The sequence below is a fragment of the Trichosurus vulpecula genome, chromosome 2, assembly GCF_011100635.1.
Source record: "Trichosurus vulpecula isolate mTriVul1 chromosome 2, mTriVul1.pri, whole genome shotgun sequence".
NCBI classification, from domain to species: domain Eukaryota; kingdom Metazoa; phylum Chordata; class Mammalia; order Diprotodontia; family Phalangeridae; genus Trichosurus; species Trichosurus vulpecula.
The window spans coordinates 165,206,507-165,350,685 of record NC_050574.1 but is presented as its reverse complement, the minus strand read 5'-3'; the positions used below and the strand labels follow the sequence as shown (position 1 = coordinate 165,350,685).

General features: G+C 39.3%; 2 protein-coding genes across 3 annotated transcripts; one reads left to right on the top strand and one right to left on the bottom strand.

Moving 5' to 3' along the window:
- Window positions 1-36,191: 36,191 nt before the first annotated feature.
- CDON (cell adhesion associated, oncogene regulated) lies at window positions 36,192-88,813 on the top strand. 2 transcript variants are annotated; one of them, XM_036745833.1, is made up of 19 exons: window positions 36,192-36,318; window positions 37,102-37,374; window positions 38,770-38,916; window positions 39,220-39,363; window positions 40,124-40,411; window positions 42,291-42,560; window positions 45,065-45,418; window positions 49,441-49,736; window positions 51,507-51,681; window positions 52,590-52,721; window positions 54,507-54,710; window positions 55,073-55,254; window positions 55,743-55,848; window positions 61,057-61,179; window positions 63,395-63,616; window positions 67,462-67,739; window positions 70,629-70,708; window positions 84,936-85,189; window positions 87,390-88,813. In XM_036745833.1, the coding sequence occupies exons 1-19, from the start codon at window positions 36,243-36,245 to the stop codon at window positions 87,551-87,553; spliced, it is 3,768 nt and encodes a 1,255-aa protein (XP_036601728.1). In that variant the 5' UTR covers window positions 36,192-36,242; the 3' UTR covers window positions 87,554-88,813. The 2 variants fall into 2 exon arrangements, with proteins under 2 accessions (XP_036601728.1, XP_036601729.1); XM_036745834.1 differs by lacking the exon at window positions 45,065-45,418.
- Window positions 88,814-94,603: 5,790 nt separating this feature from the next.
- Window positions 94,604-108,545, bottom strand: VSIG10L2 (V-set and immunoglobulin domain containing 10 like 2). Its single transcript, XM_036743990.1, has 12 exons — window positions 108,473-108,545; window positions 105,814-106,161; window positions 105,214-105,489; window positions 102,007-102,282; window positions 100,945-101,193; window positions 100,296-100,556; window positions 99,170-99,460; window positions 98,232-98,528; window positions 95,373-95,495; window positions 94,973-94,994; window positions 94,809-94,864; window positions 94,604-94,698 (listed from the first exon to the last, which is right to left on the bottom strand). The coding sequence occupies exons 1-12, from the start codon at window positions 108,543-108,545 to the stop codon at window positions 94,604-94,606; spliced, it is 2,367 nt and encodes a 788-aa protein (XP_036599885.1).
- Between the last annotated feature and the right edge of the window lie 35,634 nt (window positions 108,546-144,179).

Below are 144,179 nucleotides of genomic sequence, written 5' to 3'. Positions count from 1 at the left end.
AAATCAAGCAAAATTTATTTCCTGTATTACCCATAATACAAAAATAAAATAATTTAGAAAAAGAAAGTGAGAAAATGATACTTCAGTTTGTTGAATTCAGAGTTCATCATTTCTTTTGCTAGAGACGGATTGCATTTTTTCATCATGAGTCCTTTGGTATTGTCTTGGATCATTGTATCACTCAGAATAGCCAAGTCTTTCAGAAGAGTTGATTATCATTATGATGTTGCTGATAGTGCACACAGTGATCTCCTTTAATTTAAGTTAATGTACTCCAGTGATCACTTGATATTAGTTCTTGTAATCTTGCCATGTACTTTTCTGAAACCATCTTTCTTGTAATTTCTTATAGCATAATAGTGCTCCGTTGCAATCATATGCCACAGCTTATTCAGCCACTCCCCAATTGATGATGTCCCCTCAGTTTCCAATTCTTTGCCACAACAAAAAGAGCTACTGTAAATATTTTGTACATGTAGCTCCTTTTCCTTCTTCTTTGATCTTTTTGGGCTGTGGGCCTATAGTGGTATTGCCGAGTCAAAGGGTTTTATAGCCCTTTCTGTTTAGTTCCAGGTTGCGCTCTAGAATGGTTGTTCCAGTTCAAAGCTCCATCATCAGTGCTTTAGTGTGTTTGTTTTCCCTCATCCCTTCTAGCACTTGTCATTTCTGATGTTATGGGATGGTATCTCACATTTTGCATTTTTCTAATCAAGATAGAGTGCTGGGCCTGGAGTAAGGGAGACTCATCTTTGTGAGTTCAGATCCACCTCAGACACTACTAGCTGTTTGACCCTGGGCAAATTACCTCACCCTGTTTGTCTTAGTTTCTTCACCTGTAAGATGAGCTGAAGAAGGAAATGACAAAGCCCTGCACCGTCTTTGTCAAGAAGTTGGACACGATTGAAAAATAACTGAACAACAACAATGATCAATAGCGACCTAGGGCATTTTTCTCATGACTCAGTATCTTTGATTTCTTCTTCTGAAAGCTGCCTGTTTGCAGCCTTTGGCCATTTATCAATTGGGGAATGGTTCTTGTTTTTGTAAATTAGACTCAGTTTTCTACATATTTGAGAAGTGAAGATTTTATCAGAGAAATTTGCTGTAAAATATTACTTCATTGTGGTACCTTTTAACAAAATGTAGTTTTGCTGATTATCTTTTTAATTAGGTCTATTTTAGCTGTGACTTTCATGATTGCTACCCCTGCCTTTTTTTTTTTACTTCAGCTGAAACATTCTGTTCCAGCCCTTTATTTTAACTCTGTGTGTCTTTCAGTTTCAAGCGTGTCTCATGTAAACAACAAATTGTTGGATTCTTGTTGCTAATCCATTCTGCTACCCATTTCTGTTTTATGGGGGAGCTCATCCATCCACAGTTATGATTACTGTGTATTTCCTTCCATTCTGTTTTCTTCTCTTTATCCTTCTCTCTTTCTTTTTGTCTTGTTCCTCCTCAAAAGTCTGTTTTGCTTCTGACCACTGCCTCCCTTAGTCTACCCTCCTTTTTATCATTCCGCCCTCCCATATCTCTTACCCCTTCCTCTCCTCTTTCTATATTGGGCACGATAGATTTCTATTCCCTTCCTTCTTTGAACCAATTCCAGTGAAAGTGAGGTTCAAGCATGGCCTGCCACACACTGTCCCCCCACCTTATTTTCCCCACCACTACAAAGCTCTTCCTTGTATGTCTATTTTATGTGAGAAATTTTTCATCCCAACGTAACTGACTCACACTTATGCCTGGTGTCTATGTGGACTCCTTCTAATTGCCCTAATGATGATAAAGGTCTTAAGAGTTATGTGGGTAATCTTCCAATGTAAACAGTTTAACTTTGTTGAGTCCCTTATGGTTACTCTTTCATGTTTACCTTTTAGTGCTTCTCTAATTTTTGTGTTTGAGTGTCAGATTTTCTCTTCAGTTCTAGTCTTTTCATTAGAAATGCTTGAAAGTCCTCTTTCTTTAAATATCCATTTTTACCTCCTGAAGGTTTATACTGAGTTTTGTTGCATAGGTTTTCTTGGTTGTACTCCTAGCTCCTTTGCTTTCTGGAATATCTATCTCCAAGCCTCTTCTCCTTTAATGTGGAAGCTGCTAAGTCTTGTGATGCTGATTGTGCCTCCGCAATATTTGAATGATTTCTTTCTGGTTGCTTGACATATTTTTTCCTTCACGTGGAAGCTCTGGAATTTGGAAAAACTCTGAGAGTTTTCATTTTGGGATCTCTTTCAGGAAGTGATAGGTGGATTTTTTCAATTTCTGTTTTACTCTCTGGATCTAACATATTGGACAGCTTTCCTTGATAATTTGCTGAAATATAATGTGTAGGCTCTTTTTTTAAAATTATGACTTAAAGTAGCCTATTAATTCTTAAATTATCTCGGTCTATTTTTTGGTTATTTTTCTGATGAAATATTTCATGTTTTCTTTTATTTTTCTCATCCTTTTGAATGAAATTATTTTTCATTCTTTTGTTTTATCGTTTCTTGATGTCTTGTGGAGTCATCAGCTTCTACTTGCCCAATTCTGATTTTTTTTTTCGCTGAACTTTGGTAGCTCCTTTTCTATTTGCCCTATTTTGGTTTTATTTTCTTCAGTGAACTTATGTGCCTCTTTTACCATCAGGCCAAGTGCTTTTTAAGGTTCTGTTATCTTCAGTATTTTTTATGCCACTTTTACCAAGCTGTTAATTTTCTTCTCCTAATTTTCTTGTATCACTTGCATTTCTTTTCCCAATTTTTCCTCTTATCTCTTTCTTTAACTCTTTCAGGAATTCTGGTTGGGCATATACCTAATTAGCACTTTCCTTTGAGGCTTTGCTGTTAACTGTTTTCACATCGTTATCTTCTGAGTTTATATCTTAATCTTCCCTGCCACTCTAGTAGTTTATTATGGTCAAGTTCTTTTTGTTGTTGTTGTTTGCTTATTTTTCCATCCTATTTCTTAACTTTGAACATTATGCTAAAGTTGGACTTTGCTCACCTAGGGGTGGGAGAGGCACTGTCCCAAGCTTCAGACTTTTTCGTGCTGCTGTTTTCAGAGTTAGTAGTCTGCAAGTTTTCAGTGCTTCCAAGGTGGTATAATCTGAGGAGAGGTCTTTACCCAGGAAGGGCCCCTGTTCCTCTGCAGCCACAAGTACTAGTGCTTCTTTCTGCTTTGGAACTGCAACCAGGGCCACTGCTCCCTTGTGAGCAACCACAAGGGTTCCTCTCTGCCTTGAAACTGAGACCTGGGACTGCTTATAGGCAGTAGAGTTTCCAAAAAGTGCCAGTTGCACCCAGTGCCAGCAAAAAGGTCCCCTATAATCTCTTTCTAATCCATTGACTGGCTCTTTTATCTCTGGGCTGAGACCTGCTAAAGCTGCTGCTGCTGCCACCTGCAAGGCCTGCTTATGGTGCTGCTCCTGTGCTCTGGGCCAACCCCTATCCTGGTGGCTCAGACCTCTCCTAAGTTGTCTGAGGCTGGAAGAATGTCTCAGACCTTTTGTTGGCTCTGCTGCTCCGAAATTTAGTTTGAGGAGTTATTTTAAAGTTATTGGTAGAGGAATGTTGGAGAAGTTCATCTGGGCTGCTGCCTGTGCTCCACCATCTAGTCTTTGCCCCCTGACCACTCCACACCTATATTTTTCTTTCTTCTCCCTCTCCCCTGTATTCTCTTAGAAATGGGAATGGAGAAGAAGCAAAAAGGAAGCAGAGTTAAGTTGAATAGTTGATACTTCTTGCAAATATTCAGGGGAGGTGTTACAGAAGGTGACATAGGGAAGCACAAGACTGGTTCAGTGAGACTATCTACTTCCCCCTTTCAAGGGGGTGAGGATACAGGCAGTTAAGGAACAGGGATATGTAATGATGTCAGAAGATGAGGACCTCAGTGGGGACTGACCTTCAAAGGTGCCCCTTTTTCTAGGGAATAAAGTGACTAAAGAGAATAAAGAATAGCCTGACATTCAAGACCCCTCACAACATAGCCCTATCTTCCTTATTTTCTTTTAGCTTCGTTACATGTGAGCCAGCCAATGGCTATTCACCATTCCCATGAGCTTCCTGGAGTTTTCCTGACCTTGAACCTTTACTCATTTTGTTCTTTCTGCTAGAAATACTCTCCCTTGTGTCTTTGCCTTTAAAAAATCTTTTGGAACTCAAATTTTGCCTTCCCAAAGGTATGTGATTTCTCCCTGTTCTATAAGATTACAGCACTTTGTACTTCTCTTGTGGTACTTATATTCTACCTGTAGTTATAGTACTATCTTTATTTGTATAGTTGTATTTTTGTCCCTATTAGACTGTGGTCCTCTGTAGAGCAGTGACTATGTGTTATCTATTTTTTTTTTAAATTTAAATTTATTTATTTAATATATTTGGTTTTCAGCATTGATTTTCACAACAGTTTGAATTACAAATTTTCTCCCCATTTCTACCCTCCCCCCCACTCCAAGATGGCTTATATTCTGGTTGCCCTGTTCCCCAGTCAGCCCTCCCCTCTATCACCCCCCTCCCCTCTCATCCCCTTTTCCCTTCCTTTCTTGTAGGGCAAGATAAATTTCTACGCCCCGTTGCCTGTGTATCTTATTTTTTAGTTGCATGCAAAAACTTTTTTTGTTTTTGAACATCTGATTTTAAAACTTTGAGTTCCAAATTCTCTCCCCTCTTCCCTTCCCACCTACCCTCCCTAAGAAGTCGAGCGATTCAACCTAGGCCCCACATGTATCATTATGTATAACCCTTCCACAATACTCATGTTGTGAAAGGCTAACTACATTTTACTCCTTCCCAACCCATCCCGCTTTATTGAATTTTCTCCCTTGACCCTGTCCCCTTTCCAAGTGTTTGTTTTGATTACCTCCACCCCCATCTGCCCTCCCCTCCATCATCCCCCCCCCCATCATCCCCCCACCCCCTTTTATTTTTTTTTTATCTTCCTCCTTCTTCTTTCCTGTGGGGTAAGATACCCAACTGAGTATGTATGGTATTCCCCCTCAGGCCAAATCTGATGAGAGCAAGGTTCACTCATTCCCCCCTCACCTGCCCTCTCCCCTCCTCCCACAGAACTGCTTCCTCTTGCCACCTTTATGCGAGATAATCCACCCCATTCTATCTCTCCCTATCTCCCTCTCTCAGTATGTTGCTCTCTCATCCGTTAATTTCATTTTATTTCTTTTAGATATCTTCAACTCACCCTGTGTCTGCTCTCTCTCTTTTACATATATATATGTATATATATAAAAACACACACATATATATACACATACATACACATACATACATATACACATAGATATATACATACATACACATTCACTTATATATATACATAAACATATATATATGCATATTCCCTTCACCTACCCTAATACTGAGGTCTCATGAATCATACACATCATCTTTCCATGTAGGAATGTATACAAAACAGCTCAACTTTAGTAAGTCCCTTGCAATTTCCGTTTCTTGATTACCTTTCCATGCTTCTCTTGATTCTTGTGTTTGAAAGTCAAATTTTCTATACGGTTCTGGTCTTTTCACTGAGAAAGCTTGAAAGTCCTCTATTTTATTGAAAATCCATATTTTGCCTTGGAACATGATACTCAGTTTTGCTGGGTAGGTGATTCTAGGTTTTAATCCTAGCTCCATTGACCTCCGGAATATCGCATTCCATGCCCTTCGATCTCTTAATGTAGAAGCTGCCAGATCTTGGGTTATTCTGATTGGGTTTCCACAATACTCAAATTGTTTCTTTCTGGCTGCTTGCAGTATTTTCTCCTTGATCTGGGAGCTCTGGAATTTGGCAACAATATTCCTAGGAGATTTCTTTTTGGGATCTATTTGAGGAGGCGATCGATGGATTCTTTCAATTTCTATTTTGCCCTGTGGCTCTAGAATATCAGGGCAGTTCTCCTTGATAATTTCTTGAAAAATGGTATCTAGGCTCTTTTTTTGATCATGGCTTTCAGGTAGTCCAATAATTTTTAAATTATCTCTCCTGGATCTATTTTCCAGGTCAGTGGTTTTTCCAAGGAGATATTTCACATTGTCTTCCATTTTTTCATTCCTTTGGTTCTGTTTTATAATATCCTGATTTCTCATAAAGTCACTAGCTTCCACTTGCTCCAATCTAATTTTTAAAGTAGTATTTTCTTCAGTGGTCTTTTGGACCTCCTTTTCCATTTGGCTAATTCTGCCTTTCAAGGCATTCTTCTCCTCATTGGCTTTTTGGAGCTCTTTTGCCATTTGAGTTAGTCTGTTTTTTAAGGTGTTGTTTTCTTCAGTGTATTTTTCAGTATTTTTTGGGTCTCCTTTAGCAAGTCATTGACTTGTTTTTCATGGTTTTCTCGCATCCTTCTCATTTCTCTTCCCAATTTTTCCTCTACTTCTCTAACTTGCTTTTCCAAATCCTTTTTGAGTTCTTCTATGGCCTGGGGCCAGTTCATGTTTTTCTTGGAGGCTTTTGTTGTAGGCTCTATGACTTTGTTGTCTTCTTTAGGCTGTATGTTTTGGTCTTCTTTGTCACCAAAGAAAGAATCCAAAGTCTGAGACTGAATCTGGGCGCGTTTTCGCTGCCTGGCCATATTCCCAACCCACTAACTTGACCCTTGAGTTTTTCAGTGGGGTATGACTGCTTGTAGACTAACGAGTTCTATGTTCCACGTTTGGGGGGGAGGTGCCAGCTCTGTCAGACCCGCACTACTCCTTCCCCAAGAACCCCCAGTCCAGACTGGGCTTAGATCTTCAACAGGCTGTTGCACTCCTGCTCTGATCCGCCACTTAATTCCTCCCACCAGGTGGGCCTGGAGCCGGAAGTAACAACAGCTGTAGCTGCCCCACCTCCGCTGCCCCCGGGGCTGGAAGCCGAACCGCGAACTCCTTCCACTCCCGCAGCTTTTCCCACTAACCTTCTCTGCAGTCTCTGGTGTTTGTGGGTCGAGGGGTCTGGTAACTGCCGCAGCTCACATATTCAGGGCGCTAGGGCCCCCTCCGCCCGGCTTCTGGTCTGGATGGTCCACGCTGCTCAGGCTGGGCTCTGCTCCACTCCGTTCCCAGCTCCCAGCTCCATGTGGAATAGACCTCACCCAGAGACCATCCAGGCTGTCCTGGGCTGGAGCCCTGCTTCCCTCTGCTGTTCTGTGGGTTCTGCCATTCTAGAATTGGTTCAGAGCCATTTTTTATAGGTTTTTGGAGGGGCTCGGGTACGGAGCTCACTCTAGTCCCTGCTTACCAGCCGCCATCTTGGCTCCGCCCCCCATCTCTCTATTTTTAATCCTGCACAGTACCTTGAACAGTAAGTGCACAATCTGTATCTATTCAATTGGATCCTATAGGTGATTTCATTTCTCTGAGACTGAATTGACCATTAATATTACATGAACCCTAAATACCTTTCAGGGTAAACTGAGATTATTTAGTCTTCCTGACCTATTCTTTTCCTCTGCCAAAAAAAGCTTTGTTTAGATTATCTCTATCTGCTTAGCTAGTTAAAGAGGACTTATCCGTTATCTGATATGCTTCCCTCTAGAATATTATGGAATAAAAATGCATGCTAACATTTATTAGTACTGTTGTAAGCCCTAAATTATATGGTATGTGATAGACTGCATAAAAATTAAAAAGTCATGACCTGACATTTCATCTAGGATTCTTTCTTTGTAGGAATAGTGAGCTGAAGTACAGTAACCACACTATTTAAAGTTAAAAGTTTCTTCCCGTGCAAATAAAGGAGGAAAATTGCTTTATGGATTTCTTTTTAAAAGAGATAAAAGTTCTACTCTGATGTTTTTATTATGGTATAGAAGTGCCTTTGGGTTGTCAAAGGCAGTGCCAATGGATCTCAGGTGGTGGTAAGTTCTCCTATGCTAGAGAGGATTGAAGTATGGCCATGGGAGCAGACCCACCCCTTTCTGATGATGAGTCTGGTTAATCATGGAGAGACAAACCATCAGTAGGCTGGCCACTTGGTGACCAGCCTTTTTTTGTCTATGGTCACCTATGAAATAAAAATAAAAAGCAGCCCTCAGTCATGTGCAGTGTCTTCTGCCTCTGCGGTCACCCTGGATAAGTGACAGGAAGGGAGCTGAGAGCATGAAGAATCACACTTTTTAGACTATCAGCAAACTTTAATTCTACTGTTGATACTCTAAATGTGAAATCCTTGTCCAATGACTGATAATTATACATTTCTGGGTGAGATGAATGGTATAAATCCTGACATTTCTTGCTATAATTGGACCTAGAAAAAAGAAGGAAGTTGCAGCTTAAATGGAAGAATGTTTTATAGATACTCCTTTAAAAGACAAAGAAAGGAACTGATGCAGAAGGTTTCATTGTACACCCTAGAGCTACAAAAAATATTATTTTATGGGACATATCCTTTTCATGTATTGAAGTACTAATGATAATCATCTCCCAAAGAACTACCATGAAAATAAGTGCAACTTTTGTGCCAACATCAATTGCTGAGGACAAAGTGGTAGAGAAAGTTTGTGAAGAACTTGATAAGACCTTCCAAATCAAATCAACATACACTCTGACTGCGACTTCAATGAAAAGGTGGGAAAAGGTGAGAATAGGGAGAAATATAAGGGAAAGTTTGGTTCAAGATAAAAAAATGAGAGGCCAAATCCTCGTATATTATGCAGAAGCCTCAGGCCATTATCTTGTGAACAGTTCCTTCAGAAAAAGGAAATGGTCATTGATGGACATGGCAGGCACCAAATGACAGCCCAAGAATGAAAAACACTTCACATGTTAGTGGGAGTCATCCCTGAGGCAGCTTTCTTTGCATAGTCAGACCATCCGGATACTCATCAGAGCTCAGATCAGAATTTATAGTAAATAAGAAGTAATGAGAAAAATTTGTTGTCATTCAGTAGTATCCGACACTCCATGACCTCATGGACCATAGCATACCAGGTCCTTCTGTCCTTCACTATCTCTCAAAGCCTGTTCAAGCTCATGTTCATTGCTTCCATGGCACTATCTATCTCATCCTTTGCTGTCCCTTTATCATTTTGTCTTCAATCTTTCCCAACATCAGGGCCTTTTGCAATGAGTCCTGTCCTCTCATTATGTGTCAGAGTATTTAAGCTTAAGCTTCAATATTTGACCTTCAGTGAATAGTCTGAATTAATTTCTTTTAAGTATTTAGTGATTGGATTTCTTTACTGTCCAAGAGACTCTCAAAAGTCTTCATCAGCACCACAATTTGAGAGGGTTGATTCTGTGGTGGTGCTCAGCTTTCCTTATAGTCCAACCTTCACAACTGTTCATGCTACTAGAAAAACCATAGCTTTGATTATGTGGACCTTTGTTAGCAAACTGATATCTCTGGTTTTTAGTACACTGTCCAGATTTGCCATAGTTTTCCTTGGAGCAAGCATTTTTTAATTTCATGGCTGCAGTCACCATTTGCAGTGATCTTTGAGCCCAAGAATGTAAAATCTGATACTGCCTCCATTTCTTCTCCCTCTGTTGGATAGGAAGTGATGGGACCAGGTGCCAAGATCTTAGTTTTTTTTCATGTTAAGCTTCAAGCCAGCTTTTATACCCTCCTCTTTCATCCTCATTCAGAGGCTTCTTGATTCTTCTTCACTTTCTTCCACCAGAGGGTATTGTCTGCATATCTGAGATTGTTGATATTTCTCCTGGCAACCTTAATTCTAGCTTTTGATTCATCCAGCCTGTCATTTCACATGATGTGCTCTACATATAAGTTAAATAAATGAGGTGATAATTTACAGCCTGATTGTACTCTTTTTCCAACTTTAAGCCAATCAGTTGTTCCATGTTCATTTCTAACTGTTGCTTCTTGACCCACATACAGGTTTCTCAAGAGACAACTAAGATGATTTGGTACTCCCATCTCTTTGAGGACTTGCCACATTTTGTCATGATCCACACAGTCAAAGGCTTTAGTGTAGTCAGTGAAGCAGATAGACATTTTTCTGGAACTCCCTTGCTTTCTCCATAATCCAGTGAATGCTGGCAATTTGGTCTCTAGTTCTTCTGCTTCTTTGAAAACCAACCTGCTCTTCTGGTAATTCTCAGTTCACATATTACTGAAGCCTAGGTTGTAGAATCTTAAGTATAATCTTGTTGGCGTATGAAATGAGTGCAGTTGTTCAGTATTTTGAACATTCTTTGGCATTGCCCTTCTTTAAGATTGGAGTGTAAACTGATGTTTTCCAATCTGGTGGCTACTGTTGAGTTTTCCTAATTTGTTGGCATATTAAATGCACCTTTTTAGCAGCAGCATCTTTTAGGATTTTAAATAGCTAAGATATAATTCCATAATTTCTACTAGCATTATTATTATCAGTGTTTCCCAAAGTCCACTTGATTTCATTCTCCAGGGTGTCTGGCTCTAGATCAGTAAGCACACCATCTTGGTTATCAGTGATGTTAATTAAGATCTTCCTCGCATACTTCTTCTGTACATTCTTGTCAGTCTTCTTAATCTTTTCTGCTTCTGTTAAGTACCTACCATTTTTGTTTTTTATCATGCCCATTTTTGCATGAAATTTTTCCTTGATGGCTCTAATTTTCTTGAAGAAATCTCTTGTCTTTTCCATTCTATTGATTGGTTTTGGTTTTTTTTTTTTTTTTTGCATTGCTCATTTAAGAAAACTTTCTTAACTCTCCTTGCTATTCTTTGGAATTCTACATTCTGTTAAGTATATCTTTCCCTTTCTTCTTCCCTTTTTGCTTTCCTTTCCTCTTTTCCTCAGCTGTTTGTAAAGCTTCTTGAGACAGGTATTTTGGCTTTCTTGCTCTTCTTTTTTCTTTGAAATGTTTTTTGTTTTTGCCTTCTGTATAATATTGGGATTCTCTGTCCATAGTTCTCAGGCATTCTGTCTACCAGATGTAATCCCTTAAACCTCTTCATTACTTCCATTTCATATTCATAAGGAATATCAAAATTATGGCATGCAATTAAGAAGCTGTAACCTTGAATTATCTAAACAAGCTGTTGAAAATAAAAGATGGGAAATGAACAACAGAGATGACATTGATGACTACTACAATAATTTCATCTAGAAGTGAAACCAATGTAAATTATTGGCTATGACAAGGAAACCAGAAAAGCCCAAGAAAGCTCCTTAGTAAGAAAACATTTGACTTACTTGCCTATTGGAGAGAAATGGCTGCCATAAGCTACACTGAGTTAGACTTTAAATTTGTCTATAAAATCTTGTGAAGAATTATAATGTATAGTTATGAGCAGTATCATTTTATAAAACAGAACCAATAGATGGTAAAGTCATTCTAAATAAAGCTTGGCAAGATAGCCAAAAAGGAAAAGATTTACAGAAATTATTAAATTTTATTAAAAATAAACTTTTTTTCCAGCAAGGATAATGGAACCACCACTCATAGATGGTGCCTGGCACATCGTAAGCACTAAATAAATACTTATTGATTGACTTGGACTATTGGATATCAGAGTACCTGGAGCATTTACAGAGGAAACAAGAATGGAATTAAAGAGAACAAATAAAGGAATAGCCACTAAATTGTGTCAGTTCTATATAAAGGAGATATATTCTGGAGGCAATACAATTGTCAGGGCATTGAGAAATTGATTATAAGGTATCTGAAGGAAGGGAAGAATATCAACTATGTGAAAAAAATTCTCAGATCTTATCGATACCAAAAATGGTGACCAAGAAAACATTAGCTACAAACCTTAATGTCTATCAAGCATTTATACAAAATCTTTGCATAAAGGTCAGCTATATACAAATTGAGGCCATCCTTGATGAGAGTATTGAGTATGAATGAGTAGGAAACAATTAGGCTTTTACACATGATATTCAACAATTGACTAAATTTTTACTATCTCACAGTTGACTGAAAGATGTAAAAATAAGGACTACATTGTGCTTATTGTTTGTTGATGGTGAGAAAGCATTTGACTCAGTAGAACAATATTCTATAGGCTCTTTTACAAAAACATGTTTCCCGTTCATATAATAAGATTGTCCAAAATTCCTTGGAATATGTTGCAACAGAAATAATCCTGTTCCATGATGCTCTGATAAGAGACATCAGATGAGTCATAAAACAGAGAGGTGCATGAAATCTAGCACAGAGTCCAGGTTGAGGAAAGAATCTGGATGGTGAGTTTTTCAGATGCGTCTGTTTGCTGATGACATTATCTTGATTGCATAAAGCTCCAAGTCATTGTAGAGTCTCTTAAAAGTGATCTGTAATCACTCAAAGGAGTTTGAACTATTCATCTATACAGGAAAGAATAAAAAGATGAAGAATGTTTATTACCCTGAGTTCAACTTTCAACACCCTGTAGAACTTATCCAATAGTATTTATATCTGGTGCAGACAGCACAGAAAGATGGTGAACTAGGTCCAGAGTTGAAAAGGAGGAAAGGCTGTATTGCTTTCGAGAAATTGCAGAATACTTTTACTGATCCCCAGCTTTCCATAACAGCAAAGGCCCATCTTTCAATAAAAACATATTAGTCAGGTATACTCTATGGTAATGAGACCTACAACATCACTACCTCTGAAAAACTAAAAATGAACTTTACAGACAGCAGTGGAAAGACATATGGTGGGTATAAACAGACCACAACATATAACCAAAAAGGAACTCCAAAGAAGAACAGGAATAAATGATATCATCAAAGAATTGTTTGATAGAACAGATGGGATGATTTGTGGCTTTGGGAGAGAGATGGACGACAGGTGGATGGTCCTCTTGCTTTGTTGGCACCTATACAATGTCTGGAGAAAGTGAAGAAAGCCTCTAACACATTGGTTGAGCCTTTGGACACCTTTTGGGAGAACATAGATAGGAGTCACATATGATGAGCAGAAATGACTGGGTTGTAATTTGCCTTATTGGAGATAACTACTAAACTGATGAGCTCATGGATCAATTTGATTGTTTGATTAAAATAAAAATAGGGTAAGGGAGGAATCAAGTTTAAAAAAAAGGTTTATATGTGCTTAGGACTAGTGGAATAATGATAATAATATAGAACTTGAAAGTTTGAGAAGTGTTTTATATATGTTACCTCATTTGATCCCCACAAAAGTAGCTGTAAAATAGCTTTATTACTATTCCCATTTTACGTATGAAGAAACTGAGGCTGAGAGAGGTTAAGGGTCGAGGTAAAAAAGCTGTTAGGTCTCTAAGATAGTATTTGAACTCAGGTCTTCCTGAGTTCCAAGTCCAGCACTCTCCTATCCCGCCTAGCTACTTCTTTGTGTGACGTTCACTTAGATTAAGACAGTATTTGCAGTTAAGTTGGTCGCATTAATCTTTCATAATTTTTCTTCACTGTTGGTACTCTCTTATGAGGATGGTCTTTGCTTTACAGTAAGACTTACAGAATAGGAAGCAGATTTCTGGGACTATGAATGTAGTTTTATGCCAAATTTGAGTGATACTTTGACTGGCAAAGGACAAAAAACCCCTAAAAACCTGGCTTACATTAAGGTTAAACATATAATTAGTATAATTTGTTTTGGAGTATACAGTGGGGCTTTCTTTACTGCAATACTCTGAGGGTGGGCAGTGTATGTATTATTTCCCCCATTTTACATAGGAGGAAACTGAGGCTCTGAGAGGGGAATTGAACTTTTCATGGTCACACAGATTGTGAGTTTTAGAGCCTGGCCTTAGCAGTTCTTCTGACCCCAGTCTTATCCTTTTTCCATTGTGCTTCACTGCTTTTCAGTGTGCTCTACTGAGAACATTGGATTAGGGATCAGGAGATCTAGGTTCCAATACTTGGTTACATAGCTTCTAGGTTATTACTTTGAGCCCAAGTTTTCTAATCTGTATCATGGAAATATTTGTACTTTGAGCCCAAGTTTTCTCATTTATATCATGAGGATGTTTGGTGGTAAGTATTATTCCATTTTGTTAAGGGATCATTGAAAGTGGGAATCAAGGAATAGTAAGTTTGTGAAGATGACTCAATAAGTCAGTGGTAGAATTGAGAAGAGTACAAGAGCCATTATATCTAGTTTTTTCTTTTTCTATTTTGTTAACTTGGGCAGTATAATAAAGTTGGAGAGTATAGTGTAGTTCTTTTTTTCTTAAATTTGAAACTAATGATCCTTGTGCTTATGCTCACTTTCTATGTTTCTAAAACAAGAATGTTTTATTTCTTAAAAACAAAAACATTACTGAAGAAGATAATGAAGAATCTGTTCTTAGTTTTAAAAATTCTTTCTATATGGTCATTTGACTTTTTTTTTATACTAGTGTTCTTTTATGGCATCAAGCATTTAAAATGTCAAATGATAATGAAGTTGGGACTTTGATGTTTTGTTAGCTTTATTCCTCCTAGAATTATACCTTACAGTGTGTGGTTAAAGTAAATTCAGCATTATGGTAGAAGACTTTGGTAAATTCCTTTGCTTTTCCTTAAACATTTATTTTATTTTTATAAAACTGTGTTTCAAAGCATTAGCAAAAGCTGTTGCAATCAGAGATGGTATAGATTGACTCAAATGATTCTGAGGAAATGTCTGTCAGTTGTAGTTTGGCCCATGATGCTCCTTAATAAATTTAAAATTTCTTCCTTTGGTACACTAATGCACTGTTGGTGGAGTTGTGAACTGTTCAAACCCTTTTGGAGCACAATTTGTAATTATGCCCAAAGGGCTGTAAAACCATGCCTTTGTCTTAGCAATACCACTACTAGGTCTGTATCCCAAAGAGATCAAAGAAAAAGGAAAAGGATATATATATATACCAAAATATTTATAGCAGCTCAGATCTTCTGACTCTCCTATGCTACATGGCTGACAAGTATTAGAGGGGGAATGTGAACTCAGATCTTTTGATTTCAAGTTAGAAGACTTTGGTGTAGTACATTGATTATGATGGAATGACTCCTTTATGTCATTGATGTGAAGGAGACAGAATCGACATCCTTGTTATAGGCTGTGTTATATCAAGATTAATGTTACATGTTGCCATTCCAAGGCTGTGATTTGACTTGGTGCTTTTGCAAAGCCTAATTAAATGTGCACTTTCTTTTCTTGAAATTAAGATTATGGTCACCATACCTGTGGTAAAATACTGTTCATCAACATCCATTCAGTTGGAATAAGGGTCCATTGTAATTGTAGGCATATTTTAATTTAGGGTACACCAGGCAACTTTCCATACATACATACATACATACATAAAAGCATATATACTCTTGTCTTTCATTTTAAGAGATGGTCCTTGTATTGTTTCATGCTCCATCATGCTCCATCATGCTCATTTATTCCTTCCACTGACTCCACAGAAATTTTACTGTAATACGTCATTGTAGCAGGGAGGTGACCCTGGGTCCTTGAAGCCTCTATCTACCAAGGGAGTATAAGTTCTGTGAGGGCCTACTAGGTGGGAAAAGCTTTGAATGTAGGTTCTCTGATTGTCTGCTGTACAAGGATCAGCCTGGCTAAGTTCAGAGGGCTTTAATGCCACTTTGGCTATAGGTTGATGAGTTATTTTTATAACATCTTTTGAGAAACATCTGGGAAAAAGTGATGATCAAGAATCTCTTCGTCCTGGTTTTGCCATGCTAAAGTTATTTCCTTTTTGACAGGGGTTATTAGACAAGTTGAATCAAGGACATATTGTAGATAAAGTTTACCTATCGAATAAGATATGGGCTAGATAAAAGTGAAGTTAGATGGATTCACAATTGGTCGAATGGCCAGACCGCACAAGTTTTGTGTTTGATGTTAACTTCTGTGAATCACAGAATCTGAGAGTTGTCAAGGACTTTGGTGGCCATTTAATTCAAGACATACCCCAAAGTAATACCCACTATAACCTACTTGACAGATGGTCCCATCCAGCCTCTGCTTTAAGGCCTCCAAAGAAGGGAACTCACCACCTCTCAAGGCAACTGGAAGAAAGTCTGTAGTGTGATATCCCAGTGACCAGTGCTTGGCCTTAGACTGTTTAAATTTTTTTTTTTTAGTGATTTAGGTAAAGGCATAATTGGCATTAATATCTGACTTGGAGATGATATAAAACTAAGATGGATAGTTAACACACTGGATGGCTGATTTAGGATTCAAAAAGATCTTTTCAGGCTAGAATGTTGGGATGAATCTCATAAGATATTTAATAGGATGTAAATGTGAGGTCTTAGAGTTATGTTCATACAATTTCACAAGCCCAAGATGGGCAGCTAGATGGTGCAATGGATTAAGCGCCAGGCCTGGAGTCAGGAAGACTTCCTGAGTTCACTCAGCCGTGTGACCCTAGGCAAGTCGTTTAACCCTGTTTGCCTCAGTTTCTCATCTGTAAAATGAACTGAAGAAGAAAATGGCAAAACCACACTAGTATCTTTGCTTAGAAAACCCCAAATGAGATCACAAAGAGTGGGATGCAACTCAACAACAACAAAAGGCTATAAAACACTATAATGGACTGCAAGCTCATTCTGTGTCAGCGGTGTGATGTGGCAGTCAAGAAGACTAGTGTGATACTAGGCTGTACTAAGAGAAGTAGTTTCTAAGGAGGCGACAGCTTCACTGAACTTGGCCCTCAAAGTCACACCACAGCTGGACACAGTATTGTGGAATGGACATTGATGAACTGGAATGTCCAAAGGGCGGTAAACAGAATGATGAAGGACCTCAAGTTCATGACATACGAGGCTTGGCCAAAGGAATTGTGTATGTTTAGCCAGGAGAAAAGAAAGACTTGATATTTAAAGGGGAGTCACATGGAAAAGGGATTGGACTTGTTCTTGAGAACAGAAGGCAGAATTAGGAGCAATGGGCAGAAGTTACAAAAAGAAAATTTAGACTCCATGTAAGACAATTAAAACTGTACAGAAATGCAGTGTGCTGCCACAGGAAGTAGTGGGTTCTCCATCAGTCAGTGAAGGTCTTCAAGCAAGGCTGGTTGACAGTTGGTCAGCTTGGTTGTTAGTCTTCTTTTTTTAGGGTTAGATGACTTCTAAAACTCCTTCCAACTCTGAAAGTCTGTGAGTCTTTGCTCCTACTAATCTATCGAAAGGTTGAGTTCTGAATCAGAGGAGGGAGTGTCCCACACTAATGAAATTATTGATGAAGTATGAAGGAAGGATAATACACAGTTAATACACAGATTGCTATCTCTGATCACAGGCAGGGGTTTCAGAGACAGCTGGTGGTACAGTGCATAGAATGCTAGGCCTGGAGTAAAAAAGACCTGAGTTTAAATAAGGCATTAGACACTTGTTAGCTGTGTGACCCTGGAGAAGTGCTTAATCTCTGTTTGCCTCAGTTTCCTCAACTGTAAAATGGAAATAATGATCACTTACCTCTCAGGGTTGTTGTGAGGATCAAATGAGAAAATATTTGTAGAAACTGCTTAGCGCTGTGCCTGGCACATAGAAGCGCTATATAACTGCTTATTCATTTTCTTCCCTTTTATACACCTTATGTTATAGTAGTGCTTTACCCACAGTTTTCAGATTGATATTAACTATTTCCACATATTTTGATGTAAGAGAGCAATAGGAGAAAATATGCATAAATAAAATACGTTTTTGTTATTTTATTCATGGGGCTCTTATTACTTTAATTAGTATTTTGTTTTACTTGAAGCTTGATGCTATTCAAACAAAGGATGTAATTTTTAAAAATCCTAAGAACGTACTATCTAGTGTAGTGGGATACTCACACCTTTCCATCTGCCTGTAAATTGTGGAGTTGATGAAGAAATAGGAAAGAGGTAAAGGTAAATTTTTTTTGCCTCATAAGTTTCTCAGAAGTTTTTAATGTTTGGCTAGTTATCAGATTAGGAAATACTGTTTTGTCTATAACTCTCTTCTTTTTGAAAACAAAAACTTGAGATTGTCATGAGGTTATCTTCTTATGAAAGCTTGTCTTGCTCAGTGCTCATATCTGTTTCTAAAAATGTTTCCAAAGTTTTATTGCTGTGATAACTGTTGTTTCACCAAGGTGGTTGGAGCCTTCCCAGATTATTCCGATAGAGGTGTTATCTGTTCCCTCAACTCTTATCTATAAGGTGTCCTCCTTGTACTGTTGTACAATAAAAATTTTGTCTAAATGCTGTTCTGTCCTGTTTTGATGAATTTATAGAGTGGAAATGTTGTTGATTTTGGCACTTATGGTAATCTTTCCCCACCCCCCGTTAGTTTATCTTCATGGAATAGCCTGTCAATATGATGTAAAACTATAGAATCATAAGCATGGACAAGCTTTTTAGTCTCTGTTTCTGTCTCTCTGCTTTTAGTATGTTTTTAATATTTAACATAGACTTCTAAGGCTGGAAAGGACTTTGAGATTTCTTCTTCTAGCCATGACCTTAACTGCTCCATAATAATAATTAACTTATATTACTAGAAATTTTCCAGGAAAAAGATGAAGATAATTCATTGTGCTTCAAGTTACTTAAAATGTAAAGCAGTTCAGTCCTTGTCACATTGGAGATTTCCTAGAACAAAAACAACAAAATTATGCCATTTACATGTAATTCAAGTCAGATGATCACAGATTTAAAACTGGAAGGGATTTACTTGGCAATCTTGTCTAACCTCCTCATTTTACAGATGAGGAAGCTGAGACCCCACTACAGTAGGATTTTAAGTGAGTGGTCCAAGGTCACACAGGTTGTGACCTTGCATTGGAGGTGGTATTTGAACATATCAGATAATATCTGATTATCAAGCCACTGTGCTTTCCCCTTGATCATGAAGCCATCCAGAAGGATATTATGTAGATTTAATGTAAGAAACTGAGACTCTTCTTTTTGTCCATATACATGTTAGATGTCTACCTCTCTTACCATTTGACCTTTAAAAATAGATTCAGCTAAGGAATAATCAAACAAATATCTTATAAATCTAAAATTAACATCAAAGTTTTATGACTTCTTGTCGGTAGAACTAATCTATATATATATATATATATATATATATGTATATATATATATATTTTCTGAATTAAAGATTCAATATAATATGCAATTAAAAATAAATGAAACAGAAATTGCACATCCAGATGAGTTGCTCATTGCTCCCTTACCTCATCTCTGAGTTTAGTACCTTACAATATAGCTTTTGTAGTCTGTTTGTTTTGCCATTCAATGTTATGGTGATGGTAGTTTAATTTGTAGGTGATGCTTATTTTAATAATGCATCTTTGTTGGATCTAGGACTCACAACCATATAAAAAGTTTGATATGACCTCATCTGTGTAGGTCTTCAAATTGGATTGTTACTTGGATGCCATATTTTCATTTCCCTAAAGGACATTTATTTTTCTTATTGATTTGATATTCTTTTTTCTGGTTATTTTGTGCTTACTATAGCATTAGAGTAGCAGATTTTGTTGGCAATGTTTTTTTAATTCTGTTTAATTCTGATACAAGTCTTTGGGGCTAGTATTTCTTTGGTGTAGATTGGTATTTATCCTCAGGTGTCTTTGGGTTTGCCAATCTGTAGTAGTTGTACACTGTTACTGTGGCAAGATAATATGTGGCTGGTTTACATGTCAGGTATGTTTTCAGAGTCCTGTCTATGAAGTACAGCAGCTACGCTATGGTAGTGTAGCACAACTGATTATGCAACATCTGACCCAATTTCCATCACAAGTGAAACAAAGCAGAGTTGCACAAGGAATATAGTTTTATTGAATCATTTTTTATGTAGCTGTACCCAGGGATTCCTTGTTGGAACCTTGAAGCTTATGTTAGAATATTATATGTTTCCAGGCCTCAGGGGAACACTCAAGAGGCAAGTAAATATGATAAAAAGGTTTTCTGACAGTTTTCTAATATTCATGTTGGTCAAAGTTCACTTGTAGCTAAGATTTTTTTTTAAATATAGGTTTAACTTTCATATAAATCATTGAGCAAAGTTCTAGTGCATCACTGTAAGAAGAGGGATTTGTATGGAATGTACTTGATGTGTAATGTTTCAGAAATCCTAGTACCTTTTCTAGAGTACTAAATTTTCCTTATTTTGCCTGTTGTTTCTCTACTTCTGTCATTGTCTACCAGACTGTGCTTCACCTTTTTAGGTTTTTATCTCTCTCCATTTCGTAACTGGTTAATTACAACCCCAAATCCAGCCATAATAGCATACTTGCCAAGAAAAATACTATTCTTCTGGAGTACTCGATAGTGGTAAAATATTACTCATTAAGCTATGGTAACTGAAACAGTGGGCTCATTCCGGTTGCCCATCCTCTTAGTGCAAGTTAGATATGTGGTCTGTATCTGTTCTTCCCATTCGTTTTGCGTTCGTTTTACGTATTTTAAAGAATTTCTTGCAAGAATTTGAAGATAATGCTTTCAGTGTTTGAGTTTTGTGGTTATTATCTTTCCTTATGAAGCCGATCGCTAAAGACAAGCTTGCAAATCTACCTTTGTAAAGTGCTGGATTTGTAGGAAGTGTTGAAGTTGCATACTACTTGAAAAGTAATCCCCTTGACGCTTGCCACATTTTGTCTTTTAAAAATAATCTCCTTAAATCCTTTTTCATAATTTCTCTATCCATAACTCTGCCTCTTAATACACTTAAGCAAAGCTTTGTATATAACATACTGTGGATGCCAGAATTGTCTTATCTTCTCAGAGTTCTTGGTTTCCTGTATTCTAGAGACAGGAAGAAATAGTCAGTTTAGTGCCTATTTGGAAGAGAGTACAACAGGAACACTTGACTTTTTTTTTTTTTTAATGTGCTAATGCTGTGAATAAACCCTAACTCGGATCTCATACCCCTTTCTCTGTGTGTAATTAGGAACACATTGATTCTGATTGCAGCCGGCAGCCAGTCACTGTCGCCTTTTTCTGCTTGTGACCCTTGATCCCAGTGACCTTTCCTGGGGTTAGTCTTAGGCCCTTTTCATTGGGATGGGGTTGAAGTGGCTCATGTGGAGTTGATTATTTCCTTGCTCGTCTGGCCTTTTTGGTGCCATAATTCCAAGTCACTTCCATTTTCTTCCCCTGCTTTTGGCTCTCCACAGTGAAAGGAAATGCTTTTGCTGGCCACAGGATCAGTTTCTGTGCTTGGCTGACTCGATTTAGACTGGGAGAAGTTGGGGGAAGGGGATTGAAGCCTTTAGGTATGACATTTTCTTTAAAGGCTGATGTGAATGATTGAGAGATCATTAAGTGTTTTTAAAAAATAGGTACTTGAGAAGGGATTTCAAAAGCTGCCCTTTAAATTGAGAGGGGTTTGAATTCTGAGAAGGTGGGGTATTGAGTTATTGACAGTAGGCTGTGGTGGGGGGGTGGCGGCGGCAATATTTTATATCCAACAGCTCTGCTTTTATAAGATAGATAGGTGTTTCCTCACTAACTGACCTGTGTGGCATGTCAAGGAATACATCAGTGTCAATTGCATGACTACTTTAAAGAATTTCTTTGCTTCTAAAATAACTAAGAATAATCCTTGCAGGTTAGCACTTTACTATTAGGCAGTATATCTGTTGCTACTGGACCTCCTCCCTCCTGTAACCCGTCCCCAATAAAATCAGGGAAGGATGTATACCAGCTGTTACTCTCATTTTGCCAGACCCCATGAGGGCAGCATGAAGACAGTCACTGATCAAAGGCTCTGGTGATCATGGAGGAGTCAACAGCTAAAGGAATGTGTCTGATTACTTTCTCTTACAACCCTAGTCTCCAGAACCTTTTAAAGGTGTCTGGGTGTGAAATTTAATGATATTGCTCAGTTTACTTAAATAAAACCTGAGTGTTTGGTTTCATCCCTGGGCCATTATTTGTTGTCATGAAGGTCTTAAACTGTTTTTCATGTGAGCAACTGTACTTTGAATATGAAAGGCAAATAAAAAACAAATTGCTATGTACTTAAAATTTTTTCTCATTGCTGGGTTCTTCTTTAGATAGCTTTCTTCCTTCATTTTTAATTGATAAATTTTGTTTTGTCACATTGTACAAAACCCCAGTATACTCATCATTTAAACTCCCAAAATGTATAATCTCCTTAAATGGTTAAGCATAGTGGAATGATTCCAACTGATAATACATACAGCCTTACCTAGGATACTTTACAAGTTAGTATCAATGTTGTCAGTCTGTTTTATTGTCATTTAAAGTGCTTTTTGTTTATATATTTATAGCAGTTGTATATATTGTTCTCTTGGTTGTTTTGTTCATTCTGCATCACAGGTCTGTCCATATTTCTTTGAATTTTTCATAGTTGTTTGTTATAGCTAGGTTGTGTCTTAAATTGCCTTGCTACCATGTCTGCTATAAAACAAAAGACCTGTTCATACCAAACAAGGGAACAATGAAAAAACTTTATTACATGTGAAGAAAGCTAGTTTGATTTAAATTTTTATGTAGTTAATCATCTATTTACTAGGTTTGGAGAAGACATTATTAAATTCTCTGCTTTCTGGGAGTTTACTGTATAATTATTAGAGGCACATAACACATAGAATGACTGCAAAGTAATTACAAAACGCTATATCAATAAATGGAAAATTAATGTAGAATAAGGAATAATACTACTTGATTAATCAAAAAGAAAAGACTTCTTGGAGGTGAGTTTTGATCCAGAATTTAACTAAAAATGTAATTGGCAGCCTTTGTTTGCTCTTCCATAATTCCTTTAGTAAAAAACAAACCAAGTTTGGTCATAGCTTTTCTTTGTATTGCTTTGAATTAGAGTTCATACTTATTGGCATAGTCATTTAAGAATCATACTCTGTTTCATTCTATCTAGAATGTAGTCATTTGCAATTTTTAATTATTTTGTTCCCAAAGGGATAGTGTATATGTGGCATAGATATTCTTTTGTTGAAAACTGTATTTCATGTCATTATTCTGTTCTATTGATTGAACATTTCTATTTTGAAGTTTTTAAGGGGAGTTTGTAGTGAAGAAGCAATGAATGTTGTCGTTAGTATGGTAAAAGGTAAGGTTAATGAAAGTTCATTGCATTCCTATCCATGTCTTCCATCATGGTCAAGCAGTTACTCCCTAAGTTCTACTAGCTTTTGTTGTAGAAGCTAGTGGATTTTGTTGACTATCTGAGCCACTAATTTGTTAACAGGGCAAGAGCCTTCACAGTGTAAATGGCGGTTTGAATGATACGTCGTTCATAGTCTTTCTTCTCTATGCTTTTATCCTTATCTATCTAAACACTCCTCCTCTACCCTTTTCCTGCTCTCCTGTAGCTAAAAGTGATTTTTTTTCTTCTGAATTTCTGTAGCAGACTGTACTACTCATATAGCATTTCCATATTTCCTTGTGCTTTAGCCTTTTATGTATAAAATATACACTTTATCTCCTTTACGTGGTTGTAAGCAGTTTTGAGGGGAGGATTCATAATGAAATTCTGCATAGCACCTGCAGTGCTTTACACCAGAGGTGCCAAACAAGTGTATCACAACATTCCCAAGTGCAGAACTAGATTAAAATAAAATTGAGAAACATTTAACAAAATAAATAAAAATATAATAGAATATATATAATATTAATGTGGGTTTTCTAAGTCAATATGTGGGCTGTGGGGATGCCCTTCTCCCCTCCCTCCCATTTGAGTTTGATACCGCGGCTTTAAACTGTAGTGCAAGGAATGAATACTTTTTGGAGAATGTAGAAGAACTTCACTTGAGAATTTTCTGTAGGTAGGTAATGATTTTTTTCATTAGCTAAGTAAAATATACTTTAAAGGAGAAATAAAGCTAGAAAATGTCAGATCAAGATATTTTGATAGGCTGTAACAAGTTATCAACTAAAAAGGTGTATTTTATTCTTTGGCATTCTTAACTGGAATTCTGTAGTACAGGAAACATTGTTTTAGGATTTTTTTCCCCGCAGGTTCCATTCAGTACCACATGAATAGGATCAAAGGAGGTGGATGATAGGAGTAACCCAGGTCTGGGGTTTGGCTTGGTGATGGGAAAAGGGTACAGAGATTTTCAATGTAGTGGATAGGTGAACTTACTAAGAGGTTGAGATAAAGGAAGGAAGAAAATATAGCCAGTGTACAGGTGATTTCCTTTGAAAAAACTGAGGGGTGGAGGAATTGGAGGTAATGTTGAAAATCTTAGTGGTTGTAAGGAATGGAAAGTAATGGAAAGTATAGTAATGGAAAGTAAGTAATGGAAAGATAGAATGATACCAGGAGTAGTCAATAATAGTAAACATTAAGTACCAGGCACAGTGCTAAGTGCTGGGAATACAAATAATAATAAGAAAAACAGTCTTTGCCTTAAAGGAATTTATAATCTGATGGGGAAAAACAATACACAAAAAAAAGCTGGGGTGGGGTGAGGTAGAGTGTTACTAGAGGGTACCAGGTGGGGACATCATGTTCAAGGAGTTGAAACCAAGCAGAGAACCTGATGGGAAATAGAAAGATGGCTGGAAAATTCTGAGCCCTGTAAAAATGAAGGCTTTGGGAGGAGGTTTTTTTGTTGTTGTTGTTGGTTTTTTGTTTTTTTTTTTGCCTTATCCTCCAACCCTCTAATCAAAGGGTAGAGGCAACTGAGGGTACTGAGGAGGTATTGAGTATCAAAGCCAAAGCAGTCTCTAAGAAGATGGAATTTCTGGTGATGAGCTTATCCTGAGGAAAGCATGATGTTCATAGAGTCAAAACCAAACATGGAGAGATGGCTGAAAAAATTCCGAGCCCTATATAAAGGGAGGCTTTGGGAGGTTTTTGCTCTGCCTTCCAGCCCCTCCAATCAGAAGAGAGAGAATACTTGTGGGTAATGGCAAAATCAAGGTTATGGCCACCTTTTAGCTGAGGTGGAGTAGAGAGGACCTGAGAACTGAATAGGTTGATCAACTTGGAAATTCGGGTTTTTGAGGGAGGTTATTTACTGTTGAAGGAGCCTCAGTATGTATGTTGGAAGTCCCAGACTGTGTATGAGCCAGGCATTGAACTCATTGAAGAAGGAAAGAGAATGTTCTGGGGGTTCAGTAGGTAATGGTCATCAGGCCTTGAATTAGGTGATAAATTTAAATAACAAGAACCTTAGCAAAAAGAGAGATTGCCAAGTGATAATGGTAGAAGGAAAATATGGAAATGGCAATGGGGGGGGAGCAAGGAGTATTCAAAAAGTATTTGAGAATCATAAAATTTGGGAAAAATACTAAGACTTTATGCTTCTAGAGATTTTCACAAAATTGTTCAGTACTGATTAATTTCGATGCTGTTTCACAAAGAATGTAAAATTGGGGTTTGGGTCCATGTATCTGAGCCATAACTAGAAATTTTGTCATGGAGAAAAACAGTTGAGGAAAATGTATAGTGCAGAAGACAGACTATTTTTGGGTATAGTTGGGTTAAGAGATAAAATGTTCCACTCTCCAGAGGGAGAAAACTGGGCTTCTTTGAAATTGGGGAGAGTGAGTAGGAGCATTTTGGAAGGGGAATGACATAGAATTGGGTCCTAGGGAATACTTGGCCTAGGCCAAGTAAGGGATTGAAATCATTCTGTTCTGTTCAGGCTAGTAGAGGACTGCAAGGTATAGAGATGGCAAGTCAGCTGGTTATGGTGCCTAAATATTACCCATTTTAATAAAGAATATCCTAGGGATAGGGTCTGGACCTGTGATTTCCTTGGTATAAGAACCCTGGATGAAGAAACTTCCTCTACCAACTCAAGTCAGAGCCTTCTTGGCAGCTTAGAGTTTTAGAGAGTTACCTATGGCATTGAGATAGTGATTTGGTCATAGAATTTTATTTTTAGTTATTGAAGAACTTTCCCTACTTCTTACTCATTGACACAGTATATTTCAAAATAAATTCTATTCCTTTGTTCAGACTCCATTGTGCTTTTTTAGTAGGGAAATGATTCTTCTGTGTTAAGCATATCTTCTGTTGTTCGTTAAAAGAAAATTAATTCTATTAAAAAATTCATGCTTTTGAAAAATTATTGCACCAGAGGTGGTTTGTGTTCATAAATTAATCCTGCTTATTTCTTAAGCCTAAAAGAAATGAAAGGAAGGGTTAATATGAGGGCAGTGATTCAGAAAGAGAACAGCGATCATCTTTTGTGAAAGCAAAGGCATTGCTTCAAAACCGAAGAAATTAAATCTTAGAGATTCAGGAAAAGCTTTTCCCAAAGGATTTCTCTTGACAACATAGTGGAAAGAGGTTATAAAAGCACTAGGTTCACAACCTGAACAGCAAGTTAAGTAAACTTTAGGGTAGTATTTCCCTTCTAATTCCAAGGCTCGGGTTTTCTCTTCTTTCAACAGAAGACTCTCTAAGTCTAAAGATCTTTATGAAAACTACGTAAATTTTAAAAAAAATTGAACCTTTTATTTCATTGGTATGCAAAATTCCTTTTGTGGAAACTTCCTCTACTGATGCAGAGAAGCAAGTGATGAGTAGATTTTTAAGCTTTTAGAAAATTGCTAGAGGAAGTGTGGAAAGATACCCTTGGTCACACAGCCATTGTGTGTCAGAGGGAGGCTTGGAACCCAGTTTTTCCTAACCTCATGGCCCGCCCGTTAACCATAACTCTGCTCTGAATCCAATAGAAAATGGCAGATTGCTTTCTATCTAGGTAGTGAATGGCTTGAAGAAGACTGTAACTTTAACATACCATCTGAAGTAATGGCTTTGTCTTAAAAATTTTAACCTACTGGGGGAAATCTTCTATACTTGGGGGCAATATATAATTATTCCATTTTCTTGTTTCTTATAGGTGCATAAAGGGTAGTGCTCACTCCTAGATTCCTGTGAGCATAGTGACAGCTCTAAAAACCTTCTCTAGCTTTTTCCTTTGTCCTGCTCAGAACTACACAGAAAAGTTTTGTGACTATATAATGGCTGCTAGTTTGGAGTGAGAGGCTAGAAGGGGGCTTCTGTTCTCTTAGAAGTGGATAATCAAATATATTTTTCTTGGTTCCAATTAACTAGTTTACTATAGATTATCATAATTTGTCCTATAATTTGGATATCACACCATCTGTAAGTCACACATTATGTGAGGCTGAGGATTTTGTTGCTTAGTCTCACCCCTGCTCTCCATTCTCCTGAGTTAGTTTGTTTCTGTTGCTGGTCTGGGCTGCTAGGTGGTACACTAGTGCCAGGCCTAGAGTCAGGAAGACCTGAGTTCAAATGTGGCCTCAGACACTAGTGTGTGACTCTGGGCAAGTCACTTAACCCTGTTTGCCTCAGTTTTCTCATATGTACAATGAGCTGGAGAAACGTCTTTGCCATGAAAACCCCAAATGGGGTCACGAAGAGTCGGTGATGACTGAAATGACTGAACAACAACAATAATATTTCTGGTCTAGGGAGGCAAGTAGGTGGTACAGCAGATGGAGCTGGGAGTTGGAATCAGGAAGACTTAAGTTCAGAGCCAGCTTCCGTCAATACCTGTGGGACCCTGGACAAGTCACTTAACTTCTCTGTCTCAGTTTTCTCATTTGTAAAGTGGAGATAATAATAGCACCTTCCTCTCAGAGTTGTGAGGACAAAATGAGTTAACATAGGTAAAGTGCTTTGCAAACGTCCAAGTGCCATATAAAAACTCTTGATTATAATGATGATGATGATGATAGAGATTGAGGAAAAATATAGGTATTGGGGTTGTGTATGTTATGCCAGTAGCAAAAGCAGTAAATAAAAGGAAGTACTAAAATAATGGTATTCCATTAGAATTTGATTTTAGTGTGGTGATGTATTGATTAAAAAGAGAAATTTATAAACATGTAGTTTTCTAAGTTGTTTTGAATCACTTGCCTTCAAACTTTTTCATGAAATGTCAGCAGCCTTTTGAATGTTTAAATATATACATGTATGTATAATGTACACAATACATACGTATATGTGTGTGTGTGTGTATATGTATATATATATATATATATATAGACATACATATATATAAACTATGCTCAGTCATGAAATCTGTGAATATGAATGAAATAAATTGAAACCATTCTGTGTAACTTATTGGCAGGGACTTTTTACCCCATGTCATCAGAGACTATGGGTAAAGAGCATAGGTCTTGTGTCAAGGGTGGTTACTCTGTAATTGGAGGTTCAGAGTTTCTCAAGACTTGAGGGACTGCAACTTGAAATGCCTTCTCCTGCCACCCTGATTTATCTTTTTTTATAACATCATCCCTATTAACCCAATCTAGTGCTTGGATTTGAAAGGAATTCAGTTGGCCTTCCCAATCAGGATTTCAGGGTAAAAGTTACTTTATTCTATATTAAGCATGTAAATTTATTTCTTTAAAGTTTTTTGAACTTTATTTATGCATTGCTTCGTCTTTTCCTCCCTTCTCACCATTGGGGAAACAAAACAAAATAAAATCCTTGTAACAAATAAGCATAGTCAAGCAAAACAAATTTCCACATTGACCATGTCCAAAAATTGTGTCTCATTATCTGTTTGATGTCATCAGTCCTCTGGAATCTTGGTTGGTCATTATATTGATCAAAGTTCCTAAGTCTTTCAAAGTTGTTTGTCTTTACAATGTTGTTATGATGGAAATTGTTCTCCTTTTTCTGCTCTTTTCACTTTGCATCAGTCCATAAGGGCTTTCTTGATTTTTCTGAAACTGTCCCTTTCATCACTTATAATGCAATAATATTCCATTACATGCATATACTATAATTTGTTCAACCATTCTCCAATAAATGTTTATTTACTCCTTTCATTTCCAGTTCTTTGCTATAACAAAAAGAACTACTATAAATGTTTTTATGTGTAAGGGTCCCTTCCTTCTTTCTTGAATCTCTTTGGGATATAAGCCTAATGATGTTATTGTTGGGTCAAAGGAAATGCACAACTTAATAATTTGGAGGACATAGTTTCATATTTCTCTTCACAATGGCTGGACCAATTCACAGCTCTACCAATAGTGTTGTTTTCCTACCCCATAGGTATGACTTAGAACTTCAGAGTTGTTTTAATTTGCATTTCTGTAATTATTAGTGATTTATAGAATTTTAAAAGTACGGCCATTAATAGCTTGGATTTCTTCCTTTGAAAATTTCTTATTCATATCATTTGACCATTTTTTAGCTGGGGAATAGTTCTTGTTATAAATTTGAGTTAGTTTCTGTCAGTCAGTATACATTTATTAAGCACCTACTATGTGCCAGATTTAGATTAAAATGTAGTTCTTAGCTGATTTTAGTGTGGTGATATATTGATAAAAGAAAGAAATTTATATTATGGTTTTCTAAGTCAATATGCAGCCCATGGGGATCCTTGTGGACAATTTAGTGGTCCCTGTTTCTATTTCCTTTTGAAAGGTCCTTTCTCAGAGGTCCTTTCTAGGCATAAATCTGTGTGTGCTATTTTTGTAACTCTTGAACTGCTTTCGTATTGACACCCTTTTCCCTCTATTTACAAATCTATTCTTTCTGAAATTTTCTAAAAGATTTTAACGTATTTAGCTTTGAAAAGGTAACATCATCTTTAGCTAGAGAGGGTTTCTGATTGTGTTTCAGCATATATATGTGCATATATATGTATGTATGTGTATATATACATATATGTGCATAAAATATATGTGTATATGTATGTGTGTGTATATACATATATATGTGTGTGTGTATGTATGTATGTGTGTATATATATATATATATGTTTTCACACTTTCATTTATTTCCTAGACTCTTGATGTTGAGTTTGAGATGAACCTCAACAGGAACCCCAAGACTGGAGTTCCCAAACAGGGATGTTGAGTGGGGGTACCCCTCAAGGACCAGAGTACTGGAGGGGGTGAGGGCCATCAGAATGAATTCATGATCTAAAGCATTCTTTAAGTCAAGGTGGTAAAGATTTATTACACTTTTCAGCAGGCAAGAGTTCTTAGGGAACCTTCAATCTTACAGGGGTGCAGGTAAAGTTTGTATAGGTTAAACCTTAGTAAAATATGTGCCAAATATATTAATTAGGTTGTTCAGGGTGGGATTAGGGTGTGGTTAAGGGGTGGTCAGTTCTTTTTTTTTTTTTAGATTTTTTTTTTTTATTTTTAGTTTACAGCACTCAGTTCCACATGTTTTTGAGTTCCAAATTTTCTTCCCCTCCCTCCCCTCCCCCCTTCCCCCAAGACAGTATGGAATCTGATATATGTTCTATATATACCTTTGTATTAAACTTATTTACACAATAGTCAAGTTATAAAGAAGAATTATGACCAATAGAATGAATCATGAGAAAGAAGAAACAAAATCAAAAAAGAAGAGGAAAAAAAAAGAGAGAGAGAGTAGTTTGCCTAAATCTTCATTCTGACTCCACAGTTCTTTCTCTGGATGTTGATAGCTCTTTCCATCATGAATCTTTTGGAGCTATCTTTGAACCTTGTATTGCTGAGAAGAGCCAAGTCTATCAAAGTTAGTCATCACAGAAGCAATATGTCTGTGGTTGTGTACAATGTTCTTCTCGTTCTGCCCCCCTCACTCAGCATCATATCATGTAGATCTTTCCAGATTATTATGAAGTCCATATCTTCCCCATTTCTTATAGCACAGTAGTATTCCATTACATTCATATGCCACAACTTGTTTAGCCATTCCCTGATTGATGGGCATCCCCCTGATTTCCAATTCTTTGCTACCACAAAAAGAGCTGCTATAAACATTTTTGTACATACAGATCCCTTTCCCACTTGTGTGATCTCTTTGGGATACAGCCCTAGAAGTGGTATTTCTGGGTCAAAGGGTATGCACATTTTTATAACCCTTTGGACATAATTCCAAATTGCTCTCCAGAATGCCTGGATCAGTTCACAAATCCACCAACAATGTAACAATGTTCCAATTTTCCCACATCCTCTCCAGCATTTATCATATTCCTGTTTTGTCATGTTAGCCAGTCTGACAGGAGAGATGTGGTACTTAAGAGTTGTTTTGATGTGCATTCCTCTAATCAGTAGTGATTTTGAGCATTTTTTCATATGCCTATAGATATCTTTAATTTCTTCCTCTGAAAACTGCCTGTTCATATCCTTTGACCATTTCTCAATTGGGGAATGACTTGTATTCCTATAAATTTAGCTCAGTTCCCTGTGTATTTTAGCTTTGAGGCCTTTATCAGAGGCACTGGTTATAAAGATTTTCTCCCAATTTTTTGCTTCCCTCCTAATCTTGGTTGCATTGGCTTTGTTTATACAAAAACTTTTCAATTTAACATAATCAAAATTATCCATTTTGCATTTTATAATGCTCTCTATCTCTTGTTGTGTCATAAGTTCTTCCCTTTCCCATAAATCTGATAAGTAAACTATTTCTTGCTCTCCCAAATTGACTATAGTATCAGCCTTTATTCCTAAATCATAAACCCCTTTTGACTTTATTTTGGTAAATGGTGTAAGACATTGGTCTCTGCCCAGTTTCTGCCATACCATTTTCCAATTTTAGGGGTGGTCAGTTCTTAAAGGAACATTCACTTTTTGTATCTACTGTGCAGGTATCTTACCTAGAGTTCACTGGGAAATAGCCCAAGGGCCACTGTATGGAGGTGTGGTTTTAGGCCTGAAACATCACTAAGTTAACTAAGGGTCAGGGCTGACTGGGAAATACCCAGGCTGCTCCCATCAGTGTCTTGTTAGACAAGATAAATGTAAGGGAGTATACATATGTTTAGGTCTAGCATGCATGATAGGTCGGTGAGTAGTAAATACCGTTATGACCCAGTACACAGCCAGTTCAGCATGTACACAGCTGGTTCAAACTAATAAATTCTATAGGTACAGCTGGCCACTGTATCAGGAAGAGAGATAAGTGTTTTGCTAGGGCATGCTTGTCTTGTTTTGCTACAGAGAAACTGCTAGGGACAGTGTTTTGAGGCTAGGGAAGAGATGTGATTTTGGAACTGGGGTCCAAGCACAGGCACCCAAGCGCCCCATCACTAATAAGACAATCTCTTTTTTCTACCTTATCACTGAGTCATTTGGGGAGTAGTAGTATTGTTTTGGCAGGAACATGGACTTATTTAGATCGATAAAATATCATGCCTGGATGGGTTTTGCTGTAATCTTAGAAGGGCCTGGGATTCTTTCCTGTGGCTATAAATGATCTGAAAGATCCTTTCTGGGTATGAATCTGTGTGATATTTTTTATAATTTCCAACTTTTGTCATTGGAAGCAGTAGCTCTCCTCTGGTCCCTGTTTCTTATCCCTGGCCTAATCTGACTTTTACTTTGTGATGAACTTTCTTTGCTCTGGGATCTTTGTGTATCTTGATATCCAACTTCCACTGAATTCAATTAATTCAACAAACATGGGAGCAAAAGTAAAACAGTCCCTGCCCTCAAAGAGCTTATTCTACTGTGTTAAACCTTCATATTTCTCTAATTATACTCTTTCCCATCCAAAGATCTGGGTTTCCCTTTTGAGTCTTGTTTCCAGGGTTCAAAGGTGAAGAGCTCAACGCTTAAAATAGCTAAAGCTATTTTAATAATAGTAATCTCCAGCATTGGTCCCAGCAGAGGGGAAAGTATACACTTAGCTACATGCAAAATTGGGGTGGGGGCTTTTTTGCTACATAGTATTATCAGATGTCAAACTCTAAACGGGAAGTGAATTGGCTAAAGCTCCAATATAGTTCAATAATAATAATAGTAGCTCACGTTTAATATAATACCTACTATATATGCCTGGCACTGTTCTAAGCCCTTTACAAATATCTCATTTTATCCTCACAAAAATCCTGTGAGGTAGGTACTGTTATTTTCCCTATTTTACAGTTGAGGAAACTGAGGCAAACAGAAGTTAAATGACTTGCCCTAGGTCACACAGGTTGTAAGTGTCTGAGGTGGGATTTGAACTCAGTTCTTCTTGACTCCAGGTTTGATAAAATGCTTAGAGTTGATCAAATTAAAATACTAAAGTTTATTTTGCTTTGTGACTGAAATGTTTTGCATGCTACTTTTATTAGGATGGGATTTGTAAGCTTTTAAAAATGGTGTGCCAAGGTCTGAAATAATTTCCTTAACTTTTGTTTGTGTGAGCAGAGCAATTGCCTGTACCATGACATAGCTTTTTGTTTGGAGGGTTATAGTAAGAGGATGTGTGCACTGACAATATCACAAGGAAAAGTCAGTCAATAAACAAGCATTTATTAACACTAACCACGTTCTGGGCACTGTGTTAAATGATGGAGATGTAAATACAAGTAAAAAGAAAGACAATCCCTGCCCTTGGGGAGCTTATATTCTAATTGAGGAATACAAAACATAAAAGGGGAGCTGAAAAGAGGGTGGTGGTGTTACTGAAGGAGGAAGAGTGGGACTGGAGAGGTACTTGTGAGGAAGGCAAGGTATCACAGTTGAGAACATGAAGGATAGTTAGTCAGGACTCTTATCCAAAATGGAGGTTCTGGGAAGAACTTAGCAGTGGGAGAAGGGACCTGCTGGGGAGCTGGTTGGAGGAAGCAACTGAGGCCTGTGGGAGAAGAAATCAGCACTGTCTGCTTATTACTGAAGACTACTCTGTGGGAGATGTAGCTTGTCCACTCTTCTTGTGTTTGAGGATGGCTGATTAATCACAGCTTCTTCAATCATAGTATTATAAAAAAAGTAACACTTGATCAGTGTTTTTTAGAACTATTTTTTCCTTTAGATCTGGATTACACCTGTTGGATGTCTTGTAGAGGGTATGGGTTGGTCTTAGGTCTCTTTCAGTTCTCAGATTTTTATGAAATCTAAATGGTTAAATAACAAGGCTCATGTCAGAAGACTGTAAGCTTTGTGAGGGCAGGGCCTGCTCTCATTTTTATGTTTCTGCTGCTCTCTCTCTTTCTTTTCCTCCCCCTCTCTCAGTGCCTAGTACAATTCCTGTTGTCTAGTAGGTATTTAATAAATGTTTTTTTTTTTAAATTGAATGTTCAAGTTGTTCTGAAAGGAAGGTGGAATTGATTTTACTCTAATGAGATAATAGTTGTTAGGTAAGATTTGCCTTTTCCCTTTTCTCCAGCATTTGTTTGACTTATAATAGTTTCTGCTTTTTGTGAACCCCTCCCATTCTTACTGACTCCACTAATTTTTTGATAATTATAGTGATTAAAAAAATGCGTGCTTGACTACAAGAGTAGTGACCCACCATAGAATGATTTATCCAGTTGTTTTTCTGGTGGTGTGACCTTTACCCCTGCACTGGTTCAGTTCACCTTTGTGAGCAATGGTAAGTATTTGTGCTTAGGATCATGGATTTAGAGCTGAAATAGACCTTAGCTTATTTAGTCCAATTTTCTAATTGTACAAATGAAGAAACTGAGACACTCCCCCAATCCCCCCCCCCCCAGGGAGGTTAAGTAACCTCTCTGGGGTTATAAAGATCAGAGGCAGGATTTGAACCTGAGCTCCCTGACTCCAAATTCAGCATGCTTTTTGATTATACTATACTGCTTCCATAAGGGGTGTCATCTGAGCAAGTTCAGTTGACTTATGTAGCAATGACCATGACTTTGGTTTCGTTGGCTGGTGTCAGGCTGAGCTAGCCATCCACGGACAAGTTTTAGGAAGATGGCAAGTATTTAATAAGTGCTTACTTCATTCAGATTGCCCAATGAATTATGAGTAAAAGAATCTCAGCGTATGAGTGAGAAACAATGGGTTGTGATCTCTACTACTGTGGGGAGTAATGACATGAATGCAATCACAAATACATTGAAATATCAAACTTACTATATGTTGACATTAGTTTTATTCTAATCTCCAAAATCACACAGGAATATCTATATAAAGTCATTTATATCGACATCTGAAGCAGAGAACCTCTAAAGAACAGGTTAAAAATGAGTTGGTATAGGTATTCCTATGGGATGTTATGTAGATAGTAATAATGACCTGGTAATAATGAACTCTGGCTTGGTTTTAAAGTGCAGCTGCAATGGAACTCAGTAGCTCTTGTGCTAGGGTTAAAGTTGATGCTGAATATATGTTTCGTTGCTTTTTATAAATAAATAGTGAGCAAAGATTTGGCAAGAGGAAGAAAAGGATCCCTACTGCCTAACTCTTTGAGGGAAGTATCTCCTGTTAACAAGTTATTTGAATGTTTACTTTTGTCCTGAATCCTTACTAGTGATGTGGCAGTACTTGCCCTTGAACTGAGTGAGAATTCAAATAAACTGAAGAAATTTTTGCACAGCTGGCCCCTTCTGCCAACTGTTACCAAAAATATCCTGTCTTGCTCACTAGAAAGGTCAGTTGGAGAATTTCTAAAAAGGCTTGTGAGAGACCTAATATTCTGAGCTAAATATGAGCCTATAATACAACTTTTCTAGCCTTATATGGAGCTTTTTTATGTAAAATGAAAATGTATTGTTCAAGGATCATGGTAATATTTGTGACTTCTAGAAAGTAATTCTTAAATGAATCCTTTCTTCCATCTTCATACTATTAAATTGCCCAAGTAATAATACCATTTGGGGATTATGTCAAATATAACAAAGCATGTACAACAACAATTAAGCATCTTATATCAAGTATATAACCTATTGCTCTAATTTTTTCTTTTGGAGGGGGGAAGGCAGTTAGGGTTAAGTGACTTGCCCAAGGTCACACAGCTAGTAAGTGTCAATTGTCTGAGGCCGGATTTGAACTCAGGTCCTCCTGACTCCAGGGCCTGTGTTCTATTCACTGCACCACCTAGATGCCCCTATATAACCTATTGTATCAAGTATAAGTATTTTTCTTAGAATATGGGGCAGATATTCATGCTCATTAGTAAATCTTGAGCAGCTCTTAAATACCATTAAAGAAACTGTATAATTTAAAGTATTCCACAGTGAACACATTCCTCTTCCACCCCAGCTATCTGGAATGCATACTGTTAGTCACAAAGGAAACCCTTACTAAGGGTGGGCCAGTGATAATGTTATGATACAAAAGAATAACACAGTATTCATTATATTTGCCATCATTAAGGTATCAAAACCTTAATATAATGATCTTATATTTTGAATCTGTTTAATTCAGTTTCAAGTCCAATTCTTCATCATCTAACTGTGCAGCTATGACTGATTTGAGTGATTGTGAAGGTTGAATTGCTTCTTTAAGACCACTGATAAGCAAGATAAATTACTCGGGCACGAAATGGAATATTAATGATGTGAAGAGTTGGTGGAGCTTCTGAAATACCTAATTTAGTCTCCCTAAATTGTTTTATATTGTAGGAGAATCTGCCTCAATAAGACCCCTGTGTATGATTCTCTGTAGAGTTACCAAAAAGATTAGGAGACTATCACTTCTGTTACTTATAGCAAAAATGATTAATTTTTTTTCTTCTTCATTTGTTTCAGTGTGCCAAGAACTTGTTTTACGCTGAAAGTCTATTCTATCAGCCCCTATATTCTGGCGCTATGAATCCAGATCTTGGATCATTACAGACACTGTTGTATGTTCATTTTATGATCCTGTATTCTTCTGTAAGTTCAGGTAAGCCTGTAGGAATGGTACTAGAGTCCATAGCTAAGGGCTGCTTTGACCAGTTGCCTGGATTGATAGTGCATGAGCGTCCTGTAGCATAGTGATACTGAACTTTTTCAAATTTGAAGACCTCCTTTTAATTTCTAAAAATTTTGAGAGTTGTTTTATGATAATAATTGTGAGAAAGTAATGACAAAAAGTCACCATGAATTCAATAATGCTTTTAAATGGATTGTTTTAGAAATTATAAAGCATTTGCATATATTCGAGAAATAGTAATACACACATATGTATGTATGACCATTCTTGTTTTACATATAGATTCTGGGAATGATTGGATCAATTTACAGTTCCATCAAGACTGCATTAAATAGTGACTGGTCAAATAAAACTTAGTTGATTATTACTGCAGAAAGAATTCTGCATAAAAAAAAAGAGTGAGGACTTTTTGGTGAAGAACACCCCATGAAATCTCTTAGAACTTTTTTACCTCTCATACTTTTATCATGTTCTGTTTTGTATGATGGTTGTTTGGTTATGTCTTATCTCCCCTATTAGATAGAGTGTTCCTTTAGGGATACACTCCCTCCCTTACATTTATGTCTCCTTATTAGTAACCACTTTGGAAACTTTGAAGTGCTACATAAATGGTAGATTTCTAGTTATCTTCAATACCTAACAGAATCCCTTGCATATTAGGCACTAAATAAATGTTTAAAATGTTTAGTGAATGGATCAGAGTGTAATGCCCTTAATAATACCCTTTCCATTTTTGGGGGGGTTTCCTTATAGACTTGGTACCTCGTTTTATTTCCGAGCCACACTCTATTGTCCAGAAACTTGGTGAACCTGTAACACTACAATGTTCTGCTCAACCTGTGACCGTTCACATATCATGGTTGCTTAATGGAAAAAAATTTGACAGAGATGTGGAGCAGATTGAGGTTCAGCAGGGGACTTTAACTATCCTTTCTCTCAGCCCTTCTGTTTCTGGTCGGTACCAATGCATCGCTAACAACAGCATTGGTGCAATTGTGAGTAAACCTGCAACAGTATCCATTGGAGGTAAGTTTGATATTTTAACTTTGGATGTATAGTATATCCCCAAAATGGTGAGAGGCTTATTAAATTGGTGCCACCCATTGTAGCTTGAAGTGCTGCCAAACGTAAAACAGTAGGCAGTAGGTTTGTTTTTTGTTTGTGTTTTGGAAAGCCATCTGAATGTGATCAAATTTCTATGTGAATTCTGGGATTAATATTTTAAAACTTTAAAATTCAACTTTAGGAGTTCATTGTTTGCTTTGACATTGAATTCCTTTGTTTCATAATACCCATTATCATTTTTTAACATCTGATTGCTTTGTCCACATAGACCTCCTATGTCTTAGTAACTGAGTTGATTTGAATTCGACAATAAAAAAATCAGGCTAGAGAAACAAGAAAATGGGATTAAATTGTCCATGAGGAAAGGAATGCTGACTATGGAGGTGGTAGAAAGTCTGGAGCAAGTGGTTTTCTTAGTTTGAAATGTCTGCCTTTCAAACAGTGGTAGCTGCTAGTGCTCCAGTAAGCACACAGAGGGTTGACTACCCTAGACCAATGGTGTCAGACTCAAATAGAGTCAAACAGAAATGGGACCCAGTAAGTTTTATGATAGGGACACATATTGACTTAGTTGTAAAATGTTACTTATGTGTTATTGTATTTTTATTTATTTTGTTAAATGTTTCCCAGTTACATTTTAATTCCAGCCATGCATTGACACCTCTGCCCTAGAGTAACTATAAGCTGCTGGAAACTTTTAGATTAAGAAAAAATAAAAAAGAAAACCTTGTACAAAGGTCAGGGAACAAGTCCAGCCATTCTGAGATTTGTTTTCTTAAGGGGGAGCTGAGAGGCATTGTGACATATAGCTGTGATATTCATATGAATCAGCAATGCACTAAGAATTAGTTCTACACTTGATATTGCAGTAAGAAATGCTGTGGATTGGATAAAGATACATAGGATGAGTGAATTTTAGTTAAATATTGTACTGAAGGGGTGGAGGTGATAGAGGAGAACATTCCAGGCCTAGGGGATAGCTCATTTAAAGGCACTGAGTTAGGAGATGGAATGTTGTGTCTAAGGAACAGCAAGTAGACTGGATTCTACTACTGGATCATAGAATATGTTGAGGGAACTCAAGTGTAAGAAGACTCAAGGTAGCAAAGGGGTCCGGTTGTGAAGGGCTTTAAATACTATACAGAGGAGCAAGGAAGCAGCCATTTGTTATTTCTTGTTTGCCCCTCTCCCTAATTTTTGCTCTTAACTTTTTGGGAAGAAAATCATGCTACTCTCTAGATTAGGATTAGCAGAAAACCAAGACTAGATGGCAAATGTAATTTTTAGTCCTTGTATTTAACAAAAAAATAGAAGCAAAACTTTCTTCATCTTTCTAAATTGATTTTTACTTTCAAGGTCTTAGTGATTTTGGTACATCAGCAAAACATGTTATTATAGCAGAGGAACAAAGTGCTGGGTTTATTGGTTGCAAGATACCAGAAAGTAATCCTTCAGCACAAGTGCGCTATAAGGTCCGGGGGAAATGGCTGGAACATTCCACAGGTAAGTTCTGTTGTAACAGAGTCAATGAATAGAACTGAACATATTCATGGTATCTGTGTAGCTGAACATGTTTTTTTTTTTTTCTTAATGTATAATGGTTCAGTGAAAGTCCATTGTTACTGATGGGCTTGTTTTCCTTTCCTTAGCCACCATTGCTAGTTATGAGGGCATTTTCTTGATTTTTGTTCACTACTTATATGCTGTCAATCTTTATCTAAACCTATAACAATCGTCCAGTAGGTATGTAATTATGTTGTAGTACAAAATGAGAAACCTAATCATATTCCTTCCCCTTCCTTCCAGATAACTACCTAATCCTTCCATCAGGAAATCTTCAGATTTTGAATGTATCTTCAGAGGACAGAGGGTCATATAAATGTGCAGTTTACAATCCTGTCACACATGAATTAAAAGTTGAACCCACAGGCCACAAGCTCCTTGTGAGCCGTAAGTATTTGGTTGCCTTTGGTGGTATTTAGAGAGAAAATCCTTTAGTAATTACTTTCACAAAAAGTTAGTAAATGAGTATTAATATGGATACTTGGATAATGTGCTTTCCTACACATGGGTAAAATTTACATGGGTAAAATTTTGTTATGCTTATTTAATATGGAGCATATCCTTAAAAATAAATGCCAAGTACTTCAAAGAGCTAAGGATGCTGCTAAGGCATCATCAAAACATCTTTTTTTCCCCAAAAAATTTGTATTGGAGTAACCAAGGTGTGGTATTTATACAGTGACATCCATTCTTCCTCATGAAGCACATGGTCGAAAGGGAAATATGGTGAAAATTCATGATGTTTGTATATCTTTTTCCTCCAGTTTATAAATTCATTAATGTCATAGGTCCCACACCTTAATGGGCCTTAACCAGAAAGTCTGGCCACTAAACTAGACACAGAGGACTAAGAGATGATAAGTGGATTGAGGAAAAATTAATATTGAAACTAAAAATTGAGTGCTACATCTGTACTTTCTGAAAATTCTTTAGTTCCATCCATCAGGAGTGGCCATGATAATCATAGAAGCAATTCATTTTATTCATCTATTTCGTATAGACATTAGCTACAACAAAGCCTTGTAGACAGGAAAGCAAAGGAGAATAAATAAGATGTTAGGAATGTTTAGAACTTTCCCAAAGATGTCAAAAAGGAAAATACAGTGAATTTTTCAAATGATTTTTCCATTTTGCTTACCTCTTCTAGGCCCTTCATCAAAATATGTTCGAATCATCCACCCTACCTTTTCCCAGTCATTGGCAGCTCTTTCTCACAATCCTGTAACTCTGGAATGTGTGGTGAGTGGGGTACCTGATTCTCAAGTGCAGTGGATAAAGGATGGCCATGGTTCTCTACTGGGAAGTAACTGGAGACAGTTATATTCTCACCTTGTCACAGATAGCATAGACCCAACTGATGCTGGAAACTATTCCTGTGTGGTGGGAAACAAATCTGGAGAGCTCACACGTGTGACCTACACAGTCAATGTGCTTGGTAAGACATTATGTTTTTTTTTAAAGTCACACTTAAATTAGATTATTTTTCTGATTTTGCTCTTGTCCACTAATTTCTGTAGATACAAGGTTACTCTGTCCATTGAAAAAATATAGCAGGAACATAGACAACCCATATCTAATTGCTTGTCTTCTCAGTGGCACTCAAAAAGTTAAAAAACGAATGTTAAAAATGTTTTATATATAATTCAGAAAAAAACAGAATACTAAATTAAAAAAAATGTAGCAGGAGAATGTAAGAAGTTACTTAAGAGTAAGCATGATGTAGTAGACAGACAGGATGGAGGAATGGGAAGGTGTCAGGATTTAGAGTCAGGGCCCTTGGCTTGCATCACATTTCTTCTGTAAGACCTCAGACAAGTCCATTCAACAGCTGTAAAATAAGGGAATTGAACTTTATCAGTGTGTCATACTCAAATGGAAAGGGATCCTGTGAGCTGGTATTGACTTAGACAAATTAACATTGTCTGTGTTTCATCGTATTTTTATTTTTTTAAACATTGACCAATTACATTTTAATCTGGTTTGGGTATATTCAAGAGTTTTGTGGGCTGCTTACACTTGTCCAACCCTAAATCCTATGATCCTGTGAATTTAGTGGTAGCGATGAAGGCAAAAGACTAGCGAAAAAATAGAAAATTGTAAAATGTCACCATTTTACACAGTACCTGGTTTAATTTCATCTTTTATAATGCATTTGTTTATATCTCTAATTTGTACAGTAGATTTGATCCTAGCCACATTTTTATATATAGCCCTTCTTTTCTCCCTGGCCATCCTGAACTTTTGCCATTGAGGTCACTGTATAAAATGGCTATTTAAAGAAAATATTTTTCCCTTCCCTTCTTTGAAAATCCAGAAAAAATAAAATAGGAAAGTCAAAATAAATTCAATTTTTTTAGTTTCTCTGTAGGTATTTACTGTTAGAACATGCCTTGTAGAACATCATTTCATTGTCTGTCTCAATAAGAAATCATTTATAAAAGCTTTACAATAAGTGGGATTGATTTTTTTTTCTTGGTATCCCACAAGTAGTGATGAAATACATATACATATACCTATTTTTTTTAGGTAACAAGGCCAAAAAATTACTTCTTAGACCATAAAAGGAAAAAAATCCAATTTTTTTTCCCCCACATTCAGAGAAAGAACTGTGGAGTCTGAATGCTGATCGAAGCATACTATTTTCTTTGTCTTTTTTTGTTTTCTGTTTTTTATTTCTTGTGGTTTTCCCCTTTTGTTCTGATTCTCCTTTCACAACATGACTAATGTGGAAATATGTTTAATATGATTGTACATGATGTATAGACTGTATCAGATTGCATGCCATCTTGGGAAGGGCAGAGGGAAAGGAGAGAGAAATATTTGGAATTCAAGATCTTACAAAAGTACATGTTGAAAACTAAAAATAAATTTAATTCTTAAAAAATCCAACTTATTTTGAGCATATATATTCCTTTTGTTTTAGCCCTTGCTTAGTGTTAGATCCAGTGAAACTACCATTCTGGTGAGAGAATGACACAGTGAGCCAACAGCCTAAAACATAAATGCTTACAGGAATACAGGGTTGGAAGCTATTTTTATGTTTTTTTTTGGTTTGAGAGATCTATTAAAAGAAGACTATAGCTTATTAGTAGCATATGACTTTGACCTCAACTTAATGAAGGGCTCCGTTAGAGACAAGTTATAATGCATTTAAAATTTTTTTGATGGCCACAGCAAATGAGAAAATGTGAATAAACAATACAGCGTAGTCTTAGCAAGTTAGTGGTATATAGAACATTTCATATGACTCACATGTGATAATTTAAAAAGTGCATTTTGAGGGCTGGTATCTAATTTGTGTATGTTATTTTCAGAACAAGCCTCAATTTCCAAAGGATTGAGGGACCAGACAGTCTCCTTGGGTGCCACAGTACATTTCACATGTACCGTTCATGGAAACCCAACTCCCAATCTTACTTGGTTTCATAATGCAGAGCCTATACATTCTTCCTTGCGGCACCTGATAGTAGAAAACACGTTGAGAATCAGTGGCATTGCCATGGAAGACTCAGGGTTATACCAGTGTGTGGTGGATAATGGCATTGGATTTATGCAGTCTACTGGGAGACTTGAAATTGAAACAGGTAGGCTCCTAAGTGTTGCCATGATGAAGAAATTTTGCTTTACAGATTCATTGTGTTGTGAGAAAAGCAACCTTATCTAAGCAAACCTGATTTCTTTTAGGTTGGTTTATTATGCCAAACAGTACAGATTGTTTTGGGGGAACACTAGGCTACTATCATGGTTTATGTGACCACAAACTTGAATATCTTCTCTATACCTCAAATTATATGCCTTCATGTATTCATGGTAGTATGCAGAGAGCCAGTCTCTCTTTGTAAATATATTACAGATTTGCAGAACCAACTTAGCATTTGATTGAATGTTTTTCTTAGATTTTGTTAAAATTATCTCAGTTAAGTTTTTGATAACCTTTCTCCCTTCTTTGCAGAATTGGTAGAGGGAGGGGTTATATGCATCTGGAACATTACATGTCTTGTCAAACTTGATTGTTCTGTTCTGCTTCTCTCCCTGCCCCCCGCCCCTGCCCCTTTTAAAAATCTTTGTTAAATGGCTTGCTGGATAAGGTAGGGGAGAGGAATTTAGTCAGAATGGAAGGTAATATAGAAACAAATGGTATCAATAAAAATTTTAAAGATTATTGATAAATAGTAGCTTATAGGGTTGTTGTGAGATACCTTTATCTAAAAATTAGATGAAAAATCTTTAATTTTTTTTTTTTTTACTTTAAAGATGTCTTATGTAGCAATGCTCCCTCTACTTAGGCTGAGAACATTTAAGTTCTGCTTGTCCATTAAATCTGACTTAATCTGTTTTTATCAGTTTATATTCCTTTTGTCCTTTCAATAGTAAGCCTATCTTTCTTAATGTATCAAAAAGATGTGAATACATTTCACTTCATCTCTGACCATTCACTTTTAAAAAATACTTTGGCTTTTATAAAATGCCAACCTTGTTTTGTGATTAGAAGATTCTTTTTATGACTTGTAGGGAGATCTTCATCATCTAGTACTGATGAAGCTTGAAATGTAGGCTAAAGCAGATAATGATAACATTTTAATAAGATTTTTCCCTTCTAGCCCCAAATGAGTGTCTTCTACATTCCTCAGATTACATGCTGCCATATATTCATGGCAGTATCCAATTGGACAGTCTCTCTTTATAAATGTGTTTCCCATTTGCAAAACCCAGTTTAGCTTTTAGATTAGTGCCTCAAAGAATTAGGCTTTTGATTACCTACTTCCCCCAATAAAGGTCATAAATATGAGACATCTGTTTAATAGGATGAACAAATGTAATAAGAAATTCCATTTAAAGATATATAGATTTTTTTAAGGGAGGAAGGCAAGGCAGTTGGGGTTAAGTGACTTGCCCAAAGTCACACAGCTAGTAAGTGTCAAGTGTCTGAGGCCAGATTTGAACACAGGTCCTCTTGACTCCAGGGCCAGTGCTCTATTCACTGTGCCACTGAGCTGCCCTGATATATAGATGTTATTGTAAAATTTCTTTTCTATCTCTCTTCTACTAAAAGAAGACAATAAAACAACAGGAGAAGATCCTTCCTTTTCTGCTTCTTCAGAGATAACTTCTGATCAAGCTGTGGGGTTAAGAAAAAGTGTCCCCTTGGGAAGCCCATCAGGGACTGTCACAGTTGAAGAAGTTGTGATTCTTTTCTATTTTATGATAAACTCATTCTAAGTATTTCAAATACATTTCAATAGCTGAAATCACAGAGGGCTTTTCATTGTGCAAGTTATTCTGGGGGCTATAGAAAAAAGAGGAAAGGCATGAGAACCACATAAAGCATTGGATTGATCACAGAGTTTAAACTTGAAAGGGATAAGGTACAAGGAGAAAGATATAGTGGGGAAAAGAACATCAATATTAATCAGTGTTTGATTGTGGATTCACTTTGAAAAAGTTCTTAGTGTCAATTCAGAGGTTGAGGTAGAATTGGAGGCCTAGGAGCAAAAGAGAAATACCATAAAAGGATTTAGGAGGCAGAATTACTTTGGAATTAAGATAAAGAACATTTTCATATGTTTTGTAGATTTTCATTCCTGTGTAATACAAAACGATCACGTTTTTTGTCATAATACATTTTATTTTGGCCAGTTAAACTCTTATCTGTGATTTGATTGATGAATTTTTTTTTTGTTTTTTTTTTGTTTTTTTTTTTTTTTTGATTGATGAATTTTAGATTAAAAATGTGATCATTTTCCTGTAGGAATCACATTTGATTCTATATTTCTAACAGAATATATCACATTTAATGTGTGAGATTTTGTTGTCAGAAGTGTATATTCTCATATTCTATGTTTGCAGTAGTCAAATATGTGTCTAGTATGCCTACCTGTTGGAAAGCTATCAGTACATTGCTTTATCCATATTTCCTTCTTTCTGATGGTCAGGAAATCTGCATAGGAAATGTCTAGAAGCTTGACTATGAAAAAGGCTATCTTTTATTGACATTTTACTTTGTATTGGGGGATATAACTATTAGCATTACTTTTCTGTTGGTTTTGATAGTATTTTAAAATTCTGTATATGGATTGCATCTTAATAGGCAGTGGATTCAAGCCAATTATAGTAACACCACCAACAAGCGCAAAGGTGATAGGCGGTGATTTTGTCACTTTATCCTGCAATGCCACTGGGCTTCCAGTTCCTGTTATTCGTTGGTATGACAGTCGTGGTTTGATAACCAGCCATCCATCCCAAGTACTTCGCTCTAAGTCACGAAAGTCACACCTGGCAAAATCTGGAGATGTCACATTAGAGCCTGTTTACTTCATCATGTCTCGAGCTGGATCAAGCTCCTTATATATTCAGGCTGTCACTCTGGCACATGCTGGGAAATATACCTGTGAAGCCACAAATGAACATGGTTCTACATTGTCAGAGGCATTCCTTACAGTTGGTGAGTTGCCATGACATTTGTTTTTTATTTAGTGCTTTTTTTTAAAGGAGGAGGACATTATGAGATAATATACTTTAACTAGTCAAGCAATCTTTAAATAATAATATACATGCTTATGAATATTTTGTGACATCAAGATGCCATCTTTTCAGACTAAGGTGGTATTTATATTGGTATCACTTAGTTCTTGGGCTATTAGAAAATGGTTTGGCTTCATTCTCTATTTTTGACATACTAGCATATGGAAATCTGATTCATATTGAGCCTAAGACTATGAAGAAATTGACTTCTTACTAGAATTTAATTCTTTAGATTTTTGAGAAAGGTTGGATGGGGGAAACTTTTAGATATTTTCGTAGTATACCCTTACAGCCTTTAGAACCTTTATATATTAAAAACAAAAAATGATAAATCATGTGTTTTATGAAGCTTGAAGAACAGCTAAAATATATGGAAAGGTATATAAATTAATCTTAGGAATATACTTCTCATTAGTCAAGTCTTGTTAAAGTCTAAATGGTTAACAGGTTATTTCCATCAGGACCATCAAGCTGAGATCTAATCAGACAATACCTATATAGGTGTTCTTCTCCCTGACACAAAGGAGGTCTTACTAAATACTTGTTAATGTTGTTGATTATACAAAATTATTACATCAAAGGATTATTGTCCCTCTTTTCTTTATCATTTTTTGGTGTGAGTCACTTTGGAACCTTCTATTATGATTAAAGTATTGGTAAACAAGTAAATAGAAGACTAAAGGACTTAATTAATTTTCACAGTTTCTCAATTGGGGTTTTGAACACTGGTGTCTAATAGCTAGATCTCATAACCACATTTGTCAGACTGCATGGATGTTACATGGCTTGGTACAAGAGAGATGGTAAAATTTACTGAGATACCTGGTGTTGGTTATAACCTTAACTCTAAGCAAAAATTTCAGTAGAAACTTATTTAATTCCACATTGCAGAATAATGAGATCATTGAGAAGGTTTAGCTTAAATGCTTATAGTATATATAGTGTTCTTCTCTTTAAGAGGAATTTTCTGGTGCACATGGAAGAGGCAACAATATGATAAAAATAAATCACTTGATATACCAGCTACACTATGGTTGTCCCCTGTGCCTAGAAAGATATCTCTTCTCCACTCTGACTATTGACTTCCCTGGCTACCTTTAAGTCCCAACTAAAATCTCACCTTATACAGGAAGCCTTCCCTAGCCCCTCTTAATTCTAGAACTTTCCCTCTATTAATTATTTCCCCTTTTACCTGTTTATGTCTTGTTTTGTGTATATTTGTTTGCATGTTATCACCCCCATTAGATTGTAAGCTCCTTGAGGGAAAGACCTGGTTTTTGCCCTGTTTTATCCCTGGCACTTAACGTACTGCTCAGTACATAGTAGGCATTGAATAAATATTGATTGGTTGATACATAAGACTTGTTGTTTCTCTTTAACTCCCTCCCTTTAATTCTTCTGCTGATAACTAGTAGCTGGTAGTGTAATCTCAGTTGTTAGGATGCAAGAGTATGTGAAGTTTCAGTGACAGCTGCTAACTAAAATTACAAGTTCTGTTGAGGAGAAGTTGCTAAGGATAGTCAGAAGACAGCCAAGAGGAAGAGCTATGGGCATATAAAAAGAACATTTAGCTACATAAAAAGGAAAGGAAGTTAGAACTGACATTCACAAGGTGAGAAATAATTTAATAATTAATTCCACGCAAATTATTCTCAAAGTCTAGTCAAAGTGCTGACTAGATCAGTATCTAATTGGTAAACCCAAAGGTGTATACAAGAGACCATTAGCAGTTCTTAATATTTTGCTAAAGTATGCAGGGAGGTGAAAAGTAGGTGACAGGCTATAGTGAAGATTGGTGATGATGGTTCTGTATGGGGACTGATTTGTAAAAACCTTTAAAAAAAAATGCTCCCGTATGGTAAAACTTGACCAGGGACAGCACAGGTGCTTGGAATCTCTCGGAAGTTATGTCAAATGCCAACGACAGAGCAACTCCTGTCTTGGGCAACATTTTAGGAGGAAAGAGCAGAAGTAGCAACATGGTTGCTTTTCTAAATTGAAATTAGGTTTGTGGTAAGACTATAAGATTTTAGTAGATAATCTGGAAAGAAAAGGATTGATAGCATCAAAGTCAACTCTATTTGAGACAGAAAAAGATTTCTCCACCAAAGAAGATGAGAAATTAATTTTTTTAAAACTGAGTTAGGAAGCAGTCTCAGTTCATGGACACAAGTTAGGAATATTGTTTTTGGAATACCTATGTTTATGTAGTGAGTCAGAAGGTAGACTAGTGGTTATGAGTGTGAGTTAGTGTAGGAAACTAGACTTTAGCCAGTGGAGATAATTAGCTGTGGCTTAGGGTGGTGAGGAAGGAGAGAACCTTGTACCGTTACTATTTTCAGTGATTCTTTGGGTAGTCCACCACTGGGAAGTGGTTTTCGGTGTCAGGGTAAAACACCACATCTCAGTGGCATGGGAAAATTTTGAATACTACAGTACCCAGCTTCATAAGTGTTATATTTCAACTCCTATTTGCTAAAAATTAATCTTTGTTATTCAAGACTTAATAAGATTTTCTTCTAAACCTTATTAGAAGATAATTCAATTTAGCTTTTCATCTCTTAATATAAACTGAGTACCCATAATATAATCAGTGTTATATATACCATCACCTTGTATCTAAATCTTTTATGGTACTTTTTCAAGTATTTACACACATGTTCTTATTTTATCTTAAAAACAGTTCTCAAGTGGGTAAGGCAACACCTTCTTTTACAGAGGTGGAAAATATGGCCAAGTGATTATAGCATGAATATTAAACTATTTAGGGAAGTAGCATCATGGAGTAATGATAGTTGGAGAACTAAATAAAATTTGATATTGTCACATGATAATGTCCCAAGTTACATATTTGCCCTATACTTTGATTTCTTTAGTATACAAGACCATAAGTGCTATTACCCTTTATCTTCTTCTTGAGACAATGAGGAAGATAAACAATTCTGTAAAGAACTGGAATGTCTCAAAAGAAAATTATTGAAGTTTTAATATTACCTGGCTTAAAATACAAAACAGATACTCTGTTGACTTCTTGAATTTCCAGTTTTCTTTCTGAACCTTAATAAAAATAAAAATAATGTTTGAGAGAAGTAAATAGAAGTTTAAAACTAAAAGGCCATTAAGTAGTCTTAGTAGAAGGAAAAGCAAAAGGACTTTGGGAACCACTTCTTGGAAGAGACAATCCTTTAAGAAATGAAGAAGCAAGAAAACATGAGAAATGATTGACACTAACAATGCTGTTTTCAAAGACATAGAATTTTAGAAGGTTCTTTGAGAAAACATTCCTTAAAGTTATGATTTGTTTCAGATTTAAAACTTAAGTACAATTTGAGCAGGCTAATCACTCAGAGCTTCTTCTGTTTATGTACCCGTGTAAATTCAGGAAAGTTAATTTTACATATTTCTGCTGCTGCATTTCAGTTTTTTAGAAGCTTTCTTTCCAGATTGCTCCCTAGGGAAGAAGGAACAAAAATATCTCAACTTTAAACTACAGAATTGCTCATTCTTAATTCTTTAGAAGTAACATATCCAGGATATTTTTCTCATTTGTTTGCTTGTTTTAATAAATACAAAGAGAAACTCTAAGCTGATGTCATTAAATATACTTTATCCATATTAATCACAAGCCTGTGACCAGGGGAAAGCCTACAGAACAATATTGTTCATCTCCTTCTATGCCTATACTTTCTTCTGTTCTTCCCAGGCTTTCCTTGCTCTCAGAAGAAACTCAGAAACCAGATGAGCAAATTCTAAAATTTTGGAAGATTAGTTGATATTCAGATGTAGCGTGTCTTAATGCTTTCTTCTCAGATTGCAGTAATATTTGCAGAGTAGCCAATAAAAATGCATCTCTGATTGGATAGCACACATTGAAGTTATGAATTTTGATTAAAATCTCTCTTACCATAGCCTACTTTCTTGCTTCCTATAATTTTTCTGCAGTTCCTTTTGAAACAAGTACCAAAGCTGAAACAGTTACACCTACTGATGTCACACAGAGTGATGGACATAAAAAGGATGATTCTGCAAGAGGACCTTTGAGCATTTTTCCAGTGAAGTTACATTCCAACACAACAGAGGCATCAATAGAAAGAAATACCAGTAGTTTCTCTGCTCCTGATGCCCCCATCATACTGAGCCCCCCACAGACCCACAAACCAGATGCTTACAACCTGATCTGGAGATCAGGGAAAGATGGTGGACTACCCATTAATGCCTACTTTGTGAAATATCGAAAGGTAATGGTTTATCATTTCTCAAATATTTTTCTCTTTATCTTACCACCTTTCAGAATAATTTATAGAACACAGATATGTTCTCCGTGACACTGGTTTAAGAAAAAGAAGCAAGAGCTAGCTATAGTGGGATGTACTTGGGATGAACTGTGTCCTCAAAGAACTTACTTGATAAATATACCTGGACATAAGTACAGTGGATACAGAATATGTAAAAAACAAATGCAAGATCATTTTGGGAGGGGAAAGACACTAGCACCTGGAGGGATTAGTAAAAGCTTATAGAATGTAGCACTTGAGCCTTGAAGACTTGAAGGAAACCAGGGATTCCAAGAGGTAGAGTTGAGGAAAGAGAATGTTCCAGGAATGGGGAGCAAAGACATGGAGACAGGACATCAGTGATGTGTAAGGAATTACAGGGAGATCAATATGGCTGGACCATGTATTATTTGGAAGGGGGAGTAATGTTTAAGATGTATTAGTAAGAATGGAAAGGTAAGAAAGGACTGGCCAGTTTCTGAAGAGCTTTTAAATTCCAAGAAGGGTTTGTATTTGGTCCTGGAGGTAATAGCAAGCCTTACCTGGAGTTTAATGAGTAGGCATGTGAAATGGTTAGACCTGTCCTTTAGGAAAATCCCTTTGGGAGTTGAGTGAAGCATGGATTGGAGTAGAGATAGACTTAAGGGAGATTGTGAGCCTGGGAGGATGGTAGTAATGGAAAAGTCTGGGACAAGGGTCGATTGGAGAAGGGGAAAGGAGGTAAGAGTTCTGTTTTGGACAGGTTGAGTTTGAGGTACTTTCAGGAGATCCAATTCAAAATGCCCGATAGGTCATTGGGAACTGGAGCTTAGGAGAAATAGTAAGGTTGGATCTATAAATCTGAAAGTCATCTGCTAATGATGGATGATAATTGAATTCATGGGAACTGATGGAGTTACCAAGTGAGAGATTGTAGAAAGAAAAGCAGATATCTAGAGTCTTGGAGAACACTCTATTAGTATCTGTCACATGGCTGATGATCTGGCAAAGGAGGCTGGAGAATTTGATGAACTCTAGGCCCTTCTCAATTGGATTGTGGTAATGTTTTCATCTTAGGGTCATGCATTAGAATGACATGCAAAATTTCCTTCTCTTTGTTTTGAGGGACAAACAAGTTCCCTGACAAATAAGTGATATTGGGGAAAAAAAAAAGAAATCCATTTTTGTTGAGTTAAATGTTTGAGTCATATCTCCTGATTAATCACTGGAGTAATCTATAGTTAACTAGTACTTTTTGAAGCACTTTGTAAATTTTAAAATGCTATAAAAATGTGAGGTATTGTTATTCATAGTGTTGCTAATGAATAGTAGTACTAATAATAGTGTGCTTAACTGGTTTTACTCATATTTGAAAGCCTCGTTCTCTGTTTCTAATTTAAGTTTAATAATTCTAGAAAAAATCGTTAATTCAATTGGTAGACGCTTCCATCACACAAATCTCCTTGTGGTTAATTATAATTCAGTAGAGGACTAAACTTACTGTATCTCCTTCCTCATTTATCCTTTCTACATAATATGAAGTAGATTTTTGTCTCCCTCTCTGCAGATGATTTACCAAATGCCATATCCCTTCTGGAACTGGCTGAGGTCCAGTTCTGATATCAAGTTCTTAGTATTGCCTGAAATGAGAGTGAAGATGATCTTTCTGTTCTGATCTCTCCCTTTCTTCTCCCACCCAGCCTTACTCCTCTTACCTGGACACTATTTTCACCTTTGATTTTCCTCTTAATACAGCTCGATGATGGAGTTGGTTTAGTAGGAAACTGGCACACAGTTAGAGTTCCTGGAAGTGAGAATGAGCTCCACCTAACGGAACTGGAACCATCCAGTCTTTATGAAGTCTTGATGGTAGCAAGAAGTGCAGCAGGTGAAGGACAGCCTGCCATGCTTACCTTCCGAACTAGCAAAGGTAATAGGGCTGATCTCTGCTTTCAGAAGAATGGAATAACTGGATGTTATTTTACTAGCAATTAGCTAAGTCTATGTTGCATGATACTTACATAGGAGACCCTTATCATGGGATAGTTTTCCCCTCATATGAAAATTTTAAATTGTTCTAGTATAGCAGTGTGACAGGGAGGTGGCTTTTGAGGAAAGGTAAGTTGTTAGTGTGTGTGCATATATGTATGTATCAGAACATATCAGAACTTTGTAATGAATTTCAGCAAGTAATCCCTAGGAGTTAATTTTGGATTTTGACCTACATACTATTTGGTACCAATAAACTTTTCAGTTGTTAAAATAACCAATTTCATTTTTTCTAATTTTGAAATTTTGACATATTGCTTCTTGGGCATTTTTCAGAGGCTGTTTGATAACAGATTTTAATTTCTAGAATTAAAAGGATTATTCTATGAAAACAAAACTGAATTAGTATTGAGACTTAATTAGTCATGAACCTTCATTGAATGGGTTGCTATGAGACTTAGTCATTGCATATTATTTTTTCCAACTATAAAGTAAGATTATTTTGTGGATTAATGATCATAAAATCAGAGATTGAGAGTTGAAAGGAACCTTAAAGGCCATCTAATTCAACTCCTCATTTTACAGGCAAGGAAATTGAGTCCCAGAGGAGTTAAGTAACTTGCCCAAGGTTACATAAGTAGTAAGTGGTAGGAAACATATTAACTTTCTTTTATTATTACCAAAGGACCTCAAACTGTGTAAATCAAAATCAAATTACATGAGCTAAAAATTAAAATTGATTAAAACTATACATTTAGTAAAAGATAAAAATTTGTATACACATAATTCAATTAGAATTTTCCAGAATTGCTTTCTTTGAGCTAATGATATTTTTCATAAACTTGATAGAGAGAACATCGTCATCAAAAAACACACAGGCCTCCTCTCCACCAGTGGGCATTCCCAAACATCCTATTGTTTCGGAGGGAACCAATAGCAACTTTGGAGTGGTGCTTACAGATCCCTCCAGGCATAGTGGAGGTAAAAATTAAATGTTTTTATATTTCTATTCATTTTATATTAAAGTGAGCTATCTTATTAACTGATTTCTTTCAACATAATCTTTTGTTTGTTTTATGATGTTCAAGTTGTGCTACATTATCACTTTCTGTCTTCCAAGTTCTGTTTTTTCCTTTGGGTTATTACATTGTTGTACACAGTTGTTAGTAACTGTTTGCCTTGTGTAGTGTTCAAGTGAATTATATATAAAAATCTCACAGGTTATCCAATTTTCAAAACTCATAGAAACAGATTTTATGGCTATTATTTGGAAAAGGGAAAAAATTTGGAAATTGGAAATTTGCATCCAGTTTATACAGTAAACGGTCCTCTTAATGCCTCTGTTCTTTTCTTTTCAGAGATGTGTTCTTAGTTATCATCTCTGGAATATGTTCTCTACTATGATAGAATTTAGCATTTGCCCTAAGACATCCCATGTTTGAGACTAGTCCTGTTTTGACTATTCCTGTATTTAGTATTTTACTATTCCCTGTTATGACCCCTGTGAGAGGCATAAGATTTCTGTACTTACCTATGCAAGTTTGCAAAGCTTTCATCTGTATTCTTTCTAATCTCCTTTGGACCGATCGTCCATACAATATGTAAACTTTCACAATTTTGATTCTGCCCTCTAGAATTTAACTGCTTCTCTAGTAACAAGTTTCTCTTTGTTCATTTGCTGTTACTTTTGGCACAGTAACCTAATGAAAGGCTTTAGCTGTATGAAAAACTTTACTGTCTGTCTATACCTAAGAAGAATTCCCTGAATTCAAAGCTATCATCTGAATGTATTCCCTATCCTATTTATTCAAATGTAGTTTTTAGGCATCTTTGGGCATGGTATTGTTAGAATGTATTTTTGCTTTGTATTTTCTTTAATAGTTTGTTTATCTGTTTTGTAGTTATTCCTAGATAGGCTTTAGTCATATATATGTTAATATAATGAAAGTCAGATGTTTACTATAAAATATCAGATTTACTAACAGAGTTTTATTCATTTTCTGTTCCCATTGCTTTCTAATTTGAAGTGAGTCCAGTAAGTATTGAGGAAATTTGCCTGCTTGATTTTGTTCTTTTTTCATACTTTAAGCAATTTATGGAATAAGTAGTACTCTATAAGTATCCATATGTTAAGGTGGAATATCTCTCAAGAAAATGTTAACATACATCATTTTGTGGTTTTTACCAATCCATGTGTTTTCTTAGACTATCACCTCTGTATATTTGTAGGATGCTCTGTTAAGTCAGCAAATTTGTCTGCACAGCACTATGGTGGTAGGTGCTCTAACAGAAATTTATTCACTGTATACTTTTTTTTCAGGTAGATTAAGGAAAATAATATATTTAATGACTTATATCCAAATTACCACCATTTGACATTAGGAGCCAAGTAGAAATTGCTGAATTTTAGCAAGTTTTGCCCATAAGCCCAAAATAACATGGTTATAATGATTATACCCTATCAGTTTTCCATTTATCAGAGAATACTTAATCTAGTTTATAGACAATTCACGACCTCTGATTCTTCTATTGTTTCTTGCCTTTAAGCATGTAGTTTCTTATTAGTAGCTTGAGTAGAGGTCAAGAAAGGAAGCAAGGTGAAACTTATTAATTTTACCATTGCTTGACAAACTGTGATAAAAGATTTGATGAGAGTAGAGGTTCAAAGTACTGAATAAAATGAGGTTTCTGGCTTATTTACATTATATAGACCTTCGTTTTTGTTACTGTGATTGTTCAAAAGTTGTTTGCCAATGTATTTTCTAGTTCCAGAAGCACCAGATCGACCTACTATCTCTACTGCCTCAGAGACTTCTGTGTATGTCACTTGGATTCCTCGGGCAAATGGAGGTTCTCCCATCACTGCCTTCAAGGTTGAATACAAAAGGATGAAGAACAGTGATTGGCTAGTGGCAGCTGAAGATATCCCTCCTTCCAAACTTTCTGTGGAAGTGCGTAGCTTAGAGCCAGGTACTTCTACCCAGATAACTCTGTTTCACAGCAGTTTTTTATATTTTTTTGGATTTGGGATGCATATTTTTAACAGAAAAAAATTGAATTTTCTTTGACTAAAATTGCTTGGTCCTGATGATGGCACACACTATTAATTGTAGTTAATGTTTGGTCCAGTGGAAACTTGTAAGCTATATTTAACACATTTGTCCTTTTTTAAGGCTTATTTTAGAGCTGTCCTGAGGCTGTCTAACAGAAACCAGGCAAACCTAGAGTAAATAAGACAGTAGCATAAGGAAATTTTTTTTTATGTTTAATAAGTTATACTTTGTCTAATGTTATCTGCTTGTGACTTTCTAAGCTATGTGTTCTTCCACAAGGCTCCACATACAAATTTAGAGTAATTGCTATCAACCATTACGGTGAGAGTTTTCGGAGCTCTGCATCTCGCCCTTATCAAGTAGCTGGATTTCCCAACCGCTTTTCCAACCGTCCAGTTGCTGGACCTCACATCACATATACAGAAGCTGTCAGTGATACTCAGATTATGTTGAAATGGACGGTGAGTAGCAGCATCTTCTCTTTAGCAAATTTTCCATTTTGGTTGTAGTTCTCTTGTGGTAACTCTGTTGTAGATAAGGAGGCCTTTGAATTTTTTACTGAGGGGAAACTGAGGCATAGCGCTTTTAAGTAGCTTTTTTTAAAAATCACATAGTAGAACTATGGCAGTACTGAAAATGAAATTACTTTCTGTTTGGCTCCCTTCCAAGTGCTCTGTTCATTACCATTTCATGGTTTAACAATTTGGAACCAGATGTACTTTTATGCTGTTGAGCTTAGCAGAGTGAATTGTTTTATTTTGCTTGTTATTTCAACCCTGCAGTAGGCTCTGCATTCTAAGCAGACTTCTTTTTTTCCATTTTAATCTAAAGTACAAGCTTGGTGATAGGAAGATAAAACCAGAAAGACATCACAATGAGTGAAAATGAAATTCCATAAATATGAAACTTCTATTTCATCTTTGCTGAGTCTTTCCTTCTGTTTTTTCAGTACATTCCTTCAAGCAATAATAACACACCTATCCAAGGATTCTATATCTATTACCGACCAACAGATAGTGATAATGACAGTGATTACAAGAGGGATGTTGTAGAAGGTAAGTCCTTTTAAGTCAGTGTTCTTTAGGCTAGAAAATCAAGAAAGACTTCTAAGGGGATTGTGGAGATGGGAGATGTATAACTGAGAAATATGAAAGCAGTTTTTTTTTCCCCTCTGACTGATTAAACTCAGTTTGTTAAAATGTTCCTAAGAGAGAAAGAAGTAAAAGTGGTTGGTTGGCATCTAAGGGTGCTCTATTCTGGCTTTGAGGTGGATTGACTTTCTATTCACAACTTATCAGTTTATTTTTGAATATTACAGGCTATTACTTCTCATTAGGATATGTTGGCCCTTTAAAAGAGGAATTTGAATCCTACCAATGAAACTTGGGTGCAAAAGCATAAATTTGTTACTATTAAATCCTTAATTGTGTTCTATTAATCCATGATACACAGTAGTACATAGGAGGTCAACATGAGAAATGTTTCCTTCCATAAGACAGCAACCAATAGGACACTAGCTGGCTTCTGTTTCTAGATAGTATCTTTCCATTGTGCCCCATCGTAAACTTGCCCATTGTATGTCATTGCTCCTTTATTTTTCTGTCCTTGCTCTCTACTTAGAATTGACCAGAGATCAATGAGAAATATTTCTTAAAGGAACAAAAATAAATTAAATGTTTTGATCTTTTTTTCAACAGCATGGAATCTAGCCATCTTCAATGAGATAGTGACTGAGTCATTGTCATGTAATTTCTTTCAGAGAATTGAAACCTTCAAATTTGACTGGGATAAATGTTAATTAAGTCTTACATTTAGACTTGACAAAAGAATAGAGGAGACACATCGATAAATTCATGTAAAAAAGACCTGGCATGAGTGGTCTTGGTTAATCCTAAATTCAATTTAAGCTGAGAGTATGATACACCTGCTCAAAATAAAGCAAAACACTGATGCTATCTTAGGCTGCATTAATAGCTATAGAGTTTCCGTATTGAGAGAAGTGTGATAGCATCACTGAACCCTGTCTTCACTGGTCTTATTATATCTGGAGTGTGCATTCGGTCCTAGGTGCCAAATTTATGAGAGCTATTAAAAATGACAGTATTAGAATGTTAGAAATAGACTAGACCTTAATCATATGGGGGCTCCTTCTCTCTCTCTTTCTCTTTCTCTCTCTCTCAACAGATGAGGAAAATTAGGCCTAGAAAAGTACAGTGACTTGCCCAAAGTCATACACATCACTAGTAAGTGGCAGGGCACTCAGGGAGGGACCTTGATGGCAAAGATTCTAGATGTCTGGAAGAGGTCAAGGAACTAGAAAAAAGCAGCCTGGAAAAGATGACAAGAAAATGTAGTAGTTCTCTTTGGATATTTGAAGGTTTTGTGAAAAAACAAGCATGTGTTTCAGAGGACAGAACAAGTAATTTAGAAAGAGATCGTTTTCAGCTCAAAATAAGAAAGAACTTTCTAACATTGAGAAATGATTGGCATTGGGGAGTAAATTATCTCCCCTTCCCCAATTACATGTAAAAACAATTTTTTAATATTCATTTTTTAAAATTTTGAGTTCCAAATTCTCTCTCTTCCTACCCGCATTGAGAAGGCAAGCAATTTTATATAGATTATGTAGGTGTTGTCATGCAAAACATTTCCATATTAGTCATGTTGTGAAAGAAAATACAGACAAAAAAAAAACCCCATACAGAAAAATAAAGTAAACTATAGTATGCTTTGATCTTCATTCAGACTCCATCTTTCTCTGGAGGTGGATAGCATTTTTCATCATAAGTCCTTTCAAATTGTCTTGAATCTTTGTATTGCTGAGAATAGTTAAGCTATTCACAGTTGATTGTGGTATAAGATTGCTGTTACTGTGTACAGTGATCTCCTGGTTCTGCTCACTTCACTTTGCATCAATTCATGTAAGTCTTTCTGGGTTTTTCAGAAAATATCCTGCTCATTGTTTCTTATATCACAGTTTGTTCAGCCAGGGAATTGATTGTCTTACAGAGGAGTAAGCTTTCTGTCACTAGTAGTGTTCTTTTTATGGACGTACATCTGTCTGTCAGGGAAATTTTAGGAGATATTCTAGCTTTGGGAAGATTGGGTGATGTGACCTCTCAAGTCCCTCCTGACGGCTTCTCTGACATGTTAACTGTCCTAACAGATGGCTCATATCAGAAAACTTTCCTGAAGGATGACTTCTTGATATCAAACCACTCTACTTCTGCTTACCAAAAGAAAACCAAAAAACCCCTACATATCTAGTTCTCAAGAACTGTCAGCTACTTACTCTTCTCCCTTTAAGTGGGATGTATCAACTCTCTGGTATTTTAACAGTCATTTCAGTTTTTATCAGGCAAATTTCTTTCATTCAAATAAACCAGTAAATCCTTTTTCTGAGCTCTGAATATAGAGAATTAGTTTGCCCTCTTGAGTCTGAAATACCATAGAAGTCATTTTCCTAAAGTCTGTTTTAAATAAAAGAAAACTAAGAAGTTTCTAGTGCTGAAAAAATACTTATGCTATTGACTAGTTCTGTATGCTCAGTTCTAACTAGGACTTTGAATTTTTGCAGTCTTCCAAATCATGAATGTTGTTTGTAAATGTGTTATTTTTGCCTTATAGTACACAGAAATTGTTTATAAATGAAAGCCACTGAACAGTTAGATGTTTAAGTGGGCTTGAATGTGCTGTGAAATTTTTGCTTATTTCTGATTTTCAAGTTTATGCATTTGGAATTCCTTTTGTGGCACTTGGAAAACATTAGAGTTTGCTTAGTGCTCTCAAGACTAGGAGCTAAAGTTCCCCTTCCTCTTAGGTAAAGCTTTCTTTGAAATTAAACTTTAAGTCACTGATATTCTTTTAATCTAAAATTTTCAGACATTTGGAGAAAATCTAAAACTCAGTTGATTTTTAAAGCATACTGTAGGAGAACAACAATTAAATTCGTTAAATTATCCTTTCTTCCTGGTTAAGCTCTACATTTAAAACTGAAATTACTTTTCTAGGGTACTGGGGCATTTAAAAAACTTTGATGGGGGGGGCACATGTTTATTTTTATCTTGCCAGATTGATTTAAGTACCAAATAAAGCACTAATAGTTCTGAACCATGTGCTTAGTTTTTTACTCTCTGTTGTAAATCCTTAACTTTTATAAGTTATTCCTAACAAAGAATCATATTTTTTTTTTGCAAATGATGTGCTAGTTGGAATTAAACCCGTTAATGCATTTGTTTGTTCTGCAATTATCTAACATTAAAGAAAAGAATCTGTCTCATGCTTATATGCTGTGGAATTTCAGTTATCAGAGGATTCATAATGGCAATTGAATATTAACATTAAGTATAGTGAATGGCTTAAAATTCTTTTTCTAGATAATTCTATGTAGGAAGCACAGTTCTAAACTAATTCTATTTCCACTAGTGGTGTGAAATAGAAACCTCAAACCTGGTGTGATAATTACTCAGAAGAATGTTTATGGGGAGGTGGGATTTGGGCCAGGGTCAGAGACTTTAGAGGACAGAGAAGAGATGAGGAGGGTTTTGGAAAAATGTTGGCTTTTAGGAATGGGCCAGTTTCCAGCTTCAGCCAGTATTTAAGCAAATATTCTTTTGAGCCCTCTTACCATTTACAAATGGGGCATAGAATTATTTTTGAATGAACCTTTCAGCCTCTTAATTCTAAAGCAAGCAGATCCTAATCCTTTTAAAATGTGAATCTCTATCTGTGGAGAGTTTTGTTTGGTGATCTGGTAAGGGAAATTGTTTCCAGTTTGAAATATTTTTTGTCTCTGTTGAATTAAAAAGCATCCTGGGCCCTACCTATAATCTTAGTAGCTAGAGAGAAAGAGAGAGAGAGAGAGAGAGAGAGAGAGAGAGAGAGAGAGAGAGAGAGTGAGTGTGTATGTATGTACGTATGAGTATGTATGTGAGAGTGCACACATGAGTGTACTCACCCTTTAATTAATCCTTAAATCAGTAGGTGGTATAGTTGAGTTTCTAAGAAACAGTGGAAACTATTGGAAGAGGCATTTTCTGAGAGGGATTAAAAGTACTCAAACAGTTAATTAAACCCACCAAGAAGGGTCTCTATTTATTAAAATTTGTCACAAGTCCATGAAAGTAAAGATGGAGGGTGAGTTATACTGAAGTGCTCAGTTTAAGAGAGTTTCTAGATGAAGAGTTGGCGGTGAGCCAGTGATAACAAAATCATTCTATTAGCCATGCTTATTTGGTTTGGAGTCTCTGACTCAAGAGGCTGAAGAGAAACTGGGGGAAAAGAGCCTATCCTTTCCCTTAGTGGGATAATTTATTTGAGCATTATCATTCAGGAGATTGTATTTATTAAGAACCTGTTTGTAGCTCATCTTATGTGCCTGCAACTAATTGAAGATTTGAGAATTTAGTAAGATATTTTTACTTGCTCTGTGTAAGTTGTCATTTAAGGTAAAGAAGATTGATCTCACTTATTTGTATGCTTCCAGGTAGGGAGACAAACTAATACCTTTTTTTATGATTTAAGACTGAAATAAGAATTCAGAAAAATTAAATATTTACATGGCCCTGAGACTAACCTATAAGCATTTTAAAAAGTAATGTTAATATTTTCTGTGACCAAAGTACAAAGCTTGGCTTTTCTACAACCTAAGTTCAAAATCTAAGATCTCGACACCTCTTTTTGCTTTCAAAAAGTTAGAAATATTGTTAACTTTCTGAGATAGCAAGAAAATTATAAAAATCATTTATTAAATTCCCATCTTTTGTGCCCAAAGTAGATCTTTGTACACATTGTGTTAAATTAGCACAGTTCCCAAGAAATATTGATTAATAAATAATAATATTATCTCATCAACAGGATGGTTACAGCAGCTCTCAAAAACCACATAGACAGTATTGGAAGAGGGCATGTGACCTTTTTTGGTGGAGAGCATACCCACACTAACAGAAGCATAGATCTTAGAAGTATTGAAATAAGAAAATATATATTTCCTTTATATCATATGTACTTTGCAGGGTAGAACTAGGACCATTGGGAGGAAGTTAGCATGACAGTCTTAGGAAAAACTTCCTTATGATTAGAGCTGTCCAGATATAGAATGGGCTACCTCAGGAGGTGGTCATCTACCCCCATTGGAGGACTTTAAGCAGATGTTGTAGATAGGATTCACAATGTGCTTAGGAGTTGTTGTCGCCCTCTGAGGTTCCTTCCTGCTCTGTGATTGTGTACAAGGCTGATTTTTTAAAAATATCATTCCCTTTCAGGTTCAAAACAGTGGCATATGATTGGTCACCTGCAGCCAGAAACATCTTATGACATTAAAATGCAGTGCTTTAATGAGGGGGGAGAAAGTGAATTCAGCAATGTGATGATCTGTGAAACCAAAGGTGGGTAAGGTGCAGGGGGGTTTGTGCTTTCCTCTGAGGCAGCTAAACTTCCCAGTGTGAGAATCACTGACCCATGACCTTCTGGTAGCGAGGTGTGGCAAGAAAAGCATTGCTGTTGGGATGGGAGTCTTGCCTTTGATGTTCACTTTGTGATCCTGTGCATGTCACTTCATTATGTCTTGGTTTCCTCATCTATAAAATGATGATAATATGTGACCTACCCTATGGGGTTGTTATAAAGAAAGTGCTTTTGTAAACTTTAAAGTGCTCTTTAAGTCCAAGTTGTTAGAAGTCCTCAGTACTGTCAAGTTGGTCTTTTCAGCTCTGCCTGTGCATATAAATTCAGTGCCAAATAGCATCATCTTCAAAAACAAAGGATAATAATGCACAAATATATTGAACTATGGTTAAAAAAATGCATACACAGCTTTTGAGATCCATCTTTGTTTAAGTGCTTAGTATATATCAAGTTCTTGTTGAACATAGAGCCTTATGTTAGTCATTAAGGGAGATTAAAGAGAAATTCTTTTTTCAGGAAACTTGCAGTCTCCATCAGAGAAACAAAAGATGACAATGGCTTAAGAATAGTGATGGTATAATATGTCAGCAAGTATAAAATACACAGTAACGCCTCATTTATCTAGCAACAGCAGGCAATGGGGAGATTGACTTAACTGCATTTTGAAGTTGACATTACCCCTTTAAACACTCAAACTTTTCTAAATTTAGCTTTGAATGAAAATACTTTTTTTCCCTCAAAAGTTTTCTTTAATGATTTATGAAGATGAAGATATTTCTAGAATAGTATGTACTTCCTTACCCTCCTAAACATAGGAAACAGCCTTTTCTGCTTGTTTGATGCCTTCATTATGGATACCCAGTATCACACCTCACTATAATACAGTTATGCCCCAACCAGAGGTTTTGCAGTTTCATGTAGAGAGTGCCAGACTTGGAGTCAGAGATCTGGAGTCCAATCCGGCCTCTGACACCTAATCAGATTTATGACCTCAGACAAGTCACTGAGCTTACTGTAGTGGGAATTCCTTTCAGGTATGTGTTGAACTAGATGGCCTCTTGTAACTCTTAAATTCTGTGAAATTCTGTTTCCCCGTATGCAAACTGAGGATAGGAGTACTTGTAGCATCTGCATCCCAGTGCAGTTGTGAGGATCAAATTAGATGTGAAGGGCTTTGCAAACCTTAAAGCAATATGTGAATGTTTATTATTGTTGTCATTGCTGCCTTAGAAGATTGTCTGCAGTGATGAGAGGCTAACCGGCTTGCCTGTGATTACATAGACTTTATATGTCAGAAGTAAGACTTGAATTTAGGTTTATTTAGCCCACTGAAGTACCATCACTTTTTTTTTGAGCTGTTCCATACCTTCCTGTTTCTCTACTATCTTGCACATAGCTGAGGTAACAAGCGAAGTGAGGTATCAGTGTAGATCATATTGGATATATAAGTGCCTGATTTTATATACTTGGATGTTATCTTGAATTTAATAGGGACCATTTGTATCATTTCCTATTCCCACCCTTTCAAAGATGTATGAAAAATACTTGATATTTATACTGCTTTTTAAAACAAAATTTTAAAACACTATTTAATAGTGTTTTAATAGTGTTAATAGATATCCCAGAACTTCAGAGCATGAATAAATCTTTTACTTGTTTGGATTTTCTAGTTTGAACCATTACCTTCAGTTTAAAAATTGCATTCTGATAATTGCTCCTTCTCATCAGTTTTATCATCTAAACGCTATCTTTTAATATTAATGATATCATGGAAATACAAAATGTACATTCTGGGCCATTTTCAGATTAGTCTAGGTCAAACAGCAGTAAATTCTTTTTTCCTTAGTAGCAGTTTAAAAACTTGATATATTTTACCCATTTGGGAGATTTTTGTTTATTCAATGATTAATATCCTGTACTTAGAAAAGTTGGCCAAAACATGCTTATGATAGACCAGATATTTTTCTGCTCTTTTGATTTTCTTTTAAGTTTTGTAAGCTGAAGCTGTTCAGGATTAAAGTTGCCTTGAGATGTGAAATATTTAACTTTAAGCCCTGTCTGTGACTCATTGGTGGTCAGATCATCTCAATAACAAGAGTAAATAGGCTTGCATCCTACAAATCTTTTTCAATGAATAAATCATTTCATAGATACAGTATTCCCTCTGAGGCCATGCTTTCCATTGTTTTTATGTAGTGAAACGAGTTCCTGGAGCCTCGGAGTATCCTACCAAGGACTTGAGCACCCCTCCAAACTCTTTTGGAGGTGGAGGAAATATTGGCCCAGCACTGGGTCCTGCCCGGAGCAGTGATATGCTGTATCTGATCGTAGGCTGTGTGCTTGGAGTTATGGTGCTTATTCTCATGGTTTTCATTGCTATGTGCTTGTGGAAGAATCGACAGCAAAATACCATACAGAGTAAGTAATTCAAAAGTTACTCATCTCTTTTTCTGGAGAAGGATGAGCAGGAAAGTATTGTTGGAATAGATATTGACTTCTAACACTTTTACCACAGTATGTACGTGTCATGGTAGAAAACATAAATGTTTAAAGCTGTTCATTCAGAGTGGGTAACACTAATGATCTTAATGTTCTCACTTGCAAGCCAAAATAAGTAGGGCATTAAATTAAATTGCCTAGAAGAAATAAATGCTCTGATCAACAATATAAAACAAAGCCAAACAAAGTCAAAAGTTACCTGGCCCCCAAACAATTAACTGATTTAGTGCTGGGAAGTGCTGGCACTTTTAGACCACCAGGAGAAACAGTGAGGATGCCACAGCAGACTGTCTTAGTATTACAGATTTCATTGGTCAGCGCTATGGTAGAAAGGAAGGTGCTAGAGAGCTAAGTTACCATTGTCTGGATTGTCCAGCATTTAAAATCATATTGAATGGTACCCATAGTTGTTCATGAAGGTAAGGTTTTAGGGGATAACTAACCTAGTTCTGAACGGTTCTCCATGAAAATGTTACGGGCTAATTGATTATGTATAAAATAGTTAGATAGGTACCATTGTGAAACATAGATTCTAATCCTTTTTGCCCACTTCCTCCTTTTCCTTTTCAAGCTTTTAACTAAATGGGATGGCCAGGTCATACAGGAAATATCTTAATTTCAATTTCTTTGTCCTCAAGTAAAGGGAAATATTTAAAAAGGGAGGGGAGGCCCAGCAGGAGTATGTCCAGCAATGGCAGAAGTTGACACCAGCCAACTTCCATTTTCAATGAACCTTTCTTTTAATTTACAGCACAGAAAAACGTGACATTTGGCAGGGAGCATTTAATTAATAGGATGCCCCCATCCCCCTGCCCCATCATAAATTGTTGTAGATACAGCAGAATCATTTAGACATTTGAATGTACTCTGTGCTCCCTATAATGTTAATAAGTTTTCTGACTAGATTGATATGGGGGATGTGTGGGTGTTCAAGGAGGACTAGCATGTCTGGTATGAGGACTTGCTAAGCCTTTTTCAGGGCTGCCCATCCACCTTTGGTGTCCCCCTGGCACTCAAATCTCACTTGTGGCTTCAGGAAGCTGTAGCATGTGAAGTGACCACACCCTGGTAACCATCTCAGCAGATGGGCTAAACCAGGTTGAAGGTAACTGATGGACCACAAACCCGTCAGTGAATAAGGGGAGTGTCTACCACAAGTGTGTGAAGACTTTTCCCAGTGGAATGGGTGGATGAGAGCAGGTTATTCCAATGGCCATGAAGGCGACTAAAGCAGGTGCTGCGAAGTGCTTAGAACTTGGTCAGACATTGAAAATGCCAAGGTCATCCACTGTATCCCAAGCCATTGCCAGTCATCCTGACTTTTGTCTTGCCGCTAGACTTCAGTGACTTTAGAAGAGAGAATGAGTCTGATGACTCTGTGCAACTCTTCCTCCCTTAAATCCAGTTCAAGAGCAAGTCAAGATATCACCCTGTGATGTCATTGTTCCTCTTTGAAAATGAAGGATGAACAACAAAGCAGATTGATATGGCCGGATTAGTGTGAAATAGCATTTCCTTTTCATATATATATATATATATATGTGTGTGTGTGTGTGTGTGTGTGTATACATATATAATGTATTATGTATGTATATGTGTATGTATGCATAATATATACATATAATATACACACATACATATACACATATATTTTGTTAAATATTTCCTAATTATATGTAAAAAAAATTTAGCAATTTTAAAAAATTTTTAGTTTCAAATTCTCTTCTTCTCTCTTGCCCCTCCCCACACCTTGAGAAGGCAGGCAATATGATATCAATCATACATGTGAAGCCATGACATATTCCTTTTAAGACATACTAATAGGTTAGTGAAGGTTTTACAATGGTATTAATGCCATTGAAGGGTTTCTCAGAAACTAAATAATAGGTAATGCGATATTCAGATGTCATTCTTTCCAGAAAATATCTGCCTATCCATTTCTTCTGGTACATATGCCACTAGAAATTAGAATTATGTATCATTTTCTTTTTTAACTTATTTCTTTAACAAAGAGAAAAGGACAGTTCTCTCATCTTGGAATTTTTTGTCTTTTCTCTAAACTAGTTACAATAGTCAAGGAGGTAAGTAAATAGACTATTAGGAAATGGATAGATAACTTCTACCTGATATCTAATTTATAACTATAAAAGTGGTTTTTTTCCTTTTTTGAAAAAAAAGATTAATTTTCCAATTAATTTTTCCATTTAACAAGTATTTATTTTCTCTCCCTCCCATGCCTTCCCCCTCCCCATTGAACAATAAAAAAAGAAACAAAAAGAAAACCCTCATAACAAATATGCATAGTCAAATGAAATTAATTTTCACATTGGCCATACTCAGAAATGTATGTCTCATTCTGCATTTTAAGTCCATCAGCTGTCTGGCAGGATGTAGGCATCATGCTTCATCTTTAGTCCTCTGGAATCATGGGTTATCATTGCATTGATCAGAGCTCCTAAGGCTTTCAGAGTTTTTCTTCATAACTTTGTCATGTATAAGTTGTTTTCCTAGTTCTTCTGTCTTCACTCTGCATCAATTTATAGAAACTCTGAAACTGCCCATTTTGTAATTTCTTATGATTCAGTAATGTTCCATTATAGTCATATACCACAGTTTGTTCACTTATTTCGTAATAGGTGGACACATCTTTAGTTTTCATTTTTTGCTTCTTTGAATAAAGCTGCTACAATTTTTTTGTGTGTGTGACTATGCGTCCTTTTCCTCTTCATTTGTACTTGTTGAGTAGGGAGGGTCTGTTCTTAGTGGTCGTATTGCAAACTGAAAAGATATGTACATTTTTATGACTTTTGGGGTATTGTTCCAAATTGCTTTCCAGAATGGCTAGACTAATTCACAGTTCTACCAACAAAGTATTAATGTGCCTGTTTTCCCACAGCCCCTCTAATTTTGTCATTTTCCTCTTTTGTCATCCTTGCCAAACTCATGGGTGTGAGATAGAACCTCAGAGTACTCTTAATTTGCATTTCTTTAATTATTAGTGATTTGGAAGATTTTTTCATATGTTTATATGAATAGTTTGGATTTCTTCCTTTGAAAACTGCCTGTTGAAATATTTGACTATTTATTGGGGGATTCTAAAAGAGCTTTAGAATGCTTATTTTAAAATCTATTCCCTAAAAATAAAAAGTCTTTCTGCTGCATGCTAATTCATTACCAAATTGAAGTCTATGTGAATTTAAGCATCTTTTATCAATATATCTTTGAGTAGTTCCATACTCCAGAGTTTATGACTTTTTCTTTTGAGCCTTTTGTGTAATTCTTCTTTCCATCAAGAAACTCAAAGGTGATTCAAGAGGATTCAGAGCTGCTTCCACAGTATGTAATGGAAATAATAAACAGCGATGATTTTTTCAGAGTTTTGTCTCCCAAATAGTAGAGCTTTGAAGCAATAGCTTATAGAGTACTATTTATTTTTAAGATTTCCTTTGCATTCTTTTATTATGGGGAAATTAGATGCTAAGCAAATAATAGGTTAGTATTTGTATTCTAGGTCAATAGACAAATATTTATTGCGTCTGCCATGTGCTAGCATTGTGGATATAAGTAAAAAGAATGAAACCATCTTTTCTCACACAGAATTAACATTCTAGGGGAGAGGAAGCAAGTATATATGGAAATTTATACAGCATAAATATAAAATGAATAAATACAAATTCTGATTGGTTATTCAGTTTCATCGGTAAAACTTACTGATACCCCTTTCAGTGTCTTACTTTTTTTCCCCCCTCACATTTTCTTAACAGAATATGACCCACCAGGATACCTCTATCAGGGCTCAGATATTAATGGACCAGTGATGGAATACACCACTCTGCCTGGCACAAGCCGAATCAATGGCAGTGTCCATGGAAGCTTTATCAGCAATGGAACCCTCAGCAATGGCTGCCCACATCTCCACCATAAAATTCCCAATGGAGTCAATGGGATCATGAATGGGAATGTAAATGGAGGACATTACCCTGGACACAACTCCCTTACCAGAACTCATGTGGAATATGAGCATCCTCACCACTTAGTGAATGTAAGAGACTTTCTACTTATAAGAAAAAGCCTTCTGTGGACAGCGAGGTGCCAAGGTACAGAAAAAGGGTCAGCATTTCTTGCTTTTGACCATGAAAGCACTGCATGTTCCCTTGAGTGGAATGTACCATTGGCAGTATCTTGATCCAGGGTGGTCATTGTTTTCTCCTTTATAATTCTAGTTTTAGTTTTAAATTATTAGGTACAAGTTATTATGAGTTAATTTATTTGTATTTACTAATTAATGTTTAATGTAGAACAACTCTACAGAATAGATTTTGGAGTTTATTCTTAGTACTCAGCAAAAAATATTATTGGACACAGACCAGGCCAATAAACATGTTTCACTTATTTTTTCTCAATTCCTATTTAACATATTATCATGTCACACTCTTGAGTGACATCCATCTGTAAGGAAAGAAAGTTGGAAAGCTGCTTTCTTTTAGTGGTGTTTGATTTACTTTGGTATTAAAAATTTGGGTAAGATAATTGTTATGTTCTATATGAATTCTGGCTAAGGATTTATTCTCACTTTATTAGAAAATTACATTTATTACATTGCCTGTCATGAGTCCATATTTTCCATTTTGTCAGAAAATTTATGACAGTTACTTGAACTAAGCATTCATATATTTCCCATATTACTGTTTTAAATGGAAGTAATATTAATGATTTTGTTATAATTTTGAGGAGATACAAGTTTTTTTTAAACCATAAACCTAACAAAAAATAAAATTCTGTTTTAATGAGGCTTTGCTTTAAGCTTTGCAATTATGTATTTACTTAAATATCTTTTTTAAAACCACAGATATGTAACCTAGCCTTTGTGTGCTTTTAAAATTACTTAATTTGCCTAAACGTACATATCTCATTTCTGAAAGGGAATAGTGATTTCACTATTGCATGTGGAAACAGATGGCTTATTTCCAGGATTAAATTTTTTGTCACTTTTTGTTCCTAGTCAAAACCACTGAAAATTGCCCAAGAAAACTGAAGAAGACAGCATGAAAGTTTGAGTATCACATGCTGTTTCCATAAGGAAAAGTGGGGCTATTGTTTGCTTTAGTAATTAGACCCAAGTACTTTGGGGTTTTGGAATAATATGTTGCTATTTATGTGGTATTTGCTGCACTAGAGGTATTTCCTTAGAGGTCTGTATCTTTGATTCAAACTCTTTAGTTTTCTTGGAGATTTTTTCCCCTTTATTTTATAAATTCTTTTTCAGGTAGGAAAGTGCATTTACATTTACACATACACATCGTGTACATGTATTTATAAATTAACGGTGATTTAATATAGTAATGTTTTAAAAGTTTAGGAGCTAGGGCAGCTAGGTGGCGCAGTCAGTAGAGCACCGGCCCTGGAGTCAAGAGGACCTGAGTTCAATTCCGGCCTCAGACACTTGACACAAGTACTAGCTGTGTGACCTTGGGCAAGTCACTTAACCCCAATTGCCCTGCCAAAAAGCAAAAAAAAAAAAAAAAAAAGTTTAGGAGCTGTAATAATGTAAATGGTTAATTTCATCTTGTGACTCTCTTATAAATTTGTATAGGCAATCTGAAAAGAACATAAGACTATTCTCTCCCACATTTTTAAAAAGTAATTCTTGCTTCTGGTTGATTTAGAGCAGGGCTGTCCAAAATGCAGCAGCAGTACGATTTATGCGGCCTGCCCAGAAGCACAGAAATTTATGTAAATGCTTTAGTAAAGGAAGCCTCAGAGCTCTCACTAAAATGGCAAATCAAAATATATTATCTATTGTTTCAGTAAAAACCTAAGGTTGGACAGCCCTGATTTAGAGGCCCTGTGCCTTTGAGAGAAATTCTGGGGCCTTCTACATGGTCTGTGACATTTCTGAGGCAAGTAGAAATGAAAAGTATCATGCTTGAACTTTTCCCAGCCTTCAAGGCTTGATTTGGGTAAAGTGTAGTTCAGCCTCTTCCATTGTTTATCGGTGTCAGTTTGACTTTTTCATCACAGAGCAAAATTCTAGCTCTAAGCTTAGTCCACCTGTTATAAGCATTTCCCAGTCTTGCTGTCATGAATGTCAAGTAAGCATTTCACAATGAGGTATGTGTTAATCTGGTTGTTTTGCTTAATTGCCAGGCAGTTTCCGCCAAAAGCAATACCAAAATATTATACTCTCTGTCAAGTCATTGCTGGCTAGGAATGTACTCCATCTGGAAAAATATAACATTTCAAAACTCACTATAGTCAAGGGAACCAATCTAATCATAATAATTATAGGAAAATGAAGATAGGTTTTATCTGGTGACATCAGATGAACAGGCTTTACACCCTGTCTGTCCCAGCTGGGATCAAATGAAATTCTTTGATGTATGATTGAAAAGTAGAATTAGGGTACCATTTTTTAATATAAAGTACATATTAAATGTATTTTGGCCACATTAGATACAAAGCAGGGAAGACATATGATCATATTCTACCTTACACTTTTTTTTTTTTTGGAGGGGCGAAGGCAGGGAAATTGGGTTAAGTGACTTTTCCAAGGTCATATAGCTAGTAAGCATGTCAAGTGTCTGAGGCTGCATTTGAACACAGGTCCTCTGGACTCCAGGGTGGTGCTCTACTCACTGTAGCTGCCCTACTTACTTATTTTTTACAAGTTCAAACTACTTGAAAAAATGCTCCATTTAATTCTGTGGAGTACTATTTTAGTATCATGTAGCCGTATGCCACTTTGTAAAATTTTAGCCATGAGACCGTGAAGGTGATTTTTGTGTGATTACCAAGTGTTACTGTTAAAATTTGTCTTATGTTATACATCTATTTACTATGTACCTGTTTTGTAGATAGGGGATATTTGAGCTAATAGCTTATCTTCTTTTTTCATTTCTTTGTCTTTCCTTCAACTGTCTTCCTTACCAAGAGCGGTGGAATATATACAGCAGTGCCCCAGACTGACCCTTTGGAGTGCATTAACTGCCGAAATTGTAGAAACAACAACAGGTAAATGAGTGTGAATGTGTACACGTAAATGAATATAGAGTCTAGAGTTTATTTTCCTTTGATGGTGGAGACTTTTGAGGAAATGCAGTGGTCAAGTCCTGACCCATCGTGTTTTTCCTTCTGTAAAACCCTAACTTCATATGCCTCGGTTTCTCCAGGAATAGTATGAAAATATTAATTGCTCTATTATCAATAAGCTATTAAAATCTTTAGGTTAAAATGGTATTTGAATGAAAAGTATTATTCTTTTTTCATCTAATATCGTCTGTTTTCCTGTCTCACATATGTTTTGTGAAGATAACTGGATGTTTGCATACTAGAAAGTACTAGACTGTATTCCTCATAGTATGCTGATGAAAGTTTTCTTACAGAATCACCTAAAGTAATGTTAGAATTTTCAAATGAACAACTTTAAGATAAGTAACATCTTTTTACTTCGTTTTCAATTGATTCACTATGCAACTCCCATAGTGATGAAAATGTTAACCTTGGTCAGGTTTCATTATAGCCATTTCCAAGAGGCTCACCAAGTTTTTGCCCTACTAGAATTTTGCTGTATCTTATGATTATGAAATGTTTGACGTAAAGTGTTCGGCAGTCGTTTTCTACAAAAGATTTCTTGTAATGCGCCATTCCTCATAGCTAGCATTTACAAAGCACTTTTACAAACACCCTCCTGTGTAATCTTCATGATAGCTCTGGTAAGTGCTACGGACATTATTTTCCATGTTTCACAGATGAGGAACCATGTAGAGGTTAAGTGACTTGTGTATAGCCAGTAACTACCAGGCAGAGGATTCCAACCTAGGTTTCTCCTGATTTAAAGTCCAGTACTTCTTTAACTGTGCCACACTGTCTATCCTCTTTTTATTTCCAGAATGCTTTGCAGATATGTTATAAAAAATTCAGTTGTGCCCTTATCTTAAAAAAAGATTTTAATATATTTATCATCACACATTGGGGGTAAAGGGGAGGGTGTTACATGCCGAGGAGGCTTTATGGCTTATAATTTTATACCCTGTGGCCAAGAGTATTGTTGTTCACTCATTTCAGTTGTGTCTGACTCTTCATGATCCCGTTTGGGGTTTTCTTGGCAAAAATACCAGAGTGGTTTGCCATTTCTTCTCCAGCTCATTTTACAGATGAGGAAACTGAGGCAAACAGGGTCCCACAGCTAGTATGTGTCTGAGCTCAAATTTGAACTCAGGTCTTTCTGACTCCAGGCCCACACTCTGTCCTCTGTGCCTGCCCCTGGCCATCAGCGTACACACTCATTTTCTATGGTGGCAAGATTCATCTGTCTATATTGTTTTGCATTCTTTGACATGCTTGTTCTGTATTTAGGTCTTTGATAGCTCTGGCATTTAAATCTGTAATGATGTTGTATAGAATGGTCATATTTCCTGACTCTGGGCCCTGTGTTCTCTATCCATTGTGCCTCCTAGCTGCATGGTACCAAGCAAATAGTAGTTTGTTCATATTACTTAGTGAGTATGTAAGAAGAAAAAATTTGAAACAATGAATTTGTTTTAAACCAACTTATAGCTACCTTGTTGCCCTTTATTTTAATTTGGGATGTGATTACTTTATTATTTAGTGCACCTGAACACAAATGGGCATCATCCTACTATTTGTAAACAGATGATCTGATGATCTTTTTGTAGTACTCTTCCTTTTTGGCCTTTCTCCAGATTTTAACGCTGTTGACCATTCCCTTCTGGATAGTCTCTTTTCCCTTGATTTTTCGTGGTTTTCCTCCTGCCTCTCAGATTCCTCCTTGGTTTGATCCCTCAACTGACACTGCAGTCTCCAAATGAGCTCTTTATTGCCATATAAATGGTCTCTACTTAATCCTCATATTTATTGACCTAACTTTGATGATATTGACCACCCCCTCCACTTAGACACCCTAGCTTGTGTAACAGCACTTTTTCTTGGTTCTCCTCCCTGGCATTTGATTATTTCTTTTCAGTCTTCTTTATTGGATCATCATCAGTACCACACTCCCTAACATCATAACCTCATTAGCTCCTTTGGTTTTGATGACCATCTCCCAGATCTCTGTTGCCAGCCCTCAATTCTTTGCTAAGTTCCAGTTCCTCACCTCCAGCTACCTCTTGGACATTTCAAACTCGGTCTCCTATAGGCAACTCAGATTCAGCATGTCCAAAACCAAATTTGTTATCTTACAGGAGAAATCCGCCCCTCTTTTTGTGTTGAGGATACTACATTTCTTCTAGTTAGTCAGGCTCACAACCTTGGAGTCATCCTGGCCTCCTCGCTTCTTACTTACCCAACATATCCAATCAATTACTCAGTCTTATGGATTCTGTCTCTACAACATTTCTCACAACTGTCCCTATCTCTACTCAGCCAGCCACCATCTTAGCTCAGGCACTCATCACCTCTTCCCTGGATTATTGTAAGAGCCTCTTAATTGGTCTCCTTTCCTATAGTTTCTCCTTTCTCCAGTCCATCCTTCATGCTGCTGTCAAAGTGATATTCCTAATATGTATAAGTAGTCTGACTATCATTTCCCTATGGTAAATTCCAGTGGCTCCTTATCAAACTCGTCCACTTGATAATTAAAGCCCTTCCTATCCTGGCCCACCTGTGTATCTAGCCTTTTTATACATTCCTCCCCTTCATATACTTTCTGGTCCAGCCACACGGGCCTTCTTGCTATTATTCACATAGGACATTCTGTCTCCATGCCCAAAATGTTCTCCCTCCTCTACCTTTCAGAATCTGTAGTTTCCTTTAAAGTTCAATTCAAATGCTGCATCCTACATGAAGCCTTTCCTGATCCCTCTACCTGATTGTGAGAGCCTCCTCTCCCAAATTACTTTGTCTTTATTTTCTATATATTTGGATGTGTACATATCGTCTCCTGTAGAATGTAAGCTCCTTGAGGGCTGGGACTGTTTTATTTATGTCTTTGCCTAGCATACAGTAGGCAATAAAGGCTTGTCCTTTGATAAAAAGCAGTTTTTTCTTTCTACCTTTCTTTTCATTTTGATTTTTTTTTGATTAATTTGTAAGACTCCAAGCAAAAACATTATTACCTTTTACATTTGTTAGGTGTACTGCATCTCTGGCCCAGAATCTGTCATTTCTATATATTTTAAATTGTGGTCCAGAAAACCAAATCCTTTTTTTTTTAAACATGCACTGTTTACTTAACTAGCTGTTGCCTTCCCAAATCTCTTTCCCTTCTGAGTCCCTTGACTTCAACAGGCAGCAGAAATGAAAGTACCACCTTTGCATCTAAGGTATCATTCTAACTTGAATATTGGATATTTAGGGCTAGGTAAAAAGGGAGAGTACTCTTATGTGGCAAGCTGTAAGGGAGCTATGTTTAAACACAGAGATTTGGTCAGCACCATGGTTGTGGCTTATCTTTAAGGGATTATTCTGTTTAGTTAATATTAATACTTAAAAATAAATCCCTGAGAGAAATGTACAATGATATATTTGACCAGGTGTACATTTACCAATGTAAATGTAGGTTTGCAAATAGTTATTTCTCAGACAGGAGCCATAGATTGAACAAATAACCTTTTTTGAGTTTGAAGACTTCTTTTATTATTTTGGCAGCATAAAGGTTAATCAGAGCTTTTTTTTTTTTAAGTCTGATGCCTTCTCCAGTAATCTCTTTCTTTTTTTACACTTCCCCCCTTCCTCTTTACCTCTCTCTTACCCAGGACATGCAAGCTAAGTTTTGTTTTTCAGCTGCATGGATGGTTGGGTCCATGGGATCGATGCTGGGTCTGGTCGCATTTAACATCATCCTTGATAATCTGGAAAAGAGAGTAAACAGGACACTAATGAAATTCACAGATGATAACTGAATTGGGAGCTCCCATCAGGAAGGAGGAAGGAATTACATCAGGCTTCCTACAGAGATTAGAAAGGTACAGGAAATGACCAAGCAAAAATCAGCTTGGAAAAATGTATAGAATTCATCTGAGAAAAAGGAAGCGGCATTGCTGATAGTAAAAACAAAGCGTAAATAGACTTGTAAGAAAATGATGTCTTAGAAAACACAGACAACAAATGATCTTCAAATTTCTCTGTAATGGCAACCCAAAAAAGTCATTGTCTCCTTGAACTGGGTATACTTAAAGGAAACACATGCCAGTGAGTCAGTCAGTAAACATTTATTTAGTGCCTGCTATGTGCTAGTGTACAAAGAAAGGCAAAAATTACCTAGAAGTTAAATAGGAAATAATCAACAAAGCGGAGTCACTAGAATTTAGAGCAAGTGGGAGGCAAAGATGAGGAGGGAGAGCATTCCATGCATGAAATGCTTGGAGTTGGATAGAGAGTGTCTTTTCAAATAACAGCAAGGTGTCACCGGATGTGAAAGAGAATAAGGTACAAGAAGTTAGGTGAGGAGAGGGAGCTTTAAACGCCAAACAAAGGATTTTATATTTTATCTTGAAGGTGATAGGAAGCCACTGAAGTTTATTGTGTAGGAAGGTAACAAAATTGGACCTATACTTTAGAAAGTCATTTTGAGAGCCAAGTTCAATATCTGGTTCCCAGTCTTCTGTTCCCAAAATCCAACCTTGGGACTTCAGCCTAACATGATGATGTCCCCTCAAGTACCCTTGTTTCCTGGGTCAAGTGCCATTTCCTTCATCGGTTCTTTCTCTCTTCAACAGATTCATGTTCTCCCCTGCCCCCATCACTCCGTGTGTGTGTGTGTGTGTGTGTGTGTGTGTGTGTGTGTGTGTGTGTGTGTATTTGTATCTTATGTGTGAACACGTTGTATTTTCCCATTAGAATGTAAACTTCCTGAAGTTAGTCATTGCCTCACTTTTGCACTCATATCCTCAGCGCCTGGCATGTAATAGTTATTTAAATAAATGCTTATTTGTTGAAATGCTTGTTGATTTCAACAAGCTCTTGTAACAGTTTTCATATAACATCTACAAGGAAAAAAAGAACAAAGCTACACAATCAGTCAACAAGTATTTACCAAGTGCCTATGATGTATAAGGCTCTGTGCTTGGCATTGGGAACACAAGTACAAAGAATGAAACGTTTCCTACTCTCAGGGAGCTAATGAGGGAGATGAGAATTACATATAAAAAACATATATGCAGGAAGAGGGAGTGAAAGAGCACAATTATAAAGTTAATCAGTCAATACATTAATAAATAGATAAATAAAAGTGTGTGTGTATGAAATAGTTAAATACAAGGTAGTTTGTGAGGGTGTCAAGATAGGCTTTATGCAGAAGATTGTGTCTGCAGTACATCTTAAAGGAAAAGCAGAATTATGTAAGGTGCAGGTAAGAAGGGAGTGTATTCCAGGAAGAGGAGACAGTGAGTGCAAAGTCACAGAGACAGAGGGTAGAAGATTGTGAGTGACAAAGAGGATACTAGTTTGGCTGGGTCACAGTGTGTGGGAAGGGGAATAATGTCCACTAAGGCTGGACAGATTAGAACCAGATTGTGTAGGGCTTTAAAAGCTGAACAGAGAAATATCCTACAGGTGATAGGAGGCTGCTGAAATTTATTGACTAGGAGAGTTCTGCATTTCCGATTCATTTCTCTCCTGGCTCCACTCCTGACCCTCTTTGGACTTTCCCCCCCTTACCACAATTGTCTTCTCACCCTAGATGCACCTGTATCCTTGCAGCCCTCTCCTCCAGTTGGCAAAGGCCAGACTTTTATACCTTGTCCCCATGTGAGCACCTTTTCCCAACCTTCATGTTTCATCTCCCTTCTGTGCATTGTCTTCCTCCATTAAAATGTAAGATTCCCAAGGGAAAGGACTATCCTTTTGCTTGTAATTTATATTCTTGGCACTTAACATAGTGTAAGCTCTTGACAAATGCTATATCTACTTTGGCTGCAGTGTATGGGATGGATTTTAGAAGAAACTTTAGACAGGGAGGTTATTTTGGAGGCTACTATAATAACCTCGATGAGGAGTGATGAGATCTGCACTAAGGTGGTAGTTGTGTGAGTAAGGAGAAGGGGTTGTATAAAGGAAATGATATGGAAGTGGGAACAGCAACATTTGGCAACTGATGGTGTATGTAGAGTGCAGAAATGTGAGGAATCATGGATAACGCTGAGATTATGATCCTGAAACACTGAAAGGATGGTGATGTCTTCAGCAGAAATAGGGAAGTCTGGAAGAAGGGTGTTTTGGGAGAAAGATAATTAGTTCAGTTTTAAATGTGTGAGTTTAAGATATCTCCAAGATAATACAGTTTTAAATAAAGAATTAAGAATATGCTCAGTAAATAAGTAATAAATACAGTGTTTTATTAAGTGTCAAGGACTTTGATAGATACATGGTCCATACCCTGAAAGGAATTTGTCATTTGATGGGAGAGATGTCATAGATAAATTTTAAATTTTCTGTATGCTTAATAATGTTGTCTGTTTGCAGATTTTCAGTAAATCCTGATTTTCATTATATTTTCAAACATGGATTACTTGATTCAGAAGGGATTTAAGAAGCATAACTGTAGTCTTTTGAGAATATCTGATACTGTGCTTGAGCAAGTACCAAAGTGCCTTGTGTAGATTTTCTGATTTCCTAGTTCATAATGCTGACAGTGAATGACACAAAATTTTCTGTTCAGAGAGGTTGGAATGGGGAGCATTTTCCTATTTAGCATGAAACCCTAACAGACTTTGAGTCATTTTCCTGCCTCGCAGGTAGTAAAACAGACCTCCCCTGTTTACTGAGTAGTATTTTGAGCCCAGTGACTAACCACCTGAATTCTCTAGTCCAAAAAAACGCAGATTTTGTGTCTGTGGCAGGATGCACAGAGAGTTTAGTTTATCCAGTTTTGTAAAATTTGGGATTAAGGTGAGTCATTTCTTTGAACCAGAACCACTTTGAAGAGAACCCCCACCTATAAAGCCAATAACACAGCAATTGCTTAGGCTAGAGGGCCTTCACAAACTATTTGTATTTTGTAAACTGTTTATAAAATGTATGCTGTGGGAATAACTTTTTTAACTCAGACGTGACATATGCAGATTGTGTGTATAATTCGTTTTTATACTACTTATTAATTTTTCTTTCAGGTTGTCATAGGTGTAATATTTTGGTGATTATGTGGTTGTTCACAAAAAATCAGGATTCTCTTAGGCTTTTAATCAGTTGAAACCCATATTAGCAAAGGAATTATTTTCTCATGCTGTACTTAATTTAAAAAATTTAACCATATATATTCAAAACAAAATTTTTTTCCTTTAGTAAATTAAATTCTGTGTCTAAATCTAGCGTGTGACCTACAAATATCATTATTTTGTCCTGTTACATTAACAGAACTGAAATTTTAAAAGGGATTTGGTTTGTTTCATTTTATTTATGTGAATTAATGTTTATTTGATTGCCCGTATATTTACAGCTCAAGAAATTGAATGATTTGAAATACATTTTTGTTTAACATGTTGAAAATTGAGTTGAAATCATTTGAAATATATGAGTCAAGTTATCCAGAGAAAATACTTGAAGACCTTCTATTATTCAGAGGAACAATATGCTTATTCCCAAGGGGGGAAAAACAGTAATACCATAAGATGGCTCTTAAGAGACTGTGCCATAATTTGAGTTGGACTTAACATGCTGTTGCTACATGTGTAAATAATTTCATTTAAAATTTCTGTATGTTCTATTTTTCTTATTTTATTACATATAAACAACTATTTTATAAAATATTTTTCATGAATTGTAGTTTGCCAAGGGTTTTCAAGTCTTGTGTAGCCCTTTTTATTTCTAGACAGTTAAACTTTACCTTTATTATCTGACAAGAATATTTTATAAACAAGCCTTAGGCTATCCTTGGACTTAATTTTTAAATCTCCAGACCAGTCCTTTGTTTTTCATGCAAGAATCAATCAGGAAGATTAAAAGCATCCCATTGTCAGGTGAGTCCTTGTTATTCTGCTGAAATGTCAAAAATTTGAGCTTTCATTAATGGTAGACCTTTTAAAAGACATCATTTAATCTAAATATTCACTTTTTCAGATGACTGAACTGATTTCCCAGACATCTTTGAAATTGTGGCAAGTATACTTATTATTTAATTAAAACTTCCCTTTATGATAGATACTTTTGTTGCCATTTAGGTTCATCTCTTCCTAGTACCTTCCTATGTCTTCATGTTTCTTCCATTTAAAAGAAAACAAAAAATAGAGTGTTGCAGAAGCACAGTGGTTCATTCTGTTATCTTAGCACTTCACAGAACACCAGTTGTTCAGATGGTTTTTCATATACGAAGCCTAAAGCTGCTTTTTTTGCAGCTTCTACCCATTTCTCTGAGTTCTGCCCTCTGCAGACAAGTGGAATGAGTCTAGTTCTTCCTGCCTATGGTAGAGGTACTGTCTTTTGCCTCTTTTGTATCCTGGTATGTAGGTACCTGGTAGGTACTTAATAAATGTTGACCAACTGATTGATTATAGCACTTAAAATACCTGTTACGTCCCTCCATCTCTACTTCATTGTCTCTCCTCCAATCTAATATCTCCCTTTCCTTCAATTTATTCTCATAAGACATGATCTAAAATTGTTCAGAATCTTGAGAGCCTTCCTCTAGGACATTGTTAACTTATAAATATCCTCTCTAAAACCTGGTACCCAGAAATGAACACTAAAGCTACCAGCTATTTTTTCAGATGGACTGTTCCCTAGCCACAGCTCTCTCTTTTTAATACTTGCAAAGTTGATAATTTAACCCATGTCAGACTTTTCATTTGTCTATATTAAATTTAACCTTATTAGATTTGACCCACCATTCTGGCCTACTGATGATTTTGGAATCCTGACTTTGTAACCTGTCCTCCATCTATGCCAATGATTCACAGACTTTTTTTGTGTGTGAAACAGTAAAGGTATGAAATGCTCCGCACAATACTCCTGAATATGGCCAGAACCAGAATAAAACATAATTGGGAAATATTTAACAAAATAATTAAAAATACAGTAAAACACAGATAATGTTAACACATGGTTTTCTAAGTCAGTATGTGGCTCACATTGATTCTTACATACAGTTTAGTGACTCAGTTTCTATTTGAGTTTGACACTACTGTCATACTATACTATTCTTTAGTCAGAAGATTCATACATCTAATTTCAAGTGTGAGTTTTCTACAGTTGATGTCCACTTAGCTGAAACTAGTGTGCCAGGCTATACTTGCTGAGCACCAAGTTATAGATAAAATCTTAAGTAACATAGTGAGGCACTGAACTGCGGAACCTTTCCAATTTGACATCCAACCATTAATGATTACTCGTTGAATCCAGATATCCAACAAATTCTGAAACCACTGAATTCTGTTGTCACCTAGCCCACATCTCTCTATCTTGTCCACATCATTCCCTGATTTATCAGTCTAATAAGCATATCGAAAAAGAAAATAAAGTTAATCCTATGCCATCTGTTTATCTCTACTAATAATTTTTACCTTGGATATGCCAGGACAGAATTCAAGTGCTGTTGTGCCATAGGCCTAATTTTGTAGTTTCTAAATCATAGACTTAGAAAGGGAGAGATCATCTAGACCAGAGAAGACCCAAGGCATGAATCCTATCAAGTTTACCATCCTTTAACTCATTCTATTTCAGAACATCTACAATTATCTTCATTCTTTGATTTGAATTCCTTGTTGGAAATATACGTTAAATTCCATCCTCCAAATGTACAATGCTACAACACCCTACTCTGTGTAACTGGAAGCCCTTCTTCCAGGAGGGCTTATTAGCAAAGGTTCACCCATGCTTTCATTTTGAGCCAATATAAATGGTGGCTTGTCTGTTTTTTCTTTTTAACTCATTTCCTTTGAATATTTTACTGGTAGTGCTTGTGGTTTAGTGATATCTGGTGTAGTTTACTTTTACCAGAGAGAGTCAAGTTATACATTCTTTTTCCTTTCATTGCTTTTAGAATATATAATTGAGGAAAGAGTCAAGAAAGGTTAAGTAGCTTGTCCAGGATTGCAAGCTAGTTAGTATTAGATCCCCTGACCATGTACTGTTCAGTGCCTTATTTGTCACTTCAAAACAGAAATTTCAGCTTACTGATCTGGAATCCTTATAGTCAGTTTATATGTCAGTAATGTAGGCAGAAAATCATACTGGGTCACCCATAGAAATAGGTGGTTGTGAAATTGTTTCAAATCTTTTCCTCCTTATCAAATTTTGTATATAAAACCATATGCATAGTATGTAATAAGGCAAAAAAAAAAACCCACCGAACTGTCCCTGGTCTTAAGGAGCTCAGAGTCTAATAAGGGAGACAACATACAAATAACTACCTATAAAATATATGTACACACATATGCAGGATAAATTGGAGATAATCAACAGAGGAAAGGCACTAACATTAAGAGGAATCAAGAAAAGCTTTTTATAGAAAGTGGGATTTTAACTTGGACTTAAAACCAGGGAGGGTAGGAGAGAGAGAATCCCAGGTATGTGGGACAGCCAGTGAAAATATCTGGAGTTGGGAGATGAGGGTCTTGTGAAAGGAATGTTAACCAAAAACAATATCACAAGTCCATGAGACATTGTGTTGAAACTAGATTTATTATAAGAGAAATGAACATGCATGTGGAACCCTAAGCTAGGGCAAAGAGTTCACAGTACAAACAGAAGCCTGCACATTTATGAAATTGTGACAAAGAAAGGAGGAGAAATAGAACTCTCCACCTAAATGGGAGTGGCAGGGGAGGAAAAATTATGAATAATTAAGATGGCTAAAGCAGCATTCTTTTGCCTTGGGAACTGTCAGACTATGAAGATGTGATGGTCTACTTATTTACAAGGGTCCCAGCTGCAAAAGCATTTTCCCAGTCTAGTACAGATTGACTGACACCCATCTTGATTCCCAAGGACAAATAGGGAGTCCAGTTTGGGATGCAAACAACAAATTATGTCAACTCAGGGGAGTGCGTTGTCCTTGACACATTCAGGACTGCCTGCATTCTCTAGGTCCAATGTTTCTGAAAAATATGGCAACTCAAAAAGACGAGTTCAGGGGACTCCTTAATGAGAACAAACAGCAAGGAAATCAATGTCTCTGGATTGCAGAGTATGTGGGCGTAGGGTAGAAGGAAGATAAGGTATAAAGAGACTTGAAAGGTAGGAGGGGACAGGATATGAAGGGCTTTCAATGTCAAGCAGATGATTTTATATTTGACCCAAGAGATAATAGGCAAGCCCCTGGAGTTTATTGAATGGTGGTCAATTTGACAGCTGAGTAGAGAGTAGACTGGAGTGGGGAGAGTCTTGTGGCAGACAGAGGTAATGTGACTTGCCCAGAATAACACAGATAGGACTTGAGGCTAGGTTTGATCTCAGGTCTTCCTGACTCCAGGCCAGAGCTGTAGTATACAGTACTGTGGTGAGTGGTTTGGAAGGGGTAGGAAGGTAGGAGAAGTTTAGGAAGACCTGTTGGGAGGCATTTGCTGTTGCTGTAGAACCAGGAGATGATAATGAAGGTTAGTCTTGGGGGGTGGCCATGAGACTATGAAGAATTGGATGTATTCAAATAATGTGTGGAGGTAGAAGCAACAAAGATTCTTCACTGATTAGATAAGAGAAGTAAGGAAGAGAGAAGGGGATCATGAAAGACTATGTGGGAACACTGATGAATGGTGAAGTCAGGAAGAGGCATAGATAGTTGAGGAAGAACAATAAATAAAGACAACTCAACTGTTTTGGGGAAAACTATTTATGTTTGCCAGCTTCTCATCTCAAGATGAAGATAGTATAGGTGGATATTGGGATTAGCTTCAGGCCCTCAGGTCACATTTAAAGCTGGTGTGGATTTTTATTGTGTATTATTCAGAAATTAATTTTGCAGTCATCCTACTGTGGACTGAAATTATGTTCCACATACAAGTGCCTGACAAAATTTTTGTATTTCAGACAACTCGCCTGAGTTCCTGGATTCCATTAAGTGTGTGGTGAGTGTGTTTTTTTTTTTTTCACTTGAATTAAATTTGGAATTTTTAATTAAGAACTTGGCTTACTGACAGATATCTCCTTTGTTTTTCAGGTCTAGGAATCTCTCCATATTTTGCATTTGCTGCTCTTACAACTTGAACTAATAGAAAAGGCCTAATCTCACTTGCCCAGACTCACTTCCTCTTATTTTTCATGTGCCACAGTGACACGTTAGAGGGGAAGAAATCTGAGGATTCCTCATTTTTCTTCCCTTCTGGCCCTGGTTCCATCACACCACTAGCATATCTTGTATGTTTTTCATTTCACCTGCCCAAGTCAAAACCAAATGTACTGAAATAATATTCTACATTGCCCCAAACTCTGCCTCCATTTAAAAGAGCATCAAACACAGTCTCTTAGGGGAAGGCAACAGAAAGAAAGGATGCCAGAGCTGAAGTGACAACTTGCAGTCTTCTAGTAAAACTCAGTAATTAGTTCTGCCAAAAATGAGCTGAAAATGATTTTAATTGACAAGTCTCTTCCAGGGGGTTTAGCTCCTTATTATTTGATTCCTAAGCAGTGTATTTTTGTTTTATCTTCCTCCAGATCCTTTCTTTTTTGTTATCAGAGGCTTTTCACCTGCTCCCTGCAGCCTCATTATATTCTCATCAATGCCTGAGGCCTCTTCCTTGTATGTATTATTGAAAGAAATCCCAAGACTAAAGTGGAGGGAGAGTTAGTACATGATTTTTTTCCTCACAGATGATTGTGTACTCAATGCAGTTTCTGAAGCTGAGATGCCACAAAGTATGGATCAGTTCTCTGTTGCTTGTGCTAATTTGGGCCTAACAATGAATACCATGAAAACACAGGTGCTCCATCAACCACCACCACACCAGCCATATGTGGAACCATCAGCTACAGCAAATGAAGTTTTGCATACTATGGATAAGTTCACTTACCTTGGCAGTGTATTTTCCAGGGATGTACACATTGATAATGAGGTTGATGTGTGCATTGCCAGAGCTAGCTCAGTGTTCGGGAGGCTCCAAAGGAAAGTATAGGAGACAAGAGGTATTAGACTGCCTACCAAGCTGTGGTGCTGACCTCGTTGTATGCCTGTGAAACCTGGACACTATACCAGTGCCGTGCCAGGAACCTGAATTGCTTCCATTTGAGTTGTCTTAGGAAGGTTCTGAAGATCATGTGGCAGAATAAGGGACCAGACACTGACGTCCTTTCTTCAATTAAACTGCCAAGCAATCAAACTCTACTGCAGAGAGTGCAGCTCTGATGGGCTGGTCATGTTGTTCAAAGGCCAAATGTACGCTTGCCCAAAAGACTATTTGATTGTAGAATTCACACAGGGCAAATGCTCACATGGTGGTCAGAAGAAGCCATACAACAACACTCTCAAGGTTTCTCTGAAGAACTTTTGAATTGATTAGGTGACACGGGAGACATTTGCATAGTACCACACAGCATGGAGTACCCTCTTCAAAGAAGGTGCTGTTCTCAATAAAAAAGAAGAATTGAAGCAGCTCAAAAGAAACAGGTGCACAAATTTAGAGAATCCACCCCAAATATTCACCTGACCTGTGGTAGAGCATTCCACACTTGTGGTTTGATCAGCCACAGTCGGACACTTTGTAACTTGACTCTAACATAGTATGTCATTTTGGTTCTCTTTGGGAATGAAGGACAGCAACCAGTTGAAAGAAGTGAGTTTTTCAATACATCTTCAACATTCATCTTCCAGTGGGTCTGTTGAAATGAGGCAAAGAGTGCATCTGTGACAAGCTATTAAAAGGTTCCAGATGTTTAAGCTGTTAGAGTATTATTGACTCATTTGATTGGGACTTCATACTTCTTTTGTAATTGACTTCAGCTAGGTTTTTTGACTGCTTGGTGTCTCAAATCATGGATGTTTTTGCATTTGTAACTAATAGTCTAGTACTGTAATTATAAAGTGCCAACCTGTTTCAATTTCATAGTGTCATAGATTTAAAGCTCAAAGAGACTTTAGAGGTTGTCTAGTCAATACCTCCTCATTTTATAGATGAGGAAACTGAGGCCTAGAGAGGTAAAATGATATGCCTAATTTCACACAGGTAGTAAATGGCAAAGCTGCCACAACCCCAGAACCTCTGGCTCTGAAGTTATCGATCTTACTGAGTTCACCCTTGCCAGTTTCTCTGTGCCTTTTCTCTTTTGTATACTGTTATACATGGAAAATATTTTTGCTGTAGGTCATGTGGGTGTAGTCTAACTCTAATTCTTTTCTCTGAATTAAACATTTTAGGTGTTTCACCAAAACCAATGGCACTTTCAGCAACAGTTCCCTTCCTGTGATCCCAATGGTAGCACCTTATCAGCCAGATAGCTTAGAGATGAAGCCTCTGAGTCACATGATGGTACCCATGTGCCTCACCTCCACAGTCCCAGAACATGGTGAGTTACCTGAGGAAGGCATCAAGGACAAAGTGGCCCCAGCATCCAGCCCACATCCTTGCTGCCAGGAAAACACAAAGCAGGTCGACTCAGACTGCACAGAAGGTAAGTAGAATTCAGCATAGCTGGGGAAGCAAACTTTGGATTTCCAGATGGAGCCTCCTATCCCTATTCTTGGACATAAGTAGCAATATACCATAGACACCAACTTTTATTGGAAGGGTGCATACTTTCAGGGATAGGCTTTTTTCTCCTTTATAAATACCTCTCAAAGGACTAAGGCTATCAAGTTCTCTTGTCAAAGAAAGATAATGGCAAAATATGATCACTGAAAACTCTATTATTAATGTCCTTTTAGTTAGGGTGTGATCTTCTGAGATCACAAGTAATAAACTCAAATAGACTTCAGTTGCCATCAGAACCAAAGACTAGCTGGAAGAAGGCAGGGGTAGTAATGGTATGAATTGCTCCTGCTCCTATAACCTTTCTTAAAGGTAGTTAACTTGAGGCTTTTTGAGATTATGTTCTCAGAAAGTTGGTATTTCTTTTTAATCCCCACCCAATTCAATCATTCAACAAATGTCTATTTCTCTAAGTCTGTTATGTGCCAAGCACTGGATACAGAGCGAAAGTAAAACAAAGCAAACAAAAAAATCAGCCCTTACCTATAAGGAACTTGCATTTTAGTGAGGGAAACGTGATTATAAATAAATAGTATATACAGGACATCAGCAGAGTAGATGGAAAGGAACCTTAGAGAGGAAGTCCTCCTGCAGGAGCTCATGTTTGAAGGAATCTAGGGATTCAGGGAGCTGGAATTTGAGAGGGAGGGAATTGCATGCCTTGGAAAAAGCCAGTGTGAGAACACAGAGATACAAGATGGTGTGTCATGTGCAAGGTCAATAATAGCTGACATGGCAGGACTTCGGGTGCGTGCAAGGGAGTATTGTGTAAGAAAACTGAGAAAGTAGTAAGGGTCCAGGTGGCAAAGAGCTTTAAATGCCAAACAAATGAGCTTATATTTGATGCTAGAGGTAATAGGGAGCCCCTGGAGTGGGAGTGGGGTGACATGGTCAGATTTGCACTTTAGGAAATCACTGGAAGCTGTGTGGAGGATGGATTAGAGTAGGAAGAGAGCTGAGACTGTGAGACTAATTTTAAGGCTATTCCAAGAGGTCATGAGGGGCTCAATTTAGGGGGTGGTTGTGTAAATAGCAAGAAAGGGGACATAATATGAGAGATTTTATGAAATCAAGAAACAGCAGGATTTGGAGGTTTTTTACGTGTGTGTGTGTGTGTGTGTGTGTGTGTGTGTGTGTGTATGGGGTGATTGTGAGAGAGAAGTTAAGAATGGCACTGAGGTTGCAAACCTGGGTGGCTGGGAGGATGGTGGGAATCTAAATAGTAATAAAAGAGTTCAAAATGGGGTGAGCTGCAAAGGTTTGGGGAAAATAATGAGTTTGCTTTTGGATGTATTGAATTTGTGATGCCTGTGGAATGGTACAGTTCAATTGTCCAATAAGTAGTGGTGATGAGGGACTGGAGCTTGGAGGAGAGACAAGGGCTAAATATATAGATCTAGTAATCATCAGAATAGAGATGACAGTTAAACCCATGGAAACTGATGAAATTATCGAGTGAGAGAGAGAGAGAGAGTAGAGAAGGATAGACCCTTAGACCATCACCCCCAGTTAATGGGCATGATATGGATAAAGATTTAGCAAAGAAGACTGAGAAGGAGCTTTAAGACAGGTAGGAGAAATAAACTAAGAAAAAGGAGGATCATGAAAACCCAGAGAGGAGAGAGTATCTAGAAGGAGAAGCTAATCAACCATAGCAAATGCTGCAGTGAGAACAGAGAGAAGACCATTACATTTGGCAATTAAGAGAGTAACTTTGAAGAGAGCAGTTTCAGTCGAATGATGAGGTCAGAAGCTAGATTGGAGAGAGTTTAGAAGAATGAAAAAGAAGTGGCGGCATTTAGCGTAGACAACTTTTTCCAGAAGTTTATTGGAGAATAGGAGGAGAATTACAGAGATGAGTATATTTGTAGGCCAAAGAGGAGGAACTAGTAGATATGGAAAAACTGAAGATTAGAGAGAGAGAGAGAGTAGGTTTGATACTAGAGTGGATCAGCTATAGAAGATGGGAGGGATTGGGATTCAACATTTGAAATTGCCATGCTTGAAGCTAATAGTCTGTGTTGCATATCCCTTCATTTGTTACTCTTAAATTGAGTTATTGAGGGTGCCTTGAAGAACTTGCCTTTGTCATTTCATACTACTATAGCTCCTTTGCCTTTCAGGAGACAGCTGTCTACATTCTGAAACAGAAAATCATGTTTTGAGTTGGAGCTCCCTCATTTTACCATCTCTTTCAAGGGACTGTAATGAAAAGACAGCCTGGTCTTCAGCTGATATTACAGTAGACAGCACTGCAAGGGACCTTCGGCAATCCCAGGAGACCTGAACGTGTGCAAGTGATTTTGTTCCCACTTCAAGCCAGTAACTGCACAACATGGGCATGGGAAGGGACTACAGGAAAGACATTAATTCAAAACAGAGACAAAGTTATTATTTATTTTCTTGGAGTAGTAATGTCATTTGAATGTATCTTAAAATGTTTGCCTTTTTATATTATTTATGCCTTGAAAAATTCCCTTCCCTGTCCCCTTCTCCTTCACAGTGCAAAACAGTGTTGTTCTGTATAGTTTTAAAAGAATCTAAAAGCCAATGGAATCATCCCATATTTTCCAATAACCTTAATTATGGGAGGAGTCCATCTGCAGAGAATCTTGACTGTTGGCAGTTAGAGCCTAAGGGCAATTGCACAGGCATTTTGAAGTTTGCTGCCAGTCACATTGTTGTCAAATGGAGAGCTGTCTGGTTGATGTGGTATTTTTGCAGCAAGATCTGGGGACGTTCTAAACTCAGTCAGTTTGTTTTATAAGGGTAGCCCTTGTCCTGGCAGATCTGGCTTACATGAGCTGTGAGAGTGCTGATCAGCCAGATATTGGAATAATGAGTTAACTTGCTCTCTCTCTAGAGGTGAACACAACTCTGGATGTACTTTCTGGGTAGGCCTGTTATATACAGTAACAGTATTAGCATCCAGAAACAGTCCAGGAGTAATAATAACCCTCTTAATATAATTTAATGGACAGTAAGATACAAAGTTTTACCCCCCAAATGGTTGCCATTTTGAAAGGGTAGGAAGAAAATCAAAATTTACTAGATGTGAGAAAAGACCATACATTTAAAGAAGAGGAGGGAGGAATTTAACCCTCTCTAAGGAAGCTCCTTTAGTCTGTTACATGGATTGTAGCCAACGTGAACCATGTTATCTAAAAGAAGACATTTTCCAACTCCTAGCATGGCCAATTGCCCGGAAGATATGGATGTTTAAGGAAAACAGTCAGGCATCAGGACCCAACCTTATTGGTGAGGTTTGGGTAGGAGAAGAAGAGAGTACAGGTGGTTTGTTGCTTCCTGCACATTCTTTAAAGATATCATTATAGTAATAAACAAGCATCTACAGCTTTAGCCATCAAGGCCTGTAAATCTCAATTACTGTTGCCTCTGGGTAATGAGGACTTGTACAACCTGCCTTTGAGAGATTTCTCCCCCTCCCTTGTTTAAAAAGAAGAAAATCAGTAACAAGCATGTTTAATAGCAAGCTTGAGTCAAGCTCTTGTGGAATTTCCTAGTTTTAAGTTGCATATCCCTTGGGGAATGGGGGTGGGGGTGGGGAATGGGATGGGAAGCAGAAGGTGTTCTCTGTTTAGCAGAGACCCTCAGTAAATATCTGCTAATTTGAATTAAGTTGTGCAAAGTTTTATGCCATAAGGGAGGGGAAAGACTAGTTCCCTGAAATGACAACATATATATGTATACATATATACACACACACATGTCTGTCTGTACAAATGTATAGATATTTCTATAAATGTAGAAGCTCCAGTGAAAATGTTTTGTTTGACCTTGTTCACTATGCAAGAGTTTATTCCATTCGAAGAAATAGTTATTGCAGTTTCATAGTAGGGCACTGGGGATATTGCTGGACAAACAGGTTCTACGTTCTAGATGTCCATGTTTGCAGTATATTGGATTTATTCTTCATGGTCCTCAGATTATTTAGCTTTGGCGGGAGATGGGTACTCCCCAACTTATTGTGCCTAGCTGGGGATAACCTGGAGTATGAAAACAAGCCCTGTGTTTTCAAATTAAACTGTTGTGATCTTGTCAGAGTAGGATATTAGAGAATTGTTAGAGAGCTGTGGAGTGAATGCTTGTTGGCAGCCACTGGGGTCAATTTGATTCAGAAAACTAGAAGTGGGTTAGCATGAACCTTGGGTCATAAACTGCTTTAAAAGAGTTAAGTTTGGAGATGTGATTTGCCCACAAGGAAGAGAGTGCTTGACCCTGCCTTGTTAGCACAATCTCATCATGGACTGCTTTATTTATGTTATTAGTAACACTGTTTTAAGTGTTGTCCTTTTTATTGTATTTTATTTATAAAAAAATATATATTATATATATATATATATGTATAATTGCCTTTATGTTTAGGAGTTGTGAGTTCTAAACAACCAGTGGACCATTATGAGCCTGTAAATCCTGCACAGCTCCCAAAATTACTGGGAACAATCTATTATATTCACTTCTACTTTAGTACCATTTCACCAGGAAATAAGATGATACAGCACGGAGGTTTTTCTTTGGCACCATTGGCCAAAATTTGTAAAAGGTCTGATTGGATTGTTTGCTGCCCTCTATGTCTTTTTTACGTCCCCATCTGAGGCCTTGATTTTATCAACAAAAGCACTGCTCCATATCCTCTATTGGTAGAGCTGTGTGCCCTATTGTTTAGTTATTTGCTGCTCATTCCTTGCCCATTACTGAAAATTAGATTCTCCCTTGTATACTTTTTTTATATGTACTGTTAGATCTTGAAAATATTGTGCCATCTATTCCCAGAGTCCTTTTCCTGTTTGTTCTGACTTTATATTTGAGTATTTAACTCCATATTCCCCTCCATTATTCCTTCCACTCAAACACTCATAGTATCACTTGTATCATCTCCTGGTGAATATAATGCAGATTGTCTGAGTATTACTTATATACTGAGTCTGGTAGTAGGTACTGTGCGGAAGCAGGTTAAATAGCAAATAATGACTTTCATCTTGGTCTTTTTGGAAAGCCTTCCAACATGAGTTACATTCTTGATAATATTAAAACTGTAAGGACCTATGCATGGAATCCTGGTTGATCCCTTGTCACAAATCCACTCAAGCTACAGTACTGCCTAGAAGAGAAATTTTATATTTGAGTTTCACCTGTGTTGCTGTCTTTGAAAGCAATGACTTCGAGGTGCATGTTTTGTATCATATAGAAAAATATGTTATATTTTCCTAAAAAAACAAACAAAAAGTTGTAATATTGTTTTTGAAATTGTACATATTTTAAAAGATGTAGTTTTGGCAGGTGGATTATGGTGGGGTTTTTTTGTTGTTGTTGGTATGATTTACATTAAAGAGATTGCTGCTTTGATATACTCCCTGAGCCACAGAGTCAAGCCAGCTGCAGCTGGTCATATCTCTGTGTTGTGTTTGAGATGTACTGAATGGCTTCTCCTATTCCCTAACTATCTTCTTTATTGGTCTCCAGTTGTTTCTTGGAATTCCCACCATTAGAATTACTCCTTTGGGTTAAAGTAGTCTCCATCCAGAAAGCCCATGAAATTTAATCCCTGAGCAAAGGCAACCTATTAGCCCAGTTAGTTTATCATATCTGATTGAAAAACTGAGAGCAAGCTACAAGACAGTTAAGTGGGAAATGTCTTGAACCAAATACTGTGTGTCTGAGGGGGAACAGATGAGAATGATATAGCCACTGTAACATGGGGGCCAAAGAAAGTGAGTGATGAAGTAGAGAGGTCTGAGTCATATCAAACACAAATGTCACCTTTTCCATAGTTTTATACAGGCTCTTAAAAAACAAACCATTTTGGAAAAAAAAAAAGTCCAAAAGGGTCTGCCTCTCTTAACCCAGAAAACACAGGGTTTTGTTTGTTTGTTTTTGGGGTGGGAGGAGGGTATGTGTGGAGTGCTTAACACTAGTAACTTTTTCCCTCCCCAATACTTCATATTAACTCATATAGTCAACCCTGGGATCACAGATTTGAGACTGACAGGAAACTAGGGGATCATTTAATCCAGCCCTCTAGTTTTACAGATGAGGTAACAGGGTAAAATTTTTCCCCCAAATCAAGAAGTAAAGTCAGGCTTTGAACTCAGTTCTTTCTACTACACCATGCTGTCTCTCTTTGGCCCCCTGCCCCAAATTTTGTCCCAAAGCTGATAGCTTTAAGGGAATTGGGGGAGGGGTTCTGGGGGTTGGAAACATTTTCTCTAATATGGCCTAAATCTATCATGAGCCTTAACAACATCTCAAGTTTCCTGCCAGTTTTCCATGAGCTGCCTTTCAAACTCCAAATGCCTTGTTTTTGGCAAAATGTCCTGTTGGCTATTCTGCTGTCTCTTCTCATCCAGGTCTCCTGCTGAGCTGCTCCAAGGCCTGTCTTCTCAGGCCAGTTAAACAAGCCTGCATTTGTGTCTCACCCAGATTTCAGAGACACACTCTTGGAGCCAGTTAGTCATTCTGGCAGAGGTATAACTTTGGAGCAGCCAGCATGCCTGTGAGCCGATTCCCCTCAGTCTGGAGTCCGGGGCTATATCAGCAATGCCTCTATACCTGGTTCCTGGCACAGGAATAGGGATGGAATAGTCATGTGCTTCCCAGCCCTAGAACTGTGATAGTTCTAGAAATAGGGGGAAAGGATGGCAATGTTGCATAGTCGGTCGGAGATGACTTCCTGTACCTGTCACCATTTCAAACTTCAAATTCCCAGTAGGAACCAAGGGGTTATAACAAGGATTTGAATTTCTTTAGAGTTAAGAGGATTTTTCCCAGGCCCCTTCTAAAGTATAGCTTCTGTTGCAGTGGCACCAAAGGAAGAGAGGTATCATTCTTCCAGCCAGAATAAGTGGACTGGATGCTAAGTTTCGTTTCCTGGAGATCCTTGGTCATTCAGTCAGTCAATAAACATTTATCAAGCACCTTCTATATGAAAGGCACTGTGCTAAGTGCTGAGATTATCTAAACAAAACAGAAGATGGTCCTTGCTCTCTCAAGAGCTCTCAGTCTAATAGGGGAGAAGATGTACAAACCACTATGTACACACAAGATATATATATATATACATATATTATTGGAGAAAATCAACAGAGGAATTAGAATGAAGGGGATCAAGAAAGTTCTTGGAGGAGGTAGAATTTTAGCTGGAACTTAAAAGGAAACCTGGGAAGCCAGGAGGTAGATATGAGGAAGAGAATTCCCGTTAGGAAGACAGCCAGGGAAAATGCCTGGAATTGGGATGTGTCTTATTCAAGGAGCAGCAAGGATACCAGTGTCACTGAATAGCACTGGCAGGAGGTGGAAACAGGATAGGGAGTAAGGTGTGAGAAGACTGGAAAAGTAGCTCATGAAGGTCTTTGATTGCCAGAGGATTTTGTATTTGATCCTAGAAGTGAAAGCAATTGGAATTTATTGAGTAGGAGGGTGACAGGGTCAAACCTGCATGTTAGGAAGATCAACTGGGTAGAGAATGAACTGGAGTGGGGAAAGAGAGACCCACTAGCAAGCTATTGCCAGGGTAATGGCAGTGTCAGAAGACGGAAGGGGGCATAATATGAGAGAAGTTGTGAAGGTAAAAATCGACAGGCCTTGGCAACAAATTGGATATGAGGGTGAGCGAGGAGTCCAGGATGGGAAAATGGTAGTATTCTCAACACTAATAGAGAAGTCAAGAAGAGGGAAGGGCTTAGGAAGCTGGGGGTGAAATAATGAATTCAGTTTGGGATATGTTGAGTTTAAGTCATCTCTACAGGATATCAGTTCACAATGTAGTCAGATATTGGAGACTGGAGGTCAAAGAGGTTGGTGCTGGTTAAGTAGACCTGAGAATCATTGGCATAGAGATGACAATTAAATTCATGAGAGCTGACAAGATCATCAAATGAAATGGTATTGAGGAAGAAGTGGGGAGAGCCCAGGATAAAGCCTTGGGGAATGCCCCTGGCTAGTGAGATTGACCTAGATGAAATTCCTTCAGCGAAGGACACTGAGAAGAAGCAGATAGTGTCATGAACCAGTACTGCCATGAAAACCCAGAAAGAAACTATCCACAGGAGGATGACTGACAGTGTGAAAAGCTTCAGAAAGCTCAAGAAGAATGAGGATTGAGAAGAGGCTGTTTGGCAATTAGATCCTTCAGTAATTTTGGAGAGAGCAGTTTCAGTTGATTGATGAGGTTGGGAGCCAGACTGTAGAGGGTTAAGAAAAGAGGGAGGGGAAAGGAAGTGGAGGCATCTATTATAGGTGGCTTTCTCAAGGAATTTGACCAAAAAAGGAAGGAGAGATATTGAATGATAAATAGCAAGAATGGATGGATGAAGTGATGGTTTTTGAGGTTTGTAGGTAGTGAAGTGGCCAATAGACAAAGAGAGATGGAAGATAAGTGAGAGAATGGGAGTCATAAAAGGGGCAATTAGCTGGGAAAAAACCAATGAAATAGGATCACTTTTGCTTGTAAAGGGTTTAGCCCTTGGCAAGAAAGGCCACCACTTCATGTGAGATGGGTGAAGGTGGCAGAAGGTACCTGGGAGATGTGAGTTGAGTGTATAAAAAAAGATCTTGGCAAATAGCCTCAATTTTTTTGGTGTAAAATGAGGCAAGTGTCTCAGCTAAGAGGGTGCAGGGAGGGAGTTTTATGGGAGGAGGGGTTGAAGAGGGATGAAAAGGTTTTGAAAAGTCTGCAGTGAGTGGGATAGTAAGTCAATTAAGAAGAATAAAAAGATTGTCTCAGTCCAGTTTTAGTTGGTCACTGTCAACCTGCTTTATACCAGTGTAGAAAAACAAAGTTTTAACAACTTAACCTTACAAGAGCACGTTGAGGTTTATAGAGCACTTTCCTCCAAACAACTCTGTGAGATAGTGCAAGGATTATAATGAATAGCTTTCAATTAATGACAGCATTATGTGCGGTTTATTAAAGAGTTGTTCAATCCACAAAATTCTGGTTCATTCTTGGTAAGTACTTCCTCCTCCTTAACTTGCATACAGATGCAGAAAGAGAATCTTTTCCTAGTTCCTGGGCATTTGCCTTCATCTGGTGAATATTTGCTATCCTATGTCCGTTCCTATAGAGCTTTCCATCTATTCTCCAAGCAGCTGCCACCTTGGGTAGGATAGTTCTTTTGGACTGGGACAGAATCAAACTTGAAATTCAATTATAAAGATGGTACCAGTGAAAGTGGGGAAAACTTGGTCTGAGGTTTTATTTTCCCTATTCCTCCTTTGAATTTATGAGATCAACTGGAGTGAAAATGAGGTCATTCATCCTTGATCCCTTGGATCTTCCACCCTCCCCCATTCTCTGATTGTATTTACAGTCTTTCTTTCATGGCGTTGCAGTCACAGTAATGGTCACATTTACAGGAGTATCATTAGGGTCCAGGGATGAACCTGGGGTTATGGTTGAGATTGGGGCTTCACCTACAGAGAGAAGACATGCCACGATTAAAGTGTATGCAAAGATACGAAACTCATAGAAGTAGTCAGCCCCTCGCCTGCTTAGAGTAGAAACCTTGGTGAGTTATACTCACCTGCTTGGATCTCTGCATCCATCATGGCCCTCCTGTTTTGATGATTCCCCCTGGCACTGAAGGGGGAAAAGGAGAACACCAGTAATGGCTACTATTAGGACCTTCCATTTGGAAAAGAATCCATTTATTCCCACCCACCACCATACTGGAAAATCCACACTCACGTGAAGAACAGCTGGCCCAGTCCTGTAAAAGGAAAAACAGTCATCAACTGAGCCATCTACCTATAGTACCTTCTGCCCTAATTTGGCAATGCTAGAATAAAGTGAGAGGGGGGCAGAGTTGTCTAGGGAGGAAGGGGCATTGAAGGCCAAATCCAGAAGCACAGTTTTAATGTCATTTTCCCATCCTCTTGCTAGGTTGAAACTCAGAACAGAGAAGAACTGGCTGAGATCTGTGAGACTGAAGCCCAAGAGGGTTACCCCATTTGTATCACAAGGGAAGGGCCCTCTAATAGAGACCACAGTTGAGCAGAGGATTAGGGTAAAAGGAGTGCCTGCATCCCTTGCCTAACTTTAGCTCAAGTTGGCAAGAATAGGCACCATCCACCAAACTCCCACTCACGAGGGAAGGTCTCTGGGTGCCGAGCAGCGTACTGGAACACCAGCAGAGAGGCCACTGTAGCCACTACCATTCCAGTGCCTGCTGCACCCAGCACAGCAGGGTAGGCATTGAAGGGAGGATCCACTGGAAGAGGAGAAAGCAGGATTCATTACATGAGCATGGTGCCAATATTTGGGTTGGGGTAGTAGGAGCTCCCTTCTAGTAAGCAGACAAAGTTGTCAAACTCTAGAGTTACCTAAAGGGTACTCTATTCCCAATTACCTCCTTGTCCGCCTTTGGAATTTGGATAAGACTCTTAATTCACATTTATTCAGTAGTTTAGTTCTCACAATTCTATGAAGTAAATAGTACAAATAAATATATTATCCCCATTTTACAGATGAAGAAACAAAGGCTCAGGGAGGTAATTTTCTCAAAGTCACTTAGCTATTAAGTTGCAGAGTCAAAACTCAAACCCAGGTCTTTTGATTTCAAGTCCAGTATTCTCAGGATTGCCCAGTGCTACCCTCCCTCACTGAAGGTGACTGAAGAGATCAAGTTCTTCTCTGAGGGAGCAAAACTAGGTCTGTTTTGTTGGCTATAGGGGCTCTTGCCATCTGCCTTCTACTTTCCCATATGAAAGTCTATAGCCTGACTTGGAGTTTCCTTGGGATTTCCTGGTTGAAGTATGAGTCTGCTAAATCAGAGACTCAAGAATCCCCATGGTCCTTGTCATATCAGAAGTGAGCATATTTATGTGTCCTATGGGAGTGAGGAAGGAAAGCAAGGGCCAGGAACCTCAATCCACTTGATGAAACTTTGAGTAGCCAACCTTGAGGGGCTTAAGCTTTAGAGTAGCACATTTGTACCTTTTAAGAACATTAAACCTGTATAGCTAACAATTGGCAGACAGTGGACTTGCCCTGCCTTTTCTCTACCAAATCATGGAAATGGGCAGATGGAAGGGACTGAGTTTAAAAACAGCAACCAACCTTGGTAGAGAGGGCCTAGACAACTCTGGAGGAAAGACCCAATTGTTGAATTCCCTCTTAGTCTTTTCCCTTGTGCCTCTTGAGAGGGCAGCAGGCAGGGGAGGGGATTCGCCTCTTCTCCCTCCCCACCCCAGTTAGCAATAGCATCTTGCTGCAAAAGCGCTTTCCGAGGAATCATGGTATGGCTGCAGACCTGAGAAGAGTCAAGAGTCTGGCGATCCTGCCCTGGAGATGACAGGCCTCAGGACTGAGGAGCCTGTTGGTCCTGGTGTATGAATGCCATCTCTTCCCCAAGAGGTATAGCAGTACCCTAGGCCAAAATTTCAGCTGTGCCCCAAGCCGGAAACAGTAGAAGCTACAACCAACTATCTGCTAGTCCTAGGGTACAAGTTATAGTTCTTTCTGAAAGTATATATAGCAGTACCCCAGACAAGAATTTCAGCTGCCTGTAGCTGGAGATAGTGAAGACCACCAGGGCCTAGCGTCAGGCCACATACCTATGCTTGCCCATCAGAGATGCTCACTCCACAAAGAGCAGTGTGAGGACATCACATGAAGACATGGGAGTCTCTGGTAGTGGCTGAGGTATGACTTGTCCTGGCTGCATGTGTTCCGTATGCCTGTGTTTCTCCACATAGAAATTCTATGGGCATCCACTCTTCCTACCGACTCTATTTGTGAGAGTGTGCCACCAGGTTTTGTGGCTATTTTTCTTGCCATATGCCCTTGCCTTGAGTTAATTGCATCCTCTGGCTGATTCTCGAAATATAAATATATTGATGGAGTCTTATGCTCTATAGTTGAACTGTGAACCTGGGCTACTTATTTGGGGATCCAACCCACAGTGCAAGCAAGGATGGGACTACACTAATGTTTATGTAGCAGTTGGTGGCTTACAAATTGCTTTACATAATCTCATTTGGATCTCACAGCAATACTATAAGGGAGGTAGAGTAGAAATATTTTCACTAGATGAGAAGCAGGGATAGTGAATGGGTTATTGGAAGGTGAGAGGGGAGGGACTTTGGAGTCGGGAAAACCTGGGTTCAAATCCTGAATCTCACATAGGCTAGCAATGTGGGAGACTTTACCCATAATGGGCAAATCCCTTTAATCTTTGCCTTACATTCTGAGAATATAAATTACAAACCAGTTGCTGATTTACATGAGTGGAAAATGTTTCTATGTGAAGGAACTTCCCACATGATTGAAGTTGTAGGTCCAGACAAAACAAACAAACCTACCCCACAGATGAGGCAACTAAAGCTCAAAGATATTGTGACTTTGTCCATGTAAATGGGCACAGGTGGGATTGGAACCCAGGTCTTCCTAACCAAGTCTGATACTATCCACTTCCAGCCCCATAACATCTCATTGAACTTGGCCTTTGCCTTTCCCTTCCTGGCCCTCAGGAACACTGGAGCCTTTGGTGCCGCCTAGTATGAAAAGAAGAAAAAAGTACTGCACTGAGTGAGAGACAATGCCTAAGGTTGGGGAAACAGGCAGAAAAAATTGAAGCTGGAACTGGGAAATAATCATAATAGCTCACACTTACAGAGCAAATACTATGTGCTAGGCACTGTGCAAAGCACTTTTATGATGACTATTTCATTGGATCCTCACAACCACCCTGGGAAATAGGTGTAACTATCACCCTCATTTCACAAATGAGGAAACTGAGGCAGAAAAAGATGAAGTGATTTTCCCAGGGTCACATAGCTAAGTAAGTGTCTGAGATGGATTTGAACTCAGGTCTTTCTGACTTGAACCTCAGTGCTCCATCCACTGCTCCATCTAGCTGCCCCTATTTCAGCAATGGGAAGTTTCCCACGAAGAACCTGGACAAGATTTTGGGGGTGCCTTGGTGGAAGAGGAGGAGGCCCAGCACCTGGTGTCTTCACCTCAGAAGGGTGCCCAGCTGTGCGGTGATTCAGTGCCAAGACACGGAAGGAATAGAGGACCCCGGGATCCAGGCCACCCAACCTCCGCCCTCGGCTCTCTGGCTCGATGTCTCCGGCTGCTCTCTCCCAGACTCCAGCCCCTGAACCTGGGGGGCTTGCCCGCCGCTGGACCATGAAGCCTGTTAGGTTCCCTGGACCCTTTGTGGCCCACTGCAGTCTCACCTCACTTCGCTGTCTTCCATAAGTCAGACTGCTGATAGTGACATTGGGTGGGGCAGGGTACCCTAAGAGAAGCAGCATAAAGAGAAGAAAGGTGAGGAGGGAGCCTTAGGGACACACATATGACCCATGTTCACCTGCCTTCTTACCCCACTTCTACACCAATACACACATGTGCGTATACACACACACACACACACACACACACACACACACACACACACACAGAGTGAATGAGGCATGTGGAGCCGGGGTCACTGCGCCATGAATTGGGAAACATGGGTTTTCATCCCAGCTCTGTCTCTAACTAGCTGTGTTAACTTCAGCATTTTCCCTTTGTGGGCAAGCTTTCTCATCTGTAGATGAAATAATCTCTAAGGAAGCTTCTTGCTTTGTCATTCTATTATATCTACACGCAGGCCTGCATGATAGAGTGCAGTACAGGGGTCTTCATGTATCCCTCAGGGAGGCACCGACTGTTCTCTTTCCTGGGATGTGGGGCAGGGGTGGGGGTGGCCTAAGTCTATTCCATTCCCTTTGATTCAAAAAACATTTACTAAGCACCTATGTGCTTATCACTGTTCTGGGTGCTAGAATACAAAGACAAAGTAAAACAGTCTCTGCTTTCTACCAGCTTACAAGACAGAAGTCTCTCTCTTCACAACTGGATCTAACACTCCCAGCACTCTCTGCCCCCGTCACTCACTCTGAACCTCCAGAAAGATGCTGTGGCTGGCATTGCCCACGGCATTCCAAGCAAAGCATCGGTAAATGCCACTGTGGCGGGCAGGGTCGGCGTCATGGAGGGCGAGACTGAGCCGGGAGCCACTCTGCTGTAGCGTGTAGTGGGAGGTGTTTGGCTTCACAGGACGCTGCTGGGGACCCAGCCAGAGGAGCTGAGGAGGTGGACTGCCCCGCTGCAGCAGACAACCCAGCCAGGCTTCCTTTCCTTCCAGCACAGACACATGAGGTTGGTCAACTACAAGCCGGGGGGCTTCTGCAAAGATACAGAAGGAAGGGTTGGTATAGTAACCTTACATTACCTTTTAAAGGAAGAAGAAAGAGGGGGGAAAAGTAAGGGAGGAAGAAGAGAAAGTAAAGGAGAAGAAAAAGGAGATGATGATGATGATGAGACCACTCATAATTGCAAAGTACTTTCAAAGACTTGGGAGGCAGGAGATCTGGGTTCAGATCCCACCTCAAGCAATTGTTAATCTGTTTAACCATGAGCTAATCACAACGAAGTACCTCACTTTTCTCATCTGTAAAATGGAGATAATACCTCCATGCTGCCGCCATGTCATTCAGTCATTCTTTCACTTCTTCCATGGTGTACAATGACCCACTGAGAGCTTACCTCAGAATCTCAGAATTGATAGGCACATCAGAGGTCGTCTAGTCTAACTCATACTTGAACAGGGATCCTTGCTACAAAATCCCCCCAAAATTATTGTCCAACCACAACCCGAATACTTCCAATGAAGGGGAACCCATTTCCTTCTGGGAAAATCCATTTCCTTTTTTAATAACCCTAACCCTAAATGCCCTAAATAGGAAATTTTTCTTGACACCAAAGCCTAAATTTGCCTCTGAAAATTCTACCTGTTGCTCCCAGTTCTTCCCTTTGGGTCAAACACAATAAATCTAAACCCTCCTTCACCTTCCAATGCTTGAAGAGAGCAATCATACCCTAGATGACATGATCTAGTAGGATTCTAAAATGTGTGCAATGCCAGGGTGATACAGCCAGGGTTTTTAGAGTCCCTTGTTGCCATTACCCTGTTAATGTGACACCCCAACCCCAGCATCCACCCTCCAAAGCAGCTCCATACCTAGCTGGAGTCTGCACTCTGGGTCAGGATTCCGGAGGGGGTGGCTTCCCCTACAGGTGAACTCCTTGCCAGCCAGCCCTTCATGGGCCTTCAGGAGTTGGATGGCAGGTGAAGATCTACTGCTCCCCAGTAGCTGTTCCTCCTTATTGTACCAGGTGAGTGAGCCTGAAGGCTGCCCCCCAGGCCACTCGCAGCTCAGCATAACAAATTGATCTTCTGCAGTAGCCTTGGTGGAACAGGTTGGGGTACTGCTGGGCTCCCCTGGAACAAGAAATGATGGCTCACAGTGTATGAATGGGGAGGATGCAAAGGGAGCAGGCCTGAGGTTGCCCTCCCCTCCTACTCCTCCACAGTAACATTTCCCCATTATCTAATGGAATGCCCTAGAGTTCAGGACTTCTTACCCTTTGGACCTGAGGTCTGACCCAATAGCTTTCCAAAAGTCCCCTTAATTTGCAGTACTAGGATCCATCATATTCCCATTTCCCAAGCCCAGGCTCCCCTGTCTTCTGCCCTCCCCCATCACCCTCTTCCTACCACCTCCAATTTGGAGCTCCAAGCCCTTTGGCTCCCATGTCTTCCCCCTCCCCCTCCGCTTGTACTGTATCCCCTCTATCTTTAAGCACCACCCCATTCCTTTAGCACTCACAAAGGGTAATCCTACATAAGATGGGTCGAGCCAGAGCAGGATGCTGGGTGATGCAGGTGAAGATGGTTCCATTGGGCAGATGGGTTGACAGATGGGTCCAAGTGAGATTGGTAGGGGCAGAGGGGCTGGTACCTTCAGGGCCCTCCCACTGCAGCTGGGCTGCTGGGAGTCCCCCAGGCCAGGAGCAGTTTAGGACCACAGCCCCAGTGTCAGGGAACACAGCACAGGTGGGCTGCCCCCGAGGAGGATCTAGGCAAGGTAGGTGGCACATAGGGGAAAGGAAGGAGAGGGGAGAGCAAAAGTAACACACCACCTAGCTTTATCCAGAGCCTGAAATGAAGTTAGGGGGAGGGGAAGGGTATATATCTATCACCCTCACCCCACCCCAGATTCCCACCAAGGGATAGAGGACACAGCTGACTTCTTAGGAAAGGGGGAGGGAGGAGCTAGAAGACAGAAATCAGAGCCCCCAAGGAGCCTGAGAAGGTCCAGATGACTCCCACTCAACCCTAAACCCTGACCTAACCTGTCCCTAACCCTTGCCTCTTCTCAGCAAGTGTGTGTCTGGGAACCAAGACCCCTTTTTTTGTGTTTGTTTTTTTTAATTGTCTTTGTCCCTCTCTGTGCCTCAGTCCCCTGCCCCTAATCCTTCAGGACCATGGAGAGCACTATTCTCTAGGTGGGTGACCAAACCTTGTCTCTCCACATCCTCCTCATCATCCCTAACTTTAAACCACCCCCTTTTGTCTACCCCATCTTCCTTATGCCTTCCTGGGGGTCAGTTTGGCTCTGCAAACCCCACTCCCCCCTTGCCGGAGCTCTGCCTAGGTTTAGGAACATTATCATGACTCCCTTCACAGCCCCACTTGTACCCAACCCAATGCAGGACAGAGTAGGTATGTGGGGCTAGGAGCCCAAGAGGTAAAACTAGGAAACCTCCTCAGCAGAGAAGGTGAGAAATAAAATGAGATCCTGAAAAGTCAAGAGTGGATCTAGAGAATGTCTGCCAGGTCCTGGAGGACTGAACAGAAGAGTACTTGGATCTGTTCTGAGTTCACTCACAGAAGATGGTGAGCTGGATGGTGGCCTGGGTGTGGGTATCCAGGTGGCTGTTGTGGGCCAGACAAGTGTAGTGACCAGCGTGGGACTGGCGGGCACGAGCGATGATGTAAGTAGGCCCCGAGTGGACCTGAGTGTGGTCATGGAGCCACACATAGCGGCTGGGGGGATTAGAAGGAGCCTGGCAGGTCAGGATCACCTCCTCTCGTTCACTTGCCCAGTATCTGTCCTCACTAATCGCCAAAGGCTCCACTCTGATCACAGGCTCATCTGGGCCATCTGTGGGGCAAGGGAGAGCTGATCAGGCCCCTTCCTCAAGAAATAGCATAGGCGAGTCAGGCTAGGGGAAGAGGGAGGTCACAGCATGCTGGGAAGAAGTAGGAAAGAATAATGAGGGTGTGTGTGTGTGTGTGTGTGTGTGTGTGTGATGACAAATAGCCCTGCCCATCTTCCCTGCCCTGTGGAGATTCCTTCAGAGGGATTGTAACCTTGGACACATAACCTTGTACTACTTTCTCCTATACCCTCTTTTAAGGTAAGGTATACCCATGAAGGAGACAGCTAGGTGGTTCAGTGGATAGAGTGCTGGTCCTGGAGTCAGGCAGACCTGAGTTCACATCTGGCCTCAGACACTTACTAGCTGTGTAACCCTGGGCAAGTCATTTAACTTCTGTTTGCCTTAATTCACTGGAGAAGGAAATGGCAAACCACTGCAGTATCTTTGCCTAGAAAACCTCATGGACAGTAAATAATGGGATGCCATAGTCCATGGGACCACAAACAGTTGGACACAACTGATTGACAACAAATCTCCATGAGACCTGGGTGCAATGAATCTCTTTTACCACCAGTGTGAGAACTGACCAGGGTATAAACTGCCCATGAGGAGTTGATAACAGATACACAGCATAACCACCACACTCAACTGTGAACTGTTTAGGAATCGCCTATCGAATCTTCTCACAGACCTTATGTGACTAGATCTCAGGGACAGAGGACATTTCAGAGCCATTATCTCCAACAAGCAGTCACATAACCCTTTCTTAAAGAGCCCAATAAGGTGTAGGGGGTGGGCAATCTACTACCTCATGAATCACTCTATCTTCTCTTTTGGAAGCTCTGATTATTAAGAGATTTTTCCTTACAACATACCTAAATTTTTCTCTATAAAACTTCTAGAAATTTTCCTCATTCTGCCCCCTGAGTCCAACCCCAGAAGGAACCATATTGACTACCATATTAACAACCCTTCAAAAACTTGAAAATAGCTGCTGTCCCATCTCCCCTTCACATGAAATATCAAGGTATTCCCTTCTCCAGGCTAAACATCCTCCATTTCTTTAATGGATATGACATATTCTCGTGGATACAATGCAGTCTTGAGGGTCCTGCATCATCCTGGTTGCCTACCTCTGGATTTTCTCCACCTAGTTATGATCTGGACAGGACAGAATACAAAGATGAATCCCTCCATCCAGGCCCTGAATCCTGCTTGTTCTTGGCCTTCCCTGTCTGGTTCTGTGATTTATAGTATCAACCCAAGCTGGAGCTCTGGAAGCCCTCTTGGCCTCTGAGAAAGCAGGTTCCTCTTCTCCTTATTTCTTGTACCTTCCACATCTTAAACTACATAAATAAGCACCCCAGGCTTGGTTTTCCCAAGTATCTTAGTTTTGGGCTGTACTGTTAACTAGTTTCCACAGAAAGGCCCCACCCTCTGACTTGACTTTGAACTTGGATCTCATAACTTCTAACTTCTCGCTGGATCACTGTTCTCTTTTCCTCACTAACTTCTAGGTCCTCTGTCCCCATATATAAAATCTCCTGCTTGGCATTCAAAGCCCTTCATAGCCTTGTTTCCTCCTGCCTCTCCAGTCTTATACTTTACTCCCCTCCATGTGCTGTTCGATCCAGTGATACTGGCTTCCTGGCTGTTCCAAGAACAAGACACTCCACCTCTGACTCCAGGGATTTTCTCTGGCTGTGCCCCAGGTCTGGAATGCCCACCCTTAATTCCATCCATTTCCCGGACTTCCTTTAATTCCCAACTAAAATCTCTTATATTACAGGAAGCCTTTCCCAATGCCTCTTAATTCTAGTACCTTCCCTTTGTTAATTGCTTCCTATGAATCCTGTATGTGGTGTGTTTGTATATATTTGTTTGCTTGTTGTCTCCCCTATTAGACTGTGGGCTCCTCGAGCTGGACTGCCTCTTGCCTCTTTTTGTATCCCCAGCACTAAGCACAGTGCCTAACACATAGTAAGTACTCAATAAAGGATTGATCCATCCATAGTGTTTAGTGGGCTCTTGAGCCCTCAGGCTGATCACCCTTAAGATGCTCAACATCCACTTTTAACAAGTGTTTCCAAGCAGGCAAAAAATGAGGATGAGACCCCATCAACAGACATTTATTAAGGTCTCGTCATGTGCCAAGGACTATGCTGGATATTGGAGATAAAAAGATGAAAAAATTAAAAAGTTTCTGCGTCCAAAGAGCTTATACTCAACCAGACCTTATGAGGGTAATGATTCAGGGCCACAGTCTGAGAATGTCCTGGGGGCAACTCTGAGCTGGTCTCCTCATCTGCAGACCCTTCCCCTCGGCATGATTATTAGATGGATCTTCCTAGTTGACTAATCTGATGGCCCTGCCAACCTCCCTTCGCAGCTTTACCTCACTGGTCTTCACTTAGTCTGCGTTTCCATCCAAAGGTAGCCATCTTCTGTATGTGCCCTGTGTTTTCCTCCTTTTCTGCATTTGCTCGTTGTTGTTTCTTCTGCCTGAAATCCCTGACGAAGCTTAGCCCAAAACTCTGCCTTTTTATGAAGCCTTCCCTCGTCCCCACGTCTAGGCTCTCACAAGCCAAAGATGTTCACCTCTCCCTTATACATTTATCATGTTCTATGTTGTATTATCGGTATTCATGTATGTACTTTATCTTCCTACTAAATTGTAACCTCCTTGAGGGCAAATTCTATAGCTTAGTTATCATTAATGTCTAGCCTTGCATATCGTAGGTGACTAATAAATGTATTGGTTGATTGGTTGGTTGGTTGAATGGATGGATGACTTCCTTGGGGGTTTTCTTTTTGAGTATCCCTTGGGCTTCCTACCTGCGAGAACTGACACCGGGAGGAAAGTTCTCCGGCCTAGTGTTTGGGGGAAAAGCAAGATGGTGCCTATGGGTACCCCTCAGCAGCTGGCAACTTACAGATGACATCGAGGTAGACTGTCTCACTGTTGAGTCTGTTCACCTCATTTTGAGCACTGCAGATGTACCAGCCAGTATGTGTTCTATTCACAGGTTCCAAACGGAGCAACTGCTCAGTCCTCTCAGTCAGGGCCCCTCGGGATCCCTGAGGCCCCTGATGTTGCCAGGCAAACGACACAGGACCTGTGCCCTCTCGGATCACACATGCCACTGTCAGGGATTCTCCTTCCACTGGGGATGGGCTGCTCAGCTGCACCTGGGGCTTAGACACAGGCACTGGTAGAAGGAAAGAGGTTCTTTTGTTACAGATGCAGGAGTCGTCTTGCTCAGCCCCTTCTTCATGTCCCATATCATCTGCCCTCTTCTTTCTTGGAATTACAGCCCCCTCCCCTCCATAATCTGGCCCTCAGAGTTCCAGATTTCACTTTTTTCTTGTTCTAGTGACTGGTGGGGAGGAGATAGAAGGATGGTGCCCAATAAATTAATCACATGCAAATATATACAAATGATATACAAGCACATGCAACACAATATTGCAGATTAGCAGCAAACTTAAGACAGTCTTCCTTTCTTCTTTATTGGACTCATGCCCCTACTCACCCAAAACCGACAAAATGATGTAGGAATAGGCAGTATGGAGTTCACCACCAGCTGAATACAAGGCCTGGCACAGGAACCGCCCCCGGGCTGCTATCCGAAGTCCCTCCAACACCAGAGTACTGTTCCTTAGGCTCACAGTCCCCAGAGCTAGAGCTCCTGGCTCCACCTTGACCTCAGCTCCATTGGTTACAGCTATAGGCTGGGGGGCCAGGGAACCTGGTGGGGTAAAGCTCCAGAAGACCACCAGGGGAGTGGGAACTGGGGCACAGGCCAGCTCCAGGGAATCTCCTTGAACTCCTTTGATAGGCACTTCCCTGGATGGGGCACTTAAAGTTGGGAGAGGCTGTCCTGGGGGAGAAAAAGAACAAATTGGAGCTCCTGAGCTCCACTGGATTGGCGGCATATCCTGGCTGGAATGTTAAGATCATAGCAGCAAATGCTTTTCAACTAGAAAGGAACCTCAGAAATTACCTAGTTGTACACTCCTTGAAGCATCTCCTCTATAATATCCTTGACTAGTTCTCCTCTCTACTCCTAAGAGGCAACATGGTTTAAAACCAAGGGCCCTTCGTCAGGAGTCAGAAGACCTGGATTCATCTCGCCATTTTGCTTCTGGCTTGCTGAATATCTAGCTCAGTTAAGTCACTGGGTCTCAATTCCTCATCTGCAAGATGAAGAGCTCATTGGCCAAAATCAAAGGATCTTAAGCTGGGGTCCATAGATAGATTTCAGGGGATTTGAGACCTTAGATGGGAAAAAATACATCTTTGTTGTCACTAACCTTTGGTTTCCTTTGTAATCCTGTGTATTTTATTTTATGTACTTAAAAATATTATTCTGATAAGGGCTCCATGACACAAAAAAGATTAAGAACCCCTGGTTTAGATGATTGCTAAGGTCCCTTCCAGCTCTCTGAGTCTCCAGCTTAAGGTCCCTTGATCTTGGCCGACAATCTCTTCATCTTGCTGATGAGGAAATTGAGACCCAGCTGCCTGCTATGCAGACCCTCTAAGACCAGAATCAGAGGAAAAGGACCAAAGTGGCAGGGAGCAATATTTAAGTTAGATATCAAGAACTTTCTGATAGTAGTAGTTTTAAGACAGTTATGGGACTGGTGCTCAAAAAAGGCCCCTGCTCTGAAGAAATTTGCACACAGATATAGGCTCCTGGAGAAGCTTCCCTCATTTTCCACTGTAGGCATAGGCGTAAACTAAAGGACCCCAGAGGATCATTTAAAGTTGTATTAGAATGAATCTACCTAGTACCCAGTGCCTGCTTGGTGCCTGGAGAAAACAAAATTTCAGAATTGGAAGAGACCTGAGAGGACATCTCATCTAGCCACTACCTGAAAAAGAAAGCCCCTCTATAACATGCCTGATAAGAGGTTATCCAGATTCCATTTACAGACCATGAGATCTTCTTCTGTGACCAGATATGGTGATCAATGGGAAGTCACTCATCCCCAATACTCCTCCCAGCCCCTCACCCCCCCGCCCCATCCCTAATAAGAGATGTCTTGGCATCATCTCTATTGCAGCTCTAGGGAAAACATGGCATAAGATGCCCTCAATATAACAATCAACAAAATACATGAGTTGTGGGTCTGTACTATTCCCTAACTGCCTCAGAAAGGCCCCAAATTCTGACTTTGAATTCATAGCATCTAACCTCAGATGTAGAGCAGTGCCTACCTCCACCAGTGGAAAACATCCTTCCTTTAAAGTCCTCCACTTAAAAGTCCTTACTCCTCCCTTTCCCTAAGCTACCAGTATCAGACTGCATGCCTACAAAGCTCTGAGATTTGAGATGCTTGCTTTGAGATTCTCTGCGAAGGCTCCAGGACAGGGTGCTCAGTGACATCATTATTATGATCTTTTCCCTCAAGGCAGGGAACAAAAAAAAGAAAAGAAAAGGAAACAGGGAGTAGAGATAAGGAAGAAGAGAATGAGATATAAAAGGGAAGAAGGAGGAAATAAATGTTGTTGAGTTGTTTGAGTTGTGTCCAACTCTTTGTGACCCCATTTGGGTTTTTCTTGGCAGAGATACTGGAGTGGTTTTCCATTTCTTTCTCCAGCTTATTTTACAGAGGAGGAAACTGAGGAAAAAGGTTATGTGATTTGCCCAGGTAAGTGTCTGAAGCTATATTTGAACTCAGGTCTTCCTGACTCCAGGCCCAGTCCTCTATCCACTGCACCACCCAGCAGCCCAAGAATAATACCACAAGCCAAATCCTGATATCTCATTTCTCAAGAAGAGTGAAGAGGAATCCATAGTTTATGGAAAGAACATTAGACTGGGAATTGGGAAACACGCGTTCTCTGACTGACACTTAAACGCCTGTGTGACCTCGGGGAAATAATTTTACCTCCTTAGGCCTTAGTTCCCTCATCTCTAAAATGGGAATAATAATTCCCATCCCCCATATTTCATGGACTCAAGGGAGATAAGGGAAAGTATAAAGTATGGCTGCCAAATGCCTAGGTGCTGCCATCAAATCTGTTTGCTTCACATGTAATCTGAAAGGCAAGTTCTATCCAATGGTGGTAATTATTCTGCATCAAGGAAAGGTAGACAGTGGCTGGTGGGCAAACAATGGAATAGGGCTTGCACTTGGGGCAGACCTACATCTTGTGGGAAAGGGAGGTTGATCATCACTCACCTGAGCTCCGCAGAGGGAGCTGCAGCAGGAGGCAGAGAGATATGTGTAGGTACTTGGCCAGCCCACCAGCCATGGCTCCATCACCCCCAAGAACTCCAGACACAAAGCTTCAGGCTCTACTTCCGCCCTGGGGCTCTCTTGCTTCTTGTTGTAGGAACCAGCCCCAACACCAGAGCCCAGGAGACTTGGGGGCTGTGCTCAGGTTGCCTTCTCCAGCCTCATGGGATACCCACCTTATTCTCCTGCTCTCCTGTTACTCTCTGGGCTGGACTCATTGTGAATTATTTATGCCAGATGATTCACAGCATCCATAATTCAGAAAGGGGCCAGGGGCACTAGTTAGAGAGGGGAAAGGTTAAAGTCTGAGGGAAGTGTAAAGGGAGAGGTCCAGGCCTACCAAAGGCCCTGCCTTTTGACATTAAGTGGCTATTATAGGATCATATCTTAGCATGGGAAGGGAAACGTGAAGGTCATCTAATGCAACCTCCCTTTGCCCCATATAGGAATCCCCTCTCCATCCTCCCGAGCAACAGGTATCATGTAACTCTGAAGTGCAATGAAGCACTACCATGTCCCTATTATATCTTAGTCACCTTTTATAATGAATTACCAGTTCCTAGATTCCTCTCCACTCCCTCCCTCCACTGGCACCTTCCAAAGCTTAGTGTGGTCCTGGGAATGGAAAATGGAAGGGACTGGGTCCTCCCGGAAGGTCTAGATATATATATCTTTCTTCCTGGCTCCTTTTCTGAGATCTCTGATACCAAAACATAGCTGACCTGGGAGCATCCTGTCTGAATGACAGAAGTAGACGGGATCAGAGTTTCCATCCTCTGTAGGGGACATAAACTTCCTGTGGCAGAGCAAGCAGAGATGGTAGGCCTCCAATCCAGGCCATGGAGAGTTGGGGGATTGGGTGTTTGATCATGTGCCACTTATCCATGAAGGCTTGGTGAGGAATGGGAAAGGGGCAGCTATTTCTCCCTTATAGACAAAGAGGGATCAATGGGGAGGGATGGGTTCAGATGAAAACTACTGGGTCTCATTCTTTGTCTTGAGTTCTCTGGGACTCCACTCCTCCCCAGGACAACAGAGATGTTCACAATGGCATGCCCTGCCACATTCTCATGGGCCCTATTGATCCTTATAGGAGATCTCCATAGCCAATGACCTTTTAGATCACCACGTTAGGGTCTGAAGAACCCCATTTCCTTCCTGGCTTTGCATCTCTTCAAGGCACTGGCAAAGAAGTCAAATAGTTAGCAAGACTGTATGCTGAGACTTGAGGTCTGATTAGCAAATAAGTGAGACTTTACAAAAGCCTGTAAGGAGAGGGTTTGTTGTTTGTGTACTACTGAATTGACTTCTGTATTCATCTGAATTATTTTGATTTTTGAGTTAATGTGAATGCTGTGCTTATTTCTACTGCTTTGTCTTTCCCTTAGTTTGGGATAGGAGAGAAGGGAAATGTGATTTCACTAAAAAACCAAGACCAAAACCTGACATTTTAAGGTTTGCAAAGCACTGTCCATCTATGGTTTCTCGTTTGGACCCTGTAAAGTAAGGCACATGTATTGCTTCCCCTGTTTTACATAAGAAGAAACTGAGTCTCAGAGAGTTTAAGTGTCCACAGACACATAGCTATTAAGCATTGGAGATAGGATTCAAATCAAGATCTTCTTAACTCCAAATCTAGCCCCTGTGAAATGTTGGTGGAACACTCCTCAGCCCCAGTTAAGAGGCCCCCTTATTGACTGAGAGGGAGCTTGGATAGGGGTCCTGAGCTCAGGGAAGGTTCTAGGGACGAAGAGGCATTCTTTTCCTGGGGCTAAGAGTTGTTGCTTGGCAATGAGCAAAGTTCCATCTGGGAAATTGTGTTGATGTTTAGTCATTTCAGTTGTGCCCCACTCTTCATGACCTCATTTGGGTTTTCTTGGCAAAGATACTGCAGTGGTTTGCTATTTCCTTCTCCAGCTCATTTTACAGATGAGAAAACTGAGGAAAACAGGATTAAGTGACTTGCCTAGGGTCACACAGCTAGTAAATGTCTGAGGCTGGATTTGAACTCATGAAGATGAATCTTCTTGACTCTAGGTCTAGTGCCCTACTTGGGAAATTGTAGCTAGATAGAATAGCCTACAACTAAAGTATTACTGAGAAGGCTTGGGGGTAATTTTCCTTTTACTTAGAATAGTAACAACAGCTCACATTTATATAGGTTTTTAAGGTGAGGGTTCTTAACCTCTTTTGTGTCCTGGACCCCTTTGGCAGTCTTGTGAATCCTATGGGCCCCTTTTCAGAAGAATATTTTTAAATAACTGAAGAAAATGCTAAGTTAGTGAAAATAAAGATGTCACTTTTCCCCGTCAATATTCATGGCCCTCCAAAAATCTGTTCACAGACCAACTGGGTGGAGTTAGTCAACAAACATTTATTGAGCACTATAATGTGCCAGGCGCTGTGCTAAATAGGCAATGGAGATACAAATGCAAAGAGGGTCCTTGCCCTCAAGTAGCTTACAGTCTACTAAGGGAAAACAGCACACAAGAAGAGGAGAAGGTGGGGAGTATACCAGGCCTATTCAGTCTTGCAGTATAATGGAATTTCCCAGTGATGGATTGCCTAAGAAGGCAGGCATGTTCGAGAAACCCAGAAAAGTCCAAAATCAGGATAGCTAGTGAGAAATAGAGAAAAAAATTGTACTGTTCCCCCTCTTTATCTTTTTGGTAATTTTTTTTTTATTTTAAACTTAAATACAAAATGAGAAAAGAAAAAAAAGCATTGTCATGTATACAGCAGACCGTAAGAGAGGATTCAATATAAAGCAATAAATTTCCATTTCAAGAAAACCTATATAATAAATACCACACAAAGCTGCCACTCGGCCCCCTCTTTAAATAGAGGCCCTAGAACCCAAGGCCTTGCCCTCCAGGCATCAGGTCCATGGGTGCCAGGTTAAGAACTCCTGACTCTGAGATTTACAAAGTACTTTCCTCCTAACAACCCTTGTGAAGTAGGTAAGGTGGGTAATTATCCCCATTTTATAGTTGAAGAAACTGAGACAGCAGTAAAATGATTTGCCCATGGTGACATAGCGACTAAGTGTCAAAAAAAGGATTTGAACCTAGATCTGCTAATTGGAAGTCCTGGGCTTTTTCCACCACACTAAACCACTTTTCGTTCATTTGTCTTTTATTGTACTTGTAATTAGTTTGCCTTGGTATATGCTTTTTGAATTAATATATATTCTGTCTCCTTGTGAGCAAAACCCTGTAATCCTTACTCAAGTTCAGGAGTGTATGATTACAAGGGTTCAGAAAGGTAAGAGAGAACACATGCTAGGTTGTGTAGCCAGTGATTGTGGCAGCTGCAGAAGGAAAGAGGTAATTAGATATTTGGTGACACAGATCTCTGAAACCAACTTGCCAGTCAGGCTCTCCAGGGGCCACTAGGAAGTTACCCTTGGGGGTTTTAAGTTCTTGAGGAGGGGAGGGCTAGGGAGGAGCACGGGGATCAGAGAAGGTTTTAAAAGTAGGGAAAGATGATAGCCCCAGGGTCAAAGGTAAAGTTCCCTTGGATCAATTGGGGGAGGAGGTTGAACTCTCTAGGAAGCTGACTGGGTATTGATTCTTCTGATAGGCCTGCCATTGGCAGAATCTCCTTTGCTGGCCTCTGTCCCTAGTAAAAGGATTTAATCATCTAATCTCATGTCCCCTGGTCAGTAAAATAGGGACAAAAATGTCTAGGGTACCTACCTCATAAGGTGGTTGTGAAGCTTGATATATGTATGTAAAGTTCATTGTAAACCTTAAAAACATCGTTTATTGTTGTTGTTGCTGCTGCTGTGATAACAAAGCTCCAGGATGAGCCAAGAGGGAATCTCTGGTCCTTTACTCACCCTCCTTCCCTACATGTTTCCTCTGCTGACTCAGGCCCACTCTCATGCACTTTCTAAACTGTCTGGCTCAGGGTCCATTTGTCTCCACCCTAACCCTTGGGTACTTTTTTTCCAGTATAGAGATGACTAGAGCTCGAAATTATGCTGCTCAGATTTCTTGGCAACTGCCAGGAATTGTCATCACTGTCCTCAGAATTCAAATTGCTCCCTAGGGGCCCTCATTCATACCCAAGGCCAGTCAACCTCTTCAGCCGACTACTCAGGCTGGGGGTGCCTGCCTCTGTCTCCTACCCTAGGACCCACTCCTCCCACGTGCCAACAACTCAAGACCTATTCTTTCACTCATTTCTTGACTCCACAGAGTTGAGGTTCCAAAGGATCTGCTCTCTGACAAACATACTCCCTCATATTCTTTTTTATTTTTGGAAGGCAATTGGGGTTAAGTGTCTTGCCCAGGGTCACACAGCTAGTGTCAAGTGTCTGAGATTGGATTTGAATTCATGTCCTCCTGACTCCAGGGCTGGTGCTCTATCCACTGCACCACCTCTCTGCCCCCTCTCTCATATTCTGCTGCCACTTGGCAAATATTCAGTAATTTCTCCACACTCCATATGCTCTCCCTAGGCTTCAGGAATTCCTTCACTTGCCCAATAATTGATTCACCATCAGTCACAAACACCCAGGGCCTGGCTCTTGCCTACTGGTGCCAAATCACCACCAAGAGAATAGTTCATCCTCCTGAAGCAGAGTCCATCTGAGTTGGACTCTCTGTAGTAGGGTTTGAGTGCTTGGCAGTTCAGCTCAAGAAAGGATCTCAGTGCCCTAGTTACAACTCTTTCAAGAGCAGCATGACCAGAATGACCTTTGCCCTTGACTCCCAACTGGAGTTGTCACCATCTTGCCCTCCCTATCCCCTAGTGCTCCAGCTCCCTGTCAAGGTGAGCTAGGAAAGACTGAGTCTGAGCTGTAGGCCTTCAGAGCTGGTCAGAGCTAGGGACTGTCCTTGAAGCTAGGTGTTTGTCTTTAAGGAATGTTGACCTGTCTAGTGTTGGGGGTTCAAAGCAAAGGCTATTCTAGACGTGCTGCTTTTGGAAGAGTTATAACTAGGACATTGAGGCTCTTTCTGGAGCTGAACTGTTGAGCGTTCAAACCCTACTGCAGAGGGTAGAACTCCAATGGGCTGGCCATGTTGTTTGAATGTCAAACATACATTTGCTTAAAAGACTATTTTACAGAGAGCTCATACAAGGCAAGTGCTCACGCGGAGATCAGAAGAAGCAATACAAGGACACTCTCAAGGTCTCTTTAAAGAACATTTTTTAAAAGTGAGACATGGGAGACACTGGCACAGGACCACCCAGCATGGCATGCCCGAATCAAAGAAGGCACTGTGCTCTACAAGCATAGCAGAATTGCAATAGCTCAAAAGGAATGTGAAATGAGCCAGTTTGGAGACATCTCCACTCCAAATGTTCATATGGACTATTTGTGCCCCCCCTGTGGTAGAGCCTTCTGTGTTTCTATTGGTCTGATCAGCCACAGTTGACACACTGTACCTTGACATAGTGATGTCATTTTGGTCTTCTTCAAGCATGAAGGATAACAACCGCCAGCTAGGGCATGAGGATGAAAGCTTTGCCTCGGAATACTAAAATTCAGAGGACACACATTTCACTTGAATTAGCTGAGCTTTGCTCCTAAATAGCAAAGCTACTACTTGGAGTAGGAAGCTATGTTGTTCTATCCTCGCCTGAGCAAACTGGTCCACAGATTAGCCTCACCCTACTCCTTTTCAGGCAGTGAGGTGGCACAGAAGATAGAGTACTGGGACTAGAGACAGGAAGATTCATCTTTGTGAGTTCGAATCTGGCCTCAGACACTGACTAGCTTGTGTGACCCTGGGCAAGTCACTTTAACTCAGTTTCCTCATTTGTAAAAAGAGCTGGAGAAGGAAATGGAGAACTATTATAGTATCTTTGCCAAGAAAACCTCAATGAGGTCATGAAAAGTCAGACATGTCTGAAAAACAATTCTGTAACAAAAACTCCTTTTCCTCTGTAGAAGCCTCTCTAGCAACAGCCTCCCTCACTTTTTCCAGAGTTTCTATCTGTCCTCTATGGGATACACCAGGATCATTCCTCCAGAAGGGCCTCATGTCCCAAGGACTGAAGCATCTCTCTGATCAATCAATCAACTTAATCTTAAAAATTTGATTTGAGAACATCTTTCATGATGCTCAACACAGGTGTATTTTGTGAGACTTGCCCTGGTTATCAGAAATCCTAGTTAGGTCTCTGCCCCTGCTCCTTCCCTTTGTTTCTATGTTAATATGTGGAGCCTAGAACAAGATGCCATTTTCCAATCTGAAGAGGGCCATACACAGTGGGACTATTACCATGGTTTGTTAATACATGATCATTCATACAGCCTTTGAATATTTTAACTCTTTTTGTAGCTGTATCCACTGTTGATTCATGCTGAGCTTATGGCTCACTAAGTTTCCCAAATCTTTTTTGATTTACAAAAATTTTAAATTACCCACATTTGAAGATGAAACCCAATACACACTTTGACTAAAAAAAATCATCTGCACAGATTCAGAATTGGGGAGAACTAACTTGACAGTAGTTCATATGAAAAATATCTGAGAATTTTAGTGGACTACAGTCTCAATATGGAACTGGTGGCATTGTATAGCAATGGAAAAAACTAATTGAATGCTAAACTGCATTAATAAAATATGGTGTCCAAAATGAGAAGGATGATAGCCCTGTTGTATTCTGCCCTAGACAGACCACATCTAGAGTTTTGAATCTAACTCTGGTTTCTGTATTTAAAAGAAATATTGACAAACTGTACCTTACCCAGAAGAAGGCAACTGGGATGATGAAGGGTTTGGAAACCATGCTATAGGAAGAAAGGTCAGAGGAGCTAGGAGTACAGCTCTTTACAGTTGTAAAGTGCCTTCCTCCCAACCACCTCAGATGATAAATAATGCAATTCACCTTGGGGAAAAAATGTGAGAAATAAAACTGTCCTTAAATATTTGAAGAGCTGGCATGTAAAAGAGAGATTAGATTTACTCTGTCTAGTACAGAGCTCAGGTACCTAGGTTTGAGTTTCTAGCTTTGTCTCTATCTAGTTGTGGCAACTCTAAGAAAGTCACTTTTTACCTTTCCAAGCATCGGCTTTTACTTCTGCAAAATGAGAAGGTTGGATTAGATGACCCCATCCAGGTCTTGTCATCTATGAATTGCAGAATGGCTCAGTGGGAAGTTTGGATTTCCGAGCCTTAGGTTCAGATTCCCATTCTGACACTTAAGACCCCTGGACAAGTTCCAGGATCTTCTCACATCCTTAGTTTCCTCTAGGTGGAAAGGACTGGGGATTCAAATGCAAACTCAAATGGACCCTGCTCACAAGGAACTTAGATCCTAAGAAGGGTCTATAACACCATATGGGGGGTTGTGGGAAGGGAAGGAAGTTTGGGCCAATGTATTCAGGGAAAGTGGAGCCAGAGGAGCTAGAGAGTGGGAGAGCTAGGGGCTGTCCTAGAAGCCAGGTGCTTGTGTTTAAGTAGTGATGACCAGTCTGGTGTTGGCAGTCAAGGGCAAAGGCCATTCTTGTCATGCTACTCTTGGAAGAGTTACAACTAGGTCATGAGAATGGAGCTTTGCCTTAGAACACTAAAATTTATAGGGCATTTGCAGCATTTGAATTAGCAGTTAGGTAGGTAGATTGACAGATGATAGATAGATAGATAGATAGGGATGGATAGATAGATAGATATAAGATAGATAGATAGATAAATAGATGATAGATAGATGATAGGGATGGATAGATAGATAGACAGACAGATAGATAGCTAAGTTTTGTTCTTCTTTATTTATTTATTTGTTATTTTTAGTTTACAACACTCGGTTCTACATAATTCTGAGTTCTAGATTTTCTTCCCCCGCTTCCCCCCATCCCTCCCCAAGACGGCATGGAATCTGATATATCTTCTACATATAACTTCGCATTGAACTTATTTACAAGTCAAGTTGTGAAGAAAAATTATGACCAATGGAATGAGTCATGAAAAAGAAGAAACAGAACCAAAAAAAAACCCCAAAAACAAAAACAAAAGAGAGAAGAAAAGGGAAAAAAAAGGCAAGCATAAAGTGTGCCTCAATCTGCATTCAGACTTCATAGTTCTTTCTCTGGCTGTAGATCGCTCTCTCCATCGTGAGTCCTTTGGAGGTGTCTTTGCACCTTGTGTTGCTGAGAAGACCAAAGTCTAGCAGGGTTAGTCATCACAGAATCCATATATCTGTGATTGTGTATAATGTCCTCCTGGTTCTGCTCTGCTCACTCAGCATTATATCGTGTAGGTTTTTCCAGGTTGTTATGAAGTCCGTATCTTCCCCATTTCTTATAGCACAATACTATTCATTACCTTCATATACCACAACTTGTTCAGCCATTCCCCAATTGATGGGCATCCCCTTGATTTCCAATTCTTAGCTACTACAAAAAGAGCTGCTATAAATATTTTTGTACATATGGGTCCTTTTCCCACTTGTGTGATCTCTTTGGGATACAACCCTAGAAGTAGTATTGCTGGGTATGAACATTTTTATAGCCCTTTAGGCATAGTTCCAAATTGCTCTCCAGAATGACTGGATCAGTTCACAACTCCACCAGCAATGTAACAATGTTCCAATTTTGCCACATCCTCTCCAGCATTTATCATTTTTCTGTTTTCTCATTTTAGCCAATCTGACAGGAGAGATGTGGTACTTAAGAGTTGTTTTGATTTGCGTTTCTCTAATCTGTAGTGATTTTGAGCATTTTTTCATATGCCTATAGATATCTTTAATTTCTTCCTCTGAAAACTGCCTGTTCATATCCTTTGACCATTTCTCAATTGGGGAATGACTTGTATTCCTATATATTTGGCTCAGTTCCCTGTATATTTTAGATATGAGGCCTTTATCAGAGACACTGGTTGTAAAGATTTTTTCCCAATTTTCTGCTTCCCACCTAATCTTTGTTGCATTGGCTTTGTTTATACAAAAACATTTCAATTTAACATAATCAAAATTATTCATTTTGCATTTTCTAATGCTCTCTATCTCTTGTTGTGTCATGAATTCTTTTCTTTTCCATAAATCTGGTAGGTAAACTATTCCTTGTTCTCCCAAATTGCTTATAGTATCAGCCTTTATTCCTAAATCATGAACCCATTTTGACTTCATTTTGGTATATGGTATAAGATATTGGTCCATGCCCAGTTTCTGCCCTACCATTTTCCAATTTTCACAGCAGTTTTTGTGAAATAGTGAATTCTTAGCCCAGAAGCTCGATTCTTGGGGTTTATCAAAAGAGTAGATTGCTATAGTCGTTGACTTCTCCATGTTGTATACCTATTCTATTCCACTGATCCATAACTATGTTTCTTAGCCAGTACCAGGTAGTTTTGATGACTGCTGCTTTATGGTACAGTTTAATATCTGGTATGGCTAGGCCACCTTCCCTGCATTTCTTTTCATTAATACCCTAGATATTCTAGACCTCTTGTTCTTCTAGATGAATTTTGTTATTATTTTATCCAGCTCTGTAAAATAATGTTTTGGTAGTTCAATTGGTATGGCACTGAATAGATAGATTAATTTAGGTAAAATTGTCATTTTTATTATATTAGCTCGGCCTAACCATGAGCAACTGATATTTTTCCATTTATTTTGATATGATTTTATTCGTGTGAAAACTATTTCATAATTATGTTCATGTAGTCCCTGGGTTTGTCTTGGCAGATAGACTCCCAAATATTTTATAGTGTCTACAGTAATTTTGAATGGAATTTCTCTTTCTATCTCTTGCCGTTGGGCTGTGTTAGTAATGTATAGGAATGCTGAGGATTTATGTGGGTTTATTTTATATCCCGCAACTTTGCTAAAGTTGTTTATTATTTCAAGTAGTTTTTTACTTGATTCTCTCGGATTCTCTAAGTAAATCATCATATCATCTGCAAAAAGTGATAATTTAGTTTCTTCTTTGCCTATTCTAATTCCTTCAATTTCTTTTTCTTCTCTTATTGCTACAGCTAACATTTCTAGTACCAAATTGAATGGTAGGGGTGATAATGGACATCCTTGTTTCATCCCTGATCTTATTGGGAATGCATCTAGCTTATCCCCATTACAAATAATGGTTGTTGATGGTTTTAGGTAGATGCTCTTTATAATTTTAAGGAAGGCTCCATTTATTCCTATGCTTTCTAGTGTTTTTAATAGGAATGAGTGCTGTATTTTGTCAAAGGCTTTTTCTGCATCTATTGAGATGATCATATGGTTTCTGCTAGTTTTGTTGTTGATATGGTGTAGCCATAATGGCTTTTGTTTTCTTTGAATGGCTCAGCTTGCCTCATTGAGCCTCTGGACACTGTGGCTTGCTCTTCCGGGGCAGGAGGCCCGGGGAGCATGCCGGGAGGCAGACGGCTTCCTGTGTGGGGAGTCATGGGGCTGGCTGAGGGGAGGTGTTAGCTCCAGAACCTGGTCTACCCTAGGGGGAGGAGCCAACTCAAGAACCAATCAGCCCTGGTCATTCGGGCGGAGCTTGATGATGTCAGAAACCCTATAAAAGGGGAGAGGACAGCTTGAAGCTTCTCCTCTTTCCTTTTCCGGTTGGAGCCAGCGACAGTTACGACAGTTACCTCGTCAGTTACAGCGGCAGTTACATCGTGAGTTACGTCAGTTTCAGTTTCAGAAACAGACACAGCTGAGGCAGGAGCTGCCAGCAGCAGAGCTGATCTACGGGAGGAAGCTGAACAAAGACTTCAGTCCAGTGGGTAATCTTATTACCATCAAGGGGGAAACATGATTTTGCTTTACGCAATCATGTTTCTCTGTAGCCTCCTGGTTACTCTTTCAAGGCGTACTTATTGGGCCTGGAAGATTATGACCAACATATCAAAATGGGGTTGCTGGTTCATGGGTTGGTTACTGTTGAGCCTAAATAAATGTTTTGATTCTTCTGCCTTCTACTATGAGAGTTTCTTCTATCCGGCGATTCCGAACCTTTCAGACATGTTTATGATCCTCTTTGAGATTATAAACTCGGCCCTCCTGATACATTTGGCGTCACGAACAGGATCGCTAGGTATAAGATCTCTATTTAGAAGCAGAACAATTTCAGAGGAAGAGATGAATATCCCAGGATGGGAGGATCCATTTTATTCCTCCCTAGCAAAAGAATTGGCTAAAAAAGCTGGACCCTGTGAAAACTGGGAACCAAGGCTACGGAGAGGAGATCCTAGGGATTTGGAAAAGTGTTTACGAGAAGTTGGGATTCAGTCAGGGGCATCACTATCTAGGCAAAGCTGGATAGTGTTATCAGCCTACCGGCTAGTATACGAAAGATTGAGATTAAGTGAAAGACATGGGGGCACTCCTACCCCACAGGAAGAAGAGGAATCTCAGATAGCAGGAGACCAAACTGACTCAAATGAGAACTTTTCTATTAATGTGGCTAAGAGCAACAGGAGACCAAAAAAGCCCAGAGTGCATTTCAACCCAGCCCAGAAAGAGCCTGATTGCCTGCTTCGTCCTAGCCATGGTGGCAGAGGAAGTGAGTGGGGAGAGAATGAGACAATGTTAGGGGCTGAGGCACAAAACACTACTGGGGTTCAGGATGTGCCTCACACAGAGAATAGGAGATGGTTAAATGATCAGACAAGGGCTCGACCCATACAAAGGAGGAAGACAGAAACCCGAGGTGAAGATTCAGTTACAAGGGAAATTCAGGAAGATTTCTCACCGCAAGAGGTCACAGATATTTTGAGTAGATTCAGCCAAAGAATAGGAGAACCATTGATATCTTGGATGGTAAGACTCAGTGATCAAGGGGCCGGTGGAATATCAGTAGATGGGACAGACTGCATGAGATTCATAGGTATCAGCCATGATCCTCTAGTTCAACAAGCTTTTAGGGAACATCATCAGCAAGGAGATGGTGATAGCAGGACTACTCTGTTGGCATTAGCCGCTGTGGGGTGCAATAAGAGATATGATACTGATTCTATGTGGCCCACTGAGCACAGACCCTGGTATTCACTTAGAGATTGTATCATGAGACTAAAGGAGGAGGTAATGAAGACTGCCATTATGATAGGAACTGCAGACAAATATTACAATGATCCAATGGGACTGTCTCATAGGAATTTAATAATTAGGACAGCTCTCCCTGCTTATAAACAACTAATTTTGAATTTATTACTTGGAGAAGTAGGGAGCCGTCTTACAACAGTGATAAATAAGATTTTACAGTTATATGACTTAGGTGACTGGGGAAGGGATAGATCTCCTCGAGAGAGAAGAGTGTATAACCAGCAAACTTGGCGCCAAAGGAGAGTAACAAGGAAAGAAATGTTTACTGCTTTATTGAGAGCAGGAGTAGGTTTTGAAATGATAGATGGAATTCCAACCAATGAATTATACAGAATGTATAGAGGACTTGATAACACGAGAAATAGGGAAATAAGAACTGCTCCTGCAAGCCTACAAGCCACTCAGACTGAAGGTGACCTTGTGTGATTAACGGATGAAAACTTGTACATTTGGGGAAAGGCTGGGAGGACAATCTTAGTCTATATCTAGGGTGGGATCCTCTTGGCTTCCTCATTATGTTCCTTTTGAAAAGAAACATTTCCCACCTGAGTTTGGCTCTGATGTTGGATCTTTGCATAACTGAAATCTCAACCAAACTTGAGATGATTTTATTTGAAGAATTATAGTCCAAACTTGTCTATTCTTTTTGTCCTTTGTTTTGGCTAACCTTGTTGCTAGTTTTGTTTCCTTCAGGCTTAAGCACCCTGCACTTTCCGGTGACTGCCTAAGCATGTAGCATTCTTGGAATTCCTGCCAGCTCGTTAAGGAAATGACCTCTGGAATGGGACTTTTTGGGGGCAGGGCCATCTCTACATCCAATTTCAGCATGAAGAAGCTATGGAAAATGAGACCTTCACCCCTCACCCCAAGATTTTGAGCCCCAATCGTTCAAGGGGGGGGGTGGAAATGATGATAGTGTTCTGTTTACTTATTTTGTGTTATCCTTGCTGTGTTGTTTTATTGTTATGATATTATTGATCCTATGTAATGGATACAAGGATTTAGGGGTGGACATTTGAATTGTTGATAATTATTTTGGGGATGATTGATTGAAGAGATTATTTTGCTGGGATCTAGGGGTGGATCGCATTTGAATCGTTAACCAATGTTTGGGAATGTCACTGAATGATATGTTTTGCTTTATAATGAATGATATGTTTTAGTTTCCTTTGTAATTGGATCACAATGTATGTTCTAGGATACATGGCTGATTAGATTATGTATCCTATAACAAGGGGTGGAGTGTAGCCATAATGGCTTTTGTTTTCTTTGAATGGCTCAGCTTGCCTCATTGAGCCTCTGGACACTGTGGCTTGCTCTTCCGGGGCAGGAGGCCCGGGGAGCATGCCGGGAGGCAGACGGCTTCCTGTGTGGGGAGTCATGGGGCTGGCTGAGGGGAGGTGTTAGCTCCAGAACCTGGTCTACCCTAGGGGGAGGAGCCAACTCAAGAACCAATCAGCCCTGGTCATTCGGGCGGAGCTTGATGATGTCAGAAACCCTATAAAAGGGGAGAGGACAGCTTGAAGCTTCTCCTCTTTCCTTTTCCGGTTGGAGCCAGCGACAGTTACGACAGTTACCTCGTCAGTTACAGCGGCAGTTACATCGTGAGTTACGTCAGTTTCAGTTTCAGAAACAGACACAGCTGAGGCAGGAGCTGCCAGCAGCAGAGCTGATCTACGGGAGGAAGCTGAACAAAGACTTCAGTCCAGTGGGTAATCTTATTACCATCAAGGGGGAAACATGATTTTGCTTTACGCAATCATGTTTCTCTGTAGCCTCCTGGTTACTCTTTCAAGGCGTACTTATTGGGCCTGGAAGATTATGACCAACATATCAAAATGGGGTTGCTGGTTCATGGGTTGGTTACTGTTGAGCCTAAATAAATGTTTTGATTCTTCTGCCTTCTACTATGAGAGTTTCTTCTATCCGGCGATTCCGAACCTTTCAGACATGTTTATGATCCTCTTTGAGATTATAAACTCGGCCCTCCTGATACATATGGTCAATTATGCTAATCGTTTTCCTAATATTGAACCAGACTTGCATTCCTGGAACAAATCCTGCCTGGTCATAGTGTATTATTCTCGTGATAAGTTGCTGCAATCGTTTTGCTAATATTTTATTTAAAATTTTTGCATCAATATTCATTAGGGAAATTGGTCTATAATTTTCTTTCTCTGTTTTGACTCTACCTGGTTTGGGTATTAGTACCACATTTGTGTCATAAAAAGAATTTGGTAGGACTCCTTCTTCACCTATTTTCCCAAATAGTCTACAAAGTATAGGAATTAATTGCTCTTTAAAGTTTTGATAAAATTCACGTGTAAAACCATCTGGCCCTGGAGAATTTTTCCTAAGGAGTTCATTGATGGCTTGCTCAATTTCTTTTTCTGAAATGGGGTTATTTAGAAATTTTGCTTCCTCTTCTGTTAACCTGGGCAACTTACGTTTTTGTAGATATTCATCCATATCCCTAAGGCTGTCAAATTTATCGGTATACAATTGGGCAAAATAATTCCCAATTATTGTTTTGATTTCCTCTTCATTAGAGGTGAATTCACTCTCTTCATTTTTGATACTGGTAATTTGATTTTCTTCTTTCCTTTTTTTTAATCAAATTGACCAAAGGTTTATCAATTTTATTGGTTTTTTCATAAAACCAGCTCTTGGTTTTATTTATTAATTCAATAGTTTGAGTTTTGTTCTTAATTAGCAAAATGGCTTAGAGTAGGAATCTGTGAAATGCTGTTTCCTCCTCACCTCAGTGATCTAGTCCATCGCTTAGCCTCACCTTACTCCTTTTCCTCTGGAGAAACCTCCCCAGCAACGGCCTCACTTTTCCACAGTTTCTTTTTGTCCTCTATGGAAAATCCCTCCATGAGATTGCCATTGCCTTTCCAGTAGCAAGGGTGATGTTAATTCAATTATTGTTCCAAAAATCAGAGCAAGAAATGTCAAGGGAGAAAGCAAATGGCAAGATACATGTGTTGCTCAGGTAGGTCATTCATTCATTCAGTAAACATTTATTAGGCCCCTACTATGTGCCCTACTATGTACCAGGCATTCTGCTAAGCACTGGTGATACCAAAAAAAAAAAAGAGGCAAAAGACAGTCCCTGCCCTCAAGGAGCTTACATTTCAAAAGAGGAGACAACATGCAAACAAATACGTATGAAGTAAATTAAAGATAAATAAGAAATAATTAAAAGAGGGAAGGCACTGGAATTAAGAGAGATGAGGGAAGGTTTCCTGCAAAAGGTGGGATTTTAGTTGGATTTAAAGGAAGCATCCAGGGAGGCTGGTAGTTGGAGAGGAGGCGGGAAAGAGTTCCAGGCATGGGGGACAGCCAGAGAAAATGCCCAGGAGCCGATAGACAAAAGTGGGGTTTTTTTTGGTGTAACAGGCAGGCGGCCAGTGTCACTGGATCAGAGAGTAGGTAAGGAAGTAAGGGGTAAGAAGACTGGAAAAGCGGCAGGGGGCTAGGCTAAGATGGGCTTTGAACATGTGAGATAACTATGAGTGGACTATTATTGTGAACTTATGAAACTAAGAGCAATGAGAGGAAGCTGTAGGGGAGGCAGGTTCCAGCTCAATCTAAGAAGGTGCTTTCTAACAATGAAGGCTGCCTAGCAACGACATTGTTTACTTTGTGAGGCCGTGGCCTCTCTCTGGTGTTGTTCTGCAGCCCAACGCCCACCCATAAGGGATAACATAGAGTGGATCCCTGAATTTAAAGCCAAGCTGGACTTGCTGCACCCAGAGGCCCCTTCCAGCTGTGATATCCTCTAATTGATTGATCTCTCATTAGTTTCAGCCCTCCCTCCAGTCTTGCTAAGCTCCTTTGGAATCCTGACTGTCCTTTGCCACGTCAGCTCTCCAGGTGCCCTTAGAGAAGCGGAGATAGATTCAGAAGAAGCCTAAAATGGAAAGAGGAAATAGCTTCTCGGGAAGACAAATGGCTTTTCCATGCACTGGTTGTCTGTGACCCCCCCCCCAGGGACCCCTGGCAGAAGGAAGAGTGATGAGGGGGGGGGCAGGACTGCAGTAGAAATGGGCTCTGAAAACCAAGCCAGCCTTTGTGAGGGGGAAGAAAGGAGGTAGGGGCTGAGACCTAGTTTGTGAGAAGGGAGGGGGGAAGAAGGATTAGAGGGAGCAGAGTGTAGGGGCCACGAGCAGGGAAGAGATCCAGGGCAGAGGAGACCCAAGAACTCACAGTTTAGTCTCTTTATAAACTGCTCCCTGAGGACCAGAGAGGAAATGAACAGGGCCCTGACAGGATCAGGTGGGATAGAGGAGAGGGAACAGGAGGGAGGAAGGGGTTCGAGGCGCAACAGCTATGAAGGGAAAGCCTACCTGAACAGCTAGCTGGCTTTGTGCTCATTGGAGTCTAGGAGACTTGAGTTCTAGTCCAAGAACCATAACTGCTTTCTATGTAACTTTAGGCAAGTTGTTTAAAACCTCTGCATTTCAGTTTTCTCACCTAGAAAATGGGGACGATACTTGGCCCTCTTCCCTTGTCGTATCGAATGAGATAATGGTAAAGTGGAGCATTAAAAGCTCTGTAAAGTATTATGGTTCTAATTTCCCATCTTTAGTATCATGGATTTATAGGATCATACATTTAGAGCTAGAAGGGATTTTAGAGATCATTGAGTCTAACTTTTTCAATTTACAAACGAAGAACCTGAGGCAGCTGTTGATGCAGTTAATAGATGATGGTGGTGGTTGTCCATTCTCCAAGAGGACCAAAGTGACATCACCATGTTGGGGTCAAGGCTCAGTGTGTTGGACTGTGACTGATCAGACCAATACAAGCTTGGAAGGCTTTATCACATGTCAGGCACAAATAGTCCATATGAATATTTGGAGTGAAGATGGCTTTAAATTTGTGCATCTCACATTTCTTTTGAGCTACTGTAATTCTGCTTTGCTCATAGAGCACAGTGCCCTCTTTGATGCAGGCATGCTATGCTGTATGGTCCTGTGCCAGTATCTCCCACATCTCATAAACGATTCCAAAGTTCTTCAGAGAGACCTTGAAAGTGTCCTTGTATTGCTTCTTCTGACCTCTGTGTGAGCACTTAACTTGTGTGTGTTCTCTGTAAAATAGTCTTTTAGGCAAACCTACATTTAGCATTCTGACAACATGGCCAACACATCAGAGCTGCACTCTCTGCAATAGAGTTTGAATGCTTGGCAGTTTAGCTCAAGAAAGGATGTCGGTGTCCGGTATCTTATCTTGCCAAGTGATCTTCAGAATCTTCCTAAGACAATTCAAATGGAAGAGAGTTAGTTTCCCGGCACAGTGCTGGTATGCTGTTCAGGTTTCACAGGCATACAATAATGTGGTCAGTACAACAGTTCTAGAGACCTTCAGTTTGGTAGGCAGTCTAATACCTCTTCTCTCCTACAGCCTCCTTCAGATCCTCCCAAACACTGAAATAGCTCTGACAATGCATGCATCAACCTTACTATCTATGCATGTGTTCCTGGAAAGTATACTGCCAAAGTAGGCCAACTTACTCACAGCATTCAAAATTATCCCATTTGCTGTAACCAATGGTTCCACATATGATGATGTGCTGGCTGGTAGAGAATCTGTGTTTTCTTGGTATTAATTGTTCGGCCAAAATTACCACAAGCAGCAGAGAATCTGTCCACTTTGTTGCATCTTAGCTTCAGAGGCTTTATTGAATGCACAATCATCTGTGAACAAAAAGTCTCACACCAACTCTCCCTCTACTTTAATCTTTGCTTATAGCCTTCTCAAGTTAAATAATTCACCATCAGTACAGTAGCTGACCTTGACCATTTTTTCTTGTTCAAGGTATCTGACAACATTGCTGAAAACATCATGCTAAAAAGCATGGAAGCAAACACACAGCCCCAATTCACTGCATCAGGAAAGTGTGAGAGTATTGTCCATTTTCCAGAACCTGTGCAAGCATGCTGTCATGAAACTGAAGTACAATACTTGAGAACTTCTCTGGGCAATCAAATTTTGCCACAGTCTTCCACAAGCCCTCATTTCCGACAGTATCAAAGGCCTTGGTCAGACAGACAAACCTTATATAGAAGCCTCTGTTCTGCTCTTGGCATTTTTCCTGGAGTAGTCAGGTCAGGCAGCAAACAGCGTATTGACTGTTCCTTGGCCCTTTCTGAAGCCACACTGACTCTCAGGTAGATGACTATCTTCTAGGTAAAAGATCAGCCTATTAAAGAGAACTCTGGCAAGAATCTTGCCAGCAAAAGCTAAAACAGACCTCCCCTCCCCCATGATTGTCATAGCACAACCTATTTCCTTTTCCTTTATAGAAATGGACAATGGAGGCATCCTTGACCTCCTGGGGATTAATCTTCTCTTTCCATCTAACCCCAAAGATCTCAGTCAGCTTTCTTATGAGCAGTGGACCCTCTGCCTTGTAAATCTCAGATGGAATAGAATCAGCACCAGGTGCTTTGCCACATGAATGGAGCCTAGTGGCATTCAAAACCTCTTCTTCAGTTGCAAGTTTGGCTACAGAGGAATTGACTTCCACCTGACGTAAATGGCCAGTGGCTTCAGCATTAGTAGATGACAGTCTGTTGAGAACATTATGGAAGTGTTCAGCCCATTCTCTCCAGCGTTATGTCCTTATCACTGATCAATGCAGCTCTATCAGCACTGAGAAACTGAGATGCACCATAGGTCTTTGGTCCAATGGGGTTAAGGTAGAAGAGGAGTTGGAATAGTCTCCCCTCCTCCTGCCCCCCACCAAAAATAGAAGAGAAGGAAGGCCAGAAAGAATCACAGACAAGCAGGATAGCTTTATAAGTTATGTTGAATTTATTATATACTTAAAAAGAAAAGAAAGCTCTACATAAAGGATATTCACATTTTTATGTACAAGCCTCTCCTTCTATTCTACCGTGTATATGGAAATGCCAGATTTATTTGGTATTTAAGTTCAAAATAAAAATAAAACAAGATGAAATATTATCATGTTATAAAAATGATGTGTATGATGGACTAATAAAAACCTGGAAAGACTTATATGAACTGATTGAAATGAGCAATTCAAGTCAACAAACATTTATTGAGTGCCCACTATGTGCCAAGTACCATGCTAAACACCGGGAATGCAAAGAAAGGATAAAGTCTCTGCTCTCAAGGAGTTCACTGTCTAATAGGGGAGATGACATGCAAACAACTATGTACAAATGAGATATATGCATGATAAACTGGAGATGATCAATAGAAGGATGATACTAGCAGTAAAGATCAAAAAAGGCTTTCTGTAGAAATTGGGATTTCAGTTGGGACTTGAAAGAAGCTAAGGAAGCCAGGAGGTGGAGGTGAAGAGGGGGAGCCTTTCAGGCATGGGGGACAGTCAGTGAAAATGATCAGAGTCTGGAGATGGAGTGTCTTGTTTGTGGAACAGCAAAGAAGCCCATGTCATCGGATAGCAGAGCATGAAGTAGAGTGGTGTTGGGGGGAGGGAGGAGTAAGCTATAAGTAGACTTGAAAGTGTAACAGCAAGTCAATAAATACAATATCAACGATAATCGTGAATATGCTTATGTAGTTCTGTATTGCAAAGTATAAAAGACTCTCCATACAGAAGGCAGAAAAAGTAAAACATTTATTCAGACACCAGATAACCAGATCCCATGGCCAAACAATCTGCTCCCACAACCAGTAAGCCCACTTTATCATAACAGCAAGGAACTTAAAACACAATATCACAACATGGAGCCTTGCCATTCCAAAACCTCTCCAACCCCCTGCTGGGGTCTTTCCACCAAACTTACAATACAGCTACCACAGTCTGCTCAGCTATCACAGGTTGGCTGTCTTTACCTCAGCTCTATCATGACAGTCATTAACAGCTGTAATGGCTCTCTCTCAGCATTTCATTTGACACAACTTCCTTTTCCTCTCAGCAAGTTCCTCCCATCACATGTGACTTAGGCTTCCTGTGATGTAAGCAGGTCACATGGCCTATTAATGGGTGGGAAAGATCTTCAAATCTAAATTGCTATTGCAGAAAGTCAGTAGAGGACCAGGTTGTAAAGGGCTTTGAATGCCAAAAGGATTTTATGTTTGATTCTGGAGGCAATAGGGAGACACTGGGATTTATTGAATAGGGGGGTGACATGGTCTGATCTGTTTGATCTGTGCTTTAGGAAGATTCATTCAATGGCTCAGTGGAAGATGGACTGGAGTGGGGAGAAATTTGTGGCAGGAAGACCAATTAGCAGGCTAGTTGCAAGAGAGGTGATGAATGGACTCAATAACCTAAAATCAATGCATCAAAATACCCAAAGGATATAAATAATTCATTTTTCTCCCTTTTCAGTGAGTCCCATTTCTACAGGGGCCTAAAGTACTTCAGACTTATAGCTTAGACCCTAAGATTTGAACCCCTCCTTGGGACGGAAACAAATTTAGGGTTGTGAGTGAGGTAGTCCTTTCTACACCCTAGTCTGACGAGTTCTACACTACAGATGGGTGCCTGCATGCTGTCATGAGTCTGCTAGAAAGGTAGCACCTAACATTATGGTGAGTTCCATTCACTTTCACCAAAAAGACTGATTCAGGCATCCAGCCTTATGGTATCCCCGAGGACGTGCACTGTATTAGAAGCAAAATGAACTTTGGGTCACAAGATAAACAACCCCTTTCCCAATGAATTCATATTGAGTAACTCATAGGAAAAGTAGTCTAGATACTATAATTTTGGTTCCTAGTGATTCGTGTAGCTTCAGAGGTCACATACACAATCCTCTCCAAGGGGTTAGCTCTTCCCAGAAACTCTCCTTTCCTTGACTAAAGGTCAGATTCCAAGAACTCGTGAACTTCTCTTCTCCCCTTCCCTTCCCTTCCCTTCTCTTCCCTTCCCTTCCCTTCCCTTCCCTTCTCTTCCCTTCCCTTCCCTTCCCTTTTCTTCCCTTCCCTTCCCTTCTCTTTCCTTCCCTTCCTAGTTCTTCTTCTCCCTCTCTCTCCCTCCCTTTATTTTTCTTTCTTTCACATTTTTCTCTTTGCATTTTTTCTCTTTTTCATTTTTTCTCTTCACATTTTTCTCTTTCTTTCACATTTCTATACCCAATAACTCACCCTCATTGTGAAACCCTCCCTTGCAACAAGTAAGTATAGCTAACAAAACAAATCAGTATCTTGATCAAATTTGAAATTTTATGTGTCATGCTATACCTTTAACCCATTACTTCTCTGCTAAGAGGTCGGTCATGGGTTTAATCACCTTTCTTTTGCAGTTGTGATTGGTCATTTCATTGGTCCGAGTTCTGTGGTTTTTCCATGTTGTTTTCTTTTATATTATTTTGGTCATTATATAATGGCGTTATCCTCCCAGTTCTGCAGGCTTGCAACTAGATGTCAGCCTTGACTTTTCACTCTCTCTCTCCTACCTACATATCCACCCTGTTGTCAAGTCATACAGATTATACCTTTATAACATCTCTTGTATATGCTCTTCTGTCCTCTGTCACAACTCTCAACCTGGCATAGGCCCTGGTCATCTCACCCCTGGACTCCAGGCCTATTTTGGACTATTTTTTACTTTCTTTGTATCCCAGTGTCTAGCACAGTGCCTGGTAGATAGTAGACACTTAATAAATGCTTATTGATGGCCTGACTGTTGAGCTTTTGCATTTTCTGCACAGTCAAATAAAGGCAGTCCTAATCCTGTTATATGTACTTCTACCTTGAGTGTCTTCATATGGGATCTGAGGAAGACTTTTACCACATATGTAGATATCAGGATGAGGGCCATCTGCAGTCATCCTGTTCTATATCTTGCCACTGGACCCAGATGTCTCCAGAGGAGAAGTGAGGCTGGTGACTTTGCACAGCCCTCCCTCACTTACATCCAATTCACTTGCATGCATGGCATCACCTTCCTGATGTCATGGTCTTCTTCGAGAATGAAGGACAAACAACAGATATCAAGATACAAGCTATATTAGGATATTTTCCTAGAGCAAACTCTGAGTAAAGAAATAATGATCCTTGGAATAAGATCCTAAGACTGGACCAAGACTCAGTCCATAAAAATTTAAAGAATAAAATACTTGGGTCATGCCAACAAGTATTAATACTTTCACTTTTTAGATAAATAAACTAGGGCTTAGAGAAATGATTACCCAAGGTCACACAGGCACTAAATAGCACAGTCTGGATTTGAACTCAGGTCTTAGTAAGTGTTGGGGAAGGACTCAAATAATGGTTTGTGACTCCAAGTTCATTGTTATTCCCATTACCTCATTCTGTCTTTCAAGGTCAAAAGGAATAAGAGTGGGTACTCCACCTGTCACTCCAGGTCTATCTATTTTGTCTTTAGAACCTCTCCCTGCTACTCTAACAATATCTTCTACTCTTGGATTCTTCTCAAAAAAACAACACTGTGGAAATAACTATGGTTTGGTAATTTTATATAGACAGGTCAGAACAGGCAGGTGCATAGTGGTGAAGGTGGAGAGGCTTGGGGGACACTGGATACATGGGGGTCCTTATTAGGCAGGATGATGAGCGGGTGTGACAATACCTCACCACCTACCAACTGACTTCTGTCTTAGACCCCAGGGACTTCTCCAACTGGACCCTAAGGGACTACTTTGAACAGTCTGTTCACCCACTTCTATCCTCCACAGTCTTTTTTTCCAATTAGTAGTACTCTGCCTAGACATATTCTTCAATTGTTAACATACTCCTACCTTCTCATATTTTCCACGTGCCAGTGATTCTGGGCCTCTCACTGCCAATGTATAAACACTATTCTGTATCTATAACTGCTTGCTCCCTTATTCCTATCCCTCTTAACCCTACCCCCTGAACAATGTCCTGCTCCAAATATTGTCCACCTCTTTCACTGTGCCCCTTGAAATGTTTATTTCATAATTTACAAACTTCCTTTCATCTTAAACCTCTGCCTTTTTTTATTTCTTCCATCAACCGCACTGACTGATATGGCTCCTGCCTGATGGACGCAGCTTTTCCCAAGAACCTTTCTAGTACTATTTACACTTTCTTTCATACTTCCCCCAGTCCCTGACTCACTGGCTGAGGTGGAGGAGTTGGACTATTCCCTGTTTTCTATTGTTGCGTTCAGACTTTTTCTCTACCATCACTACTCAGAAGTTCTTCCTCTTTTGAGGATCACAGTATCCGAATTTATCACACAATCTAGTTACTGCTGACCATTATCTATTGCTCTCCCAGGATATTCACCTTCCTTCCTCAATGAGTTCAGTGCTTGGCTAAGTCTTTCCATTTTATTCCGTTCTTCCATCTAGTCAGCCCTCTTGCTGGGGGACTTCAAAATACCAATTGATGCTCCCTCAAATGTCTCAACTTTCAAGTTCCTCAATCTACTTGGTTTCCGTGATCAACTCTTCTACGCTATCTCAATTATACACAGAAATGGTCATACCCTGAATCTCGCCATCACCCACAAGTGATTGACTTCCATATATATGAACTCTGAAATTACTTTTTCTGATTATAAACTTTTACCATTTTAGCTTGCCGCATATAGACGTTACAATACCTAAATGTGTTCTTCACCCTCACTTCAATGTTCAGTCTTTCACAGGCCATACTTTTGTCCTTTCCCTGTCTTGGCTTCTTGGTAAACCAGTTCAACTCCACATTTAGCCTCAACTCCTGAAATTCCTCGCCTCCTTGTTCTATTAGGAGTCATGCTTGCCAAACCTCAGCCCCAGATTATTTCCACCATCTGCTCCCTTCGTTCCTCTTTCCATGCTATTGAATAGAGTTGGAGAAAATAACAAAACCATGTTGACTGAATTGATATTACCTAATATCAACTAGGCCTTCACTGCAGCAAGGCAATTATTGTATTACTTCCTAAAGGATCTCTACATCCTTCCCAAAGGATCTCTACATCTTCCCAAAGGATCTCTACAGCCTACATTGGCTGTTCAAAATCTTCTCATCTCATCTTAAGCCTCCCATTCTCATCCCTCCCTCTGAGGATCTTAACTCATACTTCATTGAAAAAACTGAGGCCATTGGCCCAATGCTCCCCCCTTTCCTTTCCTGTCTCCTCATTCTTAAAAAATAAAACAAAAACAAACAAAAAATCCATTTGATCTAACTATCTGTGCTAACTGTCATCCTATATCTCTCCTCCCCTTCTTTCCTAAACTCTTCGAGAAAGTTATCAATACCAGGGCTTCTTAAACTTTTTCCACTCGACCTCTTTTTGCTTTTTGGCAGCATTAATTGACTGTTTCATGGCCTGAGGGCACGCACAGTGCAAAGTGCTAATGCTTTGTGTTCAGAACCAAGGCTGCAGTGAAGTGGTGTGATGCAACATGGGCAAGCGTGGCCAGAAACACCTCGGATTCATTATGGGTTTGATTTTAAATCAGTTTTTGGTTGTTTTGTGTTCAGAAACCTTTTACTGTTGCCAAATTTTCCAGGACCCCACATGGGGTCAATATCCACAGTTTAAGAAGTGCTGATCTACAACCAGGGCCTCTATTTTTTTCTCCTCTCACTCCTCAGGCCTTTGCAATCTATCTTCTGACTGCATCACACAAATAAAACTATCCTACACAAAATTGCCAATGACCTCTAAGTTGCTAGATACAATGGCATTTTCTTAGTCCTCAATTTTCTTGACTTTTCTGCATTGTTTGACACTGTTAACCCCACTTTCTTCCTGGATAGTCTCTCCTTTCTAGGTTTTTTTTGCTTTTTCCTCATTCTCCTCTTTCTCTGACTTGTTCCTTCTAAGTTTCCTTGGCTGGATTTTCATCCATGTCACATCTATTAACCATCCCTCCAAAGCTCTGTCTTGGGCTTTCTTCAATTTTTTTCTTCTCTATCACTTGGTGATATGTCATCACTGCTCATAGGTTTATTATTATCTCTACACAGATGAGAGGCAGCTAGGTGGCACAGTAGATGGAGTGCCAGGCTTAGAGTCAGGAAGACTCATCTTCCTGAGTTCAAACCCGGCCCCAGACACTTATTAGCTGTGTGACCCCGGGCAAATCACTTCACCTTGTTTACCTCTGTTTCCTCGCCTGTAAAATGAGCTGGAGAAGGGAATGGCAAACCACTCCAGTATCTTTGCCAAGAAAACCCCAAATGAGGTCATGAAGAGTTGGCCATGACTGAAACAACTGAACAACACAGATGATCCCCAGATCTGTGTATCTAGCCCTAGTCTGCTCTTAATTAGAACTAACAGTTGATGTCCATGTCACCTGTTTCCTATTAGAAAGCACATTGCGTTCCATATTAATTAAGTGATCTACTAAATACAAGGCCCTGTGCTAGATGCTTAGGCTACAAGGAAGAAAAATAACAGTCTCCTTCTTCCATAACATCATAGATTTACAGTTGAAAGGGACCTTAGTGTCCATCAGGCCCAACCCCCTGATTTTACTGATGAGGAATCCGAGGCATAAAGAGATAAAGTGATTTGCCCAAGGTCACATAGTGAGTAAACGTCAGAGGTGGGAAGACCTGATGAGCCCAGGTCTTCTAACTCCCCATCCAGTGCTCTACCTGTTACACCACACTGACTGTCTAGGTGCAGTGGTGGGATTCGGCCGGTTTGCACTGGTTAGGCAGAACCGGTACCTAATTTTAGGTTAAGTTCTTGGAACCGGTTGTTAGTGAGGGCAGGGCCTGTGCCCCCCATGTCAGTGGCAGGGCTGTGCCTCAGCTGGGTTCAGTGGAGAGCCGGTTGTTAATTCATTTGAATCCCACCACTGTCTAGGTGAAATGGATAGTGATAAATATGCTAAAACAAGTAAAATGTGATAAATGTAAAGGAGAGAGCCAGAAAAATTAATGTGGAATTTGGGCACAGAAATATCACTTTCAGTCGGGGAGATGCAAAAAGACTTCATGGAGGAGATGGCATCTGAGCTGTTAAAGGAAGAGAAGTATTTCAACAGGTGGAAATGTGGAGAGAGATATCATTCCAGGCTTGGGGGATGGGCCACAGGAAGGAATGGAGGTTGGAAAACGGTGGCATCATTATGAGAAATAGGTATGTCAGAGGAGGAGGTAGGTTTGGGGGAGAGGACTAGGCCTGTAGGGAGTCTGAGTACTATTTGTATGACCTTAAGCACATCACAGTATCTATCTTGGCCTCTCTTTCCTCAATTGCAAAAATAGAGGGGACTTTAGGAGGGGGATTTTGTGTTTACTAGATGAAGTAGAGCTCTCTAAGCCACTCTCTGTGTGACTCTCCCTTCTGCCGCCACCCCTGCCTGGCCAGCATCCCCAAGTTCTTTGGCCTGGGAAGCAGGGAGGAGTGGGGAGTTTCCAAAGTGTCTCGGTAGAGTTCCAAGAGAGAGACTTGGAAAATGGAAATTGTCAGCCTTCTCCTTGGCAACCAGCAACTAAATAAGGATGGGGGTGGGGGTGGAAGGGAAAGTTCTGTAGGACAGCCAAGGTAAACAGGCACCAGGTCCCCTTCCCCAGAAATCCCTGCCCTGGGGCTCCACAGCTCATTTTGAAATGATTCAAATACTCATTACCTCAAATTATTACCCACCTGGTTTGGGGGAGGGGGAGAGAGAGGAAGGGGAGAGAAAAAGCCTTTCTTTCTTCATTCTTTCATTAGGATTTCTTATTCTGTTCTCCAGGCAGCTAAAGGTTTGCCGATACACAAACTGCTGGCTGAGCACTTAGTAGGTTCTCAGTAAATGTTTAGTGATCGGATTGGTGATCGCTTGAAATGAGAGCCCTCAGGCCTCTAATCCTGGGGGATGAGAGGTGGGGGTTCTTGCTTTTTCTCTCTTTTCCAAGGACAGTTTGCCTCTGCCACTGGAGACTAGATTTAGAGTTGAAGGCACCTCAGAAGTTGAGTCCAACTTATTTATTTTACAGATGAGGAAACTGAGGCTTAGAGAGATTAAGCGACTTGCCTAGGGTTACACAGCTAGTGAAAATCTGGCAGTGGGATATGCTCTCTACCCACTGTTACTTTGCAGCATGTTTACTGAGCCCTAATTGTGTGCTGGGCGTTAGACACTGCAGGGGAGGCAGAGATGTGTACATCTCTCCCTCAAAGTTATGGGGTGTTTCCTTCAGCAGATGGAAAGTTCTTGTGGCAATATTTATTTATTTATGTTGTGATTAAAAACTTACAGATGAGGATGGTGGAAGATTATGAGCAATATCACCCCATAAAACTGTGAAAAGCCCTGGAGGAAAAAAACAGAAAGCTTGGCAAGAGGTCCAACTGAATCCACTCGTCCTGAGGGCATTTAAGGATGGAGTTGGAACGGCAGCAAAACAAATGGAAAATGAAAAAAAAAAAAGATCTGTCAAGATTTCTATGACAAATTCTTTTCCCCATCAATGTCTGTGGATACACCACATATGGAATCTGATATCATAGTCCCCAATGTGTTGCCTGAGGAAGTATAAATGTCACGAAAGAAAAAAAAAAGTGGGAAGAACAGCTGGATCTGACCAGCTATATACACAGTGGAAGTCTGTGCTGCAGATGAAACAGCTCTGAGGGCTTTGAGGGACTGATTCTCAAGATATGAAAGAAAAGAGGATACAGATCCATATACCACTTTCCTATCTACACTCAGTCTTTGTGAGAATAATTTACTTAGGCATCGAGAGCACCTTGATGAAGTTAGGCTGTTACACAAATACACAAATTATATTTTATAGAGATAACATTTTTACAATCACAAAATGCACTGAAACATGAGAATACAAGATTCCACTGTGATTATTATTTGTTTTTGCAAAAAATATCATAAAAAGCACATTTGATTTGGTGAAGTAGAATGATACCTTAAAAGCTTTTCTCTACTAAGGATTTTATAAAAGATATCACTTTAAAAATAATTTTGTTCAACCCTTTATTAATATTGAACAAGGTATTAAAATTAGGCATGAAATGTCAATTACTAAAGTTATTTGCCTCTGATGTGGAGAACATCCAGTGGAGTCCAAATACAGAGATTCCTTATCGTCAGTCAGTCAATAAACATTTATTTAGTGCCTACTATGGGCCAGGCATTGTGCTAAGCACTGGGGATACAAAGAAAGGCAAAAGATAGTTCCTGCTCTCAAGGAGCAAAATCTAATGGAAGAAGACAACACAATAAAAAGAAACTAAAAGGGAGGAGAACCAGCTCTGGGGACATGATGAAGCCCTGTGTCCTAGTGGGAGATGATGAGGTGGCTGCACTGTGCCTGCTCCTTAAATGTAAGATCTGAGAAAAGCTCTTTGATATCTACCCTCTGTCCTCTCCAATCATAGGAAGAGAGGTGTCCCAGGGCTCCCAACAGGGGGGTAAGGTCATCTAGATGTCAACATTTTTTCTGATGATGCTTCATGGCTAAGAGTCTTCAAATATCAGGCTCCAAAGAGTTAAAGTTGTAGGTAACCCAAAAATCAATGGAGAGGCCCAAGGTGAGCATGAACAGGCCACAAAAGATTACAAATGAAGACTTATGCAGGTGGATCAGTGGAATAGATTTGGTACACAGTACACAGTCGTAAATGACCATAGTAATCTAATGTTTGATAAATCCAAGTTTTTAGGACAAGAACTCACTATTTGACAAAAACTGGTGGGAAAACAGGAAAGCAGTTTGGCAGAAATAGGTATATGATTGGAAATGAAAGTGGGTCTGTCATGTGTGGTGAGAATGGGACGGACAGCTTTGGTACTCTGAAATGTCAAGAGATATAGAGGACAATCCACAGCACTTGGGTGGATGACTGCAGAGGATTTTAAGGAGGATAGGGACAAAAATGAGACAAGACAGAGATGTATATAGGTTCCAATGAGAGACAGCACCTGCAGGGATGAGATCACAATTCTATGGAAGTATTGAATCAGTTGAGAAGCATCAATTGCACTACCCATCATGTGCTAGGTACTGCACCGGGCCCCAGTGATACAAAATGCAACGAAAGAAACAATTCTTACTAAGAGGGGAGTACGGTCTAATGGGAAGACAACAATATACATAAATATGGAATAAATAGAGAATAAATATAGACTCTTATCTTGGGCATATAAAATCCTTCAAAATCTTAGCCCCAACCTGTCTTTCATCCCTATTTTTTCCCTACATGCATACACTCCAATCCAGCCAAACTGGTCTTCTCATACACTGTATTCCATTCCCCATCTCTGCCTTTGTAAAGGTTGTCCTTCCTGAAATACATGTGTGTCCCCCTCATTTCTAGTCCTCCTCATTCCACCTCTTAGAATTCCTAGTTTCACTCATGGTACATGCAAGTGTGACCTTCCCTGATTCTTCTAGGTGATAAGTAACTTTTTCCCCAAAGTCACATTGTATGTATTTTGCATGAATACTGTACATAATAATACATGTATATAAACTTGACTTGTGTTGATGAGACAAATTTGTAAAATATGGTCCATGTTCATTGTAATTTTGCACTTAGCTAAATGATTATGAAATGGTGTCAGCTTTTGCTTCTGGTTAGATAAAAGAAACTCTTCCCCCCCCCCCCCCACCATACACTTAATAGTATATTATTTTTTTCTAATTACATATAAAGATAGTTTTCAACATACACTTTTATTTATTTTGAGTTCAAAATTTGTCTCCCTCCCCAGACAACAAGCAATCTGATACAGGTTATATATGTACAATCATATTAATCATATTTCCACATTAGTCATGTTGTGAAAGAAGAATCGGAACAAAAGGGAAAAACCACGAAAAAGAAAAACCAAAAAAAAAAAAACTAGTGAAAACAGTGTTTCAATCTGTGTTCAGACTCCGTAGTTCTTTCTCTGGGTGCCGATAGCATTTTCCATCTTTAGTGTTTTGGAATTGTCTTAGATCATTGTATTGCTGAGAAGAGCTAAGTCTATTGTAGTTGGTCTGCAAACAATGTTGCTGTTACTGTGTACAATGTTCTCCTTGTTCTGTTTACTTCACTCAGCATCAGTTCCTGTAAGTCTTTCCAGGTTTTTCTGAAATCCTCCTGAGAGCAGAAACTCTTAACAATGGGGTGGGGGTTGAGCTCCCAGCCCTCGCTAAGAAAGATCCCTCTCCCCTGGATGGCTCCATTGTACCCTCAAGCTGCAAACAAAGGGACACCCAGCAACATAAGGACTCAACCAGGTGTTTACGAGAAAAAATACTATACCTTGCAGAATACATTAAACACACACACACACACACACACACACACACACACACACACACCACACACACCACCACCACCACCACCACACACACACACACACATATCACATGCACATAAGTGGAAGAAAGACAGGTTGAGGTAGGATTTGCCCATTCCTCTGGCTGGCTTCTCTCTCTGCTGCCTAGAGACATGGAACAAGTTTCTACAATAAAAACAGTCACAGCAACCATTTAGAAGTCGTCTCTCTTGGTCTAAAGAAGGGAACTATATGTTGTGATGGAGATTGGTTGCTGCCCAAGTGCTGTTGCAGTCATGGGACAACTGTCAGACCTCACCAATAACTTCTGTCTTTGGTCTTCTCAAGAGTTCCCACTCTGTCCCCTCTACCATAGTTTATTACCATAGTTTATTACCCTTGTAATAAAGGTATTTTGCAGAATTTCAGGGTTGAAAAGGACTTCAAAGGCTGTCTAGTACAGTCTATACCTTCTACAAAATACCTGACAGAGAGTTATCCATACTTTGCTTGTAGACCCATAATGAAAGGTAGTCTGACTGCTTCAGGTAATTCCTTTCATCAATCCTAAATTTATCAGAACATTGTTGCCCCCATGCCATAACAGACTTTCTTTTTCTTTCTTTCTTCCTTCCTTCCTTTCTTTTTTTCTTTCTCTCTCTCTCTCTCTCTCTCTCTCTCTCTCTCTTTTCCTTCCTTCTTTCCCTCCCTCCTTTCCTCCTTCCCTCCTTTCTTCCTTCCTTCCTTTCTTTCCTTCCCTCCTTCCTTCCTTCCTTCCTTTCTTTCTTTCCTTCTTTCTTTCTCTTTCTTCCTTTTCTTTTCTTTTCTTTTCTTTTCTTTTCTTTTCTTTTCTTTTCTTTTCTTTTCTTTTCTTTTCTTTTCCTTTCCTTTCTTTTCTTCCTTCCTTCCTTCCTTCCTTCCTTCCTTCCTTCCTTCCTTCCTTCCTTCCTTCCTTCCTTCCTTTCTTTCTTTCTTTCTTTCTTTCTTTCTTTCTTTCTTTCTTTCTTTCTTTCTTTCTTTCTTTCTTTCTTTCTTTCTTTCTTTCTTTCTTTCTTTCTTTCTTTCTCTTTCCCTTGCCTGATGATGATCTTTTCCCTCTCCCTGAAGGTTTAGCTCAAGGGCTACTTACACACAGCTTTAACCCACTATTCTTTGCTCTACCCTCTAGGACCAAGTAGAAAAAGCATAACCCCTCTTCTACTTCATAGCTCTTTAAATACCTGATGATAGCTTTCATGTCCCTCCTAAGTCTTCTCCCAGGCTAAATATCTGCAATTTCTTTAACTTATCTTTGTTGTCATGGTCTCCAGTCTTGGTCTCTCTTTTCCTGGGTGCTCTCTGACTTGTTAGCATCCTCCTTAAAATGTTGTACCCAGGCTTGAACTCAATATTTAGGTATGGTCTGACAAGAGCAGAGCATGGTGGTAATTCTCACTTCCTTCATTCTTAATATAGCTAACTTTGCTTTTGTGTCCATGAAATATATTCCCGCATAGACCATAAGCTCCTTGTGGTCAGAGATTTTATCTTGTTCATTTTTTTTATTCCCCACAGTGCTACTAACATAAGTATTCACTGGATTGATCTGAATTGAACTGAATGGAAGTGACAGGCAATGCTCAGTCTGCAAATAACAAAATTCCAGGATACCTCTTTCAACCAAGGAATACATGGCTTCCAGGACCTGCATCCAGCTCCCAGGAATGGTGGCTCCTGCAAGTCACCTTTCTCACTTATCTAGTACAGACTCCTTTCAGGTAGGGCAAGAGGATGTTCCTAGTCCTTGCCCTCAAGTAGCTTACTATCTAGTAGAAGGATAATATATGCACATTTAGCCTCTGAATGGCAAAGTACCCCTTGAATGGGACCTCATGGGGTCTCCAAGCACTCAGTTAATCTTCAACCAGCCCCCCAAAAGGCTCTTGTGTGCTCAGCTGCCGTGGCCCACAGCTGTTTCCAATGTTCAGCACAAACTTTATTGAAATGAGAAACACAGTTTATCATCCCTCCTACACCATGCTCCTTCTGATTAGCTTCATATGATGTGGGCTGTCAGCAAGGCCTAGGGAGAGCCTCTTCAAAGAGAGGATTGTTCATAGGCCAGGAGGTGAGGGGTGAGGGGTGGAACAATCCCTACCCGGGGTCAGGAAGTTGAGAAAATGTCTGAGGGCATCCTTGGCTATTCCAAAGCACAGAGAGAGGTGGCTGTTGCCAATAATAAGAGGAATAGTGAAAGCAAATAGGTCACTGAGTAAATTTTTTAAAAGGCAGAGAGTGGGGTCTGGACAATTTGTCTTTTATAACACCTAGTCTAAAGTTATAGGATTTTGGAGAGAAAAGGAGCCTTTCAGAGACCATCTTGTCCTTCATCTTTATTTTCCAAATAAAAAAACTGAAGCTCAAAGGAGTCAGTGACTTGCTTAGGGTGACACAGCTACCAAGTGTTGCAGCCAGGATTCAAACAGGGCTCCTTGAAGCTCTGGGCCTTTTTCATTCTGTTGCCTCATGCCTCCATGTTCAGAAAGCCTACTGCTCCGATTCAGGTTAAGGAGGCCTGAAACATCTTAAATTCATTAATCTAGATCAGGGCTGTCCAACCTTAGATTATCTTAGGGTTGCATTAAAATAAAATAATTATTCGAGGGCTGTACCCAGAATAAAAAATACAGTACACTAATAGAAAATGGGGGAACGCAGGTCAATACAATAGGCAAAGGTGCAAAGCAAGAAAACAAACGCAAAAACAAAGCGACAACACAATAGTATAAAGGTAGGTGCATACTGACTAGTCTGCATCATACAGACAGAACACACCCCACAGACAGATTGAAAATTCCATGTGATGTGTTCTGTCCATAATACTGCTTAAAAACACCAAAGAAAATTAACATCAATGAGATTATTTATTAGTGATGGAATTAAAAAATCCAATATGCATTCCATGCAAATTATTATTTTGTTTTTTCTCTTGTGAAAATTAAAACCCATAGGCGGGCTGCATAAAATCCCACTGCGAGCCGCCTGTGGCCCGTGGGCTATATTTTGGACAGCCCTGATCTAGATTGTTGAGAGTTTATAATGGGTTTGGAGAAAGGGTGGTTTTGAGATAGAATTCGGTGTGTGTGGCCTAAATGTTCTTCATGCTCTCTGGGTCTAGCTATGTTGAGTGTGTCTGTTGGAGTGATCCAGCATGAGGTAAGCTTTGGAGGGGGGGAGGGGAAAAGTTAGCTTATACTGGCTCCAGTAGCCATCTTCATGCTGGCAATGCCCCCATCTCAGTCTCCTCCTGTGGTGAGTTCTGCCTGGACTTCCATTTTAGAAGCACCCATGAATCCATGCTTACTCCAAACATAGTTCAGCCCATCACTCTCAGGACTCCTTCTGGACCTTTTCCACACCCTCGAGGGTATTCCCACCCCCTTTCTTACTCCCTTTTATGTACTGTCTTCCTTCATTAGACTATAAACTCCTTGAGGACAGAATAAGGGCTTCATAAATTCTATCATCTGTCTGTCTATTTACCTAACATCTATCTAGTCTATCATCCCTCAATTTATCATCTCTCTCCCTCTCTCTCTCTCCCTCCGTGTCTCTCTCTCTCTCTCTCTCTTTCTCTCTCTCTCTCTCTCTCTCTCTCTCTCTCTCTCTCTCTCTCTCCCTCTCTCTCTCTTTCTCTCTCTCTCTTCTGGTGTTCTGGTGTATCACTCATCTCTCCCTGAGCAGCCCTTAGAAAGAATAGGGAATGAGATACTAAGCTGAGTACAGGAAAGGGTGCAGTTGCCTTTTGGTGATGTTTTTGGTCATAGAATTATAGTCATTGTCTATATTGTAAAGATGAAAAGAAATAGTGCAAAATAGAAATTTTTATACCCATGTTCAAAAAATCAACTTCACCAACACAAGGCCTGTGAAATATGATTAGATAACAAAATCCTCTGAAAGAGCTTTGAGGGCTTTTTAGTGGCTTTTTTTGCCAGCTCAGTGAGTCACCAGTATGATAGGGTAACCAAAAGAACTGATCATAGAATATACTCTTAGGCTTAGTGATGAGGGATGACTCTACTTTGTCCCAGTCTGGCTAATAACAGTAGCTTACATGTATATAGTCCCTACTGAGTGCCAGGCACTGTGCTCAGTGCTTTTACAAATATTATCTCATTTGATCCTCACAACAGCTCTGGGAAGTAGGTGCTATTTGTTGTTGTGTCTGACTCTTCGTGACCCCATTTGGGATTTTCTTGGCAAAGATACTGGAGTGGTTTGCCATTTTCTTCTCCAGCTCATTTTATAGATGAGGAAACTGAGGCAAACAGGGTTAAGTGACTTGCCCAGGTCACACAAGCTGGTAAGTGTCTGAGGCCCAGCACACCATCCATCGTGACACCTAGCTGCTCCAGGTGCTGTTATTTTCCCCATTTTATAGTTGGAGAAACTGAAGCAAACAGAGATTAAGTGACTTGTCCAGGGTCATACAGCTAGTAAGCATCTGAAACTGAATTGAACTCAGGTCTTCCTGTCTCTAGGCCTGGTGCTCTATTCACTGCACTATACCATCTCATTTTAGGAAGGACACTGATAAACTAGAGAGCATACAACCAAGGAAGGGCCCAGTGCTGGGCCATACGAAGATCTTTAAAGAAAGTGGAGATATTTAAGTTAGAGCAGAGAGGACTTGGCAAAAGGTGCCTTTAAGTATTTTGTAGAACGCTCTTATAGTGTAGCTGCTAGACTTGTGTTTGGTTTGGCCTTTCAGGTTTGGATGTTGGCTTGATGAAAGCAGTGGATCCCTCCCTTCCTTCCTCCCTCCCTCCCTTCCTTCTTTCCTCCTTCTTTCCTTCCTCTTTCCTCCTTCCTTCCTTCCTTCCTTCCTCCTTCCCTCCCTCCCTTCCTTCCTTTTCGTTCCTGCCTTCCTTCCTTCCTCCCTCCCTCCCTTCCTTCTTTCCTCCTTCCTTCCTCTCTCCTCCTTCCTTCCTTCCTCCCTTCCTCCCTCCCTCCCTCTCTTCCTCCCTCCCTCCCTCCCTTCCTCTCTTCCTCCCTCCCTCCCTCCCTTCCTTCCTTCCTTCCTTCTCCCTCAAGGTCTTCCAGCACAGTCTAGAGGCCCATTTACTGGGGCTGTTGTAGGATGGATCCTTGTCTGGGTATAGCTTGGGTCAGATGGCCATAAGGTCCCTTCTGGTTCATTGTGATACCGTGGAAAGAGCACTGGTTCTGGAGCCAATGGACCTGGGTTCCAATCCTGACTCTGATGCTTATGACTCATGTGACCTTGGGCAAATTACTTAGTCTTCTTTGGTTTTCCTCATCTGTAAAATGAAAAAAAAAATGGACTAGATGGCCTCTGCTATCCCTTCCAGATCTAGATCTCTGGTCCTATGACTTAATGATTCTGAGATTTTGTAATTATCTTCCTGAGTTCAAATCCAGCCTCAGATACTTACTAGCTTGTGTGATCCTGGGCAACTCATTTGCTTCAGTTTCCTCTTCAAAAAAGTGAG

What these genes read in the sequence shown, in the direction of transcription:
- CDON (XM_036745833.1), top strand. Translation starts at nt 36,243, where the DNA reads ATGAATCCAGATCTTGGATCATTACAGACACTGTTGTATGTTCATTTT. An exon ending in AGTGCGTAGCTTAGAGCCAG is followed by an intron (nt 54,711 to 55,072) that starts GTACTTCTACCC and finishes TTCTTCCACAAG; the next exon opens with GCTCCACATACAAATTTAGA. An exon ending in GATGATCTGTGAAACCAAAG is followed by an intron (nt 61,180 to 63,394) that starts GTGGGTAAGGTG and finishes GTTTTTATGTAG; the next exon opens with TGAAACGAGTTCCTGGAGCC.
- VSIG10L2 (XM_036743990.1), bottom strand. Translation starts at nt 108,545, where the DNA reads ATGGCTGGTGGGCTGGCCAAGTACCTACACATATCTCTCTGCCTCCTG. An exon ending in CTTATGTAGGATTACCCTTT is followed by an intron (nt 100,557 to 100,944) that starts GTGAGTGCTAAA and finishes TTCTTGTTCCAG; the next exon opens with GGGAGCCCAGCAGTACCCCA. An exon ending in GGATGCAGAGATCCAAGCAG is followed by an intron (nt 94,699 to 94,808) that starts GTGAGTATAACT and finishes TTCTCTCTGTAG; the next exon opens with GTGAAGCCCCAATCTCAACC.